Consider the following 142,546-nt stretch of genomic DNA (forward strand, 5'->3'; position numbering starts at 1 on the left):
GTCTTGGGGAGGGCACTGTTATTTTGAAAGCCCTGCTCTACTCTGCCAGCCATCCTTGTCAGTCCTGGCTTGCCAGAGCTCAGCTCCCCAACCTGTGAGGCCCAAGGAGCTAGGTGACCTGTACAGTCTGGCCCAGAGCCATGCCCTCAGCTTTCGGCATCTCCCTGGGTGCCAGCATGTGACCTAGGTGGGGATGGATTATCACATAATCTGGCTTGTTGTCACATCTAGAATGCAGAGATGAGGTTCTACCTCGTGTGTGTGTGTGGGGTGGGGGGCGGGTTGTGGGACTTTACATCAGTCCAGGGACCAGATCTAGACTGCCCTGGGCCAGAAAGTGTAGGGTGGCAGTGCACTTGTGCAAGCCCTCCCTGATCTACTTGCAGAGGTAGGTGGGAAGAGCTGGATCCTATCATGATTTTGTTGGAAGAAACCACACCCTACCCTGGCCTTAAGGCAATGAGCTAATAGTGAAGAAAAAAACAAAACAAAACAAAACAACAACAAAAAAAAAAACCTTTCTGGGACTGGCCCCTCCTCTGCACCTGTGGTTCCCTCTGGGTCTTTGAACCCCACTCTCTACTTCTCCACTAGAGACTCCCAGGTGGGTGGGGTGAGGCTGTCTGAGGGTGACATGTTGACTCCACTCCACAAGCCAAATGCTGGGGACCTCGCTGCCCGGGTACCACAGTTAGCATGTGTCCCCACAGTCTGTGCACTGGAAACTTAGTCTCCAGTGCAGCAGGGAGGATGGGGCTTTCCGGATGAGACTACGTCCTGAGGGATCTAGTTTACATGAGGTTTAATCACTCAGGGATTAATGGACAGCTGGGTTGCCAGAGGTGTGGCTGTGTTAGAGAAACGCTCTCTGTTTTGGTAGCTCGCTCAGTCTTGCCACAGGTTATGACACAGCAAGGCCAGCAACTGTGGATGTCATGATCTCTAATAACATGCCTCCAAAACTGTGAGCCAACTGCATGTCTTTATAAAGTACCCTGACTTGGGTATTTTGTTACAGCCACTGAGGTGGGCGGCATGAGAAGTGGAGTGTGGAGACCATTTAACCCCCAATGTACAACTCAAAGACCAAGATACCTTTAAATGATGGGAACCTTGAAGACCAGGTGCATTTGTCATTTTCTTAATATTATTTATTTAATGTATATGAGTACACCGTTGCTCTCTTCAGATCCACCAGAAGAGGGCATCAGATCCCATTACAAATGGTTGTGGGCCACCATGTAGGTTGCTGGGAATCGAATTCAGGACCTTTGGAAGAGCAGTCAGTGATCGTAACTGCTGAGCCATCTCTCCAGCCCCGCATTTGTTATTTTCAATCGTTCTTCCTCACTCCCAGCAGAGGATGGGCATCTCCTGGCCAAGCCTCCCAGTGCTCTCTCATTTGCTCAACACTGTAGTTAGAACACGGCATCATGGAGGCAATCACTACAGTTCAAGTGTGAAATTTTCTTTCATTAATTATTAAAGTTGTACTTTTTAAAATGCCTACATTTGGGAACCTTTTGTATCCTGTCAATTCTCTCCCTATATCTCTCTTTCTATCCTTCTGAGACAGGTATGGAGAGCTCTGGTTCAGACAGGGTATTTTTTTTTTTTAAATAACTATTTATTTTATGTATAGGAGTACACTGTAGCTGTCTTCAGACATACCAGAAGAGGGCATCAGATCCCTTTACAGATGGCTGTGAACAACCATGTGGTTGCTGGGAGTAGAACTAAGGACCTCTGGAAGAGCAGTCAGTGCTCTTAACCGCTGAACCATCTCTCCAGCTCCTGAGACAGGAGAGTCCAGACTGTTCTTAAACTACCTGTGTAGCTGAGGATGACCTTGGATTCTTGATTCTTCTGCCTTCATCTCCCAAGTGCTGGGATGGTATGTGTGTGCTATCCCCATTGACCCCATGCATTCACATGTGCTAGTAAAACACTCTACAAATTGAGTCATAGCCTCTACTCCATTTGTCTGTTTTTAAAAATCATTATTTATTTTATGAGTGCCTGCATGTATGCCTGAGCACCACGTGTGTGCAGTGCCCTTGGCGGCCAGAAGGTGGTGCTGGATCCTCTGGAACTGGAGTAACAAATGTTTGTGAGCTGCCATGTGGGTTCTGGTTCCCTGGAAGAGCAGCCAGTGCTTGTGATGGCTGAGCCATTCACTTTTATCTGCCTACTGGGGTCCTTTAGAAAGGGACAACCTTTTAGATCTTCTCTGTCTTCTAGTCTGTGGTCCCAAGGTCTCCTCTGAGCAGTATCCCAGATGACCCAGGCAAATGATGCCCACCAAGTGATCAGTCATGTGACCTATTTGTTTGTTTGTTTTGTTTTGTTTTTTTGGTTTCTCGAGACAGGGTTTCTGGCTGTCCTGGAACTCACTCTGTAGACCAGGCTGGCCTTGAACTCAGAAATCCACCTGTCTCTGCCTCCCAAGTGCTGGGATTAAAGGCGTGCGCCACCACCGCCCAGCTATTTGTTTATTTGTGTGAGCTCTGGGGTCAGGTGTATAGGAGGCAATTGGTGTCTGCAGGAACCTCATGTTCACTTGTCTTTAGCTGAGTAAGCCGGGTGCTTCCAGAGACAGTCCAGGGACAGGCAAAGGCTCTTTGAAACTGAGCCTGCTGGAAAAACACCAGAAGCCAGGCAAACGACAAACATGCTAAGTGGAAAAAAACCCCTGTTTCCTCAAGGAGGATAATGCAGCCCCTTGTAGGTTGCACGGGAAGTTTCAGACAGCCCTGCTAGATGCAAATTGGAAACTTGGGCTGAGAGACCCCCTGCTGGCACCGGTCTGAGTCAGCCTCTCAGAGCTGGAATGACAGGTTGTCTGTGGCAGACACTAAGCACAGGCTATGCTTAGAGGAACGACCTGTGAGGGCTAAAGTTATATTTTAAGTTTTAATTACTGTGCTCAAGAGAGCTATTGAATAAAAATTCCTCTAACCTGTAAGTCTCACTTTCCCAAGGATAGATAAGCCTGTAAACTCCACTTGCCCCAGGCCAGATAACTTCCTGGAATGCTGGGGGCTGTTGTTCACTGAAGATAACAAGCCACTTGTTTTCACTTCTGTAAATAAAGTTGATTGCCCCAAAAGCAAAGGATGCGCTGGATCACAAGAAGGTGGGAAGCACAAGGGCAGGAAGTATGTGAAGATGTTTGCTTGTCCCCTATTGGATGAAGGCAGAAAAGAAAGCCTTGTGGATTTTGCCTTTATAAACACCTCATGTAATTCACAGCCATTCTCTGGGAATCCCAGGTATGGGCCTGGCCAGTATCCATCGTCCTGGTCAGTATTTAATAAAGCTTTCTTCAAATTTGGCTCAAAAAATTGTGGTAGTGGTCTTATTCTCACTTGGTGGATTAACAGACCTTGTCACAGTGATGTAGCAGGTGCTGAGACTAGCTGCCACTTGGACTTTTCTGCTTTGTGCATAACACTGCTGGCTTTAGCCAGGCGGTGGTGGCACACGCCTTTAATCCCAGCACTTGGGAGGCAGAGGCAGGCAGATTTCTGAGTTTGAGGCCATCCTGGTCTACAGAGTGAGTACCAGTATAGCCAGGGCTACACAGAGAAACCCTGTCTCGAAAAAACACAAAAACAAAAACAAAAACAAAAACAAAACAAAAAGAAAGAAAGAAAGAAAGAAAGAAAAGAAAAAAACCACTGCTGGCTTTGTGGTAACTATGTCTACCACTAAGTCCACATGGGCTTCCACATCTCCTAGAAACAGGGAGATAAGGCTTGTCCTTGACATATTGGATAGCTCTCTGACTTGGTGGCTAATAAGATGAGGGCATGAGACCTAGGATGCCCTGGCTGAGGAGTTGCTCAGAGTCTAATAAGTTCAACTCAACAAACGTGGCCTCTATGCTGTCCCTGTGACACAGGACATCATGCCGGCAGCAGTCAGAAGCATTGTTTCTTAATCTATTTATTTATTTTGTGTGTAGGGGACTTAGTATGAGTGCACATGTGTACTTGTTCATGTGGAGATCAGAGATACAACACCAGATGTTGTCCAAAGAAGACCCCAGAAACGCTGCCTTCCTCTTGGAGCAAGGGTCTGTCTCATTGGCTTGGAGCTCACCAATTTCACTAGACTGGCTGACCAGTGAATTCCAGAACTAGAATAATACACCATCATGCCTGCCTTTCTACAGGGACGTTGGGGAGCCGAACCCACATCCTTGTGCTGGCAAGGTGAGCATTAAACAACAGAGCCACATACCCCAGTCCCTCTACCACATTTTGCCCACTTTGGGAACTGCTCAGAATTCCAGGGGACTATGCTGTAGCATCACTCACGACTCTGCAAGGCAGGTACCTCCATTGTCATGTTGATTAGTGAGAAAACAGAGAAGTTAATGAATATATATCCAAAATCACAGCCAATGGGAGATGCTAGGACTTGAATCTGATCCAGGACTCTTCTGTCCTGTCTTCTGTGCATTTGCTCAGACCCTGCTTGCTGAGGAACGTTCTTCTTCATCTCACAACTGGTGAGAGATCAAGTCTTCCTTTTCTGAAGACACAGATAGGACTGCTTTGGCCCAAGTGTGGAAAGCCGAAGTGACCAGAAGCTTTTGTGAGTAGAGCACTGTTGAAACCCTTCGGCTTCTCTCTCTTCCCATTTCTTAGCTCTTGCCATGGCAAAACTCCACAGACAGTATTTACGTGGTTTGGACATATTTGATAGCGTAGGAATCGTGTGGTTCACTTAACCCAATCGCTGGCATCCTGGCGATTTCTAGTGCTTATTATAAATAATCCTCCTGTGAATACCTTCATACATCACTGGTCACTCCATTGGAAGAGATTCTGCAAAAGGAATTACTGACTTAAACTGTAAGAGCTGTATTCACATGGACCGCTGCCCTGGCTATAAACTGTTTTCCACAAAGCTTGTGCCAGTCTGCACAGCTGCCTCCATTTAAGGGCAGTGGGACAAGACAGAGGCCACATGACAAGCTAGGTCTGCAGAAGGCATCAGGGACAAGGGAAATTTACACAAAATCAGGGCTTTGCTCTCAAGGACAGCAAGCAGATGGAGGTCGTAGTGGGACTGAGAAGGGAGGGGGTCATGGTTCACTTGCCTGTCCATAGGGAAGAGCATCAAAACCAAAGCCTCCAGGGAGCTAAGGGCTTCTCTCAGAGGCCTGGAGCTGACCACGTGGCAGCTTCAAGGTGGTGTGGTAAGCATTCAGGCCTCATAGCCAGGCACGTACCTGCTGGGTGGTATACTCTACATGGTTGCCTTCTCTGTGTCTTAGTCCCGCCTATACATTCGTCATGAGGGTTTTCCTCAAAAAAAGAAAGAAGAGAGAGAGAGAGAGAGAAAGAGAGAGAGAGAGAGAGAGAGAGAGAGAGAGAGAGAAATGAAATTAGCTCAGAGTTGTCCATTGAGTGCTGGCTGTATTTTTTATCACTGCGGCAAGACCCACTGGGCTCCTCAGAATGCCTCTAGGTTCAAGCTCTCTGAATTTAGTTCCTAGGAAGCAGCCTGGTGCATTCTGGGAGCAGTAAGTGGAGGAGGGGGCCGTGGTTCCTTCCATATCTAAGGTGCCCCTTCAGCAGGGCCTGTGGGTGGGAAACTCAAACATTTGCTCATTCCATGTCATTTAGGGGCCTTTCACTCTGAACCAGGAAAAGAAAAACCCAGACCTAATCTGAGGTGTGCCTCATCAGCTCAAATTAAGTAGATCTGTGCTTGGGAAAAAAAAGATACCAATTACATGTGCTTGTTTGCTAGGTACTGATAGGTACCTGCTGTTGAGCATCTCCCATGGGGACAAGCTGCCTGTAGATAAAGCTGTGGCCTCCAGAGTCCGTGCAGTGATACTGTGCACAGTGTGTGTGTGTGTACGTGTGTGTGTACGTGTGTGTGTGTGTGTGTGTGTGTGTGTGTGTAAGTCCTGGGAATGGAGACCAGAACCTCATATATGCTAATTTTCTAGCACTGTGCTATACCCCCAGACCCCCAAACATTTGTATTTTTATTTGTTTTCTTATAAATGAACATGTGCTCTTTAAAAAAAAAAATCTAAAATCAAAACAAGGGCTTGAAGGATTCCCTCAGTGGTTAAGAGTCCTTCCTGATCTTCCTAGCATTCACACCAGGTTGGGCGGAGGGGATCTGGTGTCCTCTTCAGACCTCCAAGGGCATGCTTGCCAGCATGTATATATTCCTGCGTGGGCATACACACATGTATTAAAAATGTTAAAAGTATTTTAAATTTTAAAAAATCAACCCAAATGTTGGGAGCAGACTTTTAGCAGAAAGCGGCTAGATCAACTTTGCAGCCATCTCAAGCCACATACCCTGATAAGAGACTTATTTTTCAGCAGCCTACAATAGCTGAGCACACTCTGACAAACATCTTGTTTATCCCACATAGCTTGTTTTGCTGTTTAGTGACCCCAGCTGCATGGTGCACGTGGTAAAATGTCTTCACCTGTGTTCTCCTGCTTGTGCTTATAAATACCCGGGATTTTCTTGCAAGGGAGTCAATATGAGTCAATGGGAGACAGTAAACGAGACTTGACTACACACTCTGGTTTGTCTGCGTTGAGTCTATTCCCCTTTATTCCCACTCTCTCTCTTGCTAGACCCTGACCCGAGGACCAGATCAGCAGAACGGTCTGCAACACAGTAGCTCCAAAATGTGGGGCAGCTCGGGCTGGGACATTTTGGTGCCTAACGTGGGGCAGTATGGGCTGGAACACCCAAGAGGCTGGTGAGATGGCTCAGCAGGCACTTGAGAGACAATCCTGGGAGCCTGAGTTCTATGGTTGTACAGTTTGGAATCATGTATGGTGGTGTCTCCATTATTGTTGTTTTTGCTTAGGATTGCTTTGGCTGGCCTTGTGTGTGGTGTATGGTGTGCTTCTATACAAACTTTAAGATGGTTTCTTCTGGCCAGGCAGTGGTGGTGCATGCCTTTAATCCCAGCACTTGGAAGGCAGAGGCAGGCGGATTTCTGAGTTCGAGGCCAGCCTGGTCTACAGAGTGAGTTCCAGGACAGCCAGGTTTACACAGAGAAACCCTGTCTCGAAAAGCCAAAGCCAAAAAAAAAAAAAAAAAAAAAAAAAAAAAAAAAAAAAAAAAAAAAGATGGTTTCTTCTGCTGTAAAGAAAGAATGTCATTAGACCCTGGATGAGGACCATGTTAAATCGATACATGCCTTTCCCCCCCCCCCCCCCGAAGATTTATTTTATGTATATGAGTATACCATTGCTCTCTTCAGACACACCAGAAGAGGGCATTGGATCTCATTACAGATGGTTGTGAACCATCATGTGGTTGCTGGGAATTGAACTCAGGACCTCTGGAAAAGCAGTCAGTGCTCTTTACTGCTGAGCCATCTTTCCAGCCTCTGTAGGTGTCTTTTGATACTACAGCCATTTTCCCAAAATTCGTTTTGTCAACTTGAGTGTGGGAGGTCTCTTCACTGGCTTCTTCAAACTCTTCCTTAATTTAATGCTTTCATTATAGGCTTCTTTCACCTCCTTGGTGAGGTTTGTTTCTAGGTATTTTATTTCTTCCAGGCTATTGTGAATGGAATTCTTTTTCTATTTCTTTCTCAGTGTGTTCAATATACTTCCTTGTTTATTTTTGCAATGCTGGAGCTCAAACCCAGGTCCCAGTGCTCACTACAGACGCATTCAGTCACTGAGCTCTTCTCTAATCAGGACAGTTTTATTTTAGATGGTTTCATCTGCCTTCCCAGAACTGTCATCTGAAACTCAGTTGCCCCTGGGATCACAAAGAGAGCCCTACCCAGCAATCAGTTTCTACTCAGAAGACCATTGGGCCATTCTCTGATTTATGTATCTTATTCTGAAACTTCACTTTCCTCTTTGGATTTTTAAAAAGGGGTCTCAAATATCCCAGGCTCTTCTCCAAACTACTATGTTAGTTTAGGACATCCTTGAACTTCTGATGTCTGTGCTTCATCTCCTGAGTGCTGGGATTACAGGTATTACACCCGGTTAATGCAATCCTAGTTGGCTTTCTGTTGCTGTCATCAACCACAGGCCCAAAGTAACTTGGGGAAGAAATGTTTTATCTGGTTTACAGATTATAGTTCACTGGACAGTGGTGGTTCATGCCTTTGATCCAAGCACTTGGAAGGCAGAGGCAAGTAGATCTCTGAGTTTGAGGCCAGCTTGGTGTACAGAGTGAGTTCTAGGACAGCCAGGGCTATACAGAGAAACCCTGGCTTGGAAACAAACAAACAAACAAATCCCAAACAACAACAACTAAGAAAACAGGTTATAGTCCAACATTGGGGGAATCGGAGGCAGGATCTGAAACAGAGACCACAGGGGAATACTTCTTACTTCTTTGTTCAGCTCGATTTTTTTTATATAACCCAGGACTGTTGAGAGCTGTTGGTGTCCTTTTAGGAATTTGACATTTGTCACTGGGCTTGGACAAGGGAGTATGCTTAGATAAGAATGTCAGAAACAGTGACCATGGGGCCTTGTTCACTACTCAATTATCACCTTGTGTCATCCTTTTGCCTACTACTTTGCTTGATTACTATCTTCTGTGATCTGTTTACTGCTTCGCTTGATGACTTTGTCTTTGATTGGAGAACTGACCATGGTTTTTGAATATGCCTGGAATGATATAAAAGCAGGCTGGAGAGAAATAAAGCTGCTTCAGCCTCTGTACGGGCTGGAGTCATGTTATAATTTTGTCTAACTTTTTCTTTTTCAATCCTCACTCCCTTGCTTGAGACCCTGTAGACTGAGCTGGCTTGGTCGCAGGAATGCCTGCCCAGAAGAGACACTGCTCACCATGGACTACCAAAAGGGGCCATTACAGCTTTGTTTCTGTTAGGTGATCACTCTACCAACTGAGCTACATCCTTTGCCCATAGTTCAGAGAATTCTAATGGTGCCTCATTGTTGGGAGGAAACGCGATTCCTCATTCCTTCCTGTAGCATGGTAAAGTCATTGTAGTAAGGCCCCTCTGACACCCAGTCCATGTCCCAAGGCTCTTTCCAGAAGAACTATCATTGGAGAGTGAGGTACCAGGTTGAACAAACTGTGGCCTGGGCATGCCCTGGCCACTGCCTCCCAGGACTGAGGCTCTGTCCCCTAACTGTCCCTACCTTGGGTCACACAATGTTGCCTGATCTTTGTCCTGCCTCATCCTCCCTCAGTCTCTCAGGGAGGACTTCCTGTGACCTCCCTGCCCTCCACCCTGGGTCAGGCCACTTGCCCTGCCTCTTTGGTATCTGTTCTCCAGAAATGTCTCCTCCATTCATGTGCTGCAACTACCAGAGTGTCTTCCATTCATCTGTCCCAACCTCCCAGGTAGGCCCAGGGAAAACTAGTGATAAGAACTGGCTGTTAGACCTGAGTTCTAGATAGGCCAGCATACCTGCATACTGAGAACTGCACCTGACAGCAGTACCTGGGGATGGGTGAGGCTTTCCTCTGGCAATACTGACTTCTCTTTGTAATTAAGGCCTTGTGGGCTCTGGCATTAGCCAGCAGGAGTGTCCTGTCCTCCTATCTGCCTCCCTTTCCTCAAAGTTTGTTGCTGAGACTGTAAGATATGACTGCCATACCCATCCATAGGTGAGCAGATCGCAGGTCCTCTGCATGGAACAGATAGATGTCTCTTCGGGTGTCTAACCCTGGTGACTCTTGTCACATGAAGGGCTGAGGCGGCTAAGATGAGAACTGCAGAGAGAAGTCACTATCCTTTTTGCTTGGATCTTGAGCAGCCACTAAAGGTAGAATACTGGCCGGATTCAGCCTCTGCATCCTCATCTCCAAGTGGAGGGAACCTTGGATACAGTTCTATTGAGCATCAGAAGCAGATGCTGTATCTAGGCCCTTGGGTTGGTGCTTTTGCAGAGCATCCTCCCACAGCCTTGGCTTGTGAGCCTTAGGAAATCTAGCCATGCAGTGGGAAGTGTTTGGGATCAGAACGACAGACTCAGAGATGTCCAGGGACCTTAAGAAGGTGGGTGCTTGGCTTCTAAATTCTATATGAAGGAGCCCTTGATTCCATGTGTTGAAATTTCAAGGGTCTGTTAGTGATACTAGTCTGAGACTCCTTGCAAAGAGATCAATGGCCTTATCCAGTAGTTTCACAGCTGTAGACTCCAAGGGCTGGCATAGAAAGTGAGTTCACCATAGGAGGTATGTAAGTGGGGCTGTGGGAAAACACCCCCAGGGAATTTGTTATAAAGTACATGGTGCCCAGTCAGACAGAGGCTCTCTGAGATCCATCTCAGCCTGGATTGTGCCCCAGTTTTGTGAGTAGGGTCATAATTCTTCACCAACATGAATGAATGTGTATGGGCAATAGCTGTAGGTATGGCCAAGGTCTCTCTGGGTAGCCCAGGCTGGCCTCTGCCTCCTGAATGCTAGGGTTATAAGTATGCACCACCATACTTCTACTGGGTGTTGTAAGTGGCTGGCTGCTTTCACCACTAGTCATTCAGCAGGTATATGCCATAGGCTGACACTGTGTTCTGTTGGAAGGAGACAGACTAGCATGCTGACATCCTTCTGTCATGATTTCTCTTACACAGGCCCTGCATATAGCTTCCGCACACATGCCAGGACCCAGAGGGCCTTTGCTGGATAAACCCTGTCCAGGAGAAAGTGCATCCTACAGGCTCAGATTAGGAGAGGCAATACTGGGGTCTCCAGCCTCCTTAGTGAAGATGCAAAGGTCCTCATCCACGTTCTGCCCCAGCCTGAGAGGGAGGTGCAGCTTGGGTCCCCATCTCTAGGGACACTCAGACCTGTAGAGCTGGCACCTGCACTCTGCTTCTGGCTTGAGTGGGCTTTTCGTTCACACTTGAGTCTCAATATAGATGAGAAATGAGATAATATAAATTAACAGGTATCTGGCAAATGCCTAGCCCAGTGCCAAGCACACGATTTAAGCCGTGGGTCTCTGGGGTATATGTTGGAGTCCTGACTTTAGATGTCTCTCAGTTTTCATAATGTATGTAGTCCCAGCATGCTCCTAGGAGGCTGACAGTGTGCTACCACCCAACTCAGCTAGGAAGAGATTTGAACATAAGCCTTTTAAAGTTACTTCTGACTGGTCTCAGCACCCACTGCCAGCCCCTAGCAGGGCCAGGGAAATCCTGTCACTGGGTAACAGTTCTGTCAGCATTTGCTTCCTTTTAATCGTGAAGGATGTGTTTGTTGTCTCTGTTGGCTTTTGTGTCATATGAGTTGCTGGTGTCAAAGGCTCTAAGGCCAGCAGCCGTTGGGCATCCGTTCATACTTGTAATGTCCATTTTTGACAGGGTGCCGTATCATCAGGGTGAGCAAAGAGATCAGAACATTCTGGTATCTTCCTTTGTGCTGTTTTCCTCGGGTAAAGTGGGACCAATGACGTGCATTGCAAGGAGCGAGTGCTGGTGAATTGTAGGTTCAAGCAGGTGTCCAGCATGGGCTCAGAAATCAGGTCAGTCTTCTGTGACCTTTGCAGTCGGGTTCAGAGATGCCCGGGGGAGGGGCTTGTCTTTGGGAGTTGAGTAGCTCTGTGGGTTGGGAGTCCTGGGGGCAAGGAGGTTGGGGTGTGGGTGGGGGATGAAAATCAACATGGTAAATCAAAGGAGTTTCTGAAAACTTCTTCCGGTCTCCATCTTGGGACCTCTGAGGTTTAGGACAGAGAAGTCCTTTCTATTTCTATTTATCTATCATTTGTTTTTGAGACGGTTCCTTTGTTGTCATGTGGTCCATCTTCCGGATCAAGTATCCTCCTGCCTCCTCCCCCTGGTGCTGGGATTACAGGCTTGGGCCACCACACCACTGATCAGGGCAAAGGACATCTGTCTTTGAGATCTGGATTTGCTTAACCAGGAAAAAAAAGGGTGTGTGTGTGTGTGTGACACAGTGCTTAGTGGTATCAACCTTGGTGGTTGACAGCGAGGCTCTCTTATACCTTGGAAGTACAGAAAGGCCCGAAAGACACTCCAAGTTTGCGATCACGCTTGGGCTCCTGAGGGTAGGGTACCCTGGGGTTGTCTGTTTTGTCTCGGCATAGCTTCCAGCATTCGGAGCTCTGGCTAAGTCACGCCTGTGGCCAACCCCTCAAGGCCCACAGTTCAGCCGACCACTTCCAAAGAGCTTCAGAGCCAGGCGTCGCCTGGGACCCTAGCCGCAGGTGGAGGCCAAGGGGAGCATCCCGCAGGTGGCGGCGCTCAGCCGCAGCCAGGTGGGCGTGCCAGGCCCCGCCCCGCGCTCCGCTCTTGGGGGGGTGGGACAAACGGAAGCCCCGCCCTCCCCGCGCGCTAGTTCGGAGCCGGTGCGGGAGCGGAGGCGCGCGGAGCCGGCAGGAGCACGCGGGAGCGCGGCCCCGCAGCGGCCCGGCCCGAGGGAGCAGCACGCAGGAGCAGAACGGCCTGGCGACCCCCACCCCAGCCAGGACCCCGCCCCGGTGCGACGCGGCCCCGAGAGAGGACTCCGGCCCCGGAGCGCGGCCTCGCCCGCTTCGCTCGCCTGGGTCTCCGGGCTGCGGGCATGGACAGCGCCCGCTCGCCCTGTGAGTATCGAGCCCTCCCGCTCGCCGCCTTTGTGTGCGCGCCGCGCCGCCGCAGCCCCCTCCCCGCGCGCCCCGGGCCCGCGTCCTTTGTGGAGCCGGCTCCTGTCCGGTGCTTCCCCTTGCCCCGGGCCTCCCTGTCCCTTCCCCACCCGCCCGTGGGATAGCCTAGCAGGGTCGCTCCTGTGCTGGTCCTGACCCTTTTCTCCAGCCTCCGGAACCCTTCTGTAGCTCCTTTGGGCCCTCAGGGATACCTAGCAGGTCGTCCTTCCCCCCACCCCCGTAGTCCCTGGGACGGCTTGAGACACGCCGCGTTCTCCTCTCGGGGCTGAGTGAGGCAGGGCATCCCCTTTGCAATCCTCGCTTCAGCGTCCGGTCTGCAGCCCCTCTCCCCGGAGCCCGCAGAGGACCGCCCGGCCGGCAGGCAGGCCACTTCTGCGGTGGGGCTGGGCAGGGCGCGGGCCCAGAGGCGGCGCTGTCTCATCCCGCGGCCCAGGCAGGTGCGGCGGGGCTGGCGCTCACGCGGGGCCCGTGTGTCCTTGGCCCGCAGAGATGGACGGCGATGGCGGCCGCCGAGACGCCCCCGGCGCGGTGATGGAGGCCGGGCGCGGCACGGGGTCGGCGGGCATGGCAGAGCCGCGGGCGAGGGCGGCGCGGCTCGGGCCCCAGCGCTTCCTGCGGCGCAGTGTGGTGGAGTCGGACCAGGAGGAGCCGCCGGGCCTGGAGGCGGCCGAGACGCCGAGCGCGCAGCCCCCACAGCCCCTGCAGCGCAGGGTGCTTCTACTCTGCAAGACGCGCCGCCTCATCGCGGAGCGCGCCCGGGGCCGCCCCGCCGCGCCCGCGCCCGCGCCCGCAGCGCCCGTTGCGCCTCCCGGCTCCCCGAGTGCCCCCTCGGACCCTGGCCCGGAGCGATCGGGCACGCAGGAGCCCGGCCCAGATCCCACCACCGCCTCAGCCACAGCCGCACCGCTCCCCGACGGCGGCCCGCGGCAGGAGGAGGCGCCGGCCCCAACACAGGAGGACGCTGGAGCCACCGAGGCAAAGCCGGAGCCCGGGCGCGCACGCAAGGATGAACCTGAGGAGGAGGAGGACGATGAGGACGACCTCAAGGCCGTGGCCACCTCTTTGGACGGCCGCTTCCTCAAGTTCGACATCGAGCTGGGCCGGGGCTCCTTCAAGACGGTCTACAAGGGGCTGGACACGGAGACCTGGGTGGAGGTAGCCTGGTGTGAACTGCAGGTGAGTGCAGCTGCCCGCAGGTGGGCTGTCAGCAAATGCGTCCTTGGGTGTGTCCTTGCTCGTATGCAGGGCTTTAGGCAGCCCTGGGGATGGTAGCTGGTGTGTGTCACCTTCTGTGTGGGTGTCCTGCAGGACATGTGCCGCGTGTATGGATAGCCTGTTGGTGCTGTTTTTGAACCTGTGCACACACAGGTTGAGGCTTGCCATCTTGGAGGTCAAGGCTGGTTATGTGCTGTGCCCACAGTGACATAGGCAGTGGAGGTTTGTTCTGTCAGCCTGTGCTCCTTGTCTGTCCTCAGAACCCACTTTTATTGACTCAGTAGAGATCTAGGGTAGTGAGTGAGAAAGGCTGTCTCTAGGCCCTCTTCTAGGCGGCTTGGAAGCTCCCAGCTGTCCTCGAATTAGCATTTTCCTGTGCCCTGCAAGATGTAGGTGTGATAGCTGCAGATGCCTGCAAGGGCTTCCTCAGACTCAGGAATGATGCTTGGTGGGTCCTTGGGGCCCTGCTGGCCAAGGCCTAGAAGCCCTGTCAGCAGCCTCCTGGTGTTCTAAGATCCTGGTTTGTTCACACATTAGCTATGTAAGTGAAAATCATGAAGGAACGCCTGCCTTTCTTCTCTCTTTCTCCTCTCTGCCTCTTCCCCACCCCCTTTCTTCCTTCCACCTCTATCTCTGTTTCTGTCTTCTTTTTCCTTTCTTTTCTGGAAGCAGAGGCTCAGCATGTATTTTTCATAACCTTGCCCTCGCGTTAGCTGTGTCAGCCCTGGCCCTGAAGATTATATAAACCGCAACCCTAGCCGTCCTGGGGCCAGCCTTGGAAGAGGAGGCAGCTCCTGTCACAAGGGGTGTTTACAGGCCCTCCCTTACTGGGAGGGAGGGGCAGCTGTCAGGCAGGGGCCAACTGGGAGAGTGCTGGCTGGAGGTGTAAGCCTACCCCGCTGGCCTGCCTGTAAAGTTAGCTGGCCTTCCAGGACTAATGCATCCTGGGCAAACCTGGGTGAGCTGAGTGCCAGGGCTGCTGTCCACTGCAGGATGGCTGCACTTTTGGCTCGGAAATGGAATTCAGGTGCCGTGTTCTCGGCACCTGCAGGGCACCCTGCATGTGTGTACAAGCTGGGCTCATTTCAGAGGTGACCTGTCATTAGTTCTGAGACAAAGAGCTTCCAAGGTCTCGTCTTTATACTGCCCTTTGGTTCTGTCATGGAAATTCAGCTTCGCATGAGAGGGTCAGTGGTGTCCCTTGGAGTTGAGTTTCCTTCCTCCTTCATGGTTCTGATGAGGATCCTAGTGCAGTGCCTCTCAGCCTTCTTAAGGCTGTAACTCTTTCGATACAGTTCCTCATGTGCTGACCCCCAATCATAAAATTATTTCCGTTGCTACTTCATAACTGTAATTTTGCTACTGTTATGAATCGTAATGTAAATGTCTGTTTTCCAATAGTCTTAGGCAACCCCCAACCATAAAATTATTTTTGTTGCTACTTTGTAACTGTAACTGTGATGTTGCTACTGTTATGAATTGTAATGTGAGTATCTGTGTTTTCTGTACTCTTAGGTGACACCTCTGAAAGGGTCTCTACCCACAGGTTGAGAACCACTGTTCGACCTTGCAGAGAGAGAGCCTTGATTGTGCAGAATGCATGGGAATGGGGAAGGGCAAAGTCTGTGGCCCAGGATCCTGAAGTGTACCCTGTGCCCCTGCTACCTGAAGAGGCACACAGGAGAGGATCCAGCAAGGGGATGGGTCTCGATTCTGGAGAATGGCATGATTCTTGGCTCCTCACCTTCCTGCTCTTGCTGGACGACCAGTGTGGCTCTGTGAGCACCTGCTGGTGCTGCTACTATGGAATGTCACTGAGGGTGGAGGGCAAACGGGTGCTACAGCAGGCTGGATGAGAGTGACTTCCACAGGCCAAGCCTGCCTATTTGTCTGAGGCATTGCAGAGGCCTGGACTCTTGTTATTCCCCTTCCCTTTAAGGCAAGGCAGCCTGCCCTTGTTGTGTGGGCAGGGCAGCAGAGGGTGGGGCCTGGTCCCTGGCCAGGGGTCTTTGGATACTTGGCTCTAGATAAAAATGGGGTAGCTTCTGGATCTTACTGCTGTTCCTTCCTTGGGGGAAGACTGGGACACCCCCCCCACCCCCCAGTAGGTGAGGAAACTGCCTTCACATCTCTTTCAGTGAGAGGTGCTGCTAATGTTTGCCTTGGGCTGCAGTGCACTTTATGGGGTTACCTTCCTCTATCTAGATCACCCTGAGGGTGGCTTACATGACAGGGGTCTGGGCCTGCTTAGAGCCCCCTGGGTGAGAGCCTCCAGATCACAAGTCCTATCAGTCGTGGGAACACTGATTGACTGCCTGATATCATTCAGGAGATGGCTGGATGTCACAGGGTCTGGGAGATGGCAGAAGCCTGACTGAGGTGTGGAGCACAGGCTTGCTGTATAGAGCTATGGGAGAACCCACCCAGAGGCCCCTGTGTGGTATCCTGGGTGGATGAGATAGTAGGGCAGCAAGGATTCTACAGATGCCAGATCAGGGCATAGGCTAGGAGAGGGGAGGCAGAGCCTTTGTGCTAGGTCAGGGTGGAGTCCCCATGTATCATATGCAGAGGACCCCATCGGTATAGGCTATAGAGTTCTTGACTTTGGACTCAGGAGGGAGTCTTGTTTATCTACCATGTACTGGGTTTTTCCTGAACCTCTGCAGTCTCCAGTGTTTCCAGCTGCTGGGGAAGGCTCCTGAATTCTAGATGCCATGGTGAAAGGAGGGTCTGTCAGAACTTTGTTTTTCTCCTGGGGAGGTTAGCCTCTAAAGGGCTTCAGTCTGTTTACTCAGGTGCCTACTAAGTGGCTGCTTCCTTTTTGCACCCTCAGTGGTGGGGCCCAGTGTGGTCTCCACAGTGGTACACTGCTTGAAGTCTCTTTCCAAGCTTCTCTGCCAAGAGGCGGAATCAACACAGTCACAGGCCTGTGAGTAGTTTAGAGGACACTGGGTTCCCTTTAGTGACTCTGTGTTGAAAGGCTTTGACAGGGAGAGCGGTATGTGCTATGTGCTTGTTCCACATCGATGACAGGAGATGGCCCACCTTCTCAACTGTAGCTGTGCCAAGCTGGAACTTGAATTGTTTTTTTCTTTTACGGGGGGTGGGGGTGGGAGGTGGTATTTCAAAATATTTCCTCCTGTCATCTATCCTTTGAATACACTTTATTCCTGCTAATAGAGTGCTTTATAATGGCAAGGGAGGAAGCAAAACACCCCTAGAATCCTCCTGTTGTCATTGTTTCTCCCTGCTTTCAGGGGATGTAGGATCCGAGGGTCTCGGTGCCTCTGTCTGCTATAGAAGTTCTGCTGTATGCTGCTTTTGCAGGGCAGAAACTTCTCCCTGGTGGGGCTCTGGGCCAGGTGTGATTCCATACACCTTGGAGAGGTGCTCAGTCCTTGGTCCTTAGCTTGGAAACTGGCTGGATCCTAACAGAATGGTATGAGGCCTAAGCCTTGCTTACTAGGGACAGAGGAGACATGGGATCAGGGTCCTCCAGTTACTAAGGGGCTCCTGCCACCGCCGATGTATATGGGCAACAGTGGACTTCTAGAAGCTCTGTGTTCCAACCTCAGGCTCCAGTCAGATGCACAGTGTCTTCCGCTGCCAGTGCAGGGATCAGGTATCACCCAAGGGGTCATCTTGTGTGGCTTATGCCTTGGAAGATAGCTCAAATACCCCTCAGACTTTTCCCAAGGGTTCTATCTGCCTTCATGGGATCTAGGTGAGGTGGAAAGCACAGGCCCAGGTCCCCTAGGATCATGCTGTGCTAACCTTGTATAGGAAACCTGGCTGCTACCTCATCTGCTCTCATCCCTGGCCCTGTGGTGTGGGGACAGGCAGTGAGCCACAGTCCCAGCAGGCAATGGTGCTTGTAAGGAGAGGACACTCTGAGACAGCATGGCCTGATTTGGCTGGCGGTCACCTGGCCTTCTTCCTGTCTTCTTTTTGTTTTTCAATCCTCTGAGTACCTAATTTTGTTCAAAGAGCTATGATTGACAACTGGTCTGTGTTAGCGCTGAGCTCACCCCCTCCATGTGTCCTGACTGAAGTCTCGTTGTGTTTTGTGGGAAATGTTGGCTCTGGCTGCCTGAATGGCCTGTGGGTATGGCTTTCCCATCAGGTGTAGAAATGTGGGCACTCGCACTTGGGCCCCTCCCTCCATCCCCACTCTTGAGTGGTGTCCTGAGGTGTGTGTGGTAAGCCATGTGGTCAGATATGGTGAGTAGCAGTTTATGCTGTGGTTAGCATTGCTGGGGGTGGGGAGTCCAGGCACCCATAGAGGCAGGTGCTTCTACAGGTGTGTATAAGGCTGAAGGGTGTTCTCAGAGGTCCCAGCCTTTGGAGGTGCCCAGCTGAGTCTGATTCAAGGCCAGATCTTCATGCGACAAAGGCATGGTGCTCCGTTTCTCTTCACAGTCTCTGCTGAGGACCCATCTCACGCATAAAATGGCACATGCAGTTACTATGACCTTCTGTCCTTGACCTGGTGTTTCTACAGCTCTGGGTACCCAGATACCTGTGAGGCAGCTGGATCCACCTCCCATGGGGCTGGCCTGGAACTTTCTGTGAGGATAACCACATCTCTCTCCATGTTTTATCTCATGTGCCCTACTGGACATGTGCTGAATGCCATACTGTTGATCTGCATGTTAAACCTGGAGAGTGGCCAGGCCATAAGACCGAGGCCCTGGCAACCTAAAGGTAGTTACTGGGATAGCAGACAGGCCATATGGTGACTTACAGAGGGGCCACTGAAGGCTGGAGAGGAGTTCAAGGTGATGTCTGACTGGCTGGGCACTGAACTGGACCAGCTATCGAGGCTGGGTGGTGATGTGCTGGCTGGGAGGATCAGGCTGGTGACTGCAGGGTCAAGAGACATCTGAGGTCAGGGTGGCTTCTGAGCACTTGGTCACCAGAGGTTTGGGCAGGCTTTTGAAGCTCCATGTTTCTAGGGTGACCATGCTCATCGGTTAGGTGGCCTTTTGTTGAGCTCAGTGCCTTCCCCCCACCCCCCCCAGGCCTGGGAGCACCATGGCAAACAGATCAGATCATGATTGCCGGAAATACGAAGTGTCAGCAGATCTCAGAATGTTGTGGTGGGAAGAGACCTGGGTGCTTAGGAGCCTTGTGGGAGTGGGACTGGAATCATTTGGACCGGACAGCTGTGTAAAGGCCCTGAGGTTGGAGCTAGAACAGCAGGTAGAAGTCCTGTGGTCAGGCAGCTAGATGGGCCTCAGGCATGGCCTAGAGGTGTGGCCAGGACTTTTGTCTGTGGTGTTCTGAGCCAAGGAGAGGGCAAGAGTACATGGCAGGGAGCCAGCTAGGAGAGCAGGGTGGGTAGGAGGCTCAACTCTGGAGGACTCAATTGTGTTAAGAGACAGTAGGATTTGAGGGTGGAGAAGGTGGATGTGGGCAGGGACTGGGACCAGCAGGACACAGGACAGAGTTTTGCTGTCAGGACCTGCCTTTGGGAGCTTCAGGTGTAGAGGCAGCCATGCAGTATGAGATGGGTGGGGCTGGGGGTGTGTATCTGAATTCCAGTGGAGGTCAGGCCAGAAGAGGGGTTCCTGGAGCCCCAGTTTTGCCCGGTGGGTCAGGTGTGAGTTCCGTCCACTGAGTCATACAGGTGGGGGCAAGTGTTTCCTCGCTTCAGGTGCTAAGTGACAATAAGGAAGTAGTACGGCCTCTGTTGTCAGTCTCAGGCGCCTTCATTTTGCTAGCTGGCTATCCAAGGCAAGTTCACAGTCTGGGCAGGGCTGGCCTGCAGTGCTGGGTTGTTGGGCTTGTTCAGAGCTTGGCTCCTTTTCTTCCAGAAAGCTCAGTTTTACTTGCTGCTCTTTTGTGCCCTGTGGATGTCTCTTAGGGATTGTGGCTTAGACCTGGCTTTGGGCCGAGGCTGTAATGTGTTCAGTGTGAGTGCTTGGGGCCCAGGTTACTGCAGTAATAGAAGAGAACTTGACCTGGTCCAGTGGAGGTTTAGGCTGTGTGTCTGGTCTCCTTTGTGGTCTACTCCGGGCCAGTGGCTGTGTGTGGTGAAACCTTTGTGTCTTTGCAGAGCTGATATGGATACTAGGGCCTCGGCAAGTGCTCCACTGAGTAGTGGTAGGGAGGAGGTTTGGGGACATATAGTCAGGTAAGGTATGACACCGAAGATTCTGGCCCTATACACATAGATACTGTGTGTGTGTGTTCTGATTGGTGGATACCTTAGTGTTTTTTATCTTGGGATGGGGCATGGTGCTGTCCAGCTCTCAGAATCACATCCCTCCCTCAGAGCACATGGATGGACCTGCAGTGGTCCTCTTCCTGCCTGCACTTGCTGTGGAGAGCATGTTGATCCTCGCAGGGCTGAGCCCTACTTCCCACCTGGTGAGGAGCAGCAGAGCCCGGGGCTCTGGGTTGCACCAGCCTCGTCATCCAAGTTGCAGATAAGGGTCAGGGTGTGAAGCACTGCAGCTGGAGTTTCAAAAGGCAAGTCAGGACCTGGATTTAGCCGCTGATACCCCAGGGTGAAGACTTCTGCCTAGCAGGCGGGGTGGCAGGGTTTGGTGGGTGGAGGGTAGTTGCAAATTCACCTCCTTCCCAGTGTTTTGAAGTCTAGTTTTGTTCCTGGTTCCCAGAATATTGGATTACTGCTTTCAAGCCAGCTTTCATTAAATATATATTAGGATTATGGAAAGAATAAGAGAGAACTGATGGTGATAGTGTGGGTTTGGCAGAAGGGGAGACAGATGCAAAGAATAGGAGAGCCCAGAAGACCCACACAAAGAAAGGTGTGGCTCTAATAAAGGAGCCATCAGTGGAGTAGTGTGAGGCCTTTCAACAAATGGTGCTGGGACTGGTGACCTTCCAATCCAGGGATACAGCTCACCGCAGTGCTTGCCGAGTGAGCTAGGTGCCTGGATCCATCTCAGCTCCACAAAAAGACACATCACACAAGGTAAAGAATGATCACACACACTTCAGACCAACAGCAAAGCACACAGGACCCAGAGTGCATGCCCTTCTGATGAATCAGCCTGGAAAGGATCACATCTAAGTTAGAGGTTAGGTGAAAACCAAGGCGACCTTGGTCTTGGCAATAACTTTTTAGATGCACCACCTAAAGCACAGCCCTTGCCAGGTAACTGATAAGCTGAGTGTCATTAAAACTAAAATCTTGTCTGTGAAAGACACGGTCAAGAGGATGACGAGACCAGTCACAGACCAGAAGAAAATATTGACAAATAACCTCTGATAAAGAAATCCAAAACACACAGAGAAATTTTCAGAACTCAGCAGTAAGAAAACAACCAGATTAAAAAAATAATCTTAACAAAGTAGGTTAAAGGTCTAAATCAACACCTTGTCTGTCAGGATGTTCATGTGGATGGTAAGCATGAAAAGATGCATTACATATTGCCAGGGAGATGCAAACTGAAGCCCCAGTGAGAACACACTGAACACCTACTAGAATGGCCAAAGCCAGAGCAGCTGACAGTACCACATGCTAATGAGGACATGGAGCAACTGGAGTTGCTCATCCACAATGGGGGATGGCGAGTGGTGGTCCAGCAACCACTGGAAGTTACACACCCATGTTAAAGACCTGTGCCTGAATGTTGATTACCAGCCTCGTTTGTATTCAAACACAGAGGCACCAAAGCTACCCTTCAGCAGACGAGTGGATTCTGCAGCGTGTCCAGAAAATGGAGTGTTCCTCAGCACTAAAAAGAACAGAGCTGTCAAGCTGTGAAGGACAGGGAAGGATCTTAGATGCATTGAGTAACAGAGAAACTGACCTATGACGAATATGCCACTCCAGGGCAGATAGGCTAAATGAATCGACAGCTGTGTGCTTTAAAGGGCAAAACCAGGGCTAGCAGCATGGCTCAGCAAGTTGAGGCATCCAAACACAGAAGACTGACTCCTGAAAGGTCTGACCTCTGACCTCTTTATGTGTATCTCCTCTTAGTAAATAAATATAATTTAAAAAATAAAAGTTCAACAACAACAACAACAAAAAGGCGCAGTCATGGAGGTAAAATAAAGCAGGAATGAGTTGCAGCAGACAACATGGTGAGACCATTCTCTGTGAATGACAGTCATGGATGCAGGTGGCTCTCACTCATCTGAGGGCACAGGTATATGGCCAAGGGAACTGTCAGCCTTGACTGTTGTCTCCAGGGAATCATATGTCTATCTTGCCTCATTGCTTGTAAGTGTGCCACAGCTGTGGAAAATTTCCAGCACAGGGGAACTCCATCCTTCCAAAACCCTGAACTTCTCCACGAAACGGAGACTATGAAGAAGCCTCACTTCATCCAAAAGTTCCCAGAAATAAAAAGCCACCTACTACTCATAAGCTGCCTGACTGTGTGTTTTACCCTCTAGTGACTTGCACACACACAAGGTGTGGCAGCTGTCGAGTCTCTCCTAATTTGTGGTTTCAAGGGGGTTGTGCTATACTGTGGTCCTACCTGGCTCAGGGGTGCTCTCCTGGTCCTGGGGAGATGTTTCCAGAGAGGGTAGCTCAGCTCTGCTCTGGAGAGGTAGGGAAGGGCAGACTGGTCCTGGGACCAGCAGGGCATCCTTGAATCAGAGGGTCTCTCAAGCAGCTGTGGCCCTCATCCTGGTGTTTAAGGGCCAGCTATGTCATAGAGGCTCTGGACATCAATGATGTGGCCAGGAGCACTGTCCCCACCTGAGGGTGAAGGGAGTCAGTGTGAGGCTCAGCATCTAGAGTCCTGGAGGTTTTGCTCAGCACGGCTCCCAGGCTTTTCTCAGTGGGAAGCTCCTGGCCAGGCCTCAGTTCCACAGGACCTGGATATATCAGCTAGGATGAACATGGTCACAGGGCATGAAGGAAAGAGAAGGACTTGGGTTTGATGAGAACGTCCTTGGGTGCTAAGACACAGGTATGAGCCCATCAGTCATGAAAACTCTTTTCAGATATTAGAAAGGCTCATCTGGAAGGATCCCATGAAAGGTCAGTTGGCAGAGCAGTGTAGGATAGCATGGCCCATGGTATCTCTGTTGCTCGAATGCCTTGTGTGTGTTCAAAGTGTGGATACAGAAAGAGGCCTGGGAAGTGCTGGGTCAGCCAAGCATTACTATTGCAGAACTTCTCAGGGTCTCTAAAATGCCCACTGTGTTGTAAAGTGCTGGGGTGTGTGGGAGACTGTGGCCTTCTCCACCTCTCCATTCTCTGTAGGGCATCTCATGGCCAGGGTGCGGAGGGACACACTGGCGGAAAGTGGCTGGTGTTGGAGGTGTTCTCATGATATTTCCATGAATCTCTGCAAGTGTGCGTTGTCCTGCTTAAGTGCTGTTGACAGCACGTGAAGCTAGCTGTGGAGAGCTAGTCTTGGCCCTGTGAGCCCTGCCTGTCTCGGGCCAGATGTCTAGGGAGGACCACCTGGGAGGACCACCTCCCTTCACTGTCCTTTGCCTTTCTCTTGGTGTGTATGCTTGTAAATGAGTTGGGAAGACTTTGAGTGGTGAGCCATGCCAATCTCAGGTCATGGCCAGAAGCTGAAATCTAGAGATAGCCAACCAAGAGCCCCAGAGGCAACTCACCAAAACCAGCTCTCCAGTAACAAGTAGGGGCATAAGATGTTTTTTCTTTCTCTTTAGCTCTCCTCCTCCATATTGACATTTGACCCTATTCTTGTTTGTTGTCTCATAGCTGCAAAAGGGCTGCCACAGCTCCAGGCAGCATAAGCACACTTGAAGGCAGGGAGCAAATGCATAGTTGAGTAGATAGGAGTCTAGCAGCCTTTAAAGGCCCATTTCTCCAGGGGCTAATCTCTATTTTAATTCTTGTTTTGTTTGTTGTTGTTTTGTTTTTTTTTTCAAGACATGGTCTCACTATGTAGTTCTGAGTGTCCTAGAACGCACTCTGTAGACCAGGGTGGCCTGGAACTCAGAGATTCATCTACCTCTGCCTCCCAAGTGCTGGGACTAAAGCTGTGTGCCACCGAGCTTGTATTTCAGTTCTTAAAGGAAAATATTTATAGGTATCTTCTTTGATCTTTCTGGCAGCAAGGTGATCTGTGGCCTTCATTGATGCAGGGGTCTCTGGGAAAGGCTTGATTTGCATACCTGGAGCTAAGGACCCTGGATGTCCAGGGTGGGATAGCAGACAGTGGAGTAATTTCTTTCTCTAGGGGAGTGTTGGTGCTGTGTGCAAAGGAGCCCTCATCTGCCTGGGTGAGTCCCACCCGCCAGCTAGCCTGCCCATTCTTATTCACACCTGGCCACTGTGGGCATCTGCAGACCCTGAGGCTGCCTGCTCTCTCCTCCCGAATGTCCTGCCCCTTGCTCTTTACCCACCATCTGGGCCCCATTACAGTGTTTTTCTCCTCCCAGCCTTCCGGTTTCCATTTCCCTCAAACTTTGAATTTTTGAAAATCCCTAGCTACTGGCAGAATGGAGCTAGGAGCTGGGCGCTCAGCCGTCTCTCATCACTGCATTTGTGTGCGTTTTATCTGACCCACTTTGGATTCCTCCCTGAATACTTCAGCAAGCATCTCCTGACAGGAATAGGGACAGGTCCCCACAGAGCATCTGCAGGGTCATGCCCAGGGCCCAGGTGGGTAGATCCTGTTAGATGTGTCTGGTGTGTGGCTTCGTGATTCCCACGATTGTTCTTTCTGGGTTCCCTATTTGCACCTGGGGTCTAGTCAGTGAAGAAACTGGTATGGCATTTGCTTGTCACATCTATTTTAATATACAACAGCATTTCTCTGCCTGTTGGTCGTGACCCCTCTGCGAGGGTCAAACAACCCTTTCACAGGGTCACTTAAGACCATGGTAAAACACAGATAATTAGTGTTACAGTTCATAACAGTAGCAAGATTATAGTTACGATGTAGCAACAAAAATGAATTTACGGTTGGGGAGCACCACAGCATGAACTGTATTAAAGGGTCACAGAATTAGGAAAGTGAAGAACCACCCATCTAGAACAACCCTTACTACTTTATTACACTGCTTAGCCTTTTGGTGTTGTCTTCCAAGGCTCTGCCGGTGATATGTATAGAACCTCTGCTGCTTCTGCCTGGTGCTTCTGCCCAGTGGAGTTGGATTGTGTGTCTCTGGAGCGGCTGCCACGGGGGTTGAGGTGGGGGAGGGCTGCACGTGCAGGTCACAGGGCTGGCCAAGCTGCTGTCCCTGCGGAGACACGAGTACTTCTAGCCCAGAAATAGCCTCACGGACACCCATGGACACCCTGTACTCTAGAGTCTGAACAGCTCCCAGTAGGGACTGCGTCCATTTCTCCTTCTGAGGAAGAAGCAGAGGGATATCAGGATGGTCGTTCAGCCTTACTTCAGCATTTGTCTGAGTCCAGGATTGCCATGAAGCCTGATGGTACTGAGCAGTATGCTGTGGCTGGTCCAGGGCCACTCTGTTCTAAGAGGACTTGGTGCTGCCAGGGACCCCTTAGCTTCCCTTCACTCTGAGCTCCTTTAGGAGGCCTGGATAAGAGACCCACCTATCCCTGTCCACTGACTACTGGATGAACTCCTGTGACTTCCCGAGACCCACAGGATGCCTGGCTGGCCTGAATCGGGGCAGAATATGTCTGAGCTGGTCCTCTTCTGCTATCCATGCACCTGCTTTGTTGGGGTGACACCCTAACAGAGGAGTGACTATCAATCAAGAGTATCAGTCTCTAGGGGCAGGGTAACAACCTCCTTCTAGGGCCTACAACCTCCTTCCTTGTTGAGTGTGAGCATGTCTGATGTCATCTTGGGAAGTCTTTCAATGTCATACTGCATCTTCACTGACAGAGAGGTCTCACTGTCAACTGCCCACCTCTACCCACCCTAGGCTCACCTTCCACCTGAGATTGGTTGAACAGTGTGGGCACAGGTCCATTACATTGTAAATTGTGCCTGGGCTAGCCCTACCTGTTGTCCCCTTGCTGGAGGCCAGGCAGGGGTGGGCAGAGACTCTGTTTAGTCTCCACCTCTGTCAGTCTAATTGACCCAAACTTCTGTACCCTTCCAGGCTGGGCTTGGGCCTATAGTCTTTGTCAGATCCTGAGACACTAGGATCTTTCTTCATACTCTAGGGTGTGGTCTCAGCCTGGCTGCTCCTCCCAGGTGGCTCAGGTGTAGAGTTTGGGGTGGAGTACCTCCTAGCTGTTCTCCTGCCTTCAAGGTCTCAATGCTTCGCCTCTTCTCTTGCCTGAGCCTGACTGATTGACCTCCTACCCACTTTGGGCATCAGGGTTTGTACTTCTATAAGTCAGGGGGTATTATGGGATGACATTCCACTTTCACACCAGGAGAGCATCCTACCAGGCCTGTGAGCAGCAAGCTTCCAACATGGCTTCAAACAGGCTTGGGTGTTTCTTCTCCTTAGTAGTTAGTTTCACCAGAGGAGAGAACTTAACCCTTTTGGAGGAAGTGTGGAAAACACAAGGCTGTGGAGGGGAGTGAGAAGGGGCAGCGACATGTGTCACTGTCCCCTACCCTCATTCTTGAGGCAGGGAGTTTCCGAAGCCCTGTGATCCCCAAGCCTTTGGCACAATGTCAGAGGCTGGCCAAGTGCCACAGCAGATAGGTCATTGCTGAGTGAGGTTGCTTCGGCTGCCGAGAGACTGTTGGCTTAAGAAAGCGCGTGCTGAGAACTTTTGTCTGCTGAGCCCATGTGGGCACCTTTGTTTCCAGAGAGCCAAGGTCTACTCATTCCGTGCTTGGAGGTGGGGAGAAAGTCCCTTTTTGCTTGCTGGCCTGCTGTACTGGCCCAGTGGATGTGTCAGGTGCTGTGTGTGTGTGGGCCTTAGCACCAGGAGTGGAGGTGATACTGCATTTATAGGTAACCTCACGTGGGTGAAATTGGGAGGTATTCACTGTAACACCACCAGAGGTTTGAAGTTTGTTCTGGGGTTTCTATACCGTTTGCCTGTCTTTGGTGGAGTTGGGAACAGGTGTGGTAGTGGCCCATAGCCTGTTCCTTCTGGGTTACTAGCTTTTGTAAGTTCAAGATAAAATTGAATGATAGGTGCTGGGGCTTTAACTCAGGTGGTAGAGTATTGGTCAGCGCACAAGGAGTCCTGGGCTCAGTCCCTAGCGTGGACTAAACCAGGTGTGGTGTTGTATACACCTGTAATCCTAGCACTCAAGAAGTGGAAACAGGTGGATCAGCAGTTCAATGTCATTCCTGGCTGCATGGTGCGAATGGGGCCAACCTAGGGTACATAAGACCCTGTGGGCACTCCTGCCCTCCAAGTGGTGTCTTAGGATGGTCTTCCTTAGAAGAGAAGGGTCATCTGCACTAGACTGGGGAGCAAGCACTGCAGGAAGCTTTGGGGGAGGTGCTCCCTTTGAGTGCTCTCTGCAGACTGGCTCATGCCCTCCCCCCCCCTTTGTGTAGCAGAACTCATGGGAGCCGGGCCAGAGTACCTGCCCAGCTGGCTGATAGCCCTGGGTACCTTCTCCTGATGATTTGGACCTAAGCCCCAGGTGAGATATGGCGGAGGCCCTGAGACAGCATCCTGCTGGAGTCTCCCCCTTTTCCTCCCTGTGGCTGCCCGCACCTCTGTGTCTGTTGCCCCTCTTCCCCAGCTCTGTCTCCTCTTGCCCCAGGAAGAGCCTGTGAGGTTCACTTCTGGCCTGTCTGAAATGGCCTGTCAGCCTCTGTAAATATTTGATGACCGCAGTGATAGAAAGACAAAGACCTACTCTGTTCCCTGCTGGGGAGTGAGATGGTAACATTGGAACGTTCCAGCCTCTCTGGCTGCTTCCCTGATGGCTTATGGATGGTTTTCAGGCAGGTTCTTTGTGTCTATTCACCCCAGGCCAGAGTAGAGCCCCTCTGTCTGCCAGGGTGAACAGTAGCAGCTGCCAGCTTCCCACCTGGAGTGCTTACTGGGTGGTGAGGGGCTGAGCCTGGTTTAGGGTCTTCCTAGCTGTGGCTACTGGACCAGGTTTAGGGAAAGAAGTGGTGTTCCAAGTATAGCACAGGCTCTTGGCAATACCCAGGGGCCCGTGTGCCTTGCTCTATGTCTTGTTTTGGCCTCCTGGATGGCTGTGTGTATGGACAACCCTGCTGGGTCACATGTGTCCACTTGCGTGTGTATATCCTCTGCTTAGCTTGCTTGGGAACAGTCCTGCCCTGGGGGTGCTTCTGTAGGAATGAGGAGCTCTTTGAGGAAGCTTTATGGAGAGGCCACCTGTCCCATGGGCTCCAGGAATACTGTGTGTTGGGGAGGAGCAGGAACTACTTGGGGGCCCTGGGGCTCTGGCAGGAGGGTGAACATTTGCACGGCTGACGGCCTTTAGACAAAGGCCTATGAGTGTTTTCTCTCATCTGCGGGTGGGGCTGTGGCAGGCTTCCTGGTGGAGGCTGAATCACAAGGGTCAAAGCTATGGTTGCAAATGGTCACTGAGGGCAGCATGTCCTCCCGGCTAAGCAGGACAGTTTTCTGGGGTTTGGGGAACATCAAGGAACATGCGTGCTGTTCTTGACAGACACTCACAGTTGAAGGGGGTCCTGCAGTTCTGCAGTCTGAGTGGCGTTGGGGCTCATGGTGGGGACAGCTCTCTGCTGGTTTGCCTTTGTGAGGTTCCTGTGGAGATTGTGCCCTTGTCACCAAGGACCATGTCTGATGGCATTTGTCAGATGTGCAAACTGGTGTTCAAATGGCAACTGTCAGGACCATGTCCTGCTGCACAGTACAAGTGTGGAGGCTGAGGCTTGAGTCTCTCCAGCCTGGTCATGGAGCAGCAGTATCCCTGATGGACAGCCTGGTACAGGGCTTCCATCTGACTCAGATGGGAAGCCTAGAGCCTTTGCTAACTCAGCTCCCTGAGGACTCTGGGCGCTGCATAAATGCATGAGAAGTCCTGTTTGCCCAGCTCTGGGGGCCTGGCACAGGGAACCTGCAAGAGCAAGGCAACCTCACAGAAAGCAGGCACCTTCCCTGAGCCTCAGGCCTGAGTATAGCAGAGAAGACGACGATGGCTTGTGGTGTGTGCTCTATGACATGGTCGGGGGGGGGGGGGTTCTGTCTCCTGTCCTCACATGGCAGCACATCAGGGCCCAGAGAGTGCCACCAGGAGGGCACCATATGTGTCAGGTACGTCTGGCCAGTGTAGCAGGGCTGCAGGGCTAAGGATATGGTGAGCTTAGCCTGCCTTCTCCAGCTCTCCCAGAGCTGCAGAGCTGTGTCCTGCCTTAGGCTAAGGTCAACTCAGGGCAGGTTAGGCCAGGCTTGGTAGGTGAGGGAACAGCTAACAGGTCATTCTCCTCATCCCCAGATCCTGTCTCCCTCCTGCCACTTGGCCATCAGATTCAGAATTGGGTCAATTCCCCATGGCTGTATTAGTGGATCATTGTCTAGGGGATAGACAGGAGCTGTGCCTATGGTGGCTCTGTGGGACCACCCTTCCAGGGATAGGGCTGTCTCAGTATGTTGTACAGTCTGTGCCCTTGGTCTTACCAGGGTGGGGGAGGGGCAGCTGTGATGAAAATGAGGTGGACTGAACTCCATGTCAGAAGACCAGATGACTGCAATGGACTAAGGCTGTCAGTTGGGCTCTGCCTAGAACCCTTGTCACTTCGAGAGACCACTTGAGGGCTAGCCTCCTCTATCCCTCATTCTCCAGCTCCCATTCCATATAGTGTCTTCTCTGGCCCCTTCAGCTATGGAATCCAGGCCTCTCCCACCCCTGTTAACCCTCCTGGCTGTCCCTTTATTTCCCTAACTGCTCTGGCCAGCCCTTCTCTGTCCCTCTGTAGTCTCCTCTCTGTTCCTCTGGCCCTCCCTGCGGCCTGTCTGGAGCCTGGTCTCCATAGCAACAGTTGCTGCTGTGGAAGCTGGCGCCCGCTGTGTCTCATCCCGTGGGGAGGTATTTTTGGCACTGCTGAGGGATTTTATTTAATCTTTGGTGTTGACTTTTACTCTTAGTGGCACAGAGCTGGGTAGTGTTGGAGAAGCCTTGATTTGGGGGCGCCTGGTCCTGGGGCCCTATGCCGGCACTTGTGAAGGCCTGGCTCCAAGGTTGATATGGAAATATTTTAGAGAGCAGGTCTTAGGCCCCAGATATGCCAGAGGACCTGGGAAACACTAGAAATGGGTGCATATTGTTGAAAATGGATACCGAGTGGTTTTGATCCCTGGAGCAGCAGCAACCTTGGCTGAGTGGTATTGGGGCTTATGGTGGGGACAGCTCATAGTAGGACCCACGATAAGAACACAGTACTGTGAAGAATGACAGACATTCTTCATGGAAGGCTGGTTTCAGAGCTGCTCTGATGCCTCTCTCTGCTCTTTTGCAGGCCCCTGTGGTAGGCATGATCTATGTGGTACTGGTGTTTGTCCCCTACCAAGAGGTCATTTTTGCAACTCAGGGCTGCTCCTTTGAGATCCTGGTATTGGAGAGAGTTTTGACAGATAAACCAAGAAGAGAATGCATGTCATGTGATATCTTTGAGCCACCAGCAAGTGACTGAGTGTGTGTGGACCAAGGGACCTGGAGATCTAGGGCAAGGTGACACCAGCTTAGTGTTCCTCTTCTCATCTGAGATGCTAGTGATATGGGCTGCCCAGCTCTGACTCTTGGTGTGTCATGAGATTGACAGTCTTGTGGCTGATAGGGATAGGTGGGGCATGTCCTACAAGGTTCTAAGTGGGTGCATGGCTGCCCACCCTGGGAAGCTGGCCCTGATTGTAGTCCACTGTGCTGCTATGCCCTGTGGGTGAGCCTCTGGTTGGAAGATGGACAAAAGGGACTGTGCCTCCTGGAGAGATAGGGAGAGTCCCTACTAGGGCCCCACTTTGCCTCCTTCTTCCTCTTCTCCCTGGGAGATGTGTATGGCAGCAGCTGTTGCAGAAGCCTGGGAGGAAAGAACTGTGCATCCTAGGGTAGGAATGGGGGCTGTCATGAGCTGTGCTGTGGAGGTTAGACCGAGGAAAGATGAGGTACCTCTAAGGCCTCTCTCCCTCCCCCCACCCCTCTCTCCTGCTGGAATGGAGTCCACAGAGTTCATTATAGTGTCATCTTTGCCAGACCCTCCCTAGACCTGAGAGATTCTCCATAATGTGGATTGTCCAAATCAGGAAGCCTAGCCACATGGGGAGCTAAGGGCCTGGGCAACAAGTTACTACTACTGAGGGCAGCTTCAAACAGAGCAGAAAATACAAGTACCTCTGATTACAGAGTGGTGGGTTCAGCCTGTCTTTGCTGGCTGTTCCTCCGTAGGGAAGGGGATCCCCAGCTAAGTATTCTCAAGGGGCATCTCTCCTGCCATTTCCCAAACCATTCAGTATGAAGCAGGTGCTCAGCCTATGTTCATGGCAGATGAACCAGCCCCTCCTTTTCAGCTCCTCCAGGAGTATCCTGACAGGTGGCGCAAACTTAGGGAGAGGCAGGCAGTCACGCTTCACAGAAATGGCAATTCTCTCTCCAGTGAGTATATTGGTGCAAACCCGAAGCCATTTATAGAGCAGATGCCAAAGGGAGCACTTCAGGAATTAAACTCCATGGTAACCTTGCCGTGGAAATGAAAATAGTCTCGCTGTAAACAGTCCTCTGCTGCCTGGGTCATGGCCTGGGTCCGCTGGAAGATGCTTGTTCTCCATGCTCACCAGCAGCTGTCTTAGATTTCACCAAGCTCTGCAGATGGTGTTTAACTGAGAATACAGGAGAGAGGAGCCTCATGCGTTCAGGGAAGCTCGGCTATGGCTTTGGTTTTGTGTGTGACGCCCGCATTGCACCTTTGTGCTTGCTCCCTGCCTCCCTGTCCAGGGGCATTGTGAGGGTCCCACGACCCTCTTTCAGTTCTCTGCTGGGTCCTTCTGGATGCCCGGTTCCTTCTGTTACTTATAAGTAACACTTCAGGGACAATTCCCGGGCAAGACAGAACAGCATGGTGCCTGACAGTTTCCCTGATGAGCCTGGAGCTGACAGTCCCAGGTGAGTGTATGGTTGATGGTGTCTTAAGTCTTTGTCCCAGCATCCACTGCTAGGATGGACAGTTTTCTCCTGCAAGTGGCATTTTTGTGCGAACATGACCTGATGCTTTATAATTTTCTGAGAAATACTTTTGAAGAAACAGTTGAAGAAATACGTTGTTCTCATTGTCAGAAGTGAGAACTTCTGCTCATGTGTCTGGTTCCTCTCCCTGTGTTGTGTTCTCTCTGTGTTCTCATTCACATGTTTGGTGAGCTTCTCCCCACTGGAGTCTTCAATGGTTGTGATTCTAGAGGAGCCTGGTGCCAGGTTACAACAGCCTGAGCTTACCAGCCTCATCTACCCAAGGCTGCTGCAGCCTGACCAAGAAATACAGTCCCTTGGAAATAGCTTTTTTTTTCTTTCCACTGGTCTCCAGAGAAAAGCTTCTAGAGAGCTGACAGGTATGTGTAAATGTTTTTTCTGGGGAGAGTGGCATGAGGCCAGGTCTGTCCCAGGAGGGGTAGGGCTGGGCAGCTGTAGGACATGCATTTGTTTTGAAGTTGTGTTTACTCCACAGTGGAGGCTGAACCTGGGCCTGGGTCAGAACATGCTGGTTCTTATGCCCATTGCTCACAGGATGATGACCCAACTGAACCCTACTGTCCTTTGCTGCCAGTGGCCTGGGGAATATGGTGGGTCATGGTGGCCTCAGGACCATCCTTGGCTTCTTTCTCTGGGAGCGGACTCTATGGTCAGCTCCAAGTCTTGGGGACCTCAGTTGAGAGCAGCCTGGGGTCTTCTTGGTCTTGATTTGTTCCTACCAATGAATGGGCTGTGCTTAGATCAAGGGACAACTTACATTGTGGCAGAAGGGGAGCCCTTGTGTTCAACCATGAGGTCTGCAGCTAGCCTGGGCAGTGTGGTGTTCCCTGGACTCCTCAAGTGAAGGTGGAGTGGAGTAAATGCCTATCTTACCAGGTTTTTAAGTTTTTTAAAGTTATATATCTCTTTATTCATTTGTTTTGTGAGCGTGAATGTGCACACGCCGCAGCGTGCACACAGTGGTCAGAGGACAATCTGCAGGAGTTGATGATAGGCCTCGTGGACGGAACTCAAGCCGTCAAGCTTGGCAGCCAGAGACTTTAGCAGCCGAGCCGTTTCCCCAGCTCCTGTCTTTACCAAATCTTACCGAAGACTTGATTTTACCACAGAGGGGGAGCTGTAGTTGTGATTGTGGAGGTGGTGATGTAATCTGATGTGTGGTGTTGTATGTTGTGTGACATGAAAGGTGTTGTGATGTGTCGTAGCGTGGAAGCATGTGACATGTCCTGTTTGATCGAGCTTCTTAAACGGGCAATGGCCTCATGTGGAGTCATGTGGCTGAGTGTGTCACAGACTGGGAAAATCTGGCAACAATAAAAGGTTTCTGAACATGGAGTGACAAAAAATTAATTCAAACTCAAACACGTAAGGCATCCCAGGTGTTTCCGGCAGCCCTCACCTGTGTATCCAGCCGCTTTGCACTGTGCATGCTGTCATGTTGGGAAACAGCCATGCCTGAGGTTCCTGGGTTCAGAACTGTGGTCATAAGCTACAGTGCCTTTCCTATGGTACTAAGTCTTTTACTCTCATAAGGGCATAATGTCCTCAGGCTACAGGAGATCCTGCCACACGGGAAAATAAAACAAGCAAAGAAAAAAAAACTGTTTGAATTACTGACATGAGTTTCACAAATACTGCTCAATGAATTTTGGCTTCAGAATGGGATAGAATTTCCAATACTTTCTGGCGGTCTTGAAACACACTCTCAGCCGCGTTGCGCTATGGATTTGTGTGAACTGGCATTCTCAGCACTGATTAATTAATTAATATCCTAAATGCTGCTCTGCCTCCCAGTACCCCCTCGGAGATTCCCTCCTCCTATCTCCCCTCCCCTTCTCCTCTGAGATTTTGGGCCCTCCTGGGTGTCCCCCCACCCTGATGCATCAAGTCTCTGCCAGATTAGTTGCATCCTCTCCTACTGAGGCAAACAAGGCAGCCATGATACTGAGCTGCACATCTGCTACACATGTGCCGGGGGCCTCGTTCCAGCCCATGTATGTTCTTTGAAACATGAAAGGAGTCTTTCTCAGTCACTTTCCACCTTATTTCTTGAAACAAGGCCACTGGCTGAGCCTTGAACTAACTGATTGGGCTAGGCTGGCCACTGAGCTCTGAGGGTCTGCTTGTCACTGAGCCCCAGCTCTGGTCTAGCAGATGCTCAACCAACTGGACCGTCTCCCTGTCCTCCAAAGAATTGCTTTACAATACAGTGTTTATGATTTATTTTCAGTAAATGTAAATCTTAGATCTATAGATCTATCATACATACACACACCCCTACACACCTACATTCCTAGAGTCACATAACAATTTCTTAGGCAGAAATGGGTTAAGAAGCCCTGGTATATGACATAGGCCATGAGGTATGAGTTGTGTGTGTGATGTGTGTGTAGAATAGAACTTGGGATGCAGGATGGTAGCAAGCCATAGAGGCTCCAGAAGGTACAGCTGCCTAGTGTTCTAGAACTTCCATTTGCAGATTTGAGGAAATTTCAAGGAGAAGGAGGTGCTGGGGTCTAGGTGCTGAGTCTTAAATCTACCTCAGTTCTGTGTTTGCCTGAGGTTAGAGAGGGGGCTAGGCTCCATGCATCTCCTAGTCCTCGCCCACTTGCTTTCTTATTCTCTCAGTCACCCACTCATTCACTAGTCAGTTACTCATTCATTTACTATGTATTCATTGCCTACAGTCACTTATTCCTCTACCCATTCATTCATTCATTCACCTGCTCATGCATCTGTTCATTCACTCATTTTGTTTCTCATATTTTCTGTCCATCATTATTCAGTTAATCTGTTCATTCAGTCATGCCTTCCTCATTTTCCATTCACTTTCTCAGCCACTTCTTTGCCATTCATTCACCCGTTTTTGCCCATTCTTTCTCCCATCATGCCTTGTTCTTCACTGCCTCGTTCACTTAGTGTTTCTTCATTCACTGAGTCAGTTTATCTCATGCTTCAGTTCACATAAATCCAAAGTGCATTGTAGCAGGAATGTGTTTAAAGCCCTTTCAGAAACTATTGGAAACTCTATCCCATTCTGAAGCCAAAATTCATTGAGCAGTTTTTGTGAAACTCATGTTAGTAACTCAAGCAGAATTTTTTTTTTATTTGCTTGTTTTATTTTCCCATGTGGCAGGATCTCCTGTAGCCTGAGGACATTATGTCCTCATGAGAGTAAAAGACTTAGTACCACAGGAAAAGCACTGCAGCTCATGACCACAGTTCTGAACCCAGGGATTTCAGTTGTGAGAGACATCCCCTTTAGGGGATGAAGAAATGGGGAGATCTTGTACTCTTCTTCCTGGACTCATGTAAGCTTCAGTGAAGTCAACAACTAGGCTAGAGAAAGGGTCTCTCCATTCATTCATTCACTCATTCATTCATTCATTCATTCATCTAATCATCGGGTTTAGTGTGACATTCCTGTCTAATACATCTTAGTGATTGAGAATGTGGGCCCACCAGCAGCAGCACCAGATCCCAGAGAGACAGGCCTGTGCTTACAATGTGGTCAGTGTGCCCTTTGTGTATGGCTACTGTTTTGCCCTTTACACCTGCTGATGATGGCCCCTGGCTGTGACATTTCAGTCAGGAACAGCCCTCTGGGCCTCTGAGAATGAGGTGTACACAGGGCTCTGGACTGTCTTGTAGACACACGTGGTATGTTTGCAGGAGCTCAGGTTCTGACTTGACACCTTCTGTTGTTGAGTTTGTCTGAATCTAGTTTCCCAAAGTAGGACCAGCATCAGCTTGCCTGAATGAGCAGGGCTGAACCTTGGGGGCAGAGGTTCTATCAGCAGGTCACTTGTGGGCCCAGGGCATTCATGACTGTCCCATCATGCATGACCTTCAGTAGCTGACTAATGTAAGAGAGAAAAGAGGCACAGGGGAATAGATTTGAGGGCGGAAGAGAGTTCCCCAAACCCAGATCTTTCCAATGTGCAGTCGGTGTGTTTAGCTCCCAGATCTCAGGATGTGTATTGTCCTAGCCGAAGGAAGAACAGCATCTTGCAGAGCCTCAGATACAGTTGGAGGTAGAGCGGAAGGTCCGTCTTCACCCAGGTACTAACCTCCTTCTAGGAAGGGACATTAGTGGAAGACAGCTCTGTATCACATATGCAGTTACTCTGCATCTCGAGAAGGGAATCATGCACTAACTTTCCAGAGACGCTGGAGCAGTCTTGTATTTCTGCTGTGGGCAAGCTCTGGGGAAGGCGAGTGCTAAACTGGGCACTTTAGGACAGCAGGGTAATTGGCATGGTGGCTGTGCGCGGCGGTGCTGATTTCATCTGCCGTGTCTTCTCATTCATTGTGTCTGTGCCATTTGGGGGTCATTATTTCATCACAAGCTTGCACATGCTTGCAGCAGCAGCGATCTTCACAACCACTTCATCTTCACAGGCGTGGCTGCCCTTTAATTAAGTGAGCAGTTCTTGGGGCTCGGGGCTCTGGGCTCTGGGAAGTTTTGAGTTTGCACTTTGTTGTACATCTGTCATTGAGTTTTCTTTTTTCTTTCTTTTTCATTTCCTTCCTTCTCTCCCTCCCTCCTTTCCTCTTTTCCTCCTTCCTTCCTCCTTCCCTCCTTCCTTCCTCCCTCCTTCCCTCCTTTCTTCCTTTGCCTAGTTATACTGCAAATGCAATACCGCACCTCTAAAACTTGGTAGAAATTCATACTTAATGGATACCTCCCAGGCAACACAAGCACTGCATGACTGCTCTTCTCTGCTTTGAGGGATATTGTTAGGTAATTTAACCCCTCATTTATTTTTTTTACATCTTTAATGTGTGCACATACTAGGGTGTACACATGTGTATACATTTGAGTGGAAGCCAGAAGTCAACCTTGGGTCTCATTCCTGCATTCCTCAGGAGCCATCTTGGCGTGTGTGTTGAATGTGCATGTGCATGCAGGCATGTGTGTCATGTGTTGTGCCTACATGCAGAGGCCAGAGGAAGATGTCTGGTATCTCTGTCACTCTCTTTCTTATTCCCTTGAGACAGGGTCTCTCACTCAACCTGGAGCTAGGCTGGCAGCCAGTAGGTAAACCATAGTGATCTTCTGTGTTTGCCCTTCATAGCACTAGATCCAAGCATGTGCACGGACGGCCACAGGTGGCTTTTTTACATAGGTATTGGGGATCCAAACTCAGCCCCATAAGCTTGAGTAGCAAGTACTCTTACCTACTGAGCCATCGCCCCATCCCCATCTCATTCATGACAGACTCTGTCTGTCTGTCTGGCCCAGACCTTGCCATACAGAGTAGGCTGGCTGGCCACAGAACCTGAGGGATCCCCGTCTCCGCCTCCCCACTGTCAACTGTGCTGCTCACCTGGCTTTTAGATTTTGCATGATTCCTGTTCTCTTTGTTCTTTGACAATTTCACGAACATACATAGCACATTCTTACCACCCTCACCCCACCTTCCCTTGTCTCCTTCCTCCAGTCACGCCTTCCTTCTCCCTGCCAGCCCCTTCGAAGATTTACAGCTTGCTTTTTCACCTGGGTTCTTCATGTAGGTTCTGATGATAGAACTCAGGACCTCATACTCACACTCACCAACTAAGCCACCCCTCATCCTGCCGCAGCACACCTGTCTTGTATCACGTGACATTATTGTTCTCTTGAGTAGTCAGTTCTGGTTGCGTATGGCTACTGCGTGTATCCTTTCTTCTGCTTTCTAATCTTTTCTGCGGTCCCAGCTGTGACTGTTAGGTCTCTCCTTTGCATTCCCTTTAGTATCTGTTTGTCAGGAATGTTTGTGTCTAAAAGCGTCTTTATTCTTGATGATATTTTCCCCCTGGTTTTGTAATCGTGGGTTGACAGTTGCCTTCTCTCCAACCCTTTGCAAGACACCGTGCAGACCATTTTCAATGGTTTTCATTGAGGTCAGCTGCCCCTCTTCCAGTGGCTCCTTTGAAGGTTGTAAATACCTTGCCTTCCAACCTATTTGCTATTTAAAGAAAAACATTTAAAATAATGTGCATATATATGTGTTTTGTGTGTGAGAGGACAAGTGGCTGCTAGGAGCAAAAGAGACTCCAGTTCCTTGGAGCTGTGAACCACTTGACCTGGATGCTAGGAACTGAGAGCTTTTTGCAAAAAAAGCAGCAAATAACCCTCTTCCTTGTTATTTTATCTTTTTTGTGTCTGAGCTTTTTATCTTTTTTTAATTTGAAATATGTTGTGCTCAGGTGTAATATTCTTTTTATTTAGTCTGCTTGGGGCGCATACTTTTTTTTTAATCTATGGATTTTTCTTTTTAAAAAAATTGGAGGGCATTGATTTTTACATATTTCTTTGGTTCGATTCTTTATGCTTTCTACTTCCAGAAACCCATTTACAAGTAGGCTGGACATTTCTTACCATCTTCTGTGTTGTTTGTTATTTTCTTTCTGTCTAGATTTCAATCTATGTATTTTCTCTTTTGCCTATGGTTATATGTGGTGTGTGCATATGTGTATGCAGGCTCATGTATGTGGGTGCATGTCTGTGCATACATGTGTGGAGGCCTGAATTAATGTTGGATCAAGCCTTCCTTGATTACTCTCTACCTTTTATAGTGAGTCTGGGTTTCTCATTGAATCCAGAATTCTCTGTTTTAGCTAGTCTGGTGCCTTAGTTAGAGACCATAGCAACTCTCATAAAGGAAAACATTTAATTGGAGCTGACTTACAGCTCAGAGGTTTAGTCCATTATCATCATGGCAGGAAGTATGCAAACATGGTGCTGGAGAGATAGCTGAGTGTTCTACATCTGGATCCACAGGCAGCAGGCAGAGAGAGACTATTCACTGGGCTTGGCTTAAGCATCTGAGACCTCAAAGCCCACCCCTAGTGCCATACTTTCTCCAACAAGGCCATACCTCCTGTTGGTACCACTCCCTATGAGTCTATGGGAGTCATTTTTTTTTCAAACCACCTCATTTGGATAGCCAGCTTGCTCTGGGGGGTGGGGAGGGGTGTTCCCAATTTCTGTTTCTCACACTCTGGGATTACAGGCAGGTCACCATGCCCACCAACTTTTACATGGGTTCTGGGGAATCCAAACTCTGGTCTCCATGCTTGTGGAGCCAGCACTTTACCTGCTGAGCCACTGCCTCAGTCCTGACCTTGTATTTTCTATGGTTTGCCTTCCAGTTTGCAAGATCTACCCTCATCTATATCTACTTAAAACCTATATATTGAGTTCTTCATTTCAGTTTTTAGCTCTAGATTTTTATATTCTTATTCTACAGTCTTAGTTCTGATGAAACGATTCATCTTCTATTTTCTTGGCCACACTAATCCTATATATGAAGGTAAACCATACATATACATAACATATACATACACATGCTCACCATGGTTTATAGCAGTGCCTGGGGAGGCCAGACGAGGAGACTGAACATCTTGGAACTGTAGTTAAAGACGGATGTGAGCCACTCTGTGGGTGCTGGGAATCGAAGTCCAGTTGTCTAGAAGAGCAGCCCGAGTTCATAACTACTGAGCCATCTCTCCAGCCGCTAACCTGGTTCTTTTTAAAGTCCACATCCAATATTCGGGATTGTTGTTACTATTTTTTTCTCCTCATTCTTGTTAGTTGGTCTTGTTCCTCTGTCTGGACATTTGTTATTGACATATTTAAAAGTTGTGGATGAACTAATTACAGCTCTGGATAATCTGTTCCCTATACCCCTCTTATTGAAGGACATGTTTCCCTCTCTTGTATCCCAGGATGGCCTTGTACTTTTTGGTAGCCAAGGATTACTTTGAGCTCTTGGCATCCTTTCTTCTACCTCCAGGATGCTGGGATTGCTAGCCTGACGCTCCAGGCCTGGCTGATGTTATCTTTCTCAGAGATTTCCTTTTACTTCTCAGGCAGTTAGAATAAGGCCCATATCTCTATTACTCTGCCTGCATTAGGATAGCGTCTGGCTGAGAGGGATACCCTGGATGTTCATGCTTAAAGTGTGGCTACTCAGACATCCAGTGTGAAGCTATTCCCTGACCCCCAAGGCCATCTTAGATATTGGTAGGCTCATTCAGACCACCTAGGGACTTAGGAGAAGGGAGAGAATGTAGTACAGTCAACTTCATTCTGTGGGTATTAATGAGATGGGCATGTTAAACTTTGTATATTTGTTACCCTGAATGCATAGATAGATAAAATAGGTCTATGAATCAAATATAATAACTTATAAAAGTCCATTTTAAAGCAAATCTTCAGTATACCTATAATTTTGCCATTCATCAAGGACAAAATCGAACTTACTAATGAGATGGATGTGCTTGTTTATTTTTACATAAATAATTAAATCTTGGTAAATATTTGATACTGCTGGACACGGAGCACCTTCAATGCTTCCCAGACTTGATCAATACTATGACTTTATAATTGTCAATGCTGAGAACACTATTTACAGAAGTATATAGTACAAAATTGTATTATTGTCTATGGCCTTTTTTTCAGAAATTGTTAGAAATTCTGTCTTAGCCTCAGCTGGAATTCAATGAATGATATTGGTTGTTTTTTATTTCTCTTATTTTTTAAAATTATAACATAATTACATATTTCCCCTTTTCTTTCTTTCCTTCAAATTGTCCTGTTGAAATAATTAACTAATTAATAAATTCTTGCTGGTGTGTTTGCTACTAACCTCAATGGTTTACGTTCTACAATGAATACAATGTATGTATATATATACATATATATATACACACACATACATATATACACATATATACATACAGGCACACATGTATATACATATATGTATACACACACATATATATTCTCTTTACATTTTGATATGTCTTATATAGTTCAATAGTTGGGCCATTGTCTAGTTTCTATTGATTAACCCATCTCAATGGTTTATGTTCTACAATGAAAGATATATATATATATATATATATATATATATATATATATACTTATATATTTATTGTCTTTATATTTTGATATGTCTTATATAGTTCAATAGTTGGACCATTGTCTAATCTCTGTTGGTTAATCCACTTCCTGCCAGTAATCTTGAGTTACTGTTTTTTAGGTTTTACATTGTATCTTAGCTATTTTAGACCCAGAGGGCTGTATAATTGGGCTGTGCTTTGGGCTGCACTCTCCTGGCTCTCACATGGTGGCCATGTCTCCCTCTCCCTCTCCCCCTTCCCTGCTCCCCCTTCCCTTTCCTAGCTTTCCCTTTCCTTTTCCCTCTTCTTCTCTCCCTCTTCCTCTCCTGGTCCCAAGCCCAGGAAATTCTTAAATCTCTCCTCTGTCTGTCCCTCTCAGCTATTTGTTGTTGATATTTTTATTAACCAAACAGAACCAGTTAGAGACAGGTTCCCAAAAACTATGTATAGACACTCAAATAAACAGTTTTAGAGACCCAAACTAACGTTAAAATATAAGTAACACTAGGCCAAACCTTCTACATTCTCCTGTGTTCCCATCCTGATCTCTTTCAAATCTATGGGCTCATCTTTTCATTAATTGTTGTTACATGCACAGATGTATATGTATACATATCCCTAACTGCTACCTGCTCAGTCTGTATAATGTTACTTGTATGTGTGTTTTCAGGCCTGACCATTTGGCATAGGATAGCCAATGGGTGTGCTCCTCCCTGGGGAAGAACATTTTTCTCCACTTTGGGCATTTCTGAGTTGTCTGGAGTTCTTTGTGTAGGGTTGAGGTGTTATGGTTCCCCCCTTGCCCCTGTTAACTTTGGCATGAGTCTTGTCTTTTTTCAGCTCATGTTTTTTCCTTCATGTTGGTGAAACCTTATGGGCGAGGCTTCTAACTTTATGACAAGATACAATCTCACATCGAAACCCCTTATCTTCTGGCTCTTACAGTCTTGATTTTGAAAAAAAAAAAAAAAAATGAAATGTAAGCCAGCAGCTCAAACAGCAATTTTAAAATCAAACATTCTTAACACAACACGATCCAAAGAGTTCCTATTTTGGCACTACTTATATGCTGAGGGATGACAGAAAATATTTAGTTTCCTCTATGTTTCATGATTAGACCATTGTGTTTCTATAAGAGCAGCACATTGTGTGTGTGTGTGTGTGTGTGTGTGTGTGTGTGTGTGTGTGTGTGTTAAATGCAGGTACAGGCACATGTGTGCCAGAGTGTGGGTGTGGAGGTCAGAAGACATCTTTGAGGAGTTCATTCTCTTCTTCTAGTTCCAGGGATAGAACTTAGGTCACCAGGCTTACACTTTTACTTGCTGAGCCACCTCGCTGGTCCTCATAAACCTTTTTTGCTGTTGCCAGATTTCTGTTTCCTCCATCCATCTTCAGCTATCCTGCTTGAGGGTGTAACACACAGTTTATGATGCAGTACTAAGCCAGAAATGGGCTTGATACAGCAACACATAGACTTCTCAACCCTCTTGAGTGCTCCGAGCTTCACGTCTGGCCATCAGCTAGTATAGAATGGAGGGGGAGCCACAGCTTTCAGCAGAATGTTAAGACCCTGTACCAATGCTACTCACCCTGAGATGCCCTGAAGTGTTGGCCCTGATAGAAGGATGCAGCATCTGCCCGGTAAGATAGGCTGCCAGAGTTCAGCCCCCAAGGGAGTGGGCAGTCCTGCAAACCTGGCATTAGAAACTGACTGAGCAGAATTTCACAGCCTCACCCTGAGGGAGCTGTCCCTGCTGACTGGGCTGTGTTAATCCTGCTGACCTGTGGTCATGATGCCTTCCAAATCTATCTTTAGGTGACCCCACAGGAGAGAGGCTATGAGGTAGGGCCTACCCTTTCTAGAAATCAGATATGTGGGATGTCAGCTCAAGGGAGACTGGACCCTTCAGGTATTCAAGGAGGTACAGGATGGACCTCAGGAGGGGGTTCCAGGGCAGGGGCTTCTTGGCTTGTATGTTCGCTGAAGCTTCTTCTTTATGACCTTCTAGTTTAGGCAATATCCAAGGCTTCCAAGTTGCTTCTCTACATGAGTGTAAAAGTGATATTCCCTTAAGAAAATTGATGTAGCTGGGTGGTAGTAGCACACACCTTTGATCCCAGCACTTGGGAGGCAGAGGCAGGTGGATCTCTTGAGTTCAAGGCCAGCCTGATCTATAGAGTGAGTTCCAAGATAGCCAGAGCTACACAGAGAAACCCTGTCTCAAAAGCCAGGAAAAAAAGAGAGAAAGAAAAGAAGGAAAGCAAGGTCCTTTTCTACAACTGGTCTTCCTCCATGGTGACCCTCCTCTGTGATGGCCCCCTTTTACTGCTGCCCTCCTCTGAAGTGGCTCTCCTCCACTGTGACCTCTCTTTACAGTGGCCCACACTCACAGTGTCAGCCTCTGTTGTCAGCTGTTGTCCTCAGTGGGGACTCCACTCAGGGCCAGGACAATTTATGGTGGGCATTCAGGGTGAAACAGCCATGCTAGCTTCTAGTCTAGCTTTGGAGAGCACTGAGCCTCATATTGGGATCAGAGTGGTGTCAGAGGTCAATGCCCTCAATCCCTTACAATAGCCTGGTTAGGAAGGGTCCCTGGGGATTCCTTTGGGGAAGTGTGTGTCCCTTTCATTTGAAGGCAGGTACTCTGGAATAGGTGATTTCTAAAGAGGTGGCTTTCTGCCTCTTAGCTGACCCCTCAAAACATGATGAGGTCATCTGTTCCCACCAAACATGAATTGCTTATGTCCACTCACATTGTGGTCCCCATTGGTACACACACTGCAGGTGGGGCCAGCTGTTCTTCTGAAGGGTCCGAGGTAGCTCTGGGTGGTAGTGGGGCTTAGGTTCCCTTAATCCCCTTTCTCGAAACACTCAGCAGCCTTTCTAAGTGCAGCAGTGATGTTTTCTTCTAGAAGGAGTGGGTGAGATTACAGAGTCACCCTTTACTTCTCCTGACGTGTTTGCCACGCCTAAGCCTGCCCTAGGCTTTCTGCTTGTAATTATCACCGATGTTGCCAGTTCCTGGGAAGGTGGCCAGGTGGCCTTGCTCAGGGGCGAGGCGTGGGATGTGGCTTAGATCCTGTAGGGCCACCACAGGCTGGAGAGAAGGCCCTTGAGTGCTGTCCTGAGGCGTGGAACAGGCTGCATGTGAGGGCTCTCTAGTTTTTCCTCCTGAGTTGTAGGTTGACTCTGTAAACTGTAACATCTCTACCTGGAAACGCCCACATGCCCTGCACCCAGCTCCACCTGCTGTTCCTGGCATGTCCACCTGTTTCTTTGCTCAGCTGCTCTGTTATATCTGACGCTGCTGAGCGCAGGTGCACAAAGCTCTCCACTGGCATCTACCCTCCCTTCCTTCCCAAAAATGGCCTCATCCCAGCTAGCACCAAGGTCTTCCTAGATATGGTATCACTGCCCATCACTTGGTATTGAGGGGACTGGGCTACAGGGTCATTGTTATCCCATCTCCCTCCAAGACAGGACCCTCAGCCCTGAGGCCCTGACTACAGGGCTGAGGGTCTCCATTGTTTAAGGTAGTTGTCAGCAGGGCCAGATCTCTTGGGTTTCTTTGGTGAGCAAGAAGCCTGGTCCAGAGCCTATTGGTTACACTTAGGTGTGTTCTATTGGATGGGGGCTTTCATCTGACAGAGAGTACACCATGATGATGTATGCTATATGCTTCTAAAGAAGACAGTGAGTCTCTGGAATTCTGGTTCACTCTGACTGCAGGCTACCACCTTACCCTCCTTTCACCAGGTATGCTATAGCATTTAGGTGCGAGCTTTAGGCTAGCGTCAGTTGTCTGGTACTCAGAGGACAGAGGGTAGCTAGCTTCTCTACCTGATCTTTCTGGTATGGCCTCAAACACTCACATGGACCATTTTAGAAGGTCACAGTGAAATGAAAGACAGGCTGGCTCTGGGCATTGTGGCTATCTCTCAGACTCACTGGGAAGCCCAAGTGGGCAGCATGCATAAGGTGTATAGGTAGGAGGTGTCCCAAGACCCTCTGGCCTCCCTCTGATTTCTTTCCCACAGTCAGTTGGGTAACGCCTGAATGTTACCTCTCCCTTCAGGGGCTGCTTATGAATCTATGAAAATGTCCCTTTGTCTCCTGTACCTCCTTGACCCAGCCTGCTTATGGGATGGAGTGGTATGCGGAGGAACTCCTTGCTAACAGGCACCTCCCCAGGTGGCACTTGTGAGAAGAAAGGCGTGGTATCCACTTGGTCTCTGTGCATCCTGAAGCTACTAGAGAAGTTCAGTGAGGTCGGCCATGCCTGTGTGTGTCCTGAAGAAGGCTCATGTCTCCCATCCACTCACTTTGAGGCCTAGCAATTGGTCCAGACAACCCACACCTTCATCACCTGTACCACATTGTTGGCCAGGCCTCAGAAGAGCTGTGTCTGGATCACCATCTGTTATGTGCCATCCCCTGCTAACTTTCTTTCTCCTGGTCTTTATGTGAACTTTCCCTTCCTTCCATGCTACATGGTGACAGGTCTGCTGGTCTCCACAATGGTTCTCCCTGCTCTGTGACAACTTTATTTTGGCAGATGGTGGCTTCTTGAAATCCAAGCCCTATAGTATGTGTGTGTTTGGGGGTAAGTAGGATGCACAGAGCCTGCCCTCAAACTACCCCACTCATAGCGTGGGTGCCCATGGCAAGGGTGGAGCTTCCTGATTGATTGATTGATTGATTGATGAGGTGGCTGCTGGTCCTGATGGAGGAAACACAGAATCCAGGTCTCATAAGTGCTGGGAGGAAGTGAAAAATGTCCCTTCTATGGCTTGTGGACCTTCTTTGTCTTTTATTGATTGAGTGGAGACCTTCTCAGAGTCCATGGACATACACCAGAAGATAGGCAGACTTATGCCAGGCCCAGATTCTCTCCTAAGATAATTAAAATCACTCCATAGGTGCCTGGTGTGGCTGCCAAAAGCTCCCCCATGGTGCAGAGAAGGCACATTTTCAGTAAAATTTATTTCCTTTCTACTCACCTGCGCATTATTAATTCCTAATGGTCACCCAGTTTTGGAGAAGTACGCTTGGCCTCAGAATCTTAGGTACACAAGGGTTTTATTTAAAGAGCTGTATCTCAGAATCTTATACTGGGGAGGAGTAGGGGAATGTCAGAAGAGACTGAGAACACCGCTGCATTGTCAGGCTTGCAGAAGTCAGACGCCAAATTCAACTGGAGTGGGAGGCAACCTTGCAAATGGACTTAGTTGTGAAGTGGCTGAAGGAGAGCTGACATCTGCCCTTGGATCCTATAGGAGACGAGAGAGTTGGTATTTCCAGATCGTTGGAAATGGGAAGGGAACCTTAAAACCATTTACCTAAACTTTTGGATTTATGCTATCCTGAACCAGTAGGTCATTTAAAATAGTTAAGCCCTGATAAGTTGGCATTTTGATGTTTATATTAAAAATTAATCTATATTATTTATTTATTTACAGTGGCTTCCTCCCCATTGGTGAGGGTACCCATATCTTTTGGTCAGTGACTGACTGAGAGTCCTAGGGGCAGGAGCTTGGCCTTGAGAGAGCAGGCCTCAAGTCACCTGACACCTGTCATTCTTTCTCTACCCCTATCCATTCCATTCTGAAGAAAATAGCATTATCTTCAAAGACAACGGGTGCCAGACTTTCTGGTACACGTTTCTGCCTCAGATAACTTGACCAAGAAGACTAGGTAGGGCAGGTGCCCACTGGTGACTTCCCTGAGTCCTGAGCCCTCAATCTGAGCACATGCTTGGACTGACGAGGTAGGCAGTGGGATGCAGCATTGATGGCTGCTCTCTCTTTCAGGGCCTGACTCTAGGTACATATCATCCACTGTCTGGTGTCCTGGGTCACATCTGTATCCACTGTTTCTATCTGGTAGCTGTGAGGAACACTTTGACCTCTATGGCAGTATCTTTTCTTAAACACAGATAGAGAGGTACATCCTGGTTGTTTGGCAATACATCTGACTGTTGCCCAGATGATGATTAGAGGGGCTGGGGTTCTCCCTTGCAGCTGGTATACGAGAGAATGAAACCAGGAGCCTTCTTTGCTGGTCACAGGGGTACCAAGTCTAGCCAACCCTTGGGAGCCTGAAACCAGCTTCCAGAGCCATCCATAAGCTGACACCCACTGCCGTCCTGAGTTTGTCCCCAGCCTGCTTTGCATTATACCTTGTGTGGTCTCTCTTCATTATGTCCTTCCAGAAGCCTCTTCCTTCAAAGATACTGGCCCTGTCTGTGTCTTGCATAGAGTGGGGAATCACTGTTCTCCCAGGCTGTCTGCAGAGAGGGTTCTGTTTGGCGGCTGGGTGCCCTGGCTGGCTATGCCCACTTGCTCCTTCAGCCTTATTTTTTCCCTCAGTGGGCAATTGCATGTTTACTTTCTTGTCTGTTGGTGACTTTCCCCTAAGGTTTTTTTGCTTTCCTAGATGCTGACCTAAGGCAGAACTTGGAGGATACAGTGGCTTCACCCTTTCAGACATTACACCCCGTACACTTATCCTGCCCACAGACTTCCAGATCACATACCTTCACTTGCCCTAGACTGTGAGCAGAAGAGTAGGTGCCACAGCAGTAGGAACAGTGGGCCTGGACCTGAGGGTGGAGGGAGGTCCTGTTTCCCAGGACAGTGTGGAGCATTCAGGGACACTGAACCTTTATAGAATACTGAGGTACTTCAGGAGGTGAGGGGACAGAAGAGACACAGGTGTGCAGTTGCAGCTCTGTGCTACCTGACCAGATGCCTGCTGGCCCCAGGATGGGCCACCACTGGGTGTGAACACACAGGGAAGTGAATCTTTGGGTAGGCCTGAGCTCTTCCAGGGACCTGTAACCCCATTCTGTCTTAACTAGTTAGAGCCCAAACTAGGCCTACTCTCCCTTCATAGTATAGCTCTGGACCCAGAGTCCAGAGCCTTTCTTTGCTTAAAAATAGTATTTGGGGGCTGGAGAATTGGCTTAACAGCTAAGAGAATTTGTTCTTCTTGCAAAAGACTCAGGTCAATTCCCAGCAACCACATAGTATCTCACAACCATCTGTAACTCCAGTTCCAGGGGTCCAGCGGCCTCCTCTGACCTCAGCAGGTAGCAGGTAAGCACATGGTACACAGACATATATGCAAAGCAAAATACCCATACATGTAACATAAAAGAATTAAAAACCGCTGTACTGGGTTACGTTTTCATGAAAGCATATGATATACTTTGAGTGTATTTCTCTATACTTCCTCTCCTTTGGGGCACCCTCTCTTCCTAGTGGTTCCCTTTGTTCTCCTGGAAAGTTTCGCTTCTCCTTTTGTTACCTGTCTGTACGTGGTTTTATACGTTGGCACAAACTCAAGCACCCACAAGCGAGAGCAAACCTGTAATAACTGTCTTTCCGTGAAGACATCATTCTCTTGCTATGACTATTCCAATTATATCCATTTTCTACAAATAACATATCTTCATTCTTTATGGGTTAAAAAAAAATTCCTGTGGCGTTTCTTTGGTTTGACTCAGACCACAAGCCCATGCTCTGGAAAGAGGTTTGCCACCAGTTGCCCTGTGCCCCTGTGAGCCAGCACTCTGCCACCATGGCCTGAGTGTGGTTCTTACCCTCTTGCAGTCCTCAGAAGGCATGCTTCTCTTCCCTTGCTGTCTGTAGGAAGACACTGCACTCTTGCAACATGTGCCTCTTGGGCCTGACTCCCTCAGCCATCACCCACTGGGGCTGTTGCGACGGTGCTGTGGCCCTGGGCTGCCGCAGGGGTGGTTACCTGCAGACACTCAAACTTTCTAGGCAGCAACTCTCACTTTTTTCTTTTTTGAGACAGGGTTTCTCTGTGTAGTCCTGGCTATCCCAGAACTTGCTCTGTAGACCAGGCTGTCCTCAAACTCACAGAGATCTGCCTGCCTCTGCCACCGAGTGCTGGGATTAAAGGTGTGTGCTGCCTCTACCACCACCATTCAGCGGCCTCTGACTTTCTTCATACCAAAAGCACCCTTGTGTGTGTCTCCATGTTGCCCTGAAGCATTGGTTAAGCCCATCAGGAACAGGTTATCTGATCACCTGGGCTGTCAGACCTAAGTGCTCCTGAATGCCCCTCTTCCCACCTTGGAGGCTGCCATTTTGTCTCCCCTTTGCACGACCAGCAAATATCGGAGCAAAGGATGAGGATAACTTAGATAACCTGGTGAAGAGATGGTTGTGCTCCAAAGAGCATGTGTGATCTAATCGTAAATGACCAAGGAGCATGGCACCTTGGTAAAACATTCTGCTGGCATGGAATGTATTATAATGTCTCTGTTCCACTTTCCGTCTCATTCCTAGAGGCACCATGGCTAACAATTCATGACTTTAGTGTCTTTAATTTATTGCTTTTAGCTACTTGGCATCATTAATACTGCACCAGGCTCTGGGTTAGGTAACTATCAACACATGAATGTATGCACATGTATATATGAGTACACACACATACAAACACATGCATCCATGCACCCACACATGCACACACACATGCACTCACACGGGGAAGGCAATACTGAACTGTAGCTTATACAAGGTGCCTTCTCCCACAAACTATTTATGTTAGTTTTTTTTTATTTACAGCGTACACATTGCACTTTGAGCCATATGCTGCTGTTGGTCGATGGTGAATATTGTAAAATAACATAGGCTTTAATGGTTCTCTGAGGCTTCTCTCAAGTCACTAACTAGGCCCATGGGAAGGGAATTGGAGACAATATTGCTGCCCTAAGAAGGCTTTGGGGGGAAGCTGAGCTGGCCCAGGAGCCATTTTCTCAGCTGCTTCATCAGTGAGCCCCCCCCCCCCCCAAAGTCAATTTAGCTTCATTCATTTTGTATGTGTTTGTATATATGTGAGTATGTGATTTACACTCATGTGTCTGTGTGCAGCTGCATGAGCCTCTGTAGAGCCTAGAGGAGGATGTCTGATGTCCTGTTCTATCACTCTCCACTTATTCACTTGAGATAGGCTCTCTCTGAACCTAGAGCTAAGCTGATGGCCAAGCAAGCCTTTCACTGTGCATAGGGGATCCTAGATGCACACAACCACAACTGGCTTTTATGTGGGTATTGGATATTCAAACTCATGCTTGCACAACAAGCTCTCTTGCCTGCTGAGCTGTTTCCCCAACCCTGACACATCCATTTCTGTTCAGTAGGGTTACTTCATTTAGAGGGCATGGGAAGTTCCTACATAAGGGAACATGAGTCTCATCATCCTGGAGTGGTGATCATTTGGCTGGGTATAAAATTCTTAGTTGGCACTTTGAGGATGCTGCTGCTGCTGCCCTTCACTGATCTTACTGCCTGCCGCCTGATAGGAAATCCTTTCAGACCTCAGGATTCTGAAGTTTCACTGGGACAGAACTGGCGGGTAGGTCAGTTTTCATTACTGACCTGACTTCAGCAGGCCTTTTCATCCTAAGACATTCTCCTTTTAATCCAGGGAAATGCTATTCCACTGTATATATTTCATAATGTCTTTTCTTAGAGCCATGGCTACATGGTTGTTTGTCTTCCAGGTAGTTCTTTGTTGTTTCTAATCTGTCTGTTTCTCTTTCTCTGTCTCTGTCTCTGTCTGTGTCTCTGTCTCTGTCTCTGTCTGTCTGTCTGTCTCTCTCTCTCTCTCTCTCTCTCTGTCTCTCTCTCTCTCTGTCTGTCTCTCTTTCAGTCTTTGGAAAGTTTTAACTTTTTATTTTTTTGTTACATTTTAAAAATTGAAGTGTAATTTATAAACACTGAAATACATATCTTGAAAAATTCAAGTTAGGGCTGGGGAGACGGTTCAGTTGTTGAATAACTGGCTGAGAAAGCATTAGTTTATATCTGAAGCATTGTGGGTAAGTAAACTGGGTGGGTGGTGCAGCCTGTTTTTAATCCCAGAGGCAGAGACAGAGAATCCCAGGAGCAAACTGCTTAGCTAGACCAGGAAAATCAGTGAGTTCTGGTTTAAGCAAGACCCTGCTTCAGTATAAGACCCAGCCTCAGGTGGAGAGTCATGGAGGACAACAGGCATGACCAGTAGGTGTGGTAGCTCATCCCTTCAACTCCAGTTCTCACACAGGAAGAAGCTGGCAGGTCTCTGTGTGTGAGGCCAGTCAGAGTTACTAAGAGACCTTGTCTTATTCCCCTAACCCCAAAAGAAATCAAATGTAAATCTCAAGCTTTCATATGCTTTTGGGCACATGCACATGCATGGGCGTGTGCACACACACACACACACCATGCTGACCCTGCATACCAGATTCTCAGTTCCAGATCTTGCCCACTCCAGAGGCAGCCACTGTTCTGAAGCTGACCCTTTTGTTATTAGTCTAATAAAGTTCCCAATAAAAATGGCTTCCCACCACACATGTGCTTATGCCTGACTTCCTTAATTCAGACTGATGCTTTGGGGATTCATGCAGAATAGTTTTTAATCAAGAGGGCTTTTTTGTTTTTGTTGTTGTTGTTGTTGCCTTTGTTTTTCCTTCTAGTTGCTGAGGCACATACTGGTTTTATGGGTGTGGCAACAAAGTGTTTCTCTGAAACACTTTGTTTCACCATGCTGGTTTGTTTACCAGCATGGGGTCCTTCAGCTGATGTTAGGTGGGGCGGTGGTGGAGCCTGCTCTTTTTTCATCTTTTGAGGGCTTGTGTTTCTTTTCTCTCCATGGATCTTCTTTTTGAGGGGAATGATGGGATCCAGAGCTGGTCGGAAGCTGCTGAGAGATCTTGGCCATTTCTCCGGGTTGTTTGGCGAAGCATCTGTCTGTTTGCATCCTTTATAGATGCTGTTTTTCCACTCAGGGGCCAAGTCCTTTGTCAGACGTATATATTGGAAATGGTTTCTCTCAGTGTGTAGCTTTGCTTTCATTATCTTAGATAAACAGTAATTTTAATGAGTGGAACATGTTACCATTTTACTGTCTAGATTAGAGATTAACTCATTTGTACTCAGTGTTTCACTGGATTATGGACTATGTTTACATATTAAACAAAGCCAGCTCGGCTTTCAAAACTTGTAAGAACTCATCTCTGGGTGTTTTCTTTTAGAGTAGAAGTTTGCTCTTGAATATGCAGGTCCGCATCTCGGGTCTTCATGGGAAGAACATTAGTTATCTGTTTCGAAGTCTCTGAATGATTGTCTTTCTGGTGCTGGTTACAGAGAATGATTGTCTTTCTGGTGCTGGTTACAGACTTATGATTTCTCTTGGCTGTTTGGCCTTGTTGATGATAGCTACTGTCTCACTGATGAGCAAAGGGTCAGATGAGGGTCTGTGTTATGGGGCAGGGGTCTGGCCTAAACAGGTGTGGCTGTCAATTGGGGTATAATTTTTTAACACGGTGACGCTTGTCATGACCCTGTTGGCCACTGCTTCTGTTGGACTCTGGCTTGACATTGTGTGGGGCCTTCTAAAAGGGTCCTCGGGATCTTTGCTTATATTTCCTTTTAGCTCTGATCTCTCCTTGATCTATCTCAAACCATCTGCTTCCTGTCTCCTGGAATTCCTCCCAGTTTCTGCGTTCTGGGTTTAGTTGTGTTAACAGTTTCCTTTGTGAATATAAACACCTGTCTTGTCACTCTCCTGTGGCTCTGGCTTGTGTGGTAGGGAAGCAGACTGGAAGGTGACTCCACTTAGGTGGAGCTGAGAAGGGTTCTCTATGTTTATAGAGTTGGGGGGGGGGAGCGGGGGGGGGAAGATCACCCTGGGGCCCATGGCTGTGGCGTCTCATGAGAAAAACTGGGAAGCACAGAGCAGAGTTTGGGAGCTCTTTGGGGTTGTTTTGAGTGCTCCAGAATGAGAATCCATGGATAGATTTGGGAAAGGGGATAGAGTCAGGGTCTAGGTAGGCTGCTCCGGTTAGTGAGGCAAGGACTAGGGCAGAGGGCAAAAGGCATGCAACTTGATGAAAGTTTCAAGATAGCAATGAGGTTTTCTTTTCTTTAATTTGAGACAGGTTCTCATATAGCCCAGGCGGACCTCCAACTTGATATATAACTGAAAATAACCTTGAACTTCTGATCCTTCTGCCTCCACCTCCCAAGTGCTATGTGGGCCACCAGGCCTCCCTCATTGAGTGCTGAGGATTGAACCCAGGGCTTTGTGTGTGGCAAGCAAGCACTGTTTGCAGTGAGCTACATCCCTAGACCTACAGTGATGTCTGCTTACTGCTCTGCTGGAGACTTTGGGAGAGTGATTAGTTCTGCCACCAAGGCCAAGCACAGCCGCCCAAAGCTAGGCGAAGCGTGCTCCTTTCGGCTCCGAGGGCTGGGCTGCTGCTCGCTCTCAGAATTGCCTTTGCCAAGATGGCCCTTCATCACCTCAGTGCTGGCTTCTGGTGCTGCAGTCCCCTGGGTCTTGAGCACCTCCCCCTACTGTGTATGCTTTAGAAGCAAGCTGACATTTCATCCCTTTAACGAATACTCTGAAATGAATGATCTCTGAGGGAACAGAGGCCTCAGAGAGGTGTTCTACAGGTAACAGTGCAAGAGCTCAGCGGCATGGGGTGTGAGCTGCTTCTGGCTTCTCAGAGCAACTTCTTCCAGAGGGCCCCAGGCAGGGGCTGCCTCTGGGGTTGTGGGGCCCAAGGGCTTAGCTGTGGTGCACCATTTGTCAGGTGGGTAGAGAGGAAGTATAGATTCTTCTATATGTTGCTGCTGGGGACTACCTGCCCCTGAGGCTTCTTCTGCTGCACTCCCCTGGAAGGAGGGAGAGTGGCTGCCAGGACCCAGGGCACCACCCACCCAGTGCACCTATCTCTGGCCCTAGGACCGGAAGCTCACCAAGCTTGAACGGCAGCGGTTCAAAGAGGAGGCAGAGATGCTGAAAGGTCTACAGCACCCCAACATCGTGCGTTTCTATGACTTCTGGGAGTCCAGTGCCAAGGGCAAGCGATGTATCGTGCTAGTGACAGAGCTGATGACCTCGGGGACACTGAAGACGTAAGTGCTGCACACATGTGGGCTGGAGTAGCCTTGGGTAGAGGCTGTGATAGGGTAACAGGTGTTGGAATGCTTGGGTCAACCTGGCTGGTATCTGTGATCTAGTGTCCATTCAGCAGTGTCTTTTGTGAGTCATATTCTTTCTCTAAGCCATGGGAAGTCCATTCCCCAAGTGAGAAGACTCAGACCTAATAGTCTTCCTAGCATTTGGTTCCCTCTGGCTTCTTGTAACAAATGAGACTGGTTCTCATGACCACTTGACTATTTCCACTCTCCCTTCCTGTGTAGGACACTTCCCAGTGGCACAGTTCCTTTGTCTGTTTTGTCTGGGACCTTATTTCTGGTCAATATCTGTTTGCCTAGAGGCTAGCCTGGCATGTTCTAGTGGCCTGGAAGCAAAATACAGACACTAAGGGCCAAACAGAACACAGCAGGAGGTTGGGAGTTCAGTGGCCATGGCAGTTTGCTACTCTCTTTCCTGAGGTCTGTGCTATGGGGGTATAGGAATGTCCCCTCTGGGTGGCTGTAGTTGAGTTCCTCTGAATCATTTTAACCCTGAGGCTCCAAGTAGGACTTTGATATTTTCTGCTTCTGGGCAGCTTCACTCTATTGTGCAGATTCAGTGAGAGAATGTCACTCCCTACCTCTCCATGGGTGAAACCAGGGCCCAGCACACAGCTTGTTGCATGGATAGCCTGGCCTTCATGACCTTTGACTATAGATATTCCTCTGTCACCCAAATGCTGGACTAGGACCCTGCCCCATTTGGTGGCTTCTTATCACATCCAGGAAATTAAGGCTATGACTGGCATGGGTTTGGTAGCAAGGTCTCCAATGAGAAGATCCAGTGGAGGGCCGCGGTCCTGGCTCAGCTGCCTTGATCCAGCTGAGACTCCCTGGGTAGAAGAGCTGTTGGCATCTCCCTTTCCCCTCACTGCCTGTCCCACACAGTTGCAAAACTCATGTGACTAAGCTTTGTCACAGATTGTACTTTGCCAGGCAGGGCCTTGCTAAGGGCCTCAGCAGGTGAGCTGCTTGATAATTCTGCCCCTCCCCCAGGTACCTGAAGCGGTTCAAGGTGATGAAGCCCAAGGTACTGAGGAGCTGGTGCCGGCAGATCCTGAAGGGTCTGCTGTTCCTGCATACAAGGACACCTCCCATCATCCACCGAGATCTCAAGTGTGACAACATCTTCATCACTGGACCCACTGGCTCTGTGAAGATTGGTGACTTGGGTCTGGCCACCCTTAAAAGAGCATCTTTTGCCAAAAGTGTGATAGGTGAGCCTGTTTCTTCTCCCTAGGCACACTGGAACCACACATCATTCAAGGAACCTCAGAAACCTGGATTTGCTGTTACTTCAGACCTGGTACAGAAGGCTTATCAGAGTGTTTGGGTATCCAAGCAGCCTCAGGATTCTGGTAGCTCAGTGAGAGGATCTGCCTAGTGGGGAACACACTGCCTTCCAGCTTGCCTAGAAATACTGGCACTGTTTCCCACTGAGAGTCCTTTCAGACTCAGGAGTAGGGTGGTCTCTGCATCAAGATTCTTGGCTGTGTCAGGTACCACCTATGATTGCCTGCCAAGGGTGGTGGGCTAGATGCCAACTTCTGAGCTGTGGTGGACACTGTGGCTGCTCAGGAGGAGGAAGTAGTGTTACCACAGAGGAATTACACTGCTTGTGGGAAGTGGGACTGGAGCTGGTCCCAGTAGTCAGGGAGAGGAATACCCAAGGCTGTGGGGCACAAAGAAATGACAACGTGCAGTGTCTGACCAGAAAGAAGGATCAGAGAGGCCCAGCATGGTATCCACATGGTGGTAGAGGGTTGTGCTGAGGGTTTGGGTCCTTTCTTGTCCTCAGGCCTTGGCTCCAGGCTTCTTCTCTGAGGGACCTTCCTAGCCAACTTTTGGGGGTTGGTACTCTGGGTCCTGGGATTGTAGCCTGCAGTTCTACGTAAGGATAAAGGGAGGTCTGGATCATGTTATATGCCCAACCTTGAAATGACCAGCATAGCACTAAGTGTCTAGCAGATGCTGGGAAGGATCTTGTGGGCTTTGGAAAGAACATTAGAGGGACTTCAGTAACAACTGTTTTGGACTCTTCACTGTCTTGACATCAGGTGTGCCCCTCCATCAAGGCTGGTTACTCACCTGAACAGGACAAGGAGGAAGGTTGGCCTCAGGCCCTTATGAATTGTTTGGGGAAAGAAATTGGCCAGTGTGGCAATCTTGGGGGACTGCTATATTTTCAGTAGTGTCTTTGGAATGTAATATTTAGTATAGCTGTCTTGTCTGGGAAATAGCCCTTTGGAGCCTAGATCTCTGGTCTCTTTATCCTGATAGAGTAAAATGGTAGGACTGACCCAAGTCTCAGTTTCCTGTCTGTGAAAGTAGGTAGAGCTAAGCTAGAAAGTTAGCTCAGCTAGGAAGAGTACTTGTAGCATAACCATAAGGACCTGGGTTCAAATCCCCAAAGGCTACATTTAAAGGGCCAGGCAGTGCGGTTGGAGAGATGGCTCAGCTCTTAATTAGAGTATATATTGCTCTTCTAGAGGACCCAAGTTTAATTTCTAGCACACATGTTAGGTGACTTACAGCCATCTTTAACTATAGCTCCAGAGGATCTGGCTTCTGTTACCACCCTGACACATGTGGCACACACACACCCCCCTAATCACATGAAAGAAATCTTTTGAAAATGAAGAGAAATGGGTGGAGGTTCGGGGCTATGTGGTTGTGGTTGCTGCACCCTGACTCTGAGCTCTGGGAAGGGTTTAGCCAGATTTTTTTGGACTTGGATGTGACTTCTGGTTGCAGACTTTGAGCTCTGACATGTGACTGGAGGGCTCCTCCCGGTCACCTGCCTCAGAAAGAAATGTTCAGAGCTAGACTGATCCTACTTCAAGAAGCTGAGGCCCTATGTCCCACAGCCAGTGAGCTCTTTGCCTTTTTGGAAACAAGGCTTCAAGTTGCTGGCTTGGATGATAAGAATATGTTGGAATGGTGTTTCTGGCAGGCCTAGGAGGGCACTGAACCATTGAGTGCCCAGCTCTGTGGGGTATCCCCTGTCACCCTGGCTTTTGCTTGTTGAACCTAGAAAGTTAGGCTAGATCAGGAATGTGCTTGGATGCTTCTGATTGGGGTGAGACTTACTTAGGGGGATTCCCATGGGCACTTTCTTGAAAGTCCTGTTTGCAGCAAGTGCAAAGGAAGGCTGAGGCCAGATGGGGGCTCCCCAAGGCCTGTTACCCAGGTATCCCCAGACCCTGCAAATGAAGCTTCTTCTTGGGCCTGTTAGTAGAAGGGGATAAATGTTGGCACTCAGATCACTTAGGTTAAGTACAATGAATGTCATATGTTACATTTTTAAAATATATATTTGTAAATACAGACATGGCTACATGCATACCAGTAGCCGTAGCACTGCAGGCTACATGGGGTTATGTGTTCTAGATGCTTTGGTGGGGCCGGAGAACCCCACAGCCCCTTTGTAGGACCTGAAAGTGAAGTAGGTACAGTAATGCTTGTATTATGTCCAAGGCAGACCCCTGGGGCTGGGGAGGTCTGACCCACCCAGGAGGCCTTCTTGGAGCGGGTAAGAATCGGGGAATGATTGAGGCCTCGCTTTCCTGATCTGCGAAATAGTGGAGCCAGATGAAGGCCTGTGTGTTCCATCCTGGTGACTGTGGGGAGTACACCCAGGCCCTGAGCTCTGGGATGTTTCCAAGCAGGTTTTGTAAATTTGCCCTTGAAGAGTGAAATGGGAAAGAGGCCAAGGTGAACTGAAGATAGGTATTCTAGAATGAGCTACAGGTCAGTCCTGAATGGGTTGGGTATGCCAGGTAGAGAAGAGAGTAGGAGGGGCCCCAGGCTGTTGGTATCATAGGAATGCAACAGGTAAGCCCTTAAGAGTTCCAGGCAATATAGGGTCCACCTAGAACATGGGGAGATGGATTCTGCCTGCTCAGTGAGGAGACAGGCAAGGGCCAATTACTAATTCATTCTTATAACAAAAGTCAAAGACCTAAAGAAAATAAATAAAGAAAGAAAGAAAGAAAGAAAGAGAGAGACAGAGAGAGAGAGAGAGAGAGAGAGAGAGAGAGAGAGAGAGAAAGAGAGAGAAAGAGAAAAAAAAGAAAAGAAAAGAGCTTTTGAGTCCCATGGAGGAAGCCATTTGTCTTTCATTACAGACTCAGGACACACAGACTGGGTGATAGGATGAGTGTAGTGTTAAGCTGAAGCAGCCTGTTCCACTACTGCCAGGCTTCAGCACATTCTCCTGTTCGTTAGAAGACAGAGATGTCTTGTAGTCACAAGCTAAAGTTACCTTTCCATTAGAAAGGAGAAGGTGGCCGGGGCTAGACCCTCAGAAGTCTTGACTGACTTTGGTAAGAGAAGCTTGGAGAGCAGTAGTGTAAGGAATGGTCCCTAGCACCTGGGGTGGGGGCGGGGACTGCCATTTTTGCTCTACACAGGCTCATCTGCAGGGACCTGGGGGTGCCTGGCAGCTGTGCAGGGCAGCCATAGACTGGGGTGAACAGCTCTGCAGCTGATAGCTGAACATGAAACAGGTTAATGGGTGGGACAGCAGCCTAGACAATCGCATGTGCATATGCGTATGAGACAATCGCATGTGCGTCTGCGTATGAGCACATGTACACGTTATTTCTTTTCTTTTTTAAAAATATTTAAAAAAATTTTTTTAAGATTTTATTTATTTATTTTATATATATATATGATGAGTATGCTGTATCTGTCTTCAGACACACCAGAAGAGGGTATTGGACCCCATTACAGATGGTTGTGAGCCACCATGTGGTTGCTGGGAATTGAACTCAGGACCTCTGGAAGAACAGTCAGTGCTCTTAACTGCTGAGGCATCTCTCCAGCCCTGTACACATTATTTCTAAAATTCAGGTTTAATCAGTGAGATGAAAAGGAAAAATGAGTCAAGTGTACCCATGTTCAGGAATTATTAGGGTCTCCTTTCCTGGATCAGAACTAGTTCCAGCCTCTGATCAGAGATAGGCCCATCTCCTGGAATCAGGCTTTCTGGGATACTTACTGCAGAGAAGGGTCCTCAGTTTTTATAGATCCCCAAAGAGTCCAAGCCCAGGGCTGCTGCTGTCTGTTGACCCTAATATCATGTGGACAGCCAGTGAATGGAGTCTCTGTTTTAAGAGTGGGGTTCCTGCATGTGCTACGTTGTAGCTGGCCTGGCTCCAAGTGGTGGGAGCCTGACTTCTGTCACAGTCCTCTCTAGGGCTCAGGTCATGCCCCTGGAGTCCCTTTGTTGGCCCCTCTAGTAGGAAAGGGTTTTGTGGTTTCTCCTTGTTATCATAGGACAAATTGTCTCACACAGTCCCTGACAGAGGCATCATGGGGTGGCATTATGGGCAACGGAGGGAGCCTTTCCTTCCTGCAACTTGGGGTTTCCTGCCAAGTCAGCTGACCTGTTCACTGTGTTCCAGCTGCTACCATGGTGACCCTCCTGAGTGATCATTGTGCTCTGGGCCCATGCAACCCCCCAGGATATCCTGGGGTCCCAAGGATATATGAAGGATAGGAAGGACATGATCCATTTGTAGGCTACCCCTGCCTGGGACACCTCTGTCATGCATCTTGTGGCTTAAGAAGTATATTCATTATTCTATGACGGGGGGTAGGAAGAAACTTAAACATACTGAACATCAGTGGTGTTAGTACCCGAGAATTTCAATAGTACAGGATGAAAGTTCTCAGCACGAGGTCTCTTCTTGGTCTGTCATTTCTGATGGGCTTTTTCTATAATTCTTTATCTTTTACATAAACCCATACTTATGTTTTCATATTTTTTCAATTTTGGGCTAAACTCACAATGAATATTAAACAGAAATAATGGGCAAGAGATACCAACATAGGGCTGGAGAGATGGCTTAGAGGTTAAAAGCATTTGCCACCTAAGCTTGAGGGTCCCTAGTTAGCACAAACCTGCCTGACAGTGACAGCCAGTAGAGTGGCAACCAGCCTCTAATCCTATTGGTTATGAGACAGAGAGGGGCTCCGTAGAGCACGCAGGCTAGCCAGGCTACTGGGTGATTTGGATTTTTAAAGCAAAAACTTGGTTACTATCTCTGGGTCCACTGGCTAGCTAGTCTAGGGTACTCTGCTCCAGGAGAATGAAAGAGCCTGACTCAAAGGAAAAAGAGAGAAAGAGTTGTGGGAGACAGTGCTAGAGGAGTGACACTGTCAGGTTGCCCTCTGGCTTCTACATGCATGGCTCTGGAAACTGATGGAACCTATCCCTGATGCCATAAGATGAGGTTTAGACACAGTCTGTAGAGCACACCTGCTTAAACCCTGGGATCTGTCCCTGTGTGTATCATGGGTCTCATACAATGGAGGCCAGGAGCATCTGTGGGGCCAAGGAGCCATGATCCGTAATAACTGTGTCTGCTGCTCCTGATGTAGGTACCCCTGAGTTCATGGCACCGGAAATGTATGAGGAGCATTATGATGAGTCCGTTGATGTCTACGCCTTCGGGATGTGCATGCTGGAGATGGCCACCTCAGAGTACCCCTATTCGGAGTGCCAGAACGCCGCCCAGATCTATCGCAAGGTCACCTGTGTGAGTCCACTCAGCCACCTTGTTAGTAAGGACAACAGCCTTGGTTAGTCCTTTGGGCAGCTGTGCAAGGAAAGGAGCCATCATGGGCACCTTATCCTGGGGACCCTGAAGCTTGCTTGGGTAAGAAGTCTAGCAAAAGGTAATGGTGTGTGTGTGGTGGTTAGCCCAAAGGCTGTTATCTACACGGTAACCAGGAGACACAGGAAGAAGAAAAACTAAGGCTTGAGAGACTGTCACTCTGCTGGGGCCTCCTTTCAGGAAGTGCACCCAGGCTGGCTGTCAGGAAGCCCCATCTTCTTTATTTTAGAATCACAGTTTGTTTTCCTTTTTGCTAAACCGTCATCCTAGCCAAGCACATCTCTGGGCGGCTGTCAGCACCACACAGCCTGGGAACCTCGGACCTTGTTCAGCTGTCACTGTGATTTTTGAGTTGATCCAAAGGCTTCAGCTGTGCAAACAGATTGGGCTGTCCCCCCTCTCCCTCTGTGGTGGCCCCTTTGCTGGTGGAACAAACACAGCATCTGAGGTGGAACAGCTGGGCCAGGGCTCCTCAGTGCTGGTTCACATGATGTGTCATCTTTGTTCTTTGGAGAGGCCAGCAGGCCCTCAGGGTGTTCCCTGACCTTGGTTGTTGTGATCTGCATAGTCCTTCCTGTGTCCTCCTCAGCCTGGGCAGCTCCGTGGGACTCCCATGCTTGGTCTGTATGTCTTATTTCCACCTGCAGATTACCTCTGCAAGTATGCATGGCCTAGGCATCCATGTAGCTCCACTCTGGGACCACCCACCCAGCTCAGCCCTCTTGGAGATGGTGTGGAACCTCTTTTGCTGTTAGATCTAAATTATATCACTTAGTTACCTTGAGCCCCTCCTTTGTATACTATAGATAGGTGGTGACTGGCAAGAGTCCTTGGCTGACAGCTTTTCCCAGAAGGCCACATTGGTGTAAAGTTACTCCAGGGAAGCAGGAGCTATCTGCCAAGTAGGGTGTTAAAGGCCTGAGAGATTTTGGTGGTATTGGTGTGGGATATGGAAAAGGATCAGTGGGCTTCAAGCTTGTTCTGTACACAGTAGGTGGTGGACTGTCCTCCGGGCTGGGAACAGGAAGGGGCATCTTAGGCAGAAGATTGAACATGCCTCTCACTCTGGCTAGCAGACAGCATAGTGCTGACCCCTCTGAGATTCCTCACTCTTGTCTGTCGCAAGTGGGGCTGCAGCAGCCAGGCTGCAGGTGTATTTCCCTCCTTTCTTCCCTCATATCCTTTTTCCTTCCTTCTTCTCTTATAAAAATAAGCCTTTTTAAAAGGGCAGGGCTTTTAAAGTCTGAATCTTGCTGAGGGATGAAGCATAGGAGGGTTGAAGCCTTCGATGTATTTTATTTTGATAATTAGTTACTTACTTCCTCCTGCAATAGAGCAGATTAAACCCTGCCAGCTCCTACTTCTGATCTGAGAGATATTTGTGTGCTTTGAGTAGCTGGTGGTTCCCTCTCCCTCCCAAGTCTCTTTCTGGCCTGTAGCCAGAAGCAGTGACCACAAACAGTGCTCTTGACTTCTCAGGGAAAGGATGGTATAGGGAAGAAGCCCAGGTGTGGGTTGAAAGGCCTGGCTCTGTGGGAAGTGTGAAATCCACTGTGGGCTGAGGCTCTTCACCAGGACGAGGGGCAGCTTGCATGGGAGGCTCTGGGGTCTCTGCCTACAGGCTCTGCAGCCAAGCAGAGGGATAGCTTTGTGGATGCTCCCTACTGGATCTGAAGCATCAGCTGCAGCATCAGGGTCTGCAGCACAGGGGAGGCTGTGCTGCATGTTAGTGCCAGATGATGATTCTCATGACAACATGGTAGAGGGCCTTGGCCTGAGTCTGAGGCTTGGGGCTGCTCCATATACCCAACATGTTCTCTGTGTCCTCCCTGAGTGAGAAGAACATTGGCTACTGGCCTTGTGCTGAAGAGAAGAGCTTAGAGGACCAAGGCTTCCTCCCATCCTCTGCCTGCTTCTACCCCATTCTGGGGCTTGAGTGGGATTATCCACAGGCCTAGTGTTTTCATTCAAGTTGGAAATAACTTAAATACCATTTCTTCTCTCTCGCTCTCTCTCTCTCTCTCTCTCTCTCTCTCTCTCTCTCTCTCTCTCTTTCCCTCCCTTCCTCCCTCCCCCCCACTCTGTGTGTGTGTGTGTGTGTGTGTGTGTGTGTGTGTGTGTGTGTGTGTGATCACCTATGTGGGCATATGTGGGGCCTAGAAGTTATCAAGATGTCTTCCTCAGTCCTTGAGTCTCTACATTACTTTGGAGAAAGGGTGTCTGACTGAACCTAGAACTGTAGAGCTCACCATTTTGTCTAGACATCTGGCCAGTGTGTCCTGGGATCTGCCTGTCTCTGCCTTTCCCAGACAAACCTGGCAATTAGATGATGCTTACAGCAATCTTTTGACTGCCTACACCATCATCTCAGGTTTTGTTTGTTTGTTTTTTGGTTTTTTCGAGACAGGGTTTCTCTGTGTAGCCCTGGCTGTCCTGGAACCCACTCTGTAGACCAGGCTGGCCTCGAACTCAGAAATCCACCTGCCTCTGCCTCCCAAGTGCTGGGATTAAAGGCGTGCGCCACCACCGCCCGGCTCAGGTTTTATGTCTTATTTTCCTTAAGTGCTCACCATCCTCTCCTTCTGATGGCCTAGTTAATATGTGTGTTATGTGCCAACCTGCCCTCCTTAATATCACAAATTCTGAGGAGAAGGGAACAGAGTGGTGTGTCTGTCTCTCTTCTCCATGCCCAGCAGCTTTGGTCTTTTTGTCTGCATGTGTGACCTGTGAAGTTTCCATTTCTGGTTGGTTCTTTCTCTGCATCTATAATTTCTCCTCATCACCAGAAGTATGTTTTTTAATGACTGCTCCACAGCTACGATGAGTTTTACCCTTGCCCCTTGCCTGCAGCTCCCAGCGTGCTCTCATTTCTGTTGCCTGCCCTTTCTGCCTGGTAAGGGGTCCTGTCTTCTTGCCTCCTAGCATTTCTAGCGGTTTCTGTTTGAGCATCATACACTACCACCGCAGCATCTCTGCTCTGTGTGAGCTGTAGTGTGGCTCAGCCGACAGCTTCATTCTTTGCCCAGATTGGTGGTGCTCACTAGTTACTCATCTTGGTTTTAAGCAAAGGTTTGAGGAGACTGTAGACTTATGGGATCTTTATCATTCTTTTCTTTCTGGAATTCTGCCTCATAGCTCCCTCAGCTCCAGAACACAGCTCTGCCCTCAACTCAGTGAAGCCCAGGAGGCTCCGATGGGTCCCAGGCCTCAGGCTGGGAAGAGCCCTGGGTAGCAAGCTGGGCCATGGGATACACCAGGGTGTCCATGGTGCCTCAGCTCTGGGTGGTGCCAGGTAACTTTGCTCTGTTCTCCTCAGGGCATCAAGCCGGCCAGCTTCGAGAAGGTGCATGATCCTGAGATCAAGGAGATCATCGGGGAGTGCATCTGCAAGAACAAAGAGGAGAGGTGAGCCGCACGCCGGGCTCCGGTGTGCTCCAGCTGATGCTGGTCCAGCTGGAGTTTAGGGCTGTGTTCTCCATGCAGCCTTCCCAGGTCAGGCCAACTGACTCAGGCTATGTGACACCAGGCTTGTGAGTTGCCATGAGCAGTGTAGGACCTACATCCTTTCCTGGCTCCAGAGACAGGCTCCTAATCCAGTCTGAAGTGCTGAGGATGCAGGCCTTTGTTCTGTCCCTCCCTGAACAGCGGGCTGTACACCATAGGAGTGGACATGTTCCGACCACACACATCTCAGCCCACAGATTTCACCTTTGGACCTCTCATGTGCTCTATAAAGCCAATTTCTCTTTAAAAGAGGACTGGTCTTCCCAGCTGGACAACCAGGAAGCTAGGGGTACCTTTTAGCTTTCCTACCCATAAAACAAACTGAGTTGTACCTACCCATCCATACGACATTCTCAGGAGTAGAGAGGGATAGGTAGCTGGTCTTCATTGCCATCAGTGTGATGTCCAGAAGAAGCCAGACTTAGGACAAAGGATGATGTCTGATCAATTGTATTTTCACTAGAGAACAGACCAGACACAGTGGTTAGGAACCTATGTTTGGGTGCATGCAAGTCATCATATGGCAGCACCTAGCTGCTAGATGACCTGGTCCCTGGGTGGCATCTCCTATGGCTAGGTTCTAGCTCCTAATCCATAGGTCTAGCAAGTTCTTACTTATCTTTCTGTCTGCCTGCCTCCATTCTTACACACCCCTTCTTCCTGAGAGAGGCTCCCTACTAACCTCACTGCTACAGTGAGGTCCGGGAACCCTGGGTTCTATTTCCTCTCATCCACCCTAAGCCAGGAATCTCTTATGAAGATTGAAGACTTACCTGTACATCTCAGCACAGTCTATTTCTCCTTGTCGAGCAGGTGGCCTGGTATAGCATGTGGTTTCTTTTTGTAATTGGAGTAGGAAGCTGTCTTAAAGCACACTGCAATGAAAGTATATCAGGTTATAATTTCTCAGCATCTCCTGGGAATTAGGGAATGCTAGTGTGCACACCTGTGTCCTACCGTTGGGGGCAGAGCCTGCCAACCGGAAATGAAGTGAGAGAAATTTCTAGGATAACCTGCACAGTATGTTGGGTGGTGGCCTGATATTGTGCATGTAGATGGGTGTGAAGCCCCCTTGTCCCTTGAGCCCTGCCTGGGAGACACTTTTCCTCCAGGTATGAGATTAAGGACCTGCTGAGCCATGCCTTCTTTGCGGAAGACACGGGCGTCCGGGTAGAACTCGCAGAGGAGGACCACGGCAGGAAGTCTACCATAGCCCTGCGGCTTTGGGTGGAAGACCCCAAGAAGCTGAAGGGCAAGCCCAAAGACAATGGAGCCATAGAGTTTACCTTTGACTTGGAGAAGGAGACCCCCGATGATGTGGCCCAGGAAATGGTAATGACACGTAAAGGGGCCCAGACTACCCATGGGCCAATTCGGGTTAATAAAAAAAATCACATCAATTGCCTTTCCAAAAGGGCACTTGCCCCCAGGAGGATGGTGGGGACATGGGAGGGTCAGGGCAGTCTTGAGGGAGGGGTTGTGATTGCTCCTGTGTGGCCAAGTGTGTACAGTGACAGGAGGGCTAAGGATGGAGATTCTGCGCAGGACCTGGGAGACAAGCATTCTGGGCATAGTTCGGGAAGGAATCTAATGGGAAAGTGGAGAGAGGGAAGGGCTTTGCTTGCCTTAACCAAACTCTTACCAGTTTGCCCCAGGGCTATGGCTTTGAACATGAGATACTCCTCTCCTTCTTTGGAGATGCTCTTGTGTTGTTTTGGGTCCTGGTACTTTACCATCTTGAAGGGTTATGAAAGAGCACAGGTGTGCCCCACTTCCTGTCTGTGGTGAGCAGGGTGACCCTTTTCTGCTTGGGATGTCAGACTGGGCCTCAGGAGGAGACACTGAGCCTGATGGGGTAACAGAGTCGAAGGAGCAGAACCCTTTTAGGGCAATGGGTGGCCTAGGTCTGGGCCCTGAAGCACCACTGTGAGATCCTAACATCTATAAGAGAATAGCCAGGACATAGGAATTTCTAGAGCCTGGATACCAGACTGGATTATTCTACTCAGTTTTCTAGGCCAACACCATCAAAAATGGTAGACATGACCCACCAGTGCCTACTAAAATTTAATTACAGTATAGAACTTAGTCTCATTGGCCACATTTCAAGTGTTTAGTGTCATCCGAGGCAAGTGACTTGAACAACATGGACGCTCTCATTATAAGCTTGTTCTATTGACAGTTACTCAAGGTCATTGTTTTAACATGGCAGAATCTCTTCAGATAATATAAAATTCTTGCTGTTTTAGTTAGGGTCTTATTGCTGTGAACAGACACCATGACCAAGAGAACTCTCATAAAGGACAACATTTAATTGGGGCTGACTTACAGTTCAGAGTTTCAGTCTATTATCATCATGGTGGGAAGCATGGCAGCATCCAGGCAGCCATGATGCTGGAGAAGGAGCTGAGAGTTCTACATCTTGATCTGCAGGCAGCAGGAGACTGTGTCACACTGGGCATAGCTTGAGCATGTGAGACCTCAAAGCCCGCCCCCACAGTGACACACTTCCTCCAGCAAGACCACATCTGCTCCAACAAGCTCACATCTCCTAATAGTGCCACTCCCTTTGGGCCAAGCATTCAAACATACGAGTCTCTGGGGTCCATACCTATTCAAAACACCACACTTGACTTCTTCATAAATGAGGCCAGGGCCGCACTACAAATGTGATTCAGCCCTCTCTGCACTGAGCCAGGTAGGGCACACGGGATTTGGGAGCCGAGCCTTGTGATCAGTGGCTGTAGGATAGCCAAGATGTGGTAAGGGGATGTTGGGGCTCAGTGTGAGTAATTGCATCCTGAGTGCTGCTTTCAGGGTGATGCTCAACATCCCTGACAGGGAGATTCTGAGTGTCTGGCTTCACCCAGACCTCAGATTCCCAGTTTGTTTTCAGTTCCCTGAAAGACTCAGTGTCCTAAACCCAAGCATACTGCTCTCACCCTTCCTGGATGTTGCTTAACTGCTTCTTAAGCAGTTGACACCCAAGGCTCTACCCTACCTCTGCTTGTCATAGGGTAAAGAAGGACAGCACTTCCTGCAGTGTAGGGCCATTGTAGGTGAGTCACCTCAGCTGGTCCCTGCTACTTGGCTGAAATCTCAGGCTATGTCCTTGTGTCAGTGCTAGGGAAGTCCTGAGCCCAGCACTCTCCCCTGAATGAATCCCTCCCATCTTCTCCCCTCACCCCTCTTCTGCCTCAAACTGCATTTTCTTTCCATTATGAGGCATGTTGTTCATCAAATGGGCATCCATGTAGAAAGGACATGACTTGTGTCAACTTAAAGAAGAATGATAGATACCAAATGGTGGTGGTACACACATGTCTTTTATCCCAGCACTTAGGAGGTAGAGGTAGGAGAATCTCTGAGTTCAAAGCCTGCCCTGGTCTACAGAGCAGGTTCCAAAACAGCTGGGGCTACACAGAGAAACCCTGTCTCAAAAATCCAGATGATGATGATGATATTAATGCCCCCACCACCAAGGTGTATCCCCACTCTGCCTAGCCCGGTCACCACACATGGCAAATTGAAAGTTCCACATTCTCCCTGTGAGGGCTTTGTTTTGTGAGCAGCCACACATAGGTCCATCTCATAGCTCTGCCATTCTCTGACGGGGCCTCAGGATGGGTTCTGGGTTCCAGCTTTGCTCTTCTTCATCCTCTACTTTAGAAACTTCAGGGTCCTTACTGTCCAGGCCATCAGCCCTTCCCTGGGCCTAGGCTATAGAAGGAGTCACTGGCAAGACCCTAGACTCCTGAGGCTACACAAGTGTGAGGTGCCACAGACACTCTAGAGTCTAGATGGGAACTCTGAGAGGGGGATGAGGATGAAGATGGATTATAGGGTGTGGATTCGGGTCAGCATGGCACAGTGAGGTTGAACGGGGCAAGTTCTGTATGGTACTGGGCTACAGGCAGTTAGGCCCATCCTGGGGATGGCTGAAGTGTTAAAATGTAAATGGAAATAGCCATGGTATGTGTGAGGTGGTCAGGTAGTTTGTGCCTACTAGAGTCAGGGAGCCTTAGAGCAAGCATCCTGCAAATGGCAGGAACAGCCAACTGTCTTTAATGTGGACTGAGATTACCTGAGACTTTAGGGATGGCCCTGACCACGTGCTCCGTACTTGACCCCTCCCAGGGATCAGTGATAGTTACCACACTTGCCTGGGGTCACTCATTCTAGGCCACACCTGATGTGGGTCCTTCTGGCCTGTATAGCCTCAGCTGCCTCACAAATGCTTCTGTCATTGGCTTGGAAGTTTCTGGAAAGAGCCTGCTCTAGATTGTAAGGACAGAAAGACCCTCATCTGGTTTTCTCTTGGGGTGAGGAATGTCCTGCTGCTAGAAAGTGTTCCCACCAAGATGATGGCTGAACCACAGGCCTCCCATCTGCCAGTGGGCAGATCCCACAGAAGATTCTATGTCCTCTGGCCTCTCTCATCTGACACTTTCCTTGGCCACATGCCCAGCTTATGCTCTGACAGAGTCAGTGAGGCCTTCACCTGGGAGATTTCCATGCGGGATCTCTCTGACAAGCCGAGTTGTCTCTCAAAATAAACTGCCTTGAAATGATCTGGCCAAGCCTCCTGGAAAGTTGGAGAGTGTTACAGAGAACAACTCCCACCCCCACCACATACTATTTGAGAGTGAGCTGCTGCCTGGCGCCCTTCACCCTGAGTACATTCCTGTCTGTTATGTCCTATGAAGTGGGGGTGGGGGTTCTTGCATTCAGAATCAAAAATACCATCAGCATGCTACCGTCATTCCTCAGGACCCTTGGATTCTTAGTGTCCAAGCATTAATCTACTATCACGGGGCTCTGTGACTTTTCAGTCCTCTGTCTTCAGAGGACTACATCCTGGCACTTGGGAAGAGCTCAGATGCCCCTTTGAGGTAGGCAATGCATCCTCAAGAATTTCACAGAAGGGGCCACTTTGTCACTGTAGCCTACCTGGGGCGATATGTTTCTGTCCATCCCATTGTGTAGAATACTTGCTCTGAGACAACACACCACAGTTCTATTTAGATGTCCATAGCTTCACAGCAGATTAGGCCAACCATAACACTCTGAGTGCTTCTGCCTGTGCAGGCTTCAAGTTGGGGGAAAGGGATGGCTTAGGGCCTCTTATTGAGGTACAGTCAGGTGTGAGTCAGGTCTGGTGGCCCATGCAGCAGAGGACCAGAGTTTCCTGCTGATGGGTCTCTGCGGAGAATAACTCAGGATGTGATCTCACCCAGTGCAGTAATACCTGAGAGAAATGGGTCGGCAGGGGGTGGGGGGATAAGAAGAGATTCAGATGCACAGAGACAGTTATGGAAAGGAAGAAATAGAAAGAGTGAGATCCTTCACATCTCTCAACCTGATTCCAGTGGGATACCCCTGTCCTTCTTGTCCTCATGTGTGGTCTGGAAACTGCTAGGATTTAAAGCATCACTGTGTTGCCATTCATTCTGGTGTTCTGGTGGTCAGATGTCCTGGATTTGCCCCAGGGCCAGCTCCCATGTCATTTTGCACGTCCAAGTCCTTCCTGAGCGCATGTCCTAACAGTTCTGGCTTATCTTCCTTGTTCTCCTGCCCAGCCCTGAGCCATTGAGCCAGTGGCAGCTCTGGTTTCCCGTGGCCTCTCAGGATTGTAGATGTTGTTTCAGGACCCTTAGGTTAGGCATAGCTCGTGGAGACAAGTTATCTGCACATTCACATACAACTGCCATCCATGTGCCTGTGGGTTCATGACTATTTTACTGGTAGCTCAGGGACCCAGGGGTACCATGGGTCCATTCCATGGTCAAGGTCAGCCTGGTCTACATAGTGAGTTCCATGCCAGGTAGGGATACACAGTGAAACCTGGCCTTTAAAAAAAAAATCTATTATTTCTTTTTTGTTTGTTTGTTTGTTTGTTTTGGGTTTTTTGTTTTGTTTTGTTTTGTTTGTTTTTTCAAGACAGGGTTTCTCTGTGTAGCCCTGACTGTCCTGGAACTCGCTCTGTAGACCAGGCTGGCCTCGAATGAACTCAGAAATCTACCTGCCTCTGCCTCCCAAGTGCTGGGATTAAAGGCATGTGCCACCACTGCCTGGCTATTATTTATTTCTTTAAAAAAAAAGATTTATTTTTAGATTATGTGTATTGTGGGTGGGGTAGTAGTGGTATAATACACACAGCTGTGCAGTGCCCTCAGTGCCCACAGAGTCCAGAAGAGGGTGTTAGATCCCTGGAGATGAAATTACTGGTGAGCCACCTATCACGGGTGCAGGGGACAGAACCCTGGTCTTCTTACCTTTGAGCTATTTCTCCGGCATCCCCACTCAGTCTTCCTAGAACTGTGGTCTTCATGAAGAGAAGGGGCTTAATCCCAGATTTTTGTGAGTCCCAGTTAGCTCCTGCAGTCCAACCATGGGGTGTGTGTGGGGGGGTGGTTTCTTCTGTCTCAGGAAGTGGTTTTGTCACAGACATGTCCAGTGAGCTTGCTGCATTTCCCTGCTGATAATGGGAGTTTAGGATTTTGTCAGGCCCACGTGTTCCCCATACTGCTTTCCAATAACCACATGGGCCTCCTCCTTCCTGGATGGTCAGGGTCTACAAGATCATTGAAATACTTGCTGGGCGTGAGCTGTCATCCCACGAACTGAAGCCTATCAACTTCAAAGACTGTTAAAGGCCCTAAGGTGGCTGAGGAGACCTGAGGACTATGGTAGAGGTGATCTAAGCAGTAGGGTGTGTATGATTGTATAAGTGATGCATGCAGGATGGCTGATCCCCAAGACACTTGACCATGTGTCTGCCTTCCCAGATCGAGTCTGGATTTTTCCATGAGAGTGATGTGAAGATTGTGGCCAAGTCCATCCGTGACCGGGTAGCACTAATTCAGTGGCGGCGTGAAAGGATCTGGCCTGCACTGCAGTCTCAGGAGCCAAAGGACTCGGGCAGCCCTGACAAGGCCAGGGGTCTGGCAGCACCCCTGCAGGTCCAGGTGACCTACCATGCACAGAGTGGGCAGCCTGGACAGCCAGAATCTGAGGAGCCTGAGGCAGACCAGCATCTTCTGCCCCCTACCTTGCCAGCTAGTGTTACCTCCTTAGCCTGTGAGTATATATGGAACGGGGTCGCCATGGTCAGCTGTGTCCTTTCTCCCATCCTTACCAGCATAACCAGTTTTAGGGCAAAGCAAAACAGAGTCCTCATCTTTTATTATGACACTCTGAGAAAGGCAGGTAACCAGTGAGCTCCTATTTATCCTCAGGTGACTAGGTTGTTGTTTCCAGCTGTAAGTGGTTCCCTGAAGCTTTGACTAGGCTTTGGTCTCCTGTTCCAGGCTTACTTCCTGCTAACCACCTTGTGCCAGGGCTCTCTTAAGAGAGAGTGTGTGTTCCTGGGTTTATAGGGCTAACAGATGGCCCTCAAGTGCTAGGAAACATAAGTCCTGATTCCTGCAGGGTATGGATGATTGTTTCAGGAAAAGAATTGGGCTTTACCTACATCTCCCAGTGACACCTGACCAGAGGGTTAAGGATTACTAGAGTCTGGCTTCCCAAGTCAGATGTCCTTGACCTAGTAGAGTCTGAGCGAACCATTTCCACCTGTGAATCTGTGGATTGGCGGCTGGTTCTTTATTCTCTCTTAGAGGAGCAGTCCTGACCTCGTGGAGGAATACAAAGGCCAAGGGAAGTACCTTTGCCCAGTCTTTAGGTGAGGGGGATGACTGCAGGGGACCAAGTGGTGGCTGTCTTGGCTTGGAGTGTTTATCACTGAGATTGCCCATCTCTGCTATTGTTCTCAGTAGAAACCTCTGAGAGCGTTTGTCCACTTACAAGAAGTTTTTTCTCTCGAGGTGAATTAGATGCAGGCTTCCTCAGAGGCCATCCTGAGAGGAGCCAGTAAGTTTCAGGATAGGCAGCCAGTGTCCTTTTTGGCTCCCATGTCTGAAACCTCAGCAATGATCTGAGGCAGGAGACATGGCTTTGCCCAATCTGTGAACCAGCCTGGAACAGATCAACAGAGCCCAGTGACCTGCCCAGACCAATATTTGAAGCTGTCCATGTGGAAAGACTGGGGCCCTGTGTGTTTAATATGCAGCCCCTTCGTTCATGACTCAAATAGCGTCCAAGAAGACTTCTTACATGCAGATGAGCGGCCCCGGCTTTGAAGTCCTCTGCCCGCTGTTTATTTCACCCCACGCTGAGCTCTGTGCTGTACTTTGGAGAGATCCAGCTTGAGACCTAGAAACAATGTCCCGACTGTGGTCACATGCTGAAGGTCACAGTGACCCAGTATGAAAAACTGCTGTGGAGATGGAGAGTAGGCGACAAGTTCATGTCAAGCGTAGGAATTCTCTGCCGGCAGATCTCTTCGTGTGTGACTCGGGACACCGAGGGGCTGAGCACTGAGACCATGGCTTTTCAAAGGCATAATTCCAGCCATGTGTGTGACTTTTCAAAGGGTTTCTGCCCACTTACTGTATTTTCTTTAAGATAGATGTAGTATAGTCATAATTTTCAGAATCTTAAACCCCTAAGGGTGTCCAGGAAAATTACTTGTCCTCTCAGAGGCAACAAATGGCTACTAAGTCTTTTAACTGTTCTTCCAGAGATGGTCTATCTCAGAGACCATCCTGAGAGGACACACACACACACACACAGAGCATATATGTGCAGATGCATACCCAGTGTATATACCCTTATATTGCAGAGAATCCATGGATGTAAACACACCCACACATATCGTACATCATACTCACCCCTGTACTCACATGGACATATGTATATACATATTCACACATGCGTGCACCTCCACACATGGGACTATATATGTGGACATCTGTACATGAATATACTCACTAGCTGGTGGTGGTAGCTACTTTTAATCCCAGCACTCAGAAGGCAGAGGCAGTCAGATCTCTAAGTTTGAGGACAGCCTAGTCTACAAAGTGAGTTCCAGGACAGCCGGGGCTATACAGAAAAACCCTGTCTCTAAAAACCAAATAAATAAATTTTATATACACACACATATATATTATAGTACATATTATATTATGTTATATTAATATACATTTATTATATAAAAATATATATATTTATAAGCTTTCACCATTCTTCACCAGCAGTCCCAACTGACCTGAGCAGATAGCTTTTGTTGCCATGTAACTAATGGGGGGGGTAAACTAAGTGAAGTTGTAATTATACATGTAACCTATACAAGTCACTTGCATTATTTAAAGTGTCACACACATGGCTGGAGCTGTGCCTCTTGAATCTTGTTAGTGTGAGGGCCACCTTCCTCATCCCCACCACCCTCTCCCCCTGCATTCTCTCCCTCTCCCCTCCCTTCCTGTCTATCTAGGTAGACATGGTCGCTCTAATGAGTAAGTAGTTGGCTCATTTAAAACCAGAGCCGCTTGTGTAATTGGTTTTGCCCAATTAAACCTCAGCATTCCTTGTCTTCTTAGGTTAAGATCACTCTTTGGAAAGATTAGTAGTGCAGAACCAGCAGTACATCCCCCTCACTTGGCTTGAATTATCAGTGGACAGAGTACTCACCCTGAAACACAGCCCCCTGTGAAAATAGCTTGGTGTTTTGGTGGCAAGTTGTAAAGTCTGTGGCTTTTGGAATCCGTAAGCTGTAACCTCAAAGTGCTGTTTTAAATGGGTTTCCGGTTTTCATTCTTCACTGGCTGACCATGTGGGCAGCCTGCTTTGCCAAGCACCGTCAGAGCAGGGCAGCCTCAACACCTGCATACCAGAGTGGGCAGGAATGACAGGACCTACTTCTGGTGTGCTAGCAAGCATTGCTTAACGTGGCCTCAGACCATGTTGGGATCACAGGTGTGGTTCCACATGCTGCTGTGTAGCAGGTAAAAGTTTAAACAGAGTTCCTGAAAATAACCCAGATGGTCTTGCAGAAGGAATTTAGGAACAAGCCACTATACTTGCCTGTAGTGCCAGAGACATGGCATTTGGAGGTGTCCATGCTAAGTCGTACCTTTGTCTTCCCCAGCGGACAGCACCTTTGACAGTGGCCAGGGCTCTACTGTGTACTCGGACTCCCAGAGCAGCCAGCAGAGCATGGTGCTCAGCTCCCTCGTGGACACGGCTCCAACCCCAGCCTCGTGCGTATGCAGCCCCCCTGTGAGTGAAGGGCCTGGCTTGACCCACAGCCTGCCTACACTAGGGCCCTTCCAGCAGCCGGCCACTGTGGTAAGTTGAGAGCTACCCCTCTCTTTCCTCTTGGTCTCTTATCTAGGCTAACTATAGTCAGGGTTAAAGTGGCCTGTCATCATCTCCCAGCTACATTTCCCTTGGGAGACTTGATGCCGTCCAGGGAGGGCCATCTTTGCTGGGAGCGGCAGAGCTGTAGGCTAAGGAGCCTTAGATATGAAGAACTCCTGGATAAAGAGTGTGGAGTGTCTGGGAACAGACCTTAGGGCATTGCTTGAGGAACTGTGATAGAAACAACCAGATTTGTCATAGGTTGTTACCAGTACCACTCAGGTACATGATGCTAGCACACTGGGATTCTTTCTAGTCTATCCCAGGGATGAGAGGAGTGTATCAGGTGTGAGAATGGAATTTGAAGCTTTATTATTATTAGTAGTAATATTATTATTATTATTATTATTATTATTATTATTATTATTATTATTCGGCTTTCTAAGACAGGGTTTCCCTGTGTGGCCCTGGCTGCCCTGGAACTCACTTGGTAGACCAGATTAGCCTAAAACTCAGGGAGATCTGCCTTTCTCTGCCTCCCAAGTGCTGGGATTAAGGGTTGCACCACCACCAGCTGGAGCTTTGAGTTTTTACCACTGCCCAGCCTGCTAGGGAATATCCAAGACTTCTGACATGTCTCCCTCAGGTAGAGGCAGCCGTTACAAGTCAAGGGGGTGAAAATGGGGTTGGAGCAGGGACGCATTTTCAATATTTGGAGAAGGCAAGAGAGGCCATGAGGGTTCCTGATAGGCAGCGCATGTTCTGGGAAGTCGATGATGAGGGAGGGGTCAGGCAGGCCTTTATTTTATTTGTGTATATAGTATGTGCAGGTGCAGGTGCATACACCCTTGCATGTACACTTGAAGACCAAAGACTGATGTTAGGAGTCTGTACCTTATTTTTTCAGACAGGTTTTCTCACCAAACTTGGAGATCCCTGGCTGGCCACCAGGCCTTAGGATCCTCCTGTCCCATGCCTCCTACCACTGAGAGTACAGATGTGGTCTGGATCCAAATTCAAGTCCTGTGATTTTTTTGTGTTTTCTCTAAACATTGAAGAAAATGCTTGTTTCACATTCCTTAGCACTCAGCCTGAGAATTTGCCTATGACCTGGGTAGCTCAGCTGAGTCCTCAGAGGGCAATTTAGGCCCAAGGGTGAGCTCCATCTCCCCCATCTCATCACTCGGGAGCTTCCCCCACCATGTTGGTAGCCTCTGTTGTCATAGTCTTGGACTGCTGTGGTGGCTTCTTGGCACTGGCTGAAGTCTGCTGTGTGGCATTTGTCCTCTGGACACACAGGTTCTCTTCCCTGTGTCCACACAGAGTTGAGCAATTAGAAAGGCCCAGCAAGCCTTTTGGAAAAGCAGTGGACCCTGGATTATGTCCACCTCTGCTTCCCTGGGCCCCAGGATTCGCTATGATATGCACATTTGCAATTTTATTCAATTTACAAAATGAAATGAGGTTTGGTTTTAAATGGCCGGAAGACCTCATATGGGAGGACTTGCTCCAGAGGCTTGTTCCTACAAGGTTGCCCAGCTGGGGCTGAGCCAAAATGTTCTGCGTGCCTCTCTCATACCTTCCAATCATGGTTAGGGCTGCCTTGGGACATGGAATGTACTGGCTGTGCTGGTTCTCACCAGGTCCCTTCTGTCCTATGGGTCTTCAGTGTCACCCTCCCCATGTAAATCAGGAGACTGGACAGAGACCACAGCTGTAGACTTAGGGCCAGAGCACTTTATTCTCTTTCCCTGCCTCCTGACATAAAGATAACTTAGAAAGGATGGCTGTGCTGTGGACGGTACATCCTGACCTCTTGGTATTTCCTGAAGAAGCCTGCTGTAGTGGTGTGCCTCTGGGATTCAGTGGGGAAAACAAACAGGGAAGAGGAGGAGAATGGGGTCACAAAGTGGAAGACCACCCAAAGTAAAGGGTCACTAGGCCCTGCCATTGCTTCTAAGCTACATACAGTGACTTAGTCTGTCCTGGCCTGGTCTAGCTAGGGCTGTCTATGGTTTTAGGTAAATCCCACTTTGAGACTTGACCCCAAATGCACCTCCTCCTCCACATTCTTGCCTAAAGCACCAGGAAAGGAGAAGCGAGGGATGTTTTGGAAATCCTTGTTCCTCTGCTACCCAGCAATGTCCTAGAGAAGTCTGCTGGAGAGCGGTGGACATCAGTCCCTCCTCTGAACCCTGAACTTGTGTTCAGAGATGCTCCCCCACAGCCCTTCCACTGCCAACACCCTCGTGGTCTAATGTAAACCCTACATAGACAGAGGTTTTCTCATAAGTACTATGGACTCTGCACAGTGAAGATGCTCAGAGCCAAACATAGTAATACAGGACTGCAGAGGACCTGGTTTGATTGCCAGCACTCACATGGTGGCTTACAACCATCTGTAACTCTAGTGCCACGGGATCTGGTGTCTGCTTCTGGCCTCCTAAAGTACCAGGCATGCATGTGATGCACAGATGTAGACGCAGGCAAAACACCATGCACATGGAATTTTTATACAAAACAAAAGCAAAGAACCCCACAAAGTATTGACAAAGTAAAAGCAACTCCTCAGCCTCTGCATCCATGGGTTGGTTTTCTGTTCTTTTGCTGATTACATGGACCAGTTCCCTCCCTGTGTGTGGCAGCCCTGTTTCTGTCCCCTTGTGGCTAAGTCTCAGAGGTCCTTTCCATGCCAAGGGCTTAACTGTGCTAGCTCTGTTCCCATTCTCGTGTGTGCTGGTACCTTCCCAGTAGCTGCAGGCTATATGTTCTTATCTTATGAACTTTCTGTATGGATTCATCTTCTATAGTCTGAATCATGTTTGTAAATAAGCTGTCCACAGCCTATATCCTAAAGAGCCTTTCTTTCTACAATGCTGGAAAAACCTCTGTGGTGATCTTTTTACACGGTTGAGTGATACTCTGTGGGGCTTATGATATAGAATAATATCATAATATGATATAGAAAATTTCTGGCTGGGAACTGTGGGCACATGTGGCTTCTCAGTATTGTTGATGGTGTTGTAGGGCCACCACACCTGGCTTCTGCTGAGACACCTTCCTCAGAACAATGTTCCTGGTGGGGAGGGGGCTGGGCACAGGGATAAGAAGGACCAACCAAGGGTAGTCACTGAATGTAGCCTCCACATCCTCTGCAGCCTGGCCTGTCAGTGGGCCCTGTGCCACCCCCTGCCCGCCCTCCACTCCTTCAGCATTTTCCAGAACCTTCCATGAGCTTCACCCCTGTGCTGCCACCACCCAGCACCCCTGTGCCCACGGGCCCAAGCCAGCCAGCACCCCCAGTCCAGCAGGTAAGTGTGGCACTTCATGTTGCCCCCTTAAATTGTCCCCTTATAGGGGAGGTCTGTAGTTGTAACTCAAGGCCTGCTCATGGAAAACTGCATACCTGTAATGTTTTTATAAGCTGGCTCCCGGTTAGTAGAAGTTTGGGGATCTGTGTATGTTATATGCACTGTATGTGGACGTATGTTGTGAATGCGATTCATTGTGTATATGTGAGTGTTGTGTGTGAAAACATACAGTCTTGAAGTTGTGCACGTGTGTATATGCAAGTGATGCTGGCCAAGTGTGTGAGACTCTGGGTGTGTTTGTGGGATTGTATGTGAAGGTGAGCAAGTACGAGCATGTGTGAGCATGTGCGAGCATGTGCAAGAGGCACTGGGTTTCTTCTGTGTCTGAGCACAATGCTTCCTTTTCTTTCTCCAGCCTCTTCCAATAGCCCAACCACCTACCCTGCCACAGGTCCTGGCCCCACAGCCCATGGGCACTGTCCAGCCAGTACCCTCTCATTTGCCTCCATACCTGGCTCCAACCTCCCAGGTAGTGGCCCCTGCTCAGCTGAAGCCTCTCCAGATGCCACAGCCACCTCTACAACCTCTTGCTCAAGTCCCTCCGCAGGTACCTCTGGCTATAGCCTGCTCACCTGGACCTGGAGTGGGGTACCAGGCCGGGCCTGTTCATGCGTGTCACCAGGGGCTTCTGGCTAGGGATGTATGGTATGGTATCGTACCCTGTATATTGTATGTCTTATGCTTCAGGATGTCTGTGACTTCCAGAGCAGGGCAGGGACCCAGGCATAGCCTCTTTTGTCTGGTTTCCCAGGCTAAGATCCCTCATGGTGTGAGTGGTATATGTAGGGGTCCCTCTATTATATGGGGGTCCCTCAAGAATGAGTGAGGCAGCTGCCATCATATTATCACTGGATTGCTAACCAGGATGGGAAAGGGTTAGTCCAAGCCAAGGGCAGGGCTCTCCTTGTGGTGACTGGGTGAGCATAGAAAACCATCTTCTTGCTCCCAGAGGATTGTCCTACAGATCTTTGAGAAACCAGCTAAGGGTGACTCCTTAGAGGTGCGTTTGTCACTGCAGGTGGCACTCAGCTGTTTTTCACATACAGCATGGCAGATTTGTGGGGGGGTTGTGCCCTCATAATAGTAGTACTTAACATGATACTTGTAAACGAGCAGACAGCACTGCTTAGGGGAATAGCTATGGAGGCCAAACTGTTTAACCCTCCAGGTTAGGCACTACCTGATATGGAGAGAACAAACAGAAGGTTCTAGACTGTATGCTGTTGAAAGGCCAAATGCCTCAGGGTGTAGCATTGCCTCGCTTATCAAAGAAGGTTATGCTGGGAACCCTCCAAGGAGCTGATTTCCATGGAGTTAACAGGATGAGACCAGGCCGATGAGAAACTCAGTGACTGGGCTCACTGAGTTTTGGTCTTTCCAAGTGAAAGTGCTCTGAAGCTCCAGAGCCCTGTGGTCATTCTCTGATTCCATATGAGAACAGTCCTAACTCCCTCGGAGCCACCAGCCAGCCCATTGGAGATTTGGACACAACAACCTCTCCATGTTGGTGCCAGGAGCGTATCCTACAGGCGGGTCTCCTATTCTGCTTAGATGTGTTCATAATGCTTTTACAGCAACTTACTAGGAACTACTTCGTCACCAGCAGCTGTTTGGGAGGCTGAGCCACTTCCCACAGATGCTGTGGGCCCCCGGATGGCAGCTTGACTAACATGCTCCTATACCTTTTTCAGATGCCTCAAATGCCTGTGGTTCCCCCCATCACTCCCTTAGCAGGACTCGACGGCCTCCCTCAGACCCTCACTGACCTGCCAGCTGCAAACGTGGCCCCTGTGCCACCACCTCAGTATTTCTCACCTGCTGTGATCTTGCCAAGCCTCACAACACCCCTGCCCACATCACCGGCCCTGCCTCTGCAGGCTGTCAAGCTGCCTCATCCCCCTGGAGCACCCCTGGCTGTGCCCTGTCAGACCATCGTGCCAAATGCACCAGCTGCTATCCCCCTGTTGGCCGTGGCCCCGCAGGGTGTGGCTGCACTGTCCATCCATCCAGCAGTGGCCCAGATCCCAGCCCAGATCCCAGCCCAGATCCCAGCCCAGATCCCAGCTCAGCCTGTGTACCCAGCAGCCTTTCCACAGATGGTACCTGGAGATATCCCGCCCTCACCCCACCACACGGTGCAGAGCTTACGGGCCACCCCTCCACAGCTGGCCTCACCTGTGCCTCCTCAGCCTGTACAGCCCAGTGTCGTTCATCTACCTGAGCAGGCTGCTCCAACTGCTGCCTCAGGGACCCAGGTAATCCACTGTGGGGGTGGACTTACCACTCAGGGCCTGGAGCTCCTCAGGGCCAGTTTCAGATGTTCTTGAGCTGTTCCCTTCACAAGGCCATGGCTCCTGTTAGCACCTAGACTCAAAGACACGTAGGACCAGGCAGGTAGGCGTTCTGTCCTGTAGTTAACCTTTCTCTCTCTCTCTTTATTCTTTTTAGCATGGATTTAATTTTATGTGTATGAGTGTTTTGCATATATGTATGTGTACCTGCCTGGGGTTGGCACAGGATGTCAGACTCCCTAGAACTGGAATTAGTGATGGTTGTGAGTCACCATGTAGGTACTAGGGAATCAAACTCAGGTCTTCTACAAGAGCAATGCGTGCTCTGAACTGTAGGCCCTCTTTCAGTCCCTGGTTAGCCTTTCTTATGAAAAGAATGTTGGAGACAGAGACCTGAGCCAGTGTGGAGCGTCTGCCGCCTCCTTGGAAGCTGGGAGCATCAGAATGGCTGATGTGCTCTGCACCCCTTCCCTACCTCTGCTTTGTGACTGAGTACTCCCTCAGCCTTGTGTCGGTGCTGGATGTCCTGTTGGCCTGAAGTAACCCCTATGTGGGTACCAGGTCTTGCATGTACCCTAGGCTAACCCTTCCCGGACCACAAAGCAAGGCAGAAGGCACATTCTTATTTGAACAGAGAGGAAACACAGCAGAGAGCAGTAAGGGAGTCTAAGGATACTGAGCTGTCAGGTGGGAGATGATGTTTAGCTGCCCTGGTGTCGGGAGATTCATACGCTGTGCCAACCTGACTCTGAGCAGATGCTATGGCTGCAAGAGGCCTGCCATGTAGCTTCACACACCTGCATAGGACATTTATGTTTGAGTTTCTGAACTGTTCTGTTTAAACCCACATGGGGGGAAGGGAAAGCAGACCTGGGCCTCCCTCTGAATTCAGAGTCCATTCATTTGAGGCCTTCTCTACTCAGATGTCTCCCACTGGGTACCTGATGTAGATGTCCTCTCCACCTGGAAGCAACCCTCCCCACCCCCATGCAAACACCTTAGCATCTCCACGCCTGAGAGGTTCTCCAAACCTGACTTCACCACAACACTAAGCTCTACAGCTCTGAAGTGGAGGCATGTCCCCTGCTGTTTGAACCTCTGGTGTGAACCAACACCTCCTTATGGCCTTGCTGGGAAGGGTCCAGGAGGAACACCCTGGTGTTCAGCTACCTGGCTGAGTTTTGTGCTGCGCACTCTGAGTGCCTACACAACCCCCTCAGTTCGACATCTCACTTTCTCATTTCTGGAGACATTTCTGCTTGGAGATGGGGGCGGGAGTCATGTTTATCGGCCAGCAGAAAACATTTGTCTAAAAAGCCAGTGGGAAGAAATGTGTTGGTCCTGTGTTCTCATTGAGTGAGCTGTAAGTATGAGGTGTCAATGGCTGCTGCGCTCACTGGTGGCTGGGGTGAGGTGAAGCAGCCACTGTGTGTGTAGGAGAGCAGGGTCTGGCACCGTCTGGGTGTTCTGGGCCTTTTTCTGCTACTGGCCTTTCTGCTTGCTGCAGATTGGTGAGTTCTTCAATTGGCTGGCAGAGCTTCTAGAGCTTTATTTTATTGTTAATCTTAAAAAAATATTTATTTTTAATTATGTGTCTAGGTATGTTCATATATATGAATGGAGGTATTCACAGAGACATTGGATCCCTCTAGAGCTGGAGTTGCAGGCTGGTGTGAGCTGCCCAACATGCATGCTGGGAAGCAAACTTGGGTCCTTTTTAAGAGTAGTATGTGCTCAATCACTGAGCCATCTCTCAGGCCTGGTTTTTTTTTTATTAATAGCACACACACATACATACATATGTATGTGTGTATGTTTATATATATATATATACATATATATATGGGGGAGTTGTTCATGTGTGCCACAGTACACATGTAGAGGTCATGGGACAACTTGCAGAAGTTGATTTTCTCCTCCTACCATGTAGGTCCCAGGAATTAAACTCAGGTCATCAGATTTGATGGCAAGGCCTTACCCACTGAGCCTCCTCTCTGATGGCTCTAGCTTGTGTCAGGTTGACATAGAACTATCCAGGACGCTGACTCCCTTGTAAATTTTTTTTAATTACATTTAGCTTCTAGAAGTTTATTGGTGAGCTGGACTGGCTGTCCTCAGGCACCCCTTCCAGCAGAGGGAGTGTGTGTGCAGGAAAGAAGTGGTCTCTGACCCTGCAGGGGTTGCTAGCCAAGTACAGGTCTAAGTGTATGTTGCTGTTCCCTGTCTTGAGAGAAAATGACAGAATTTCCAACTTCTCACCCCACCCGGGTCCGTGGATGGTGTGTTCTCACACTGAAATCTATGGACTCTTCTTACTCTACTTTTCACTCCCACAAACACGGGACATGAGAGGGGGAGGTAATTAGCCAGAATTCCACATCACCTACAAGAGATGGCAGGTATCTGAGCACTCTCAGGGTACACCTGTGACTAGGAACAGCTACCCCATGCTCTGAACTAGGTTGAAGGCTAGAGCAGGACATTGGTATCCCAGGGAAACTGCCAGAGCCCAGCTAAGTGTATGTTACCTTCTGACTCTTCATCTGGGCTTCTCCTGGGGTTCTTAGGGTTAGGTCTATGTATTCCCACACAGAGCTGTGTGAGGAGGCTCATGTCTGATCACTTCTGCCAAATCCACATTCCAGATGTGCTTTAAGACAAGGATTGCTTTTGGAGAACATGTGGATAGGAAAGGGTCATTCCTTCATCCTTCCTGTGTCTGTGTGCTCACTGACATAGCTGGGCATAGCCTCTGCCGCTGCCCCTGGCACCCAGCCTGTGTTCTTATCCCTTGTGCCCCCAGGTCCTGCTGGGCCACCCTCCTTCGTACACCGCGGACGTTGCTGCTCCAGTCTCTGCTGTGTCCCTGCCGCCTGCTGTCCTTTCCCCTCCTCTGCCAGATACTCTGCTGCCTACTGTCCCTGAGCTCCTGCCTAAGCTCCCCAGCTCCCTGGCCCCTACAGTGGTCACAGCCTCTCAGAGTGTGCCCACACAGACCTCTGCACTACTCCCGCCAGCAAACCCACCTCTGCCCACTGGGCCTGCAGTTGCTGGCCCCTGCCCTGCTGTCCAGCTGATGGTGGAAGTGGCCCAAGAGGTGTGTGCCCTTGTCCCCTGCTCAAGCCACCTGGGGTCTCAGCCCTTGAGGTGAGGGAAGCCTGCCTGAGGCACAGTATGCTCTGGAACAGATACTCCAAGCTGGTTTGCCTCTTGTTCTGCACTGGCCCACATTAGGAGGACGAGCATGGATTTCAGAAATGGGTTTTCCTCAGAGAATGTATGCAGGTTGCTGAGGGCTTTCACAAACCCTGTGTGTCCTTTGTAGGGAATGATCAAAGTAGGTTAGCAATTTGTGGAAGGAAGCAACCCTGGGTTTCAAGAATCTGCTTGCCCCTAAGCCTTTCAAGATTCCCCTCGCCACACACTGGGCCCTGTGTGGAGAGAGCCTCAGAGGAGGTCGGGAGGCAGCTGCATGCTGTGGCTGGCCTCACCACTGAGGGGAGGCAGATCAGCACAATGTAACCCTGTTCTCTTTACTCTGTTCTTTTTTTAGGAGCAGGTCTCACAAGACAAACCCCCGGGCCCCCCACAGAACTGTGAGAGGTACGCTCTGCCTTACCCTCAGGATGGGGGTGGGGGGTGGTGCAGGCTCAGGAGCCAACTTGGCCCAGCCTAGTACTGCTTGGCACTTTCATTCAAACCCTGCCCTAGTTTGCCAGGACACTATCAGGATTTTTAACAGATATTGCACACCCACCCACCCCCCTTTTTCAAATCTGACCCAGAGTGGCTCAGTGACCATCTTTCTGGTCTTTGTCAATCCAGGATAGATCCTGGTTGCTGTCAGCCCCTGCCAAGCTATGGGTCTTGGCACTGGACCTTGTCAGTTCAGGTTGAGGTCCGGTTGTTGTTGGTCCCTGCTAACCTGTGGGTCCTGGCACTAGTCCTTGTGCTGAAGACATTCCAAAAGGGGAAGGTCATGGGCAGAGTCTTGGTACTCTAAGGTATACCTAGGTCCAGATGCTTAGGTTTCTTCTCCTGTGATCAGGGGTGGCAGTGCTGGTCTTATTGAGGTGGGTATGGGAGGTAGCTGGGATCCCACCTGCCCAGGAAACTGGAGGTCGTGTGTGCAGGAAGCTCAGTAGACTCCACAGTCACAATAGCCTAGAGTGTCTGAGGTCTTGTTTGCTTAGATGGGGAAAGTGAAGCACACAGACCCATTTCACAGGCAAAAGGCCTACAGGATCACCCAGCCCACCACTGGGAAGCTAGTTCTTCCCCTGGCCCCTGCGTGGTCCAGGATGGGCACTGGAGGAAGAGGAGTCTCCGGTCCCCTTGCAGGCTGGGTACCATCTCTGCAGGTCACAGCTTTAGGCACTTAAGGCTTTAAAGCTCCAAGGCTGGACTGACTAGAGTGGATTTTCTGATTAATCCATGTATGCTGTTAACATTCTTGGTTTTCTCTCAGCTTTGGAGGTTCTGATGCCATCTCTGGAAGAGATCTGAGTGACAGCTGTGAAGGCACCTTTGGAGGGGGCAGGCTGGAGGGAAGGGCCGCCCGAAAACACCACCGTAGGTCCACTCGTGCACGCTCGCGGCAGGAGAGGGCCAGCCGGCCCCGGCTCACTATCCTGAATGTGAGTGGCTGCTGTTTGGGGCACGTGGGTGTGAAGTCCTCTGCAATCTGATCATGATTTCCTGCAGGTGTGTAACACCGGGGACAAGATGGTGGAGTGTCAGCTGGAAACGCATAACCATAAGATGGTAACCTTCAAGTTTGACCTTGATGGGGATGCTCCAGATGAGATTGCCACATACATGGTAAGGCTAGGTCAGGGCTGAAGCCACCTCCTTGAGGTGCTTAGACCCTGGTAAGAGTTAAAACGTTAGTTCAGTCCTGCACGGAAGTGTTTGGGTGGACTGTGGGCTAGGCACAAAACTTAGCAACTGTCCCCAGAGCTGTGGCTATCCAGGGAGAGCATCAGCCTCCTGCAGGTGGTTTTTGTGGGTTCTTCCACAGACTCCTGTGTAAGGACAACTTGAGTACAAGGCACCTGCACAGTCCCTCAATCTAAATTGCATCTTTTTGGTCTCAGGTTTCTCCCGGATACCTCCTCTCATTCATTCTATTGCTTTTTCCTCCTGTGAACTCCATAAAGGTTTGAGACCACATTTTAAAGCCAGCTTATCTAAAAGCTCTCCCCCACTAAGCAGTATGTGAGTGTACAGACAGTCCATGCTTCCCATGGCCCTCTGCCTTGCTCCCTGCCCCCGCTTCGGGGTTGGAGCCTCCAGTGGAAGCTCAGATGTCGATGGTGGAATGGGGTGCAGTGGGAGACAAAACACCTGACAGAAACAAGGAAGTGAACCTAAGGTAGGAAGTCCATCATAAACATGCCCAGAGCTTTGTCTCCTGGGTGATTCCAGGTCCTTTGACTTGATGATTAATGTTAGTCATCACAGATGTTAGTTAGAAAAGTGTTGCCTCACTGGGACCATCTTGCCACATGTAGGATGCTGCATTCCTTGGATCTCAGGCTTATTACCCTGGCAGACCATTGTACAGAGGAAACCAGATGTTTGAATTAGCTTGGTCTTGGTTTCAATTTATACTTGAACCCTGAAATTTTACGTTTTTTCTCTGTTTTGTTTTTAAATGTGTTTTAATCTCTTTAATCTCCTTTTAAGAAGAAGAAACATATTCCTATCAGGAAGCCATAGGGGACTTTGTTTAGTTTTGCCAGATTTACAACACTCCATATTTTCTTGCATGCTTCAGCCTGTGTCACCCATCTGGGTGCCCTTGACTACAGCCGCTGTACTCTACCCTCAGGCAGCCCTGCATTTACAGGCTGCAAGCCAGCCACACTCAGGGGTAGCCAAGGAGGGCAGCCTCAGCCTCATCTGGGGGAGTAGTGGTACTCTGTGGGTATTGTCTAGGTGGTTGGAAGAATACTGCTCTTCAGCTATCTTTTAGGAGCTGCAGGCCCACCCACAGGGGATGGATGGTCCAGGCATGTGTAAGGCTACCCATTTGTATGGATGGGAAGAATGGTTAGAAAGAGCAGGTACTGGAGACCCCTAGGAAAGAAGACAGTTGGTGTGTCTCCCTGGAGCTCTTTGAACAAGGATAGATAAATCATGCTGAATCTGCCTAAGGCAGCCAAGACACAGTGGGCCAAGGTCACCCATAGGAGCATTAAGGGCAGTGACTGTGTTCTGGTGAGCCTAGCCCAGAGGCCCTGGTATCCAGGCTATGGTATTAACCTTCTAGTTAACTCTATATCCCAGACCTGGGCTGATTTTTTCCCCCACTGCTGGGTGAGGGATGGAAGACAGTCAATTCTACAAGAACGCCTTGACCAATAGGAGGCAGACAATGCAGGCATTATAGAATCATGGGTTTCTGGACTCAGACCTGGCCTGCCAAGAGGACAGTATCTGGTATAAGTGGATGCTGGAAAGCCCTGTGCTTGGACACCAAGGTCCAAAGATGATTAGCTGAAGAGGTCCTGGTATTATTCCTTACTGGGACAGCAGCAGGGGTAGGATGCAGAGATCTGCCTGTTCAGTGCTGAGTCTGCTGTGGCAAACTTTGGAAGAGCTGAGAAGAGCCATGTGGCTGTAAGGCAGGAGCTCTGTGAATATGAACTGTAAAGAGAGCCAGTCATAGTGGTGCATACCTTTAATCTCAGTACTTGGAAGACAGAGGCAGAGTGTCTATGGAAGTTAGAGGCCAGCCTGGTCTACATAGTGAGTTCAAGGACATCCAGGACTACTCAGTGAGACCCTGTCTAAAAACAATGTTGTTGTTATTATTATTATTATTATTATTATTATTATTATTATTATTATTAAAATAGGTGTGGCTCATTATCTGGTGTTTGTGTCCCTGTTAGGCCCTCTGCCCAAGACCCAGTACTGGTGCACCTGTCTTTCTTGGAAATTCTTTGGCTAGTCTGTGGTTCAGCTCTTGCTCCAGGAAAGCTGTGCCACATGAGGCCATCTGGTTGTGTGGGATAGGGTTTTCAGCTTCAACTGCATTCCTGTGTCTCTGGGGCCATCAGCTTTCTCCCTTGGCTGTTCAGACCCAAACAGGGGACACACCCTTTGTCTTGTCTTCCCTTGATACCTAGGGCTGGTTAGAGGTATGTGTATCCTTGATAGAGGCCCAAAGCAGCCACAGTCTATGGAAGGTTGTCACCTGCAATCCCATGTCCCTTTGTAGGTAGAGCATGACTTTATCCTGCCTGCTGAGCGAGAGACATTCATCGAGCAGATGAAGGACGTCATGGACAAGGCAGAAGACATGCTCAGTGAGGACACAGATGCTGATCATGGCTCTGACACAGGGACCAGCCCTCCACACCTGGGTACCTGTGGTCTGGCCACGGGGGAGGTGAGAGCCCAGGTCCCCAGGGCATGCTGGTGGATGCAGCAGGCAAGAGGCTCTGGAAAAAGCCCTCAGTGAGCAAGGCTTCTGACCCACAATCCCTTTCCCTCATGCAGGAGAATGGACAGTCCCAAGCCAATGCCCCTGTCTATCAGCAGAATGGTAAGTCTGTCTCTTACAGCTGTACCTGGCAGAGTAGCCAGCCTTAGGGAAGGACTATTGTCCTGTATCCTCTGTGCTCTGAGACTTTGCCCACTGCATCAGAAGGATTATGGGAGTGGTGATGTTGGTCTCTCAGCTGGTTATGGCTACCCTGTCCCAGTAGCCACTAACCTCTGGTGGCCATCACTTCCTTCAAGGCTGGTGCTGTAGACACCCCAAGAACTGAATCAGGCTTTTCTGAGAGTCTCTAGCTGCCAGGGAGGCTCACTGGCTTGGGCACCCACCCTACAATCTTCTGGTTGAAAAGGAGCTGATGGAAGCCCTTCCCAAGGCCTCCTTATCAAGGGGCCTGCAGGAAGCCATGGAGTGAAGCTGTTTAGGATTATAAGAGAGAGCTTGAGTCCCTGCCCACTCCCATTCAAGAAAATTCCACAGATGGAGTGAACTTCCAAGAGGTCCTCATGGAATCTGGTACAGCCCCCTAGCCTAGAGCTACCGGCTCCCCCTCAGCACCTCTTTCTGCTCCCTTTCTCAGTCTTGCACACGGGGAAGAGGTGGTTTATCATCTGTCCAGTGGCTGAGCACCCAGCAGCAGACACTTCTGAGTCATCACCTCCACTTCCTCTAAGCTCCTTGCAGCCAGAAGCCAGCCAAGGTAGGAGTACACAGAACCCAGACCCCCTTCCGTAGCAACCCAAGAGCTTCTGTCTGAGCAGCCCTGTGCTGGGATACCTTTAGTATCCTGGTATTGTGAAAGCTGCTGCTGCTGCCGCCGCCTCATACTATCACTTCAAAGCTCAGGACAGCCTACAGGCCATGTTACCATTTCTTCCTGTTCTCTACTGTTTTCATCAAGGCAGCACTGGCTTGAACTGGCTTTATTATTTTTGCCACTCACGGGAGGTGCCAGCATAATGATTGTGTACAGTGACTCTCTCACCTGTCTTTGTCACCTTAAGTACACCCATGGTGGACATGCTCTCAGAATCTTGAGCTCTGCATGGGGAGGTGGACCTATCCCCGCAAATATCTGCAAACTTTTCCTTCAGCCCTGTTGGTTAAGTCTTGATTTTTACGTCTATGGTTTTAGAAGGCCAATCTGGTCATTGGAACAAAATTAAGCTTTAATTCCTCATCACTTGGCAAAAAAGCTGATCATTAGATAGGTTGGGTTTCCATCATACTACACTCATGAAGAGGATATGTAAGTCAGGTTGTCTCCTTATTGTATGTTTCCAGTGAATTCCATTGTGCTTTTGGAGATTCATTACCACAGGGAGAAGGTCCTCTTAATAGTAAGGTTCATAGAAGGATGCTTGGGGGGGGGGGGGGTGGGCTCAGCCTCTCCTGAGAGGCCAGGGGCTGGTGACCTCACCTGAAGAATGACTTTCACAATGAGGATCTCATCACACAATCCATCTTCCTTGGCTTATACACACTTCCTGGTTTAAGGAAAGTCACAAGGCAGGTACATTTTAGCATGCCATCTGGTAGGACAGTGGAGTGTCACAGTATGGTATGACATTAACAGAAAGTGAAGTGGTGTTAAGAGCACAGTTAAACCCTCACCCTTCACCATCACCTATGATGACCCTGGAAACCATTCTAGAAAGTTTGTATATAGTGGGGATCTGGGGTGAAGAAGTAGGTGACAGACATGTTAATTTGAATTAACTATCCACAGAGGAGGACCCAAAGACTTGATGAGTTCCGAAAGTCACATGTTTGTCTCCTTATTGTATGTTTCCAGTGAATTCCATTGTATTTTTTGGCACTGGAAATCTGAAGACTGTGAAAATTTATCAGGTCCTAATTAGGGGTACAAAAACCAGGTGTAAGCCAAGTCTTGGCCCCTTTGCAACTAGGAGCGTCTCCCATCCTACAGGAGTGTCTGAGCAAGGCTGCAACTACTACACTAGAGAGAGAAGGGCTATAAAGTCCTGGCATCTGGGTGTCCCTGCTGAGGCTATGTCTGAGAGGCTGAAAGAGGCAGGCCTGCAGAGAGGAACCCTGGCACCTAGATAAATCTAAGAGGCAGGAGCCAGATGAACTTTGAGGAGAGAACACTAGAGCTACAGTAGCATCCCTGAAACCTGCTGATTTTCTTATGTTCTCCACTGCCCAGCCCCAGTTAGCACAGTCATAAAACTGGCTGTTTTCTGTCCAGTGTGGTTCAGAGCAGGAAGTCCAAGGGAACCAAGAAATATCACAGGGGCACAAAATGGGAGAAACTTAAAAGGTAATCTCAGTAAGCTGAAGTCTTTGATACACCCTCAGCTGGTGCGTGCACGTGTGTGTGTGTGTGTGTGTGTGTGTGTGTGTGTGCTCTCGCGCACATGTGCGCTCATGCATTTTTGCACACAGGTGGCATCCTGATTAGCATATAAAACTGGGAACTAAGCTAAGGGATAAACCCCACCCAAGTTTCTGACTGGCCTCTAAGTGGCTATACCAGTTTTAAATAGATTAGTCCTACCAAAAAAAAAATGTATTGAAAATTGAACCAACTTGTAACTATAGCCCATAGAAGGCAGGCTACAATTTGCAGGTTATTACTCCTGGTCATTATGTTGGCCATGAGCTGAAGCAAAAATACCAGCATTCACCATAGCAGCCAGAAAAATTTTAAGTTTGATATATCATTCAAGATATTGAAAATGGAACCCAAAATTACTTGGCAAGTAGAACCCTAGGAAATGTCAGCTTCGTGGAAGCAGCCAACCTGCCCGTTAGCGAGATGACACAGATGTTGGGTGATCTGGCAGCTCAGAGCACCCATTATGAATGTGACTGAACCAACAGTCACAAACATTCTTGAAACAGATGTTAAGTAGAAGGTGTCAGGAGAAGAAAGATGCAGAGCAGACAAGAATACATGCACGTTTTAACACCAAAAATTGAAATATCCAAATTACGTAGCTGGAACACAGGGAAGAAAAGTGGGGTAAAAATGAGCAGAACTTCAAAGGCCTGCCGAAGCTCTGACATTGTGCCAGAGCTCAGGAGAGGAAAGAGGGTACAGAAAAAAGATGTTGGGAAAGTAACGCTCAAAGCACCTCCAAGTTTTGCCAGAGGCGGAACCTGGATATTTAGGAAACCCCACGCAGGTAAGACTGGAGAAAACCATGCCTGAACACAGGCTCAGTCTGCTGGAAACTAAAAAGCAAAGGCAGCCAGCAAAAGATGTGTCAGGGGGACCTTCACAGAGCTGCAGATCTCTCAGTGGAAGCCATGATGTCCAGAAGCAAGCCAACACATTTGAAAGGTGGTGAAAGAAAGGCCCCAGTGACCAAGATGTCTGTCTTCAGAGAAAATGCCCCTTAGAGATAGAAACAAGATGGTGCCATTCTCAAAGATGCCTGAGAGAATTTGCTTCCAGAGCACCTACTCTGCAAGATTCAGGATCATCAGACATAAGAGAAACAACCCCAGACAGTGCCATCAGGATGTAGGATGAACAACAAGTTGTGTAGTTGTGTGTGTGTATCAAGGGGTGATTATAACAGACCATTCTCCTCTTGAGTCGTTTAAAACATTGAAATTTCAGAACCATAAAGCAGATAAGCTTTTCGTCTGTGTAGATACAGAGCACAGCTGTGGGAGGGCAGGCAAAGGGATGTGTCCGCAAGGCTTCTGTGTTCCAGCTGAAGTGGACTGTGTGTTCCAGTGGAGTCTAAGAAGATTGGGAAGTTGAGTGTGTGCTTTGTAATTCCTGGCATAACCATTAAAAGAACTGTTCAAAGAGATGTACTCAAAACCATAATAAATAAGATCAAATGAAAAAAAATTAAGTAATCCAAAAGAAACGAGAGGAAAGAGAAAATGTAAAAAAAAAAAAAAAAAAAAAAAAAAAAAAACCAACAATCAAAAAAACACCTTAGAAGGGAAGAAAAATAGAAAAATTCCTAGAAAATAGTAAAAAAATTTAAATGGAGTAAGAAGCCTAACAACTTGAACTAAATAGATGTGTCTACTCTAAGAGTATGTGCTGCTAAGGCCTACGATGGTGGAGCACACTTTTAATCCCAGCACTCAGAAGACAGAACTAGGTGGATCTCTGAGTTCAAGGCCAACATGCTGTACAGAGCAAGTCCAGGACAGCCAGGGCTCTGTTACACAGAGAAACTCTGTCTCAAACAAACAAACAAACCCCCCAAAACCAAAAAAAAAAACCAGAACACTTGCTTCTCTTGCAGAGGACCCAGGTTTGGTCCCCAGCAACCACACAGTGGCTCACAACTGAGATGACTCGGTGTATAAATGTGTTTGCTATCAAGCCCCATGACCCAAGTTAGATCCTAAACTCACATGTTGGAAAAAGAGAAGCGACTTCTGCAAGATTTCCTCTGACTGCCATACTTGTGCCATGGTACGTGTGCGTGCTTGCACACGGATGTAAAACAAAACAAAGACAAAAGACAGAAAATACTGTTGAGGCTGTGGAGCAATGGGAGCCGTCTGTACAGCTGGTGAAAATGTAAGTTAGTACAGGTGTTATAGGAAGCCGCAGGCAGTTTCTTCAAGAAGTCAAAGCAGAACTGTTACACAGTTTAGCAGCCCCACATATGCAAGTGTTCAAGTGAACTGAAAGCAAATTCTGGAAGAAATACCTGCTCTCCCATGTTCATGCAACATCATTTGCCATAGTCAAAGACACGGAAACACATGGAATATTTACAGAATATTGGATAGAGAGAACATGTGTATACCTAGTAGACTATACAATCAGAAGTCAGGCCTCTCCCACTCCCCAAGGGAGGAAGAAAGGAGGCCTCATGAGGATTAACAGATTTCCTCAAGTGGGACACTGGTCCCCACCTTGGAGGTGCCTTATCAGCTAGAGGTTCTTTAGCTGCATCTTTGGGTGTGTACCTTGCTGGACAAGGGGACCTTGTACCACCACCCATGGATAGAACATTTCAAACCACAGAAGAAAGTATATCATTTAGAAGACATGCCAAAACCATCAGTAGCATAGGAGAGAAAGCTTCTCAGTCATTGACCTTTGGTAGGGTAGGAATGGATCTGGGGACAAGAGGGGCTTCAGATCTGATAACCACTCCAGGTTATGGTTTTCATTGTGCGTGTGTATGAGAGACTATGTGCAGGTATGGTGTTTTCACATATGTGAGAGTCGACATGTGTACACATGTGCGAGGCCGCAAGTTGGTATTGGGAGTCGTGGTTGCTCTCCACCTTTTTTCTTTTAAGGCAGCCATCTTGTTTTCTGAAGAAAGTCTCACTTTGAACCTGAAACCATCTTGTTTTCTGAGGAAAGTCTCACGTTGAACCTGAAACTTCCTAATTTGGATAGGCTGGTTGTCCAGTGAACTACAGAGATCTGCCTGTCTCCACACACACCCAGCACTGGGATTATAGGCATATGCCATCATGCTTGCCTTCTGGGTGGACACTGGAGATCCAAACTCAAGTTTACGCTTGGATAGCAGATGCTTTATCCATGGAGCTAACTCCTCAGCTATTATGTTCATGTTTGTGAAAGGACACAGGGCTTCCATTTTGAAAGTGAGACATGCCACAGTCTGTGCTCTCCCCTTGATTCTCACCACAATCCCTGTGACTGCCTTTAGAGCCTCGGATGCAATAGCAGGACACTGTTGGACTGTGTCTTACATGATGCCCAGGGCATTCACTCCCAGGATTCTTTGCTGATTCTACCTTCTGAGTGCATCAAACACCGGGCATCTGGTGGATTGGAAGGTTCTGGATTTCGCCTTGCTCTGGGGCATGGAAGAAAATATAGCTCACTGTTTCTCTCAACACTTTGACTTTGTAAACTCACGTTTGAGTTTTGTCTAGCATAGACAGTGTAGACAGGTGGGTGGTAGTGCGAAGGCCATGTGTGACAAGTGCTGTAACCAGGGGGAGAGTGGGATGGTGTGGAATGGTAGTATACTCTACAAGGGCAGAGGTTCATAGGTGAGAATCATCCTGGGAGGGGACAGAATGGCAGACAGGAACTTGGCCCCTTGGGGGAACAAAGATAAATTTGCTGGAGTCTCAAGCAGGTAGTCTTCAGTGTAGACAGGGAAAGGCTAGATCAAGAGAATCGGGACAAACCATGCCAACCAATCCCTTTTTTTTCTAGACCCAGCGCCCTATCCAGACCAGCTGTCCTTGACGGACAAACCTAGTTTCCCAGCTGCTCAGCAGCTCCTGAGCCAGGCAGGCTCCAGCAACCCTCCTGGTGGAGCAGCCCCCTTGGCCCCATCTTCCCCTCCTGTGACTACTGTAATCCCGGCAGCACCAGCCACCAGCACCGTGCCAGAGTCAGCAGCAGGGACTGCCATGCAGGCAGGAGGTCCAGGGACTCATCAAGGACCAGCCACTGTCCATGAGACCCTCCAGCCACTGGTTGAGTCACACCATGCCCAGTGTGCTGCCCAGCCCTTTAGTACTGGCCAAGGACCCTGCACCCCGGCTCTGGAAGCCTCTCGCTGCTCCACAGGTCTGGGGGAGCCCATCTCAACCAGGGAGGTCAGCACTCAAGGAGAGCCCCTGCCTGCTTCAGTGCCAGAGCCCAGCCCTCCCACTGGGGCCACACAGTCTGTACCTGGTCAGCCACCACCCCCACAGCCCACCACAGTGGGGACTATCAGTCTGGCAGCTCCCCAGCTCCCCAGTCCCCCCCTGGGGCCTACTGCTCCTCCACCACCACCTTCAGCCTTGGAATCTGATGGGGAAGGGCCACCACCGAGGGTGGGCTTCGTGGACAACACCATCAAGAGTCTGGATGAGAAACTGCGGACTCTGCTCTATCAGGAGCATGTGGCCAGCTCCTCAGCCTCGGCTGGGACCCCCATGGAGGCAAGCGATAGAGACTTCACCCTGGAGCCCCTGCGAGGAGATCTTCCCTCAGCCTTGAGTGACAAGACCCCAAGCCTCACCCAGCAGACCCAGCCCTCAGTGAGTAGTTTAATTTACCCCAGAACCCACTCCCTGGCCATGGCTGGAGGTGGGCAGGCATCCCAGCTATGCAGGGCCCAACTGGCTCTCTTGGTGACATGCCCATGACATGGTGCCAAGAAATTCAGCTCAGTTGTTCATATGGAGGAGGCAGGGCAGGCCAGGGACAGTTCCAGTCATAGAGGTAACAGATCATCACCGGTTTAGGATTTAATTACTGAGATGTTGATAAGCCAAGCTCACGATTCTGCTTTTTTGTTTGTTTGTTTGTTTGTTTTTCTTCTTTTAGTTGGAAAAGTCAGAAACGGCCCCTGCAGGATGGGCCCTGGCTCAGCGAGAACAGGGTGCGTCTTCTCCAGTGACAGGTAACATCTTAAGATCAAAGTAGTGCAGGCTACACTCTGCAGTTGCCACAGGCCTTCTGGAAACCGAAGCCTTCGTGCCCACATGCTTTCAGGGATGAAATAGCCTATCGAGTTTCAGAAGGAACTTCTCTCACAATCCAAAGAAAAAGTCCTGTATGGGAACATGAAAGCTAGAATAAGCGAGTGGTATATTAGGTATAAGAAGCGTATCTAGGCCCCCAGCTCCCTGGTGACTGGGCAGCTAAGGAGGGGTGGGGGCCGGGAGGGAGGGAGGGAGGGAGGGACGGAGGGAGGGAGGGAGGGAGGGATGGAGGGAGAGGGCGAGAGACAGACGGGGCGTTGTAAGCTCATGTCCACTGGGCATCAATGCTTGGACAGGCAGAACTCCAGGGAGTTTGACTGCACTTATCCCATGCGGCAGTCGGGGGTGTGCTGGGCTGTAGGGAAGTGCCACTCAGGGGTGGGAAAGTGCAATCTGAGATGTGGGGGCACTGCAGCTGGCTCAGGGGTCCCAGGCTGAGGACATGGGGTTCTCTGACCCTTGGACACCCAGCCACCACTGGGAGTTGCAGAAGAGCAGAGAATGGAGCAGGGGGCACCGCAGGCTGGGGGACAAAGGGAGCTCCTGCCTGTCTGACAGGGCAGTCTCCTTGGCTTGGTGGATGTAGGCTTGGTGGCGGTTGTGGCTGGGAGCACAGAGAGGCCTCTATGGGAGATTAGCCTGCAGCTCGTAGGCAAAGGCCTTCCTCATGGCTCCCCATGGTGGATCTTGACAAAAAGAGGCAGTCCATGCTTCTAAGCAGTTTATTGTCATGGCAAAAAAAAAAAAAAAAAAAAAAAAAAAAAAAAAAAAGATGCTTAGAGCCATACCCCCTTTCTCAGGGCAGGCCTGAGATCAAATACCTTTTGCAGGGAGGAATGTCTGGGAAGGGAAGCTTATTGGCTAAGCCCTCCAGGCCTTTAGGTACCTTATTTAGCATGGTTTGTGATTTGTTATCAAACCTTTGAATCATTATCCTAGGAGTCTGATCTACTTTCTAAGGTGCCAGGTTTCCTCTCCAGATTTCATGGGAATCAGCATGATAAGTTTTATGACCCAGCTGGACCTGGCAAAGGTGACTTCCATGTTGTCAGTAGCAGGTGACCCCTCAGGTCTTAGCTGCCTTCACAGTGAGAAGTGCAGTCCAGCTCCACCTGGTGGACCCAAGGGGCAGCTGGGTTGCTTTCTGGGCTAGTGCTCCAAGAGGTTGACCCTAACCCAGTGCCAGCCTTGAGCTGAGGTCTTCATCCCAGATCTTTTATTAAAAAAAAAAAAAGGTGATGGAGCCTCTGTGTCCTGTAAGGGTACAAATCATCTATACTCTCCCGAGAGTTCCGAAGTCTTGGTAGGAGGAGTTGTTCCAAAAGGCTGACTGATGATCCAGGTCTAAATGGGTGAACTTTTTTGTTTTTTTAAGACAGGGTTTCTCTGTATAGTCGTGGCTATCCTGGAACTCACTTTGTAGAGCAGGCTGGCCTTAAATTTTGAGATTCCCTCTGCCTCTGCCTCCCAGATGCTGGGATTAAAGGCATGCATACCACATCTGGCCCAAAACAGGTGAACTTTATAACAGGCACAGAAATAGATGGAATGCAGTTGACCCTGAGGGCCTGTCATTGGAGGAATGCCAAGATGAGGAAGGGGATCAAGTGCTGCCTACAAGTTGGGGACATAGAATAGAGACCGGATTTGGGTCTCCTGAAATGTGAGGTTCCTATACAGAACACAGTATACAAGGCACACTCATGTGAGTCCATGTGTCAGTCTGTGGTTTATCTTGGTGTGCAGTGACTGCCCAGTACTCCCTGGACACTTCATTGGTGTCTGTGCTCTCAATCAGCCTAAGGAAGCTTTCCAGAAACATAGTACTACCCACTATGAAAACAGAGGGCTAGGGCTAGGAGAGTGGTGTGTGTGTGTGTGTGTAGCGGGCACTCCCAATGCCCCACTAAGTAGGGCTAGGATCTGCTCTACAGCATCCTCTGAGATCCTCCTAAAGCCAGAGGCATCTGGGAAAAGGTTTCGGGCACCAGAGTACAGAGTGTCCAAAATAAGGGTAATCCACCTGACACGTCTTCCCTTCCCCAGACTTGTGATTGTCTCTCAGGATGTGATGTCCCCAAGATGCTACAGATAGGGCACCACAGTGCATTCTCAGTCTTCAGAGCCCGTGGAATGTCACTCCTCCCTGCCCAGTGGCCATACTCCCACTTCGTGGCCTCTGGGCTGTGAGCCATCCCTCACTATTCTCTCCCCGGCTTCAGTAACGCTGTCCTGTTCCTACAGCAGAGTCATCTTCCAGCAACACACTGGGCTGTGACAGTGACACAGGGCAGGTGGCTTCGGACTCCCCCACAGCACCCAGCGTCCCCCAGGTAAAAGAGACTCTTAACATGTACTTAGCCAGAAGGGGGCAGGGGATTCTAACCTCAGCTGGTTCTCACAGAGTCTTCATTCTATTCCTTCCTTAGGATGCCTCTGTTTCTTCCGTCCCTACACACATGGATCCCAAAGATCAGAACAGTAGTGTTCCCAGAGAGGCCTTGGTAGCACCCATGCAGAGTGGCCCAGGGACCTTCACAGAGGGTAGCCCAGCCCAGTTGCGTGGCACTCGGGACTCTGGGTCCCCTCATAAGCGGCCAGGGCAGCAGGACAGTAGTTCTCCGGCCAAAACTGTGGGCCGCTTCTCCGTGGTCAGCACACAGGACGAGTGGACTCTGGCGTCACCTCACAGCCTGCGGTACTCTGCCCCACCTGATGTCTACCTGGATGAGATCCCCTCCAGCCCTGAGGTGAAGCTGGCAGTGCGGCGGGTACAGACAGCCTCCTCCATCGAGGTTGGCGTTGAGGAGCCTGCCTCTAGTGACTCTGGGGACGAATGCCTAAGAAGGAGGACCCAGGTGCAGAAGCAGTCCTCCCTGCCGGGTAGTGGTGGTGTGGCAAGTGACTTTGTGAAGAAGGCCACTGCCTTCCTACACAGGTCTTCAAGGGCTGGCTCGCTGGGCCCTGAGACACCCAGCAGGGCGGGTGTGAAGGTTCCTACCATCAGCATCACCTCCTTCCACTCCCAGTCATCCTACATCAGCAGTGACAATGACTCGGAGTTTGAGGACGCAGACATAAAGAAGGAACTGCGCAGTCTGCGGGAAAAGTACGTTTTGGAGGGCATGGCTCGCCTAACTGGAGTGGGGCTCACCCAGCCAGCACAGGGAGGGCATGGGAGCCTGCATGGCTGGGGAGGGTTCTTCTAGCCAGCCTGGACCTAGTCAGTTCTATTGGATGGAGTTTAGATCAAACCATGAGGTATCTACTGGTAGGCTCTAGTCATGGCAATGGGACAGTGAAGAGGCCAGTTAATGTCTACCCTCTGAGCTGAGACCCCATCTAGGATGTCTTTGCACTGGGGCAGCCACGCTCTGTCACCTGCATGATTATTGTGGGTTCTCGGAGTACGTGCTGGGATCAGGAAACCTGCACCTTCTTCAGGCTGTTCTTCCTCACCTCCTCCTCTATTGGTCTGCCCCTGCCTCTCCCTGTCTCAGAGTCTGTCTCTCTCAGCTTGCCTCTCACACAGAAAGTACTCACTCTTCCCCTCTATAATCAGGTCTCACTGATGCCCTGAGCCGCCCTTCAGTGCGGGAGGGTAGTGAAGGGTAGAGCTTGACAGGCCAGCTTCTGGAGTGTGGCCCATGAGACCCCACCAGTGGCTGAAGAGCAGGGATGTGCTTCGACTGTCTAAGTGAGCTCAGGAGCTACAGGTGTCCTGAGAGAGGAGGAGACACTGAGGCTGCAAAGCTTCTGCAAGATTGTGAGGGGAGAAGGCGTGAAGACTGCCAGTCTTGGGGCTCTTAGCAAGGCAGTCCAAGTGACTGTAGTAGAACTCTGTTGAAGTAAGAAAATGGAGGAGCAGGCATCACTTGAGACCTCTGAATCCATCTGTGCTCTGAATCTTAAAGGAGGAGTCTTATCTTCTGACTCCAACAAACCCACAGGCAGACAGCCTTCCTCTGGAAATATTGCTATCTTTCCCTAAATTTGCAGGGAGAAAATCATTTCCACCTGATGTTCATTGATTGGTGTGTGTCTGTGTGTGTGTGCACTAGTATGTGTCAGTGTGCATATATGCATGCACACCTTTGTGTATGCAAAAGAAGAGTTCAGAGAGGTCAAGACCAGGCACCTCATCACCTCCCCGCTTAGTTTTAAGACAGAGTATCGTACTGAACCTGGGGTTCACAAATTTGTCTAGACTTCCTAGCCAGGATGCTATAGGCATCTTCCTGTCTCTTCCTCCCCAGTGCTGGGATTACAGGTGTGCCCGGGTTACAGGTGTGCCTGGGTTACAGGTGTGCCGGGAACCCAGGCTCAGATCCTCATGCTTTCATAGCAGGCATTTTACTCATTAGGTCTTTGATATTTTTGAAAAAAAAAAAAATTTAAGCTAAAGAAAGTCTAAAAAACAAACAAAAAAAAAAAAAAAAAAAAAAAAAAAAACAGCCGGGCGGTGGTGGCGCACGCCTTTAATCCCAGCACTTGGGAGGCAGAGGCAGGTGGATTTCTAAGTTCGAGGCCAGCCTGGTCTACAGAGTGAGTTCCAGGACAGCCAGGGCTACACAGAGAAACCCTATCTCGGAAAAAAAAAAAAAAAAAAAAAAAAAAAAAAAAAAAAAAAAAAAAAAAAACTTAGAGAGCAAGGCTTAACACCTCTCCTGTAATTCCAGTACTCTGATGGCTGAGCTAAGAGGATTGCTGAAAACTCAAGGCTAGCCTCGGCTGCATTTTGAGCCCCAAGCCAGCCAGGAGTACATAGGGAATCCTGCCTTAAGACAAAAGATTGACCACCATTGAAGATATAGGCAAGAGGTTAGCACTTATCTTCTCATTTTCCACTGTGAAAAACAACTGTTTTCCCAACATAAGAGATGGAGGAAATAGGCTGGAGCCTGTGTCAGGGTGATACCAGGCTCCTAAGTCCGGTGAAGTTCCCTACCACGACAGGAGGGTAGCAGGGAAGGCGGTAAGTGACACCCATGGGTCCCAGGAGGGACCTGCATTCCTCCCTTCTGCTGTCCTAGAGTCTGCATTGCCCACACCCTGTCCTATCTGCAGTCTACCTGCCTTCTACCTGCACCATAACCATGACAGTAGCCCTCTGCAGTAGATCGAGTGGAACTGTTGTTCATCAAACACAGTGCCAGCCATTCTCTAAGTCATCTTCCCGCTTCCTCAGTTGCCTTTCATGGGGAAAATAATACACCTTGCCCTGAACAGAGGTAGAGCAGCTGTGCACAGTACCGCACGCCTATAATCCTAAAGTGATGCATAGGGCTTTAATTGTAAGCAGTGTAGGTGTGGAATAATCATACTTCCTTGGCTATTGAGACAGTTTAGTAGTGATCATGAATCTGGATGTCTGAAAACTTGACCTGTGTGTTCCCACCTGGCTTAGACAGTGCCATTGAAAGCCTGCAGACAAGGCAGCATTCCTTGTGTCCATGCAGCCCAGCCTTTCCCTGAAGGAGAAGCCCACCTGCCCTGCCTCCTCTCTTCTGCTCCAGGCACCTGAAGGAAATCTCTGAGCTACAGAGCCAGCAGAAGCAGGAGATTGAAGCCCTGTACCGACGCTTGGGCAAGCCGCTCCCTCCCAATGTGGGGTTCTTCCACACCGCACCCCCTATGGGCCGCAGGAGAAAAACCAGCAAGAGCAAATTGAAGGCTGGCAAGCTGCTGAACCCCCTGGTGCAACAGCTCAAGGTCGTGGCCTCCAGCACAGGTCTGCTGCTTCTATGGGAGGGCTATACCTGGGCAGAGGAGGGATGGTGCCGGGGGACCCCAAGTTAGCCTGAGAGGCTGGCTCTGGGTTGGTTCAGTATCTCCAGACCTGGAAGAGTATGGGGTTTTCTTTTTCCTGGATCTCCTTATACTGGAGCTGGGAGTCTCTGCAAGGCCAGGGAAGCCCCAGGCCTCCACTCTAGTGCTGATGGAAAGGCCTTTGTGAGGATTAGGGCTACATGGAGCCAGACCTTGGCCCCATGTGGAAGGAGGGAGCCACTCCTGGACCACATTGCACCTAGGAAGCCCCGGGGCACTCCATTCCTGTTCCTACATGTAGGATACAGAACGGGTTGGAAGAGACTGCTTCCTCTGGCCCATAACTTAGGCACACATTAGCCCTGCTGGCTGGGTATCAGGTGGCTGCCTTTTCAGGCAGGGAAAGGACGGGCTGTTCTCCAGGCCTTGCAGTAGTGGTACCCAGTCCCTGGTGCTGCAGAGGCCAGGCATTAAGCAGCACCCTTTGCATGTCAGGGTTCCTTTGAGACCCCTATAGTTGTGGTGCAGGGTGCACTCTGAGGGGGTGGGGGGAATCTATGAACCTCAGTCTCCAAAATGACAGATGGGAAGGCACTACTGACTGATCTGCAAGCACTCCCTAATTGCGAACCACTTGCAAACTGCACAAGTGATGTAAACACAGTGCCAATCCCAAAGCTAAGGGGAAGCTCTGCCGTGACATGTGCAAAGGCCACATGTCACTTTGAGCTCAGATCCATTACCTGCCACTTACTTGCACAGCATAGATCCGACATGGCACTGGGACTTGGTAAAGGGGGACACATTCTTTGACCCCAGCACTTGAGACCAGGAGCTTGTCTGTATACTGGTTTTCTGCAAGAGACTCAACTTCCCCAAGGTCACCCAGCAGAGAGCAGGAAGCCAACCCAGCCACACCCTTCCCTGCCCAGTGGCGCCTCATGGTGCCTGTCACCTCTTCTCCCCCCCTCGCCCAGGTCATTTGTCTGACTCCAGCAGAGGCCCTCCCACTAAGGACCCTGCCCACGCCAGCACGCCCCCGGGCACCAAGGCAGTTCAGACCCAGCAGCCCTGCTCCGTTCGGGCCTCTCTGTCCACAGACATCTGCTCCGGTTTAGCCAGTGATGGAGGCGGAGCGCGTGGCCAAGGTGATTTCCAGCTTGCCTGTCTCCAAGCATGTGCCAGCCACGTAGGGCCTCAGTGGTGTCCCAGGAGCACGCCTGTGTGTGTAGAGGGGGCCAGAGCTACAGCTAAGGCTGCTAAGCAGCTTTATAAAAACAGACAAAAGGAGAAAATTATAAAGGTGTAGTCTTTGAATACAAAGAATGGAATTGTCCCGCCATGTAAGCGGCTCAGAGGCAGGCGATGGGTTGCTAAAGGGGACCTCAGGAAGTGGCCATGTGACCAGGAGGGATCAGCCCGATGACTGGGGAGGGGGCGGGGCCTGGCATCTTGCTGTGTTTTGCGATGCCTGTTTCTAGGCCCTGGCTACCCTGCCCTGCCTGCTTCCCACAGCAGAGCCAGACGGTGCTAAACACCGGGTCCTTCCAAAGTCCACGGGACGGCTAGGGGACAAGGGCTCAGCTCTCAGGCTGGGATGTCTGCTCATCACTGCCGTGGACGGCAGCAGCTGCTCGATAAGGCGCTTTCCTGTCCTCACCATCTCTGTCCAGAGAAATCATGGTGACCGATAAAGGTGCCCCACCTGCCCCACCCCTCCTCCTCCTCCGGGCCGCTTCTCTTCCGCTCCTACCGTTTGCCTCCTCCCATTCTGTGGTCAGTGGCTTTGGTGCTTGGGCTGGGCTAGATGGAGCCGTGGATGTTAAGTTACAAGGCTGGTGTGGCTGTTGGTGTGGAGGAGGAATCGCAGCAACCTGTACTTGATAAGTGTCTCTCTGTTTTCTTCCCTTTATATTCATTTGCAGGCTGGACGGTTTACCACCCAACGTCTGAGAGAGGGGCCTATAAGTCTAGTAGCAAGCCTCGTACTCGATTCCTCAGTGGACCCGTATCTGTGTCCATCTGTCTGTATTTGTTCTTTTGTATTTTCCCACCTCCGAGCCCTTGGTTTCTCCCCTCCCCCCACCCAGTCTTCATCACCTCTCATACATTTCCTAGGACGCCACTCTAACCCCTAAAAGTCACCTCCTCCGTGCAGAAGGTGGACCTCACAAGCCTTTCCCATTGCACACGGTGTCCATAGTCACCCAACTCCAGACGGCTGTGTGCATGCTCTTGGCTGCATCCAGGCACCAAAATCATGCGCAACAGCGTGCCTACCTCCGTCTCGGCCCCTCCACCCACACATGCCGGTGCATTCTGCCCCCCTCTTGTCACCTCATTTATTTTCTTTTCTTCTGTTGGACGTAGTTTTCTGTTGCAATTGTGGCCAGTATACATGTCTGCTGTCTCCCAGTTCCAATGACAACAAAAAGACAACCCAGCCTTCTCCAGAGACCCAGTGTGTCACACATGTACCTGAACTCCCACCACATGCATGTAGCAGACTTACATAGCCCTAATGTCCCTGGAAAGTATGACTTCTGTGTAGGGCCAAAGTCCAGCACCCAGCTCTGTCTCCACCCTCTTTCCCATTCCCTGCATGTGGAGTTGCTAAGAATGTGCTTCAGGGGTGTTGGGGGGGGGGGTAATAGATCAGTGGCACAGCACTTGTCTAGCATGCAAAACAAAGGCCCTGGGTCCTTTTCTAACCCCTGCACTGCCAAACAAAGAACTTGATTCAGCTAGGACTTCCTGGTCCTCAACCCTGTCATTTAGGGGAGGACTAGCCCTCTCTGCCATTTCTCCCCTACTCTCTGCTAACTCCAATTCAAAGAGATGAGTAGACACCTGCCCTGTTCCACATAACTCTTGCATTGGAAGCTACATCCTGCCTGGGTCCCTATTCTCTCCCACCCAGCTGCTCCATAGTCTTCAGCTAACCCATGTGACATCAGAGATGAAGCCAGTGAGGCAGCTCCTCCAACTTCCACCAGACTCAAACCCAGTGCCAGCCTCCCTCACAGGCCCTGAGACTTGTTTCTAGTGCCCAGGAATGCCCACCTTCTGGGACAGACTCACCCTGGTGCAATTTGTTTTTAACCCTCGTAATGATTGGCAGATCAATCCAAAGCTGTGGAGCTTTTAGGTTTTTGTTTTTTTTAATAGGAAAAAAAAAAGGAGCTTTTTGGCAATTGGATTGGAGATACTGGTTTGGGCACATGACTTTTTGCTTGTACAATAAAGATACATTGTGCTTGTGGGGACCCAGAGACCATGTCTGTGGTAGGGACTATTGTCATTCCTTACTCCTTGCATCAGAGGGTCATCCTTCTCAAGGTGTGCAAGTACCAGGGTCTTCTTGGCATCTTCTCTGTTCAGTAGTCTGCCCATTTGTGGCACAGTGACATCTGGCTTGCACTTCGTCTCTCTAGCTTCTGGCCAGTTGTTGAGGATGAGAAGGACTAGGAGGGCTTCCTCCTGCCAGCCTCATTCTGGCCCCTGCTTGCCTGAGGCCTCTCCTGCTGTGCCTGTGGGCACACAACTCACATGAGGATAGTAACCAGGTGTGACATCACCTGGAACTCTAGGTACATCCTGTCCCCAGGGCAGAGCACATGGTAATAGTGCTGACAGTCATGGCTCTGAGAGTAGTTTTGTGTCTCAGGTCATGTTTTTAAATGGTGTTCACTGGTTTTACTGTGAGTTATTGGCCTGAGAATGAATGAATGTGTACACACACACACACACACACACACACACACACACGGGGGTGGGGAGGAGGAGAGGGGACCAGAAGGAAGGAGCATCTGAGTCAGGCTTGGCCAGTTGTTTTCAGGTGGTGCTGCCCACACATGGTTTGCTGGTTCATAGCCTGGCCTGCCAAATCCTGTTGGACTGGCTCAGCATTCTATGGCCCCTATATGTTCTCAAGTGGCTACCTGCCAGGCAGAGCCCAAGTGAGTCCCTACTCTGGCCCCTCTCATTGTGATTCATTGTGATACATAGTAGGGAGTCTTGTGCCAGACTTGTCCTGCTCTATGGGAACGAAGACTCAAAGGCCCTTTTATCCTGCATGCTTCTGGCCTCTGAGCTTTAGAGATCCAGGCTTCTCACTAAGATGTCTATTTGTCTGTCTGTGTGATGGTTTCTGGGTAACCTGCAGAATGTCCTGAAGAGGAGATGTGAGGCCTATGAGGATTGAGCCTGGAGTGTGTGGGGGGAGAGCAGTGCTTCCTGAGCATGAAAGGACAAGTGGCAGAAGGAGGGAGCCTGGCCAAGAGCCTGAGAGGAGAGAGGGACTTTCTGGGCAGAGTGTGCAGGCGGCTGCTAAGATGCTTAGAGTATACCTACATCTGTGAAGCTGCATGATTGGGGATGACCTTGATCGACCCAGAGGGTATCAGTTCACAGCTTTGGTGTGTGACACCTCAACTTCCTAGAGACAGTAGGCTCTAGGAACACAAAATATTCTTTAAACTTTGAGTACAGAAATATCTAGGCTTCCATGAAGCCCAGAGAAGAAAAAGAGTCCCGAAGGGTGGGTTGAGGTCAGGTCACTGGGTGAGCTGGAGAACTGACCTGGCTCTGCTGGAGCCAGGCAGAGCAATACCGGGCTCCCAAGGTGGATTTAAACCTGAGACAAAGGGCAAGTGGAGACAGGCCATGGATAGAGAGACCTTGTCTTAGTGTTCTATTGCTGTGAAGAGACACCATGACCACAGAAGTTCTTATAAAATAAAACATTGATTAGGGCTTGCTCAGAGCTTCAGAGTTATCATGGCAGGGAGCATAGCAGCACTCAGGAAGACAGAGTGAAGCTGGAGAAGTAGCTGAGTTCCACATCTGGATCTGCAGGCAGCAGGAAGAGAAGAGACACTGGCCCTGGCTTGGGCTTTTTTTTTTTTTTTTTTTTTTTTTTTTTAATTATTTATTATATATACTGTGTTCTGCCTGCATGTAGGCCAGAAGAGGGCACCAGATCTCATTACAGATGGTTGTGAGCCACCATGTGGTTGGTGGGAATTGAACTCAAGACCTCTGGAAGAGCAGACAGTGTTCTTAATTGCTGAGCCATCTCTCCAGCCCCTCTATCTATCTATCTATCTATCTATCTATCTATCTATCTGTGCTTTTGAAACCCCAAAGCCCATTTCCAGTGACACACTTCCTCCAACAAGACCACACCTCCTTATCCTTCTCAAGCATTGCCATTCCCTGAGCATTCAAACATGTGAGCCTACAGGGACTGTTCTTATTCAAACCACCACAAGCCTCCAGGGAGTGTGAATCCTAAACCAGTTCCCTTCTCCCAGTCTGGGCAGAGTCCTGGCAGACCCCATGATGCACTTGTTTGTCCCTCTCTGTGTTAAACAGTGTCACCATGCTTATCCTAAAGAACAATATCCATAGAACAGAGAAGAGGTGTGAGCCAGAACCCAAGGCCACACTTGGGCTTCTGTAGATGAGAAACGATGGGTACAGCCTACTGGGACACTTCTCTTGTCTCTGGCCCATGCTCAGGCAGGCATGGTCACCTCACGTTTCTTGCTGTGGCTTAAGAAACATGAGATCTCATGATGTATCACCTCATCCTGTTCTCATTTGCCTCGGGTCTGGTTCAGGGACCCTCTTAAACCCTCCCAGCCAGCCCTCTTCCAGTTTGGATCATTCTTATCTCTTACTGGTGGTAAGAGAAAATCCAGTGAGGTCCTCAACAGGGCAGAAGAGAGACTGAATCCACACTCTGTAGCCTAGGCTTATCACTGAGGGCTGTAAACGCAGGCACGTTAGCTCCAGGCTCTGTAAGACCCTCAAAGCCAACTAAGCCACCCTGCACTGAACAGAGGCATCTTGTTTCTGAGCTGATGCTTCGTGGGTAGTTTTTAGTTATTTTCTCTGCTTGAGAATAACATTATCCCTTATAGAAACAGCTCTGGGGGAGAGGGGTGTTACCTTTGACATCGGGGTATGGTGGAGGTGGAGGGCTAGTGGTCTGTAGTTAGAACTGGCCTATGGGAGGTTGGGATGGTGATAAGCCATCTGGGCCAGCTATAGGGAATGCTGGGTGGGAGCTGCTTGGTACCAGGAGGGTTGATTCCCTGAGGAGGCCTGATCTTGTGAACTTCATCAATATTTGAATATTGAGATGCAGAGAACAGATGTGAGGATTTGCTCCAGGCTGCAGCCACTCTTAAGTATCTGTCGTAGCCTTCCACTCTGAGCTTTACATGTGCCATGCTTGAGAAATCTTTGTTGGCAGCCAAGCTCCTGAGGGTGGTGGCTGTAGACTGTGGAGAGGATATGCTGTCAACCCAGCAGTGGTGCATGGTTTGAACCATCTCGTTATGCAGAGACCTCACCTCACTGTAGGGATGCGTAGGGTATCTGAGGGGACCAGGATGGGACTGCTTGAAACTATCCTGCCTCTAGCTGGCTTGATAACTCAACAAGTGCCATCCTGAGCATCAGGAGCCAGCCACAGTAGAGGTAGGGGGGGTCAGCTTTGTTCATCAGGTGCCCCAGACAGAGATGGCATTCGTGGTGTACTGAGAGCCATGTAGGAATATGTAAGACTGTTGGCATGGTACTGGATATACTCCCCAGAGGCCCTGCATCAATGCAGAGAGCAGTGTGGCCTTAGTGTTGACATGGAATGACAAACACTGATTTGTCTAGAGCCTGGTGCTGTGGTACCCTGGTCATCTGGGGCCAGTTCAGGAGGAATATGGAAGATGGAAGCTAATAACCATGGTCACCTGAGTCTGGTAACTGCCACAGCCAGTCCATAACCTGGACTGAGATTCCCTCCCTGCAACACATGCTATCTTCGAGATCCCTCCTCTCTATCTCCTTTCTTTTTGAAAATGGAATTACTCGACAAAACACCTCATTTTTCCCCACTGTAGTCTTAGAGACCATATAGAATAAACTCAAAGTCCATTGTGGCTGTACTTCAGGTCCAACACACACATCTTAGACTTCATGAACTCTGACCAAGTGGTGGCCAGCACTTATGCACTGTCCCTCAGGATAAGAGTACCAGCCCTTCTAGAGAAGTTGTAAGTGTTCAGATTTACCAAACCTCTAGACTGGTTGCCTTGTGAGCCAGTGCTGTGTGTGAGACCACTCCCTTCCTGGGGGATATGTTTAGGACTGGGGGATCTAAGGGCTGGAATACAGACCTGCTGTGCTAGTATGGCTTTGCCAAGTGACCTTGGGGAAGACTGAGCTCTTCCTTGCCAGTTATAGCTCCTAGAGTAAGCCATAGGTTAAGATAGAATGGCAGCACCTACTCTAGCCCAGACTGGCCCAGGGTTCCTCCATTCCTCTAGACACCGTATGTTGTCTACCTGACCCTAGATGGGCTCAGGGCAGTGGTGCTAAACCTGCTTAGTGGTGATCCAGTAAGGAAGTTTCTCATCCCCCTGGGGAAAGTGAACCTATAGAAAAGAGGCGCAGTGTCTCCCCAAATCTGTATCAACCCCAAGACAGATTCTGATATCCCTACTAGGTGACCCTGTCTGACCTGGTCCAAGGCAGCCATCTGGGATCCAGAATTGGCCTCAGACCTGCAAAACAATGTATCTTTTTGCACTTGGAAAACTCTGGTGGCCTTGGTAGCCAGCCCAGGCTGTGCCTGGCTCCATTCAGGGACCCCATGGCTGACTTTCAGTGGGTTCCCCTGCCTCAACCATTGAGGCTCCTAAAGGCCTGGTGTTTGAAACCCAAGCAGTGTGATTTGCAACTTTTTTGTTGTTGTTTGGTTTTCTGTTTTTCTTTTTTCTTTCTCTTTTTCTGGAATATGGTTTTAGAGACAAAACACTTCTCCCTGAAGCTTGGAGGCTTGCCCTGGCAACTCTGCCTCCTCAGCGAAGCCCATGAGAGCCTGCACACGAACTCTGGGATATCACCCTGTTCTCCCAGGCCAGGCTGGCCTCCCTCTCCGACTGCTGCCTGTGTCTGTCCCCCCCGCCCTGCACACTGATGACTTTGCTTATATGTGGTAGCGTGATCGGTGTGTGCTGTTCTGCCTAACCCTGTGGTCTTGTGTCCTTTGTTTTTCCCTTACAGGGTCAGCCCTGAAGCGTCTCTGCCTAGGCAAAGAACACAGCAGTAGTAATTATCTGGGTTTTTGTTTTGTTTTTTTGTTTTTTTTACCTCCTTTGTCCCCTCTCATCGCATGGGCTTTGTTGTGGCTAACGCGCATCAGGGCCTCCCACGAAAGTGTGGCCTGCTCTGCCTCTGACCCACAGGGCTCTGCTTTGCTTCTGCCTGTCTGGATAGCTGCTCTCTCCCAGCTAGCTCCTCTTTGTGTCTCCATGGTTCCTACAATTTGTGCTACCTTGCCAGTCACCTCTTATTAGACCTGCCCTTCTCCACAGTGTCCATATATTGCCATTTATTAATTGGGTCCTTTTCCAAAACCTTAGGCATCAGTGTTTCTTTGAAGTGCTAATGACGAATGCTTTCCCAAGGAGGGATACAAGGCTGAATGGGTATTAGTCACCCTGAGCCGCTCACACACGCCCCTTTGCTCTCCCTTGTCTGTTTATCTTTAATTTTCCCACCCCTGTTTTTTTCTGGCTGAAAACCTCATATAGCGATAGCTATCCGTTGAGTCTCATCACTAACGTGTGGTCCTTCGTCTGTGCCTTCCCATCACTGGCCACTAAAGTTCACTACATTTTGGAACAGCTTGTTTGAAGAGATGGTCATTAGCTGTTTGGGTTTTATATATATATATATATTTTTTTTGAGGGGTGTATAAACATTTTAAATTGGCTTATTCAAAATTGCTAAGTGGAATTATGTGCATTGGGAGGGAAGGAGGGGAGGAGAGAATTTGACAAGTCCGGTGTTGGCCATTAAAACAGTCTCTCAGTGAAACAGCCAAGCTCTCTAGTCTGGAGACCAGTTCCCAGCTCCCCGACTCTCAGTATCACCTAGCTATGGCTTGGAGGGTGTGGAGCCTGCCCAAGGAACTCTGGGTATGATATCTTTCATTGCCACCTTCCCAAATGCTCTGATAAGAAAAGGCACCATTTCTTTATCTTGAGTCCCAAACTGCTAAGCAGTCGAAATTCACAAGAACACAATGAACAGTATGCCCATGGGGTGCCAGAAGGCTGGTGGTGGTGCTCATCTGTTGAGCATTCTGCAAAGTAGGCCTGAGAACCTGACCCTGGGATGCCAGCGCCCATGTATGTCAAGATGTGCCCACATGTCTGGCTATGGGTAGCATAACTACCCATGCTCTCACATGTGCATCTAATGGGACATGCAGCGGTGGGCCTAGGGTAGACTCTTAACAGAGACTGCCAACTGTTCAGGGTCCTCTTCTCTGGCCTAGCTTAATAAAACAAGTAATGCCTTCCTGGCACAGCCCAGTCACCCATAGCCTACACGGTGCCTCATGGTGTCTAACAGCAGGTAGCAAAGCCCTCTAATGCAGACCGCCTCTTGAAGCAAGGTGTTGCTTGGCCACAGTAGGCCATTGATTGTCCCAGCCATTATGTGAGAATGACTGCGGCCAGCCTGTCAGTGGTGTTAGGTGAGTGTGTGGCGTCACCAATCCTGGCCTATATGACTCCCCAGGGTCTTCCACCAGCAGCCTGGCCCCAGGCCCTGAGCCGGGTCCCCAGCCCACCCTGCACGTCCAGGCGCAGGTGAACAACAGCAACAACAAGAAAGGCACCTTCACGGATGATCTGCACAAGCTGGTGGACGAGTGGACAACGAAGACAGTGGGGGCTGCGCAAGTGAAGCCCACGCTCAACCAACTGAAGCAGACGCAGAAGCTGCATGACATGGAGGCCTCTGGAGAGGCTCGGGCTGTGAGTGAGCACAGCACTGGCTCTACCGGGAGGGATATGGTAATATACACATGGTGGCTGTGGCCATGAGCCATTGCCAGAATCCTGGGTGCCAGATGGCCATCCTGCTAAATGCTTGGCTTCCAAGGACAGGGTCCATCTTGTCCAAAAGAATTAGGCCTTTGTCCCTGTGATGATTAGGAGGTGAGTGACTTCCTGTGGTCCTTGTGACCAGCAGGGGGACAGGTTGAGTCTATGACTGTAGAACTCAGAATCCCTGAGCTAGATAGCCCAAAGTCTGTCTACACCCTCATTGTGGACAGACACACCTCCATCTGCATGATGTCTCCAGGCTGTAGAAAGGGCAGATATACCTCATTCCTAAGTGGGGCCAATGTGGAGCAGGGCAAATAGCCCACCCTTGCAAGTGTTGGCACATAATAAGATTTTGGCAGAGCTAGTGTCCCCACTTTTTTAGCTTTCTGGAGGAGTGTGTGGAAGATTGGTGTTATTTCTACTTTAAGTGATTCGTGAAGTTCATGGGTGAATCCATCTGGGCAGAAGGATCATGTGGGTGTTGTTCTCGGTGGAAAACATCCCTTTATGAACTTGTGCTTTGGAACTTGTCAAACACACATGGAGTTGAAGGTCTGCAGTGAATATCGTGTGCCTGAGCCTGCATTGTAGGAGTTGCTGGTAAAACTCCTCACACATCTGTCCTTCTCTTGGAGAAGGCTTGCCTTAGGAATCCTCTTTCTTTTCCAGTTCTAACATCATTTGGGTGTTCTATCTTATCTTGACAGTTTTGTTAAATTTTGTTTCCCTCATAATTGCTACCTTGTCCCTAAATTCACCCAGACTTTGAAATCAGTTACCATGTAACTTTCAAATCAGTTAGACTTGTAGCCGTGTGCTGGATCCTCAGCTGTCATTCCTTTGTTGGTGATTTCTGACTCCCCAGTTCTCTCTGTGTGTCCTTCCTTCCCTTCCTGCCTTTTGTCCTTATTTCTTAAGGCTTTGTTAATTTCATGAGCCATTTTAAAGAACTGTGTTACCTTTGATGGCATCTTTGTGTATCTTATTCATTTCTAACTTTATTGTTTCTGTTTCTGGCTTAAAATTCTCTAGAAAGACTCTTAGGCTGGACTGTGAGTCAGTGGCAGAGTATTTGTGAGGATGCTGGGTTTGGTTCCCAGCACTAGAATAAGAAAGAAAAATTTCTTAAACTGGCTAGGCCACTGACTGTAGCATTTCTAATTCTTGCAGATGACCCAAGTTCAGCCCCCAGCACCCACATCTGGAGGCTCACAATAGCTTATAACTCCAGCTCCAGAAAATCCAGGGTCCTCTGCTGGCTCTCCCAAACACCTGCACAGACACACATACAGACAGACACACAGACACACAAATAAAAATAAAGTTTACAGTTCTCAGCCAAGCTTTTTAATGCCGTATCTTATTTACGTCACATCTTCTGGTTTTCTGTTCTTTTCCCCTCCACTTCCTTAGTTCTGTGTATTGCCTTGTTAGTTTTCAATGTTGTGTGAAGGACATTGGAATGAAAAATTGTTTGTAAAAATAATATGAGATCTATTTTGATCTCAAATTGAGATTTTTTTTTATTGCCTTTGATTTGTTTTTAACAGGCATCTTCTATAAAGTGCCTGGTCAGGGTTGACTTACCTTTTTATTATTGATTTTTGGGAGGCTGTCATATCTGTTTTGTCTTATGTTACTCGTATGTGCCGTATCCCTCCACCATGTGTGTATGTGTGTGGTGTATTGTGTGTATTAGCCTGCTTTTATGTGACCATGTATATGGAGACCAAACATCAACATGTAGTGTTTTCTCTAGCTCTCCCCACCTTACTTTTTTGGAGACGGTCTCTTTCACCGAGCCTGGTGCTCACTAATTAGCTAGACTGTGTGGCCAGTGAGTTACAGGAATCCACCTGTCTCTGCCCCTCCCCCACACTGAACTCAGTTTATGCACAGGAGCTCTCACAGACCCTCTTTTACTTTCTTAGAGTTGAGTGTAAAATAGAAGAGGTTAAATTTGATTTTTTTTTTCTATTTTAGCTGTTGTATGAGCCGTTGTTTACCTACGTGTCACAGTACACAGTCACTGCCTTACTACAGCTCTGTTAAGCTTGCTATTTAGAGGGATAGAACATCCGCTGTTGAACTTCAAGCTTTCTTTGATTTTTCTGGGTCCTAAAGTGTTTGCAGGTTTTAGATAACCCACTGGAGTGTCTCTTGGCAGTGGATTAAGTCTGTCAATGAATTGAATCGATTTATCATATTACCAGTCTTAAGTGTTCTTGTGAACTTGGCATCTGTTTCTTTACATCTCTGTAGGGTGTTAATATCACTCATTAAATTCATCCTAAGGTGGTTAATGATTGGGAGTGCTGTTGTTATAAACTGCTCAGCCCTAGATATCTCATCTCTCCATTGTATGTTTCTAATACATGGAAATGTGACTGATTCTATACCTCCAAGTCTATGGTCCTGATAAATTTGCTTGTTCAGCAGTTCCTGTGGGTTTCTGTACACATAAGTTTGTCATTTGCAGATATGCAGTTTTTCTTTCCTTGTTCCATTTTGGCTGAGTCCCCTTGTTGTATTGACCAGAAGCTTGGGGGAAGGCCTAATGCTGCCCCCTCTGTAGGTATGGCTTCTAGTGCCATAGAGGCCTTCACTGCCAAGCATGCCTTCTGTAAAGGGTTACAGGAATTGGGGAGTGCCCATCCTGCTCTGTATAAAGAACCTGGCTGGTGTTCTATGTTGTCTGTATGTTTGTGGTGCTGAGGAGAAAAGCCAGGGCCTTATATGTGATAGGCAAGTGCTCATCAGGGAACTCCAGTCTAGCCCTTCCAGTGGGGCTTATCCTGGAATGAGGTGGAATCAAAGCCCATTAGACTGTGATAGTAAATCTTTTATAGTTACTGTCTTCAGTTTCCCAACTATTCTGTTCAGGATGCTGTAGGCTGACAGTTCTTGGTCTCTCTTGCTATAGTCATATCCAGTTCTGTATTTAGAGGTACTGCTTCTGGAAGCCATCAACTCCTTTCCTTACCTTTAAGGCCAGTGAGCCTGAGAAACCAGAGACCTGCCCCAGAGTTCCCACCTCCCAGGCCATTGTAGTTGCATCATGTTACGAGATCATCAAACCAGATGCCATGGTATCAGCTGGGTGGAAATGTGTGGGCCACTCCTGTGCCCTCCCACACCCTGCACATGCTGCTCCAAACATACTCTGGCTGGTAGACAGCTGGAGCTAGGCCTCTGTGTAGGAAACAGGGGAGGGAGGACAGCCATTTCCCACACTAACACTTGGACTATACAAGGAGACCAACTGACTACAGCCTTCTGTGCCTTCCTCTTTGTTTCTGTGTCTCATAGACAACTGTGCCTAGAGCAGGAGTGGGGACATCATGTCTGGCCCCAGCACCCGGCCCTCTGTCTACCACAGCCATTCCTGGAGCCACTCCAGCCCTGCCTGTGCCCATACCAGGTACTGTCTACTCCAGCCTCTCAGGCCCTCCTTGTGCACTGCCTCTGTGTCAGTATGGAGGCCTGCTCCCTGTTCCTGTGTCCTGGGAACCTTGGGTGGCCTCAGGGAACCCAGAGGGGTCTTGGGGCAGTCAGAGCCCCACTCAGGTCCCCGTGCTCCCAGTGTTTCTACGGCCACCTGTTATCAGCACGCCAGGCCCCCGGCTGCACATCACGTAGCCTCCTGCCCTGCCCTTGGCCAAATGGAACATTCTGAAGCGTGTGGAAGAACCCATTTGTGGTTTGGCCTCCTCATGGCTCCTCCACATGGGCACAAGGCACAGAACCCCAGCCCAGGGGGCATGAGAGGGCAGCAAGACACTTTCCCTGCTGCCTCAGACCCCGTCACTCTTAGGTTCCTGCAGTCTACACAGGCAGTCCTCATACCCATGGCCTGTTCTCGTTAGAGGATTAGAACCTCATCATCCCCCTGCAGCAGCTCAGTGCCTTGAATCCCAGCTTTTCTGTTTCCTGATGGAAATACATATTTAAAAAGGCCATTGATCCACAAAAGTGGATTTTATTATAGTTGACATGTGCGTTGCTGTCTGCACTGTGTTATATTGTAGAGATGGGAATGGGGTACAGATCTGAAGCTGATAGAATATAAAAGCCTTCTTAAACAGAAACAAAGGGGACACTGACAATGTGACCTGCAGATGCTGGATAAGCCTAGTTCAGCGCTTGATAGAGTGAGGTCACCCTGGGTGTCTTCAGTAACAGAGCCACAGGGTTCACCTGATGTTATTCTCCCTGTGAGGAGTGTCACCAGCTTTGTTGAGCCATGAGGATCCTGCCAGGCGAATGCCCTGATAGCCAGCAGGCTGTTGTAATCACCATACAGACAAACACCGCCTTCCAGCTCAGGGATACCACTCACTTTCTTCCTCTTTTCCATGGTTTTCACAGAGGCCTGTGCTCTGCCCACCCCACCCTGCAAATTCCTCTCCAGGCCATCCTCAGGCCAGCCTACTGAGGGGCGGAGCATTTCTGGAGGTTTCCATGACACTTGTCCTGGGGGGGGAGATGAAAGCTCTCTGACCCCCTCTGGGTGAATATTTTCTGCCTCCAGTTGGAGGGTGGGATGCCTGGGTGACCCTCCCCTGCTGTGAACTGTACAGATCAGCTGTACCCAGGAGAACCAGCTAAATTATTTTGGTTTAAATACACTATTCCATCAATTCAGTTAGAATTGAATTTTCAGGGGACTGTGCAGAGGCTTCTACCTGGCCATAACGCTGCAATAAGAGATGTATGTTCTCTCTGTCTAGTCTGAACACCACACAGGCCCACTTAGTAAAGCGGAGCCTACATCGTCTCGCTCCTCTTGTGCCCGAGTTCTTTCCTACTATGACAATGCTAGTGGCATGGGATCCCCAAGTCTGTACGTGTGAAGGAGAAAAATAAACGTTTGCTTGAAAATACTGTGAAATGACAGCTTTTTTCTTACCCTCTATTAATATCAAAGCCAAGCTGACTGGCCTTGTAGAAATAGTTATGGGTGGCCCAGGTGGGCCTGGCCTCTGCTTGGAGCCACTAGCCACGTGTCCTATACCCCAGAGGATGGAGCTCATAGAGCTGGGAGATGAGAGCCAAGCCTCTGGTGGGGTTGCTGGTCTCTGAGCACTGGTACTGCTGGTGTGGCCCAGACCCACTGTCACCAGGCTGCTATCTCTAACCTGGCATTGCAGCCTACTCTACAGTCTGTTGGCTGGTCTGCAAGCCACTGTGCATCGTCACTGCTTTCAAAAGTTGAGGTAGAAAAGATGTATCTCGCAGAAAGCAGCCTGCATTTCCAATCCCGTCACAGCTGGCACTGGGTCCTAGAAAACCCAGTAGGAACTCCTGGTCCTCCCTCCGTCATGGTTGGTGAGGCTTCTCTTTCAGACTCTTGAGCTTGTTGAGTAGAGTTGGGCAAGAGCTAACCTAATCTGTATGAGATGCACTGGCCTTCCTGAGAAGCCTAGAGCATTATGAAAGATACTGGTTTAGGGAGAGGACTGGCCCTGTGGTATGGTAGTTCAGCAAACCCTTCAGGGACTGCCTTATATGTGTGCACTATAGACCAGGTCCAGACAACATGAGACCCTTCCAGCTAGAGATGCTGTCTCAAGATATAGCACCAGGCTTGCTGCTTCTGTTCAGACCCCTGCAGCTATATCACTGTGTCTCCCTTATCTTGGCACTGTCGCTAAGCAGAAGTTGAGTGTCACTGTTTTCTCCCAGGGCTCCGAGGCCAGCTTTATCCAGAATAGTCCAGTGGAACAGGGGTGAGGCCTTGTCTTTCTGGGCTTATGTGGTCATTGCCGAGTATCTGGCTGTTCTTAGAAGATATCCAGGTGGCAGTCAGCCCAGCTCTGTGTAGAGAATAAGGTTGTCTGTACAGTGCACAGCCACCTTCTGGCATGGCTCTAACCCCACACTTCTTCTTTGCTTTAGAAGCTCCTGGGAAAGGGGCCAGGTGCCCAGGCAGGGCTGTGTGCACAGGCACCATGGCCCAGCCATAGGTGAGAGGCCAGTGCCTCAGAGGTCTGTAGTGAGCTGTGGCCATTTTGTTTTCTAGATCCTGAGAGTGAAAAGCCCGACTGAGCCAGCCCCTACGCCAGGCCCACACTGCATCATCCAGGCGAAGAAGCGGCAGAGCCCAGGGCAGCCTCTCCTAGTCCATTCACGCTGTTTTGTAATCACTTTCTAACCATTTTTTTATTCACAATTGGAAACACAAATGTAATGCAAGAATAAAACCTATTTTGGGGGAGACAGGACTTCGGTATTTCAAACTTCCTCCTTTCCCATGGTCCTCTGGGTAGGCAGGAGATAGATGTGAGGAGTTGGAGAGGGTTCAGTCAGCACATTCTCTACAAATCGCTGGAGGTTCCTCACACAGTGCCTTTTCTCGGGCACAGCCTCAAGGTCCCTTTTGCTTACACAGCTCCATGTCACCTGGTCTTTTTTCTGGCCCAAGGAGACCAAAGTCACCTGCTCCTATCAAAGAGAGAGCATCATGGAGGTCTGAGTGCGCCTCCTTTCCAGAACGTGTGGGTGCCATCAGGAAAGAAACCAGCCAACATGGGATCTGAATCCTCTTGGGAGTGGAGGTCAGGACCACCAGCTCCGGAGAGAGCTACACTCCCCCATGATGGAGTATGTCAAAAGCTCACATAAAAAGCAGGAAACCAGGCCAGGAAGATGGCTCAGTCAGTAGAATGTCTGACCCAAGTTCAACCCTCAAAACCTAAAAGAAACTTCAGGTATAGTTGCCCATATTTGTAATCACGGTGCTGTAGAGATAGAAACAGATCTCTAGAACTCTCTGGCCAGCCAGCCTAGCCTACTTGGAGAGTTCTAAGCCAGAGAGAGGTAAGCAGGCCTAGGGAAATGGAGTAACAACATTCACTTGTATAAGCTTATATACCAGAGTGCAGATCCCTGGTGCTTGCTGGTCATCTGGTCGACCTGAAATGCTGAACTGTAGTTCAGTGAGAGTCCTGTCTAAACAAAGTGGAGAGCCATAAAGACAGAAACCCGGGAGTTGGCCTTCTGACACCACAAGTGCACCATCTCATACATAAATACACATGAAGTGAGGTAGACAGCAGCTGAGGAGCCACTTTGTGGGTCTCCTTGCCTTCATGGATCATCTGCTGATATGGTCCTCACAGGTAAAGGGAGCAGAGATGGGGTCAGGGTGGAAGCCCTATGAGTACATATGGTGAATGATCATACCAGGACCAACTGCAGGGAGTCAAATTCAAGGCTTATATAATTTTAGGAACTGTGGGTAGGAACATCCAGGATGAGCAAAGGTCACTGGCTGACGGCTGAGGGTACCAAAGTACCTCATTAGCATGGGGAGCCATTTCAAGATTCTCAGGTGCTAGCTGAATGGGTTCTTTTTTTTTTTTTTTTTTTTTTTTTTTTTTTTTTTTTTTTGGTTTTTCGAGACAGGGTTTCTCTGTGTAGCCCTGGCTGTCCTGGAACTCACTCTGTAGACCAGGCTGGCCTCGAACAGCTGAATGGGTTCTTAGCAGGACAAAGAAAGTTGATCTTGTAATCTAAGGCTACATGACATTGTAATGATGGGGTGGAGGAGGTATTGAACTACCCAGACAAGGTCAGAGAAGGAGAAGCCTTGCCAGTGAAAAGGAGTTCTCCATATTGTGCTGAGGCCCAAAAGGCTGTCCAGTCAATGGTAGACTTCAACCTTAATTAGCAGAGTTTTCTCACAACACATGACCTTGTTTTCTGACCTCCACACACATGCATACATGTGTATATGCACCCTCAGAAAAAAATACGCGCAACCTCTGAGTTGCCTTGACAGGAAAACATGCTGTGGAAATAATTTACACAGCCTAGCCCTGCCTACAGGAATAGGTCTGAGACAGCTCCTAGGGTTTTTGAACATCAAAACATAACAAAGCTGGTTCTGGGTGGTTTTAGTCTCTAGCTGCAGTTCAGAGTTCTTTAGCTGTGTATGAGATCAAGTGTTAGCAGCTGCAGTTCAGTGTGTCCTCCAGCTGAACATGGGAGATGGCCCAACACCTAGATCTTGTCATCACTAGAGGTCATCTCAAGATCTCACATCTACCATGACTAAGTACTCAGCCCTTGAGATTTAAAGTATGCCTTGGAGACCTCGCTAATGTTCTATGACTCAAGAAAAGCTAGACTTGTGGAGCTTTACATTTCCTCAAGATCCTCAGCTGACAAGGTCATGAGTAAATGGGTAACTCGGTGTCTTAGTTAGGGTTTCTACTGTGAACAGACATAACGACCAAGGCAACTCTTATAAGGACAACATTTAACTGGGGCTGGTTTACAGGTTCAGAGGTTCAGTCTATCCTCATCAAAGTAGGAGCATGGCAGCATCCAGGCAGGCATGGTGCAGGAGGAGCTGAGAGTTCTACATCTTCATCTGAAGGCTGCTAGGAGAAGACTGACTTCCAGGCCACCAGGACTAGGGTCTTAAAGCCCACATCCACAGTGACACACTCCAACAAGGCCACACGTACTCCAACAAGACTGCACCTCCTAATAGTGTCACTCCTTGGGACAAGCATATACAAACCATACTTGGTGTCCTAGGCTAGGATCCCAGCCTTGATTTGTAGGAAACAAAGGCAAATGGTGTCTTAATCACTCAGGGATGCCATGGAAAATACCACAACTGGTGAGCTCACTTGTGTGCCACTCACAGGGGCTAGAACATCCAAGACCAAGTACCTACATACACAGCAGGTTAAATTGTAGAGCTGCCCTCTTGATCTACAGAGATGGAGCCATGCAGCCCCTCCCCATAGGATCATATACTACAGGGAACCATGGATGGCAGTCACCCAGCAGCCAGCCGCACAAAGGTCACTTGGCTAAACAGGTTCTGAGGACTACAGAAGTCATCTTAGAACTCAAGGCCATGAGACCATAGGAAAAGAGGATCAGAGAATAGATAAGATCAAAATCAAATAGCAAATAGGCTTAGACCTAACTATAGTGATGACCACATTTTATAATAGTATATAAATGGTCTGATGGGTTCAAAGAAATTGTCAGGTTAGAGTTAATAAACAGCAAGATTCAAACATGTTACCTATAAAAAAAAATTTAAAGACACAGGCTAAGGTAAAAGGTGGACGTGGGCATACCATCCCAATGAAAAGGGGTGGAAGTAGCTCTGATAAATGGACTTTAAAGACACACCAGAGTAAAAGGTGGTCACAGGTAGACCATGCTAATACTAACTGTAAGGAGGAGGTATGGGTAGTTCTCATAACGTCAACACAGTTTCATGGTATCACTTTATTGCCAGTTAAGAGCCATTTTACAATGACAAAGGAGTCAGCCCACCAAGTTCCAACTGTTTGTTTGCCAAAAGATAATACTCTGAAATATATGAGCAAAACTGACAAACTGCAGAGAAAGAACAGTGACAGTTCTTTCAATATTCATCTTAGTCATGAACATGACAAGAAGATGACAGCCACTACCATCAAGAGTCTGGCCCGGTGTCTGATGCTTGCTGACAGCCTTTATTTTACCTTCCCCTTATTTCTTTTTGGACCCATTTGGGAAGTCTGAGAGGATAGCATGGCTGTTTTTCACATTGGTAGGAATAAAAGCATCACATCAAACTCTGAAGCCCCCACCTACATGCCTTCAACTTGCCCTGCTCTGACCACTTTGAAAGCTCCTGGACAGTTTTTTCTCTCTGTTCTATACATTTTGGACCTACTTAGAAAGCCATCGAGTACTCCCTAGAAAGCCTCACTATATGGGTTAACAAGCCTCTTCACCTCTTTATGTGTGTGTGTGTATGTGTGTGTGTGTGTGTATGTGTGTGCGCGCACACACACACGCTCACACAAACTTGCGTGCATGCATGTAATCACCACTCTCAATATCCAGACAGCATTTTGGGTGAAGGGCCATCCTGTGTCTGGGGAATGACCACGGCAGTCACTGATAATATAGAAGAGTTGAGTATAACTACTGACCTTATATACAGAGCCTTATTGGTATTTCTAGACTGTTCCATCTGCAGACACATTCCCACTTCCCCTTCCTTCCTTTTATTCTTCCTTTCTTTCCTTTCTCTCTCCCTCTAGTCTCCCCTACTTTTTTGGTTGTTGTTAGAGATTGAAGCCAGAGCCTCACAGTGGCAGGTGCTCAGTCACAGGTGTACACTCCCATCCAGGTACAAGGTTTTTTTATGTTCATATGACATGGGTATGAAGAGAACTATATTCTGGGGTTAAAAGTAACTAACCATTAAATATTTAAAGAGGGTTCAAGTCACACAAACAAATGTTCTCTGACCAATAAAGACTACATCTGAAAACAATACTGGATCATTAGAAAATACCCAATGTTTGGAAAGGAAACAACATATTTCCAAATCGTCTATACACTGAAGAAATCAAAAGTGAAAATAGAAACAAAAATGTTCATTAAAAAATTAAAACAAGGGCTGGAGAGATGGCTCAGCAGTTAAGAGCACTGACTGCTCTTCCAGAGGTCCTGAGTTCAATTCCCAGCAACCACACGGTGGCTTATAACCATCTGTAATGGGATCCAATGCCTTCTTCTAGTGTGTCTGAAGACAGCTGCAGTGTACTCATATAAATAAAAATAAATAAATAAAAAGAGATTATAATAAAATTAAAACAAGCTGTGCTACTTGTAAGGGCCTATAATCGCAATTACTGTAGAGCAGTGGTTCTCAACCTTCCTAATGTTGTGACCCAGTAATACAGTTCCTCATGTTGTGGTGGCCCCTGACCATAAAATTATTTCATTGCTACCTCATAACTGTAATTTTGCTACTGTTATGAATTTTAATGTAAATATCTGATATACAGGATATCTGCTACACCACCCTCAGAGGGGTCACGACCCCCAGGTTGAGAACCACTGCTCTAGAGTCTGAGGCAGGAAGTCTGCTTAAGTCATTCAGTAAGACTTTGTCTTAAAATTAAGTAGGGGAAGGGGGGTCAAGGCTGTCCATGGACATTCAAAGCACTACATGGAATACTATGAACAGCTCTGCCAATTATTTTTAAGTTAGGAGAAATGAATTGTCCACAGCAGCTGACTATGATTTGCCTCGCACTCTAGCAGGAGTGTGATTTTGCTAGCTGCAGGTAGTTTCTGCAATTGTGTAACATTTGGAATTCTGGGGGACGTTTCAGAGGATATATAAATGCTAGGGCCCAGAGAGGTGGGATGGGTTGTTGGTTGTTGTTGGTCACAGTTTGTTAAGTAGTTGTGCACAAACAAGAAACAAGAAGAAATTAGATGTCCTGAAGACGAAAACACAAAGACTTGACACGAAGAACTTGGTGCCCTTAATCAGCAGTAAGTAATCTAACAATAACGTTTCCCCCTTTCTGACCCCTGACTTTATTCACTGATCTCTTTCTTTTCCTCTCTATTCTTTTTTTCTCTCTTCTCTAGTGTTAGGGGGTTGAAAGGGTGACAGGAAAAGTGGAGAGAAGAGTGGAAGAAAAAAGAACCCACAAAATAGTGAAAAGCCATTACAGGAAGGAATGCTTAAACTTGTCCTGGGACCTCCACATACATGTTGTGCCACAACCCTGCCTGCACATATACACATATGCATATGTACCCAAACACAAACACATGCACACTAATAATAATAAAAAATAAATGCTTAAAATAAAAATGTTGTCCTCAAAAATCAGTGTTACTGTGCAGTGGGAGTGGTTAATGCAGAGGCTTGTAGCCGGGTGGTGGTGGCACATGCCTTTAATCCCAGCACTTGGGAGGCAGAGTCAGGTAGATTTCTGAGTTCGAGGCCAACCTGGTCTACAGAGTGAGTTCTAGGACAGCCAAGGCTACACAGAGAAACCCTGTCTCGAAAAACAAAAAACAAAAACAAAACAAATGCAGAGGCTTGTAACTGGTCAGAATGCTGAGATGCCAGGAATGAACAACTGTTGATTATACACAGTACTAACTATGCACAGTGGACTATCTAAGATTTGTAAAGACATAAAGACAGGAGGGGAGCATGCTGGGAAGAATAGGGTTCCAAAGGCCAGAGTGGGAATAATGAGCATTCAAGATACATTGTGTGTGTGTGTGTGTGTGTGTGTGTGTGTGTGAAACTGGAATCATCAAAAAACAAGCCAAACCTTTTTGTTAAAAACCAGAGTTCAGCTGGGCATGGTGGCACACACCTTTATCCCAGCACTTGAGAGACAGAGGCAGGCAGATCTCTGAGTTGGAGGCTAGCCAGAACTACATGGAGAACCCTGTCTCAAAAAAAAAAAAAAAAAAAAAAAAAAAAAAAAAAAAGCAAACAAACACAAAAAGGAAAAAGAAGAAAAGAAATGAGAGATACCAAGAAGGGAAGCCACAGACTGACAGCTGACCTGTGTTTAGAACATAATGAACTCTAATAACATTGTGATCATACCTACTCAGGTCCTAACAGATGATACAGGAAGCATGAAGTGGAAACTTCTGGTTACTTTGCAAAGTCAGTTATGTTAAAGGATGTTTTCCTGACGTGGACACAGGTGAAAGGATGTTTTGCTAAATCGGACACATGAAAGGACGCAGGATGGATTCTTCCCAAACGACACACATGTATTGGTTCACCTTACATTGCATTGCTGAGCTCCGATTGTTGTGACTTCGTAGAAAGAAAACGTACCAAAAAACTTCTGGTGGTGGTCTGGCGGCTTCTTGTTGCTTCCTTGGACTTGGACTCATTGGCAGAGTGATGTCAGCTGATACAGACTCACACGGAGTTTTGATAAAACAAACTCACATAGTGAGGAAGACCCGTGGGAGGACATGTGATGCTGGGAGGGAGTATAAACAGGACCCAACGGTCAGTGGTGGGGGAGGGGAGCCTGCATAGCTAGCTTTGCAAAGCCTCTTGGTCTTGCATCTTTGCTGATCTTCACTTTGTTGAGAGAGGCACAGCAAGGAACTTCTCCTGGCATCCAAGCTGGTCCTAATTGCTCCTGACTCATGCCAATTCTGCTGAGGTCTGGCTGTTTCTTCTAGATTGTGCCACCAATGCTGATTCTTAGTTGCTCTCCTGACACTCCTGAACTGGGCTGCTGGTATATTCATGCAGTGTTTGAGACTGGATTGAGCTGCTGCTCCTGACTCCTGTGAACGGAACCCATATTAAAAGTACGTTTTGAAAAGAATCAAAGCCTACAGAACCAAGCAATAACCAGCCTTTATTTACTGAAGAGAAGGCTTAGAAGGGGAGGAGATGTATTTGTAGTTCATGGCTCTACATGTTTCATTCATGACGGGGTCTAGGCTTTAGGACTTTGGCAAGGCAGGTGGGAGCACATGGAGAAGCAAAAATACCTTACCTTGGCTGCATGAAAAAGTCAAGTCCCAGAGTCTCCTTCAAGGGTATACCCCATTAAGCCTGGCTCACTGGGTAACATGTTTACCATTCAAGCATGAGGACCTGAATCTGATCCCCAGTACCCATCTGAAAAAAAAAAAAAAAAAAAAATTGGCATGATATGCACTTGCAATTTCAGCCTGGGAGAGGCAGAGACAGGAGGATTCTTGGGAATCAGCCAGTCTGGTAGAATTGATGCATTCCAGGTTCAGTGAGAGACCCTCTCTCAAAAACTAAGGTACAAGGCAACTGAAATAGACATCCAAAATTGACCTCTGGTCTACACACACACACACACACACACACACACACACACACACACACACTACTACCAGGCCCCACCTCCTAAGGGCTCGATCATCTCCCAGAAGTGCCTTTGAGGATGACAGTTATTTTGTTGAGGTAGGATCCTAAACAAAAAGCCACTGGAGGGAGACCAAGGCTATTTTAAGTGGCAGTTTCATGGCAGGAAAAGCATGGTGACTAAAGCAGCTTGGTCTATGGCAGTGGGCACGTTGTCAGGATGGCTTGCTCACTCGCATCATGGTAGACAGGACACAGAGAGCTCGGGCTGGATCTAGAAGTAGACATCACTTTTGAGGTCACCTGTAGTAACACTTCCCTACCAGGGTCAGTCCCAGTGGGTCCGCAGTGCCTTAAACAGCACCCAGTTCTCAACTAAACACTCAAAAATATGAGCCTCTGAGGAACACTGCACTGGTGGGGGACACTTCACATTCCAACCATAACAGCAGGGACCACAGCATGGACATATGTGCCTCTGGGGGACAGTCTAATGTCAGACTATAACAGGCCATTAGCTGGGGCTGGAGAGATGGCTCAGCAGTTAAGAGCACTGACTGCTCTTCCAGAGGTTCTGAGTTCAATTCCCAGCAACCACATGGTGGCTCACAACCATCTGTCATGGGGTCTGATTTCCCCTTCTGGTGTGTCTGAAGACAGCTACAGTGTACTCATATACATAAAAGAAAAAAAAAACAAACACAAAACAACAACAAAACCCAGGCCATTAGCTGGCCATTGCCAGAGCTTGTCCTTGAGTTCACAGGGTTCATAATTCTATGAGTCTCCCGGTTGTATATATTTGAACACATTCCCCTGAGTATGACACTGAACCATAGCCTCACTGTTTACAGACTGGCTCTGGTCCACAGGCCACTGTGTGTGGCCCCAGTAGAGGGACAGGGGTGGGGGTGGGGGGCACTGCATTCCCTCTGGAAGCCAGCCCAGCCTGCAACTCTGGCTGAGCCATCAAAGGACTTTGTGAAGTTTCCTCACGCGCTTTCTTTGGCCAGAGAGACACCTCTCGTTCCTATACAGAAAATCCTTTCCTAGCTTTGTGTGATGTATATTCCAAACTGTCATAACCAGAATGTAAACATGCTTTCTCTCAGTTTTGAGAGCAAAAGGGTGAGGGAACCCAATTATTCTCATGAATCCTGTGGAAGAGCTGCAGATCAGGGCCCCTGACGAACCATCTCTCGTGGGCTGATGTCATTTCTTGCCAGAGGTGTTTGGAAAGGTCTAAAAATAATTGCAGAGTATATTTTGAAAACTTCTCGAAAGTGCAGGGATAGGCCTATAATCATCTTGTTCTTACAAGCTGTTGCTCTTTGTGTGTGTGCAATTATGTGGTCAGTAGTCATCAGGAGAAGATGTTCCTGCTCTGTGCCATGAGCCATTATCGAAAGCAGCCCCTACATGAAGCCCCAGCATGAAGAGTCAACTCAAATCAAGTAAAACAATGATTAGATTTTGTTTCTTGTCAGAGGTGGGATCTGGGCTGTTTAACGTCCAGAATACCAACACTGAAGGTTCCTGGGAAGGCCTATGGGCTGGGTTCTCTGTCAGAAGGGAGGAAAAGTGAGATTCAGAGAAGTCCTCTGTCTCCACTGTGTACAAGCCCCAGGACATTCCTCAGATTGTTTTTGTTTGAACTTTTAAAGGAAGCAGGAGCAGTCAGTCTCCAAGGAACTGTGGGACTGTGATAGTGGGGGGGGTGGGGGGGGGGATGGCAGGTTGGAAAGGTACTCGGCTGCTGGGGTTCTCTCTGCCTGTGGCTTTGAGGACATCCTCACAAGAAGTTCTAGCCTCCATGAGGATCTCAATGTGGCCTCTGAACCCAGGTTCCAGAAAGTTCTCAGGTATACCTGTGGACAGGGAGTCTCTCAGACACACCCCTGTTGGGCATCCTTGGCCCCTGGCTATTCCTCAGCATACAGGTCATTCTAAAGCTGTGTACTGTGAATGAGAAAGTCAGACAAGCCTTCAGGGCCAACAGAGGCAGCTCACCAAGTGGGCCTCCTACAAGGCACACAAGGTAGGGCCCAAGTAAGGTATTCCCTTAGTTCTTTTCGCTGCTGTAACAAAATACCAGACACTTGGTAATTTTTGGTGTACATGTATGTGTATGTTAAGTATGTATATATGACATACATATGTATGTGTATACGTAGCATGTGTGAACACATGTGTTTGTGTGTATGTGTGAGAATGTGGGACTATGTGTGGTACAGCACATGTGTGGAGGTCAGAGGTCAAACTTTGGGTATAGGTGCTCACCATCCATCTGGAGGCTCTATTGTTTGTTTTATGATTTTTTTTTATGTATATGAGTACACTGTCGCTGTCTTCAGACATACCAGAAGAGGACATCAGATCCTATTACAGATGGTTGTGAGCCACCATGTAGTTGCTGGGATTTGAACTCAGGACCTCTGGAAGAGTGGTTAAGTGCTCTTAACCACTGAGCCATCTCTCCAGCCCTGAGGCTCTGTTGTTAAGGTTAGTTGGTGCAGGAGCTTTGGAGGTTTCTTCCTTGTCCACCTCCTGTTTTGCCTTAGGCATGCTGGGATTAATAGATATGTGCTCCTACATCTGGCTTTATCTGGGGCATTCAGACTCCTACCTTCAAGATTACATGGCAAGAACTTTATCCACTGAGCCATTTCCAAGACTGGGTAATTTGTAAACAGTGAAATACCCTTGCTAACATTCTAGAGGTTGTGAGTCAACTCTGACATCAGGTGTGGCATTCAGTCCTGAAAGGATTTCCCTCTGCTTCAGCAATGGTACCAGAGGTCACTGATGTAACTCGGTGTTTAGAATGCTTGCCTTGCATGTACCAAGCCCTGGGTCCTATCCCCTGTACCAAATATAAATTAGGGATGATGACACATGCCTACAATCCAACACTCAGGAGACAGGGGCAAGAGGATCACAGATTCAAGGTGATCCTCGGCTGTGTAGATTTCAAGGTCAGTCAGTGAAGACACTGTATGCAAAGCCAAACAAGGTGGTTGCTGTATGTCTCACTTGGCACAAGCAGGCACATTGGTTGTTTTTGTATGGCTGTGACCAAAATACGTAACAGCAACAGCTTGAGAGAGGAAAGATTTCCTTTGGCTCATGGTCTCCGGGGATTTCAGTCCACTGTAATGGAGAAAGCCTGGCAGTTCAGCTCCACCCATGTCAGTGAGAGTGTGAGGGAGTGGCTGTTCACATTCTGTCAGACTACGAAGCAGAGAGGCTGCAACTAAGAATAGAGCTGTCACCTTCAAAAGCTTGACCCTTTGAGACCTGCTTCTGCCCGCTAGGCCTCGCCTCCAACTGAGATACAAGTGCTCAGAACATGAGCCTATGGGGATGTTTCATATTAAAAACATAACAGAAAGCAAACATGGGTCTTTGGGGGGTTGGGGGGGGGGGAGGATCACTGACCCATCCATGGAGGCGAAATCCCAAGGCTTGCCTCATTTCCCAAAGGCTGTCTAGCCCACCAGCACCACAGTGGGATTAAGTTTCAACAGAGACATTTTGGAGAAGGCATGTGGAACCCATGGCAGACAGGGTTTGGTTTCAGACCCCTGGACAAGGGACTGAGGTGCATATTTTACATATCAAAGTAGACCTGGCCTCCAGGTTCTCCCAGCATCCCTCAGTCCCTACCTGGCATACTCAGTCCCTAACCCTGAACTTTCCAACCCACGGGCTGGGCTTCCCTACCCCTAGAGACCCCTCCCTATTTACTTGTTCTCGTGCCCTCTCTCACTCTTCCTCTCTCTCTCCCCCCTCCTCCCTCATCCTCTTCTCTCTCTGCATACACCCTTTCTCTCTTTCTCTCCCCACTCCCTGCTCCTCTCTCCCCATGGTGACTTCCCAGGCCTCAGTCCTTGGGGCCAGCAAACTATCCCAAGGACGGCTTCCCAATAACTCTGCCTTTATTCTAATCTGGTTTGAATTGGCTCATTTCACTGGCGGTGGAGAAATGACCAATCAGACAGTAGATATGGTTTGGGGATAAGTTCTTCTACTTTCTAAACACCACCTAGCCCGTGAGGCCCAGCAGAACACGGGTCTATATATGCTCGGTGGCCCTGGACCTCTTGTTGGGGTGTGCTCTAGAGAGACTGTTAAAATTGTCTAAGACCAGCGCTCTCTGAAAACAGCGCCTGTTAAGAAATGTTATCCCTCTCTGTGTCCCAAGCTCGGGTGACATAGAGGACTCTCACTGTCCATGTATCTGTGGCCCCTGTTTATTGGGACTACACTCTCTAGTTTTCCAAACACTGCCTGGGGAATGGATCTCACTAAGGTGAGAAATGCCTGTCTCCCTGAAAGGGCAAAGGAAAGCACTTCAGATGACCTGTGTCCCCTCCCCCTTCAGGTAACTTCTGCCCCCCCTCCCCCCCATTCCTCTGCCTCCACTGAAAGAGATCAAAAGCACCAGCCAGCTTCCCTGCTGTGCCAGCTTGAGCCAGGCTGGGGTGGCTGGCAGGACTCCAGCCAGACAAGTCAGCTTGCCCAGCCCAGTCCTCACTCCGACCCTCATCACTGGTAGGACTGAGGGAGAGGGTCCAGGGGGAGCCACTCTTAAAGCCTGGTACCCAGGTTCAGTCCCGGGAATTGCTGCTCAGATCTCAGAGCACCTAATTCCTTGGAATGCCTCTGCATCTCCAAGTAACTGTGTCTAATCTATTAAAAGGTGGTTAAAGAGGTTAATTCCTTTGTTTAAAAAGAAAAGCTGGTCTGCACAATAGTCTGTTGCATAACGCTACACCAAGAGTGCTTTCTTTAAACATCCGTAGAGCTTTCCATTATGGATCTTCAGAGTAATTCATAAATGGGAATTAAATGACTGCCAAAGACTGAAGTGGTCCGGGATTACAAACACAGCCGATAGAGAAGGACCTAGCAGAGCGGCTGGGCTGTGGCACACAGGACAGCAAAGTGTGGCTGTGGCAAACGTTCAAAGTCACTACAGAGGTGACCCTGGAGGCGCCAACTTGAAATGGCTGCTTCTTGACTCCCACGCAGACTCCTAAAAGAATGGCGCTTTCAAAGGGAAAGCCATTGAGTGGGTAACCCCAGTGGGAGAGGGGCCAGTGAGGCCTCGGTGATTCTAGGGATGAGTTCATGGTGGACTTTGCTGTGGGCATAGCCCAGGCACCCTGTTCCTGCGTCACAAATGAGAGCTCCTGAGGTCAGCTGAGCAGGGAGGCTAATGAAGGAAGCTTCGGGTGGGTGTGGCCTTTTTTGGCTGCCAAACACAGCCCGCCTCTGCTTCCTCCCATGCCTCCCCCAATTCTGACCCCCCTTGCCGCCCACTCCCCCAGACTAACAAACCAACAAGGGAATGCCTCATTCAACTATTTCTGTGAAAACTATGGTCTTTGTTCATTACAACACTACTTCAAGCTAGTTAGACCCACGGCTGGGGTGTAGCTTGGTGACAGAGTGCTCACCTAGCAAGAGCAAGGTTCGACTACCAATCTTCAGCATGCCTTAAAGAAAAAAATGTGGCGCACCTAGCACACAATGGAATACCTAGCTCAATTTTTTTTTTTTTTTTTTTTTTTTTTTTTTTTTTTTTTTTTTTTTGGTTTTTCGAGACAGGGTTTCTCTATGTATCCTGGGCTGTCCTGGAACTCATTGTGTAGACCAGGCTGGCCTCGAACTCAGAAATCTGCCTGCCTCTGCCTCCCAAGTGCTGGGATTAAAGGCAAGTGCCACCACTGCCCAGCCACTTCACTTAGTATCTTATCCAGGGAAAAAGATAAGATGTAAACAGAGTCGTAGCCCTTATGTCCTGAAAGCGTACAGTTCAAAGGCAGTAGAGACCAGGAGCCACAGACTATCAAAGCCTACCCACACTGTATTTTCGCTAAATATACATGAAAAACTTTAACTTGTAGATTAGGCACAATAAGAGGTTAACAACTCTAATAAAACAATTATTTAAATACATGCACTAAGGACGGAGCTCAGTCAGAGTACTTGCCTAGCATGCACAAGGCTCTGGGTTCGATCCTTAGCGATGTATAACCAGCATGGTGGCCCATGCCCCAAATCCCAGCACGTAGGAGACAGCAGCAGGAGGATGAAAAGTTCCAAAACTGGGTCTGTGGATTGGTCCAGGTTCAAATGCCTGTCCCACAAGCCTGACACCTTGAGTTTGGTCCCTGAGAGAAGAGAACCAGATTCCTACAAGAAGGACCAATTCTACCAAGTTGTTCTCTACGGGATCACCTCTGCACACATAAACATATCTACTCAACAATGATAAATAAAAACAAAAAGCACTCAAGATCAGATTTGGCTACGTAATACATTTGAGGTCAGAATGGGTTACAGGAGACCTTGTCTCAAAGAAAAAAAAAAAACTGTATTAAAAATGATCCCTGTGTGGTCATTGTTAGCTAAAATGAAGATAATTTGAACATAAATGTGCATTGACACTACAATGAGTCTGCTGCACAGATGCTTACTAAGGGACTAACCAGCAGGTGTTGAATACAGCCTGGATACACTAGACACAAGGATGGTTAAGCCTAAATGTGACAGTGTGAAACTTCATCATACCAGTAACCTAGAATAGTGTGCAACTTAAAACTTTCAAACTATTAGCTTCTGGAATTTCCCATGTGATATTTTCTGACCAGAATTGAACACAGGTAACAGAAACCATGGAAACCAAGGATAAATGGAGAGGCTATTAACAAAGCCAAATCTAGAGGCAGCACGGGAGAGGTGGGGCTCTGAGTGATGGAGAGAAGATGTTTTTAGGCAGTGCACCGTGTCTAGAGACAGAAGTGTGTGCTGTCAGAGAACAATGCTGTTGATGCAGCTATTAGACAGAAGCCCCTCCAACTACCTCCCTATGCTATGCCTTCTAGAACCAAACAACAACCACACGGTGCCAACCTCTCTGGGGAAGCACAGCTAACTGGTCTCAGATTGTCAGTAGCTGTCAACCAGGAAGATTCAGGGGGTGGTCATGTCAGAAAGGCAGCTGGGAAGAGCCCCAGCTCCTCTGTCTCTTCTGTAAACAGTAGGCACAGAACCACTCACGACCCATTCTGCCAGCTCGCTGGCCAACAGGTGTTCAGTCCTGTAAAAGTATCTTTTATTCTCCTGGTAATAGTTGTTGTCTTTGAGGTTTGCTGCCTCCATCTGCTAACCTAAGACTAGCCCTGGAAGCTTCTAGCTTTTGTACAATCTAATCTAGGCCTAGAAATGTTATAGCCTCTGAGACTTACTGCCGAATAAGATCACCCCTTCCTAGTTCTTTCTGAACTCTGGCTGGTTGATTTAACTCAGGTGTTCTGACTCAAAGTCCTCTTCAAACTGACTGATTCAATCTGGCTTCTCTTGGTTTCTCCCAAATTGCTCTGCTTAGCCTTATACTAACTATGACAATATGTTCTAATCTTCTGGCTCCTTCTCATTCTCTGGCTTGTTCTGTCTTTACCTGTGTAAAGATTTGTTCTCTCTTCAACTGGCTCTGTAAAACTCTCCTAGGAAAATGGCCTCTTTCTCCTTCCTCCTCTCTTTCCTCTCTGTCTGCTCTCTCTTAAGTAGTCTCCCTTTTCTCCCTGCTCTTGTGAGAGTTGGGCATATTCTACTCTGTCAAATCTTTCTCTGATTGATTCTTCACTTCGTCTGACACTCAATTACACATCACTTTCAAACACCAGTGCTTCCTTCTACAAACTAACTAATCCCTCATTGCTTGGAATTAAAGGTATATATTAAGGGTGAGTCTGTATTCAGCCACAGGTATTAAAGGTGTGTGCTAAGGCTGAGACACACCACAACTAGAAGCAGGTTTTTCTAGTAAATAACACAATCTCAGGGTTCAGTGTTATCAAATATCCTGCAACACAGCACTGCAAACTGACTGTGTTTGTAACAAGCAGGGGGATGGGGGAGGAGAGACCATCAAGAAGGCACAGTGAGGGAGACTTACCAATGAAAGGGAAAGAGGAGAGACTGAAGGGGAGAAGAAAAGGGAAAGAGAAAGAGAGGAAAGAAAGAGGAGAAAGACAGTGGAAGAGTCACAATGAGAAACTGCCCAATGAAAGCAGCTGAGCCCTCTCTGACCCCTAAATCTCAGGTTCTCTTGCTGTGTGTGGGGTGCCCTCCTCTTCTAGGGCCAGCTGCAGGCAGAATGTATCCACCTTGCATGAGCCCAGCTCAGCCTGTAGGACAGAGTAAGAATGCACATGGGTTTCCTGCATCCAGACAGCTAACTTGAACCTCATCCTGTAACCAGACTCTTCCTACTTCATGTGTGTGTGAGTATGTGTGTGTGTGGTATGTATATATGTGATATGTGTGTATGCATATGTATGTGTGTGGTGTGTATGTATGTATGTATGTGGTGTGTGTGTGTGTGTGTGTGTGTGTGTGTGTGTGTATTTTACTCCATCTAGCAAAGAGATAATCAGATTCTCCTAAGAGACCAGTGACAAAGAGCAGAGTGAAGAAACCAGTAGCTCCCTGGAAAGTTCATCACCGATGCAGTCCAAGGGTCAGAAGTAAAGAATAGATCAGGCTGCTCGATGGCTCCCCCTGCAGCGCAGATTTTGTCAAGGGTCCCTCTGAAAAGGCAGCAGCTCCCCAGACCATAAGTCTGTTTCCTTCCCAGGTTATTGATAGATGTTTGAATGTGAATCGAAGAAGGAGCTGGTCTGCTGAGCATCTGGCAGACTACACAGTCTGAGGGAAGATGATGGTATATCTGGTCATAGCGATGGCATACACTGAGCCAGGCACAAGGAGGCAGTTTTGTTATGCTAGTGGGCTATGTTTATGTGCATTTGTGTTTTTGTTGTAGTGGGAGGTGTAGATCTGTGTGTCTGTGTAGCTCTGTGTATGTATGTCTGCTTGTAGAGAGATGTGTGTGGTAGTTTGGGGGATTGGAATTCTCTGTGTATCTGTGTATATCTCTCTGGGTGTCTGTTGTTCTAACTAAATATTACATTATAGCTAGTCTACTGTCAAGGTAGATCACACAGATATGTGTGCGGTTGTGTTGAGAACTGAATGTGCTAGAAGTTTAAACTTTCATTTTTTTAATCTTTAAAAGTTTTATGTATAGGCGTGTTCTTCCTGTATATTTATGTACTATGACAGTGCAGTGCCCAGAGAGGCCAGAAGGGGGTGCTAGATCCCATGCTTGTGAGCTACTATATGGGTGCTAGGAATCACTGATCCTTCCAAAGAACAGCTAGTGTACTCTCAACATCAAAGCCACTTCTTCCAGGCTGCAAACTTGCATTTTAAAGACTCAACAATTTATGATACACAGATAGGTATAGAGCCAGGATTCAGGTAAACATTAATGTTAGATGTTTCTTTTCCTGATTCACACACTTGAAAATTATTTTTTTTGTTGTTTGTTTGCTTTTTTGAAACAAAGTTTCTCTATGTAGCCCTGGCTGTCTTGAAACTCACTCTGTAGACCAGGAGGGCCTCAAACTCAGAAATCCACCTGCCTCTGCCTCCCGAGCACTGGGATTAAAGGCCCGCAACACCACTGCCCAACAAAAACAAATTATTTTAAGAACTGTTATTCTAGATAATAAATGAATCTAACATCTCGTCACCATTCACCTTTTCCCAGCTGTGCCCTGTCTCCCCCACCTTCTCCTTTTCAGTTTTCCTTATGGAGTTACAGCATTCTCTTAGAACATAAGTACTGAAGTGCAAATCTCCGGGACAAACAGTGTTCACTGCTTAGAATCTGATCTTTAATTCATGGTCAGATCTCCCAGCTGCCTTGACATTCCATAATGTAGTTGCTTTGTTCTAGTCCAATAGGAACTAGGCACGCAGGCCAGGTTTCTCTCAGTCCCTGTCCTCTGAAGGGGTTTGCCCCCTTCTACATTTTCTTTCCTGATCCTGTAGGTTTGGACATTTGTCTTGTGTAAAGACCCCTGTTCTGGAATAAGCTGATTGCTTCCATCCAATGTCATTTACTGTGTCCCTGGCCTCCAGACTTTTTGGACCAGCACATGTAACCCTACAGTTGTTATGGCACGCCACCAAAAGTCACCTCTCAGGAGATATGTCACTTGCCGTGTGTAGGGATGTTAATAAGGTGTTGGCCTGGTTCTAGTCCTTGTAAAGTTCCTCACCAGCTTTAAAATGCATAAAAGCATTTTCAAACAATAGTCTATGACCTATTTTTTAGTCACAAAATCAAGTTGATTGAGAGAGAGAGACAAAGAGAGAGAGAGAGAGAAAGAGAAAGCAAGACAGGTATAGAAGACAGTGAGAGTTGGGAAGAAGGACTGAAGAGAAGGCTCAGTGGGTACAGCGTCTCAGTGAGTGCAGCTCCTCAGTGGGTACAGTGCCTCAGTGGGTACAGTGCCTGCTGGGCCATCACAGGGCCAGAGTTTGAATCACAGACCCACATAAAAAACATAAAAATCTAGGCATGGCAACTCATATCTGTAACCCCAGACTTGGGTGGGCAGAAACAAGGAGGCCCCCAAAGCTCATTGGCCAGCCAGTCCGGCTGAATTAATGAGGTTCAGTGAGCAACCCTTTATCAAAATGTGAAGGTTGTGGATGAGCCCCCAACCTCAACTGAGGTGCCATTGACGATTGGTGATGCTGAGGGAAGAGAATTGGTTTTCTTATTTGTTTTTTTCTCTGTGTAGCTCTGGCTGTCATGGAACTAGCTCTGTAGAACAAACTGTTCCTGAACTCAGAGATCCACTTGCCTCATACCTCCTGAGTGCTGGGATGAAAAGCACATGCTACTGCCGCCTGACTTGAGACCGTCTGTTTTCCTTAAGGGTGTTGTGCCCGGCAGGTTGATCGCGCTCCAGTGGATGGCCCATACCCATGGGTATGTGGGAATCACACATTGGATTATTCAAAAAATAACAATAAGAAAGAGGACATGAAGTTGGGGGAAATGGTAGGGTAGGATAGATCTGGGAGGATTTAGGGGAGAAGACATGATCATAATACATTGTATACATGTATGATGGTCTCAAAATAATTAATGAAGATATTATATTTTTTAAAAAGGGTTTGGAGAGATGGATCCAAGGTTAAGAGCACTCTGCTCTTGTCAAGGACGAACAGTTCCAAGGGATCTGACATCTCCTGGGCACCAGGCACACACTGTGAAAAGACATGCTGTCATAAAAAATAAGCAATTCTTTTACAATTTTTTTAATAAAATAAAAGTTGAGAGCTGAAAAGATGGCTCAGGGGTTAAGAGCACTGACTGTTCTCCCAGAGGTTCTGAATTCAATTCCCAGAAACCACATGGTGGCTCACAATCATCTGTAATGGGATCTGATGCCCTTGTCTGATGTGTCTGAAGACAGCAATAGTATACTCACATACATAAAATAAATAAATTAAAAAAAAAAGTCGAGCATATGATCAAAACAAAACACCTGACATCAACCTTGGCCCTCACAGGTTGTGGTAGGCACACATGACCACACTACAGAAACACACACCACCCATCTACAACAACACACACAGACACACAAATTTAAAAAAATAAAATAAAATAAAATAAAACAGAGTCTGCAGAGTTGGCTCAGTAGTTTAAGCATTTATTGCTTAAGACTCAGATTTAATACCCAGAATCCACATGGTGGCTCACAACTGTCTGTAACTTCAGTTCCAAGAGATCTAACACCCTCTTTTCCAAGAACCCTAGGCATGCATGAGGTATATATATATATATATATATATATATATATATATATATGCACATATATATACACATATATATGTATATATATATATGTATGTATGTATGTATATACCAGCAAAACATATACACTTTTTAAAAATCTAAAAATAAAATTGTAAGAAGGATTAAGCAATAGAAGAAGGATTAATAATAGACTGTTCTTGCCAGGTGGTGGTGGCGCACACCTTTAATCCCAGCACTTGGGAGGCAGAGGCAGGCGGATTTCTGAGTTCGAGGCCAGTCTGGTCTACAGAGTAAGTTCCAGGACAGCCAGAGCTATACAGAGAAACCCTGTCTCAAAAAAACCAAAAAAAAAAAAAAAAAAAAAAAAAAAAAAAGATAATAATAATAGACTGTTCTTTCAATGGCTTTGATGTATATTTGTGTGAATTAGGTTAGGTCAAGGTAATATATTTCTATTTAATAAAGGTCAAGGTATATATTTCTATTTAATAAAGTCTATATATAGTAAAAGAAAGAAACAAGGAAACCAAATCTTTAATCTGTGCTGTAACTAACCCTGAGGGAGTAAGAGTGTGGGCGGGGGTGGGAGAATGGCAGTTTGGAAACATATCAGAATGTTTGGAGTGGCAGCTGTCACTCAGAATAACCTCCAGGTCACAGGCTTCTGGGAAGCTGCAGACTGTGGCTCTAAAGCAGCCAGGCCCCAGCTGTCCCCAGCAGCTGCCGCATTCAGCAGTGGGGGGAGGGCAGCCACATGCCTCTGGGGCTCAGCTCACTCCTGCTCCCCACAGAGCTCCCTGGCTAGCTTGCCACAGGCCACCTCTGCTATAGTTGGGTCCAGGACTTGCAGAGTCACTGCTGAGACCTGATACTAGACTATGACTGCCGAGGACATTAATAGGACAATTGACGAAATGCGAATGGGTTCTGAGAACCAGGTGCTCATGACTTAGCACTGTGAATCTCTTGGCTGCTTTAAACAGTAGAAGAAAATATCCTTGTGTGGGGGAAACAGGTATTAAATATTCGGGATCAGGCAAGAGTGTCATGTCCATAAGTTATTTTCAAGTGATTTGGGACAAGCTTATTAAAAAATCTGCTTTTGGGCCGGGCAGTGGTGGCGCACGCCTTTAATCCCAGCACTTGGGAGGCAGAGGCAGGTGGATTTCTGAGTTCGAGGCCAGCCTGGTCTACAGAGTGAGTTCCAGGACAGCCAGGGCTATACAGAGAAACCCTGTCTTGAAAAACAAAAACAAAAACAAAAACAAAAAAAAAAACAAACAAACAAAAAAAATCTGCTTCTGGGGGCTGGTGAGATGGCTCAGTGGTTAAGAGCACTGGCTGCTCTTCCATAGGTACTGAACTCAATTCCCACCACTCACTTGACAGCTTACAACCATCTATAAAGTGATCTGGTGCCCTTTTCTGGTATGCAGGTATACATGCAGACTGAATAGTCATACAATAAAAAAAAAAAAAATCTGCTTCTGGCTATTCTGTAACTTCACAGTTGTTTCAAAATTAAAAAAAAAAAAATCATTCCATAGAAGCCCTACATATAAATGCATAATCACATAGTCAAACGTGGCCATATTATCCCGTTAAGACAGTAGTGTGCCAGAATATTGGTGCAGAGATGTTGTAACACTAAAAATGAAAAATCAAGCTACAAAACCTTTATCTTTAAATTTTCCTTCCCATCTTAACTGGTTTTTCATGGCTGTGACCAAACACTTGACAAACAAACCAGAGGAGGAAGGGAGGGGTTTGGCTTACAGTTTGAGGCTCTTCAGTCTATCACGGAGGGGAAAGCATTACAAGGGGTGGCACCATGGTGGCCAGAGAGTAAAGCTGAGGCCTCACACCTCCAGACAGGAAGTAGAAAGCAGACAGGAAGAGGGGCTGAACAATTTTCCTTAGCTACCCTTAACAGCCAATCACAGGCCATAAAACTTTTCATTCCCTTTTGCCCTTCCCCCTCCCTGCTCTGTAACTACCCAAGTCTGAGTGGACAGCAAGCTCTGGGGTTCCTGGGCTTGAGAGACGCTCCCTGGATGAACCCCAGTCTCCGGTAGAGCAGCCTTTGCTCCTGTTTTGTTTTGTTTCTTTTTTTCTTTTCTTTTCTTTTTTTTTTTTTTTTTTTCTGGCTAATTTTACAGTTATTATTTCCAAATCTTGAGATTACGGATGCTCTTTTGCTCTTTGGCATTTTTCTTTGTTTCTCTTGTCTATTGGTATTTCCTAAATTTTCTTTTTTTTCACATATTTAAAAATATTTAATTTGGTTGTTTTGCCTGCACGTATGTCTGTGCACTGTGTTTGTGCCTGGTATCGGCAGATGCAAGAAGGTGTCAGATCTCCTAGATCTGGAGTTACAGTCAGTTGTGAGCTACCGTGTAGTTGCTGGAAATCAAACCCAGGTCCTCTGGAAGAGCAGTCAGTGCTCTCAACCACTGAGCCATCTCTCCATCACTTTGCTAAATTTTCACAATGAACAAGTATATGCCTAATTTGTGTGTGTGCATGCTGAGAACCAAACCCAGAGGTTTGGTGAAGGGATACTATGACCAAGAAAACTCATAAAATGAAGCATTTAATTGGGGATTGCTTACAATGTCATAGGCTTAGTCCATAGGCAATGTCATGTTAGTCCATGACCATCAGGACAGAGAGCAGGGAAGCAGGCAGGCAGGCATGGTACTGGAGCAGTAACTGAGAGCTTATATTCAGATCCACAGGCAGCAAGCAGAGAGTGTGCCAGATTGGGCCAGGTCTGAGTTTTTGAAACCTCAAAACCCCTCCTACCCCCAGTGACACACCTTCTCCAACAAGACCATACCCCAATCCTTCCCAAACAGTTCAACCAAATGAGGATCAAATATACAAACATATGAGCCTATAACAGACATTCTCGCCCACACAGGAAGGTAGTACCTTACACCTGTGATACACACCCCAGACCTTATGTGGTGGTTTGAGTATGATTGGTCCAAGGACTGGCACTATTCGTGGGTGTGGCTTTATTGGAGTAGGTGTGACCTTATTGGAGTAGGTGTGGCCTTGCTGGAGAAAGTGTGTTATGGTGGGGGTGGGCAATGAGACCCTCCTTCTAACCATGTAGGAGCCAGTCTTCTCCTAGCAGCCTTCAGATGAAGATGTAGAACTTTCAGCTCCCCCTATACTGTGCCTGCCTGGATGCTGCCATGCTCCCACCTTGATAGTAATGGACTGAGCCTTTGAGCCTGTAAGGCAGCCCCAATTAAATGTTATAAGAGTTGCCTTGTTCATGGTATCTGTTCAAAGCAGTAAAACCCTAAATAAGACACCATATTAAAAAGAAATCGTGTTTATAGACATTAAATTTTCAGGCCAATTATAGATTCCCCAAACATTTTTTTTTTCTGGTGGGAGGAGAGAACTAATTCAATGCTCGAAATATATAAATTAGCTGAGCAGGTGCGTGTTTTTAATCCCAGCTTTCAGGAGGCCTAGGTAGCCAGATTTCTGTTAGTGCAAGGCCATTTCTGTGAATTCAGGGCTACACAGTGAAACTGTCTCAAAAAAAAAAAAAAAAGGAGAAAAAGAAAGATAACTTAAAAGATAGGTTAATTTAAAAGATAAGTTTTTAGCGTTGAACTAAATGATGTTTCATTTTAATTTATACAAGAAGACTCACAAGTTAGCCCCTGCTCCCTTTCTTATTTGTTGCCCCAAATGCAAGCTGTGTAGCTGACACGTGACTTCACAGTTGGTGGCACTTGCAAAAATAAGCCAAGCCTGCTGAGTGATCCAGGCATGACAGATACAAGCTGTAAGCCATGTATATCCCAGAACCAGGGCCTGAGCTTGCTGACTGAGGGGCCCTCAAGGGTGATAGGCAGGGAGGGCACTCATCGGTTGAGGCTACGGGCATCGCTAATGCAGAGGCTGGCGTAGCCCCAGGAGCGGGGGCAGGGCAGCCACCAAGACTAAGCTGGCCTGGAAACTGGCCCACCAGATGGAAAGCGCGCGTCACACCGCGCCTCTCCCGGACTAAAGGCTCTTTATGCACAAGACAGCCTGGCACTAGGAACACAGTATTCATTTTCTTGTAGCTGCCTAGCTGCCCCATCACACGTGCCAAGAGAGAATTCATGTCTCACAGCAAGCAGACTGCCATATCTTCGTGTTTAATTTTCTCCCAGATTCCCTCTCCTCCTGTATCTGGGCAGCCAGGAGCCCCTGGAGGTGATGCCTTGAGAACGTGCACTTGACAGAGAGACACATTTCCCCTTCGCTTATGAAGGTAGAGTGCTTTCGGTCCTTCCTCTTCAGAGCTGAGATCCATTCTACGGTGTGCTGTGCCAGGAAAAGCCGCGCCTTAATACAACGAAATCCCTCCCTCCTCCCTTCAGCACTCTGAGCTCTATGGAAAGGAAGGATTCTGCCACCAGTGAGCCACACGGGCACGGGGTGTCTCACACAGACGGCTCCAAGGCCTAGAGCACAAATACCGACTCCTTGTTCGTTTCCAGTTAAGGACTCGAGCCCAACGGGCCTCAGCTGCAAAAAAGCAACTGTCTGGGCTGGAGATACGGTTCATCAGCTAGGAATGCTTGCTGTACTTGCAGATCTGGGTTTGGGTCCCCAGCGTCCACATCCATATGTTCACAACTGCCTGTAACACACAAATAATGAACACACGCACACACGCACAGACACAGGAGAACACGTACACAAACAAAAGAATTATTAAAATGACCAACAGCATGTGAATGAACAGTGAGAAATTTTCCAGCAGAATAGTTTGCATGGAGCTCACAGCTGCTATGTATGGTACATCTGCGGAGAGCCTGGTCCATCCCAGGCAGTGGAACCTCCTGGCGGTGGGGTTTAGAGGGAGGAAGTTAGATCGTTGAGGGGCGGGCCTTTGAAGGTGATATTGAGACACCCCCACACCTCCTCCACTCTCCCTCAGCTGCCAGGAGGTGAACAGGTCTCCTCTGTGTTACCTGCTAGAGGTCTTGATCAGGTTCATTTTCTATACAAGTTAAAAAACTAACCGGAAGGGAAAGTGTTAGCATTTTGTCTAAGCTACGTCCCACAGTTACCTGGCAACAGTCAGGTATGCCTGACTGTAAAAGGGGCTGCTCGCCCTCTCCGATCTCTCTTGCCCTTGCCTTCTTGCTCCTGCTCTGTCTCCCCATTAGCTTACCCCTCTATCTCCACGTGCTCATGTCCAGCTTTCCTCTTCTCTCTTCTCTTCTCTTCTCTTCTCTTCTCTTCTCTTCTCTTCTCTTCTCTTCTCTTCTCTTCTCTTCTCTTCCTCCCTTTCTCCTTCCCTTCCTTCCCCCCCCTCTCTGCCTTTCTCTGTCTCTAATACCCTCATAACTCTCCTCCCCATGCCCTGAATAAACTATTCTATACTATACCGTCTTGTGGTCTTGTGGCTGGTCCCTCAGGGGGAAGGGATGCCTTGGCATGGGCCTGCTGAGACATCCCCTTCCCCCACACCTGACTACACCTCCACCAAAACATATTCCTTCGCTCTTTATCTTTTTATTAACACAATAGAAAGACCTCAAGTGTAGCAGGTAGCAGTGGGGGAAACCTCAGACACATCAGAAAGAATGGGCTATTGGAGAAAGGCTTTTATTAGGGGTGAGGAAATACTTTTTTTTTTTTTTTTTTTTTTTTTTTTTTTTTTTTGGTTTTTTGAGACAGGGTTTCTCTGTGTAGTCCTGGTTGTCCTGGAACTCACTCTGTAGACCAGGCTGGCCTCGAACTCAGAAATCCGCCTGTCTCTGCCTCCCAAGTGCTGGGATTAAAGGTGTGTGCCACCACCGCCCTGCGAGGAAATACATTCTTGAGGAACCAAAAAAAAAAAAAAAGACTCTGCAGAGGGGTGGGGGTGGGGGAGGAATAAGGAGCTTGGGAAGCAGAAGCCCAGTGTCCCTGTGAGAGCTGTGCTTTTCAGGGTCTTCCTTCCCAATTTAGGGTTGAACAAAGACAGGGAGGCTGATAGGTACTAGTTTAGAGTAAACATATCCTGGTCTAGCCTTGGATTTGTCAGACCAATCCACGGTTCATATATGGCCAGAGGCCCTGCTAGCAGGAAAAAGCTCTTTGTTTGAATCTGCCAGGCTCTTGCATCAGGTCAGGAGAGTGAAGAAGGACCCTGCCATATTGGAAGCCCATCATTTTTATTAACTACTCATGGCCCCTCTCTTCCTGTCTGTCTGTCTGTCTGTCTGTCTATCAGAGAATCTGCCTAACTCCAGGGTCGTCAGCCTTCACACAAGCCCCAAACCAGTAAAGCCAACTGACTATGAGCTGAATCCCTAAAACCACAAGCCCAATACTTTTTTTTTAAGTTTATTTTTTAAAAGACTTATTTATTTGTTTCATGTATGTGAGTACACTGTCGCTGTCTTCAGACACACCAGAAGAGGGCATCAGATCCCATTACAGATGGTTGTGAGCCACCATGTGGTTGCTGGGAATTGAACTCAGGACCTCTGGAAGAGCAGTCAGTACTCTTAACCAATGAGCCATCTCTCCAGCCACCCCCCCCCATCTTTTTTTTTGATTGTTTGTTTGTTTGTTTGTTTTTCAAGACAGGGTTTCTCTGTGTAGCCCTGGCTGTCCTGTCCTGGAACTCACTCTGTGTTGGGAGCCGCAGTGAGCGTGTCAACATTCGACATTACAAGATGGTGCCGGCATCCTGTCCTCCCACTAGTAAACAACTGACTGCGCAGGTGCAAAAGGCAAAAAGCACGCCAAAGTCACTGCTCATCCCGGGCGTAATATGGGGTGATGAGTGAACAGCCAATCAGAAGTGAACACGCCACTCTAGGGTACATATAGCAGTGCCTTTCCCGGGCTTTGGGTCTTTCCGATTCTGCTTA

The 142,546-nt window shown here is 48.6% G+C and overlaps 1 protein-coding gene and 1 long non-coding RNA gene across 14 annotated transcripts; one reads left to right on the plus strand and one right to left on the minus strand.

Moving 5' to 3' along the window:
* Positions 1–12,323: 12,323 nt before the first annotated feature.
* On the plus strand, positions 12,324–116,524 carry Wnk2 (WNK lysine deficient protein kinase 2). Of its 13 annotated transcripts, none has more exons than XM_076939060.1 (30): positions 12,324–12,547; positions 13,095–13,783; positions 53,474–53,646; positions 54,706–54,926; positions 60,097–60,254; positions 63,649–63,737; positions 64,949–65,168; positions 70,625–70,916; positions 73,825–74,024; positions 77,195–77,347; positions 77,763–77,954; positions 79,099–79,662; positions 82,502–82,795; positions 83,252–83,301; positions 84,167–84,335; positions 84,403–84,519; positions 86,927–87,097; positions 87,208–87,253; positions 87,789–87,908; positions 93,363–94,180; positions 94,470–94,524; positions 96,875–96,960; positions 97,057–97,736; positions 100,144–100,358; positions 101,374–101,544; positions 102,322–102,420; positions 108,470–108,514; positions 109,994–110,232; positions 113,617–113,728; positions 114,676–115,188. In XM_076939060.1, the coding sequence occupies exons 2-30, from the start codon at positions 13,097–13,099 to the stop codon at positions 114,819–114,821; spliced, it is 6,582 nt and encodes a 2,193-aa protein (XP_076795175.1). In that variant the 5' UTR covers positions 12,324–12,547; positions 13,095–13,096; the 3' UTR covers positions 114,822–115,188. The 13 variants fall into 13 exon arrangements, with proteins under 13 accessions (XP_076795175.1, XP_076795172.1, XP_076795173.1 ...); XM_076939057.1 differs by having other exon boundaries at positions 12,325–12,547; positions 94,470–94,545; positions 96,872–96,960; XM_076939058.1 differs by having other exon boundaries at positions 12,325–12,547; positions 94,470–94,545.
* On the minus strand, positions 45,771–48,382 carry LOC143443180 (uncharacterized). Its single transcript, XR_013111943.1, has 2 exons — positions 48,312–48,382; positions 45,771–45,978 (listed from the first exon to the last, which is right to left on the minus strand). It is a non-coding gene; the product is annotated as an uncharacterized LOC143443180 (long non-coding RNA).
* Positions 116,525–142,546: the final 26,022 nt, after the last annotated feature.

The sequence above is a fragment of the Arvicanthis niloticus genome, chromosome 8, assembly GCF_011762505.2.
Source record: "Arvicanthis niloticus isolate mArvNil1 chromosome 8, mArvNil1.pat.X, whole genome shotgun sequence".
NCBI lineage: Eukaryota > Metazoa > Chordata > Mammalia > Rodentia > Muridae > Arvicanthis > Arvicanthis niloticus.

Coding starts and splice junctions, on each gene's coding strand:
- Wnk2 (XM_034509931.3), top strand. CDS start 13,097: ATGGACGGCGATGGCGGCCGCCGAGACGCCCCCGGCGCGGTGATGGAG. Junction 83,302..84,166: donor CCCCCACAGAACTGTGAGAG/GTACGCTCTGCC, acceptor GTTTTCTCTCAG/CTTTGGAGGTTCTGATGCCA. Junction 87,098..87,207: donor GTGGTCTGGCCACGGGGGAG/GTGAGAGCCCAG, acceptor TCCCTCATGCAG/GAGAATGGACAGTCCCAAGC.